Below are 104,831 nucleotides of genomic sequence, written 5' to 3'. Positions count from 1 at the left end.
AAGGGAGGCCTGAGCTGTCCGTCAAGGGTGGAGGGCCGAAGGACCAATCCTAAGAGGTGGCCTAATTTTATGTCACAGCCCACAGGACCGCCTCCGGGTTCAACACCAGGCGCCATCTTGGCCACACGTGGTCCCAAGGCTGGGAGGCGGGGCCAGCTAGAACCGCCTTTCCGGGTTGCTGTGTAACAGCCACCAGCTAATTGCCTCCGGGCATGCCCCACACCCTGTGGTGGCTGTGCAACTGTGGTTGCTAGGATTATGTAGCACAGCTATAAAAGACAAAATGGGAAAGCCCAGGGGCAACTGGGATACACAGCAAGACATAGGCTTTTTGTTTCTTTCTAAAGAGGATGATTTGTGGGTGACATTGTTTAAAAAAGAAAGAAAGTCATTACTTGACTTATGAAATGGTAGCCTCTCTGTAGAATACCTTAACAATAACAATACAATTACTTACTGTGTTTTGTTTTTTTTTAAGTATGGTTGGCACCTCTTTTGGGACTGGAGGTGTGCCTCAAGTGGTAGAGTGCAACCTGTGACTGAAAAACCAAGAAAGTACAAGGTCTTGAGGTTAAGCCCTAGAACCGGTGGGAAGGGAGATGGGGGAGGGGGAGGAGAAGGAAAGAAAGGGCTCGTGTGATGGGGAAGAACAATAAAGGCAATTATTCTAGTAAAAATATAATACATGCATGTATGTCATTATGGTACACTGTAAAAAACATAAAATAAGTGACAAGAGAGTGAAGGTGTTTCACGTTCCCACCAGACAGTGAAGGCTGAACTTCTTGAAGAACTACAGGAAAATCAGCTGCCAGGGGAAATGTTGCAGCTGCTCTGCTTCCAGTGTCTTCCATCTAGGGCATTTTATAATCTGGGCTGGGCTCTGATTGGGGGTTGGCCCTATGCAAATAAGGTGTACCACAACGGACCAATCCGAAGATTTTCTGACTCATTGTGGGTCTACACACCTGAAGGAGTTCTCCAGTAGGTTTGTCTTTTGAAGACTCCCTGTACCACCAAAAAGAAACTGGGAGTTTTTAAGCACACTTGAATTTTTTCAAGTCTTATCTCCAATAGAGCCAAGCCAGCTTTGTTTTCCACTATAAGATGTTTTCCAGAGGTCCTAACTAGTCTACCAAACTTTTCAATTTATTTTTTTTTCAAGTACAAAGATGGATTTATTGGGGAAGTAAAAAGTATACTGACTGGCCAGGGCCACAGCCTAGACTCAGGAGCTGGAACAGCGCACCATAAAAAGCAGGCTGGCTGACCTGGGCCCCAGCCCAGACTCAGGAGCTGGGACTGTGCGCCCCGGGCCATGCTTGGGTCGGGTTATAAAGGCAAACACCACATGGTTGAGCCTGCCACACGCAGGTGGACAATGAGGTTACAGCACTTACAGAGCAAACTTTTCAATTTAATCTACCCTTTAAGTACTAGTAGTATGAAACTACAACAGTGAAACTGAGATTGATTACTTGTAACTGCCTGCGTGTGTGTGTGTGTGTGTGTGTGTGTGTGTGTGTGTGTGTTGTTTGGTTTAGCCAGTACTAGGGTTTGAACTCAAGGCTTTGTACTTGCTTTGTTTGCTTGGTTCATGGCTGATGTTCTCTTTTTTTAAAAAAAAAAATTGTACATGGGGGCTACTGGGGGTTACAGTTACATACTTAAGACAGTGAGTACATATCTTGTCATACTTGTTACCCCCTTTCTCATTTTTCTCCCATGTTCCCTTCCCCCAGTCCTCCCCCATCATTTTTTTAACCTTCCCAATGATGGACGTCATCATTCTAGTCTACAATGCTTATGATCTATATAAACATTAGCAATAAAACAATTTCTTCCAGGTTGAGTCATAAGTACAGTTCTTTGATTTTGCTTAGTACAATCTGTTCTCTGTTTTTCTCTCATTTCTCCCCCCCCCCCCCCAGCCCTTGAGTTGCTTAGTTCGTTTTCATCATTTGATGCTCTAACTCTTGAGCCACATCTCAGGCTGACTTTTTGCTGGTAATTTATTATTATTTCCAGTTTGGGGGCTTGAATTCAGGGCCAGGGCACTATCCCTGAACTTCTTTTGCTCAAGGCTAGAGCTCTACCACTTGAGAGCCACAGTACCACTTCTGGCTTTTTCTGTTTATGTGGTACTGAAGTATCAAACCCAGGGCTTCATGCATGCTAAGAAAGCACTATACTAAGCCACCTTTCTAACCCTTTGCTGGTTATTTTGAAGATGGAATTTAGGGGCTGGGAATATGGTCTAGTGGCAAGAGTGTTTGCCTCATATACATGAAGCCCTGGGTTCGTATTCCTCAACACCACATATATAAAAATGGCCAGAAGTGGCGCTGTGGCTCAAGTGGCAGAGTGCTAGCCTTGAGCAAAAAGAAGCAAGGGACAGTACTTGGGCCCTGAGTCCAAGGCCCAGGACTGGCAAAAAAAAAAAAAAAAAGATGGAATCCTTAAGGTCTCAGCCTGCTGAGCAGTCAGGATTATAGGTGGGAGCTAAAAGGTTTGAAGCAGAGTATTTGATGATGCAGAGTGATGGAGGGAGGTGGTTGATGGAGTATATGTATGCATGTACAGTAATGTCACATTGAAATTACCTTTGCACAAGTCAGGTAATTTTTTTTCTTTTCTTTCTTTCTTTTTTTTGGTGTGTGTGTGTGTGTGTACAGGTATTGGAGTTAGGGCACTTTCCTTTATCTTTTTTTGCTCAAGGCTGGCATGCTCTACTTCTTGAGCTAAACCTTCACTTCTGGTTCTTTGCTAGTTAATTGGAGATAAGAATCTCAAAGGCTTTCCTTCCCCAGGTTGGCGCTGAATCACAGTCCTCAAATCTCAACCACCCAAGCGGCTAGAATTCCCTGCATGAGCACTAGTACCTGGCTCCTCATAACTCCCCCATACCCCAAGTATAAATGTGAGAGAGGAAGAGGAAAAAGAATGAGATCTGGGCTGGGCCAATTCCATCCCATGTTCACACAGATCGAGTCTAGGTCACTAATGGTGATGATCCGGCCCTGAGTGACAGGAATGGGAATGCTGGAATGCAGAGCATTCAGGCTCTTGGGCCCTGAGGTCTTCCAGACGACTCTTGTGTCCTCCATGCTTTTACATCTCCTTTAGGCCTGGGCCTCGCAGAGGAGCTCGGTAACAGGAGGACATTTCTGGCTGACTTGCTCTAGACTCCCACGTGTCTCAGCAAAGTCCTGAGCCAGGTGCCCCTTACTGAGGTATGGGTACTAAATCCAGCCAGGTGTGAGCTGCAGGAAATCAGGAAGCTGCTAGGTGGAGCAAGATGTGGTCTTAGACATATTCAATGGCAGGAAAGGTGGCATAAGCTGGGCATGGTGGCACACACCTGGGAACTCAGAACTCAGGAAGCTGAGGGAGGGAAATCATTGAGGATAAAGGAAGCCTGGGCCTTAAAAAAAAAAAAAAAGCATAGCATAGAGCTTAATATGAATTTGGTGACACAGGAGTTTGAGTTCAGGGCCTTGAGAGCGCAAGATTGGTCTGGTACAGCTGAAACATACACCCAGCCCTGTTCTTTGCTGGCTGCTTTTGAGACCCAGTCTGGCTCCTTGCCTGGGCATGTATCTGGGTTGCTGTCAGCCTCCTTCAGCCTTTGTGTCTATGTTGGGGGTCACAGGCACTGGCCAGGGCCCTCCTCACGCCTGGGAACCCAAGGGCTGCCAGGGACAGGGTGGCTAGTTCTTGAGTAGAGGGGACAGGTCGGCTGGGATCCCCATCCACTCGGGCAGGAAGGCTGCCTTTGGCTTGAAGACCTTGAGGAAGGGGGAGTCCGGGAGGGTGTAATTGGCCAGGTAAATGGTCTCTCCACCGGCCAGGTAGGCGGCCCAGATGCCAAAGGTCCCAATGGTCATGATGGTGTGGTTGCATTGCGTGAGCAGGGCGAAGTCTTTGCCCGGTGACCCTTCAATGCCATTGCCAGCAAACACCACGTCCCCAAGAGAGGCGTTGATGTTCTCCCTGCACCAGTCCATGCCATTGCTGGTGACCACGAAGACCGGAGATTTGAACCGGGCTCGGAACCAGTCCAGGGCCTGCTGCAGGTAGCCCCGGTCGGCCACCACCCCTTTCCACACTTTGGGCATGACACGGACATAGTCTCCCCGGCGCACGTGCACCCCCACAAAGGTGCTGGGCGGGCTCCCATTCACGCGCAGGCCCCGCAGGAAGGCCTGGGCCTCCTCGCGCACGTGGTCGTGCAGGCTGAACTCCTGCAGGATCTCGGGGCGCAAGTGGTGGTAGAAAGTCCAGGAGCAGGGGTACCCCGTGAAGCGCACGTAGCGGCCGGGGATGTGGCGGTGCCGCTCCTCCATCCAGTCGTTGAGGTGGTAGTTCTGCCAGTGGACCGCACGCTCCGTGTCGCTGTGCAGGACCGGGAGGCGGATCCTGAAGATGGGGGCCAGCGTGTTGTGCATGGGCGCGGGGATGAAGGCCGGGCGCCCGTTCATCTTGGCCAGGGCGTAGAGCGTGGCGTACTCGCCCATCTGGTTCCCCAGGCGGCCGATGGAGTTGATGGTCCACATGCCCAGCTGGGGTCGGCTCGTGGACTTGCTCCTCCCTGCTGGGGTCCCTGTGACCGGAGGAGACGGCCATGTCTGCTTCTCCTGCACACTGGTGGCTTGGAGCCTCACTAGGCGCTGCTGGAAGTGGAAGAGGGTGGAGGCGATGAAGATGAAGAGGACGACGTGCACCATGGGGAAGGAGAAAGGCGCCTGTGTGGTGCTGCCCATGGCTGTGGGAGGGAAGATGGCACATTAGGTCCTGTGGCAGCCATCAGGAGTGTATGACTGCCTGGGCAAAGATCCGGGGTGGTGAAAACAGAGACAAACAGGGAGCCAGGTGCCGGTGGCTCCTGCCTGTCATCCTAGCCACTCAGGAGGCTGAGATCTGAGGATCCTGGGTCAGTGCCTGCCTGGGCTGGAAAGTGTGAGACTCTGATCTCCAACAAACCACCAGAAAAACCAGGAGTGGTGCTGTGGCTCAAAGTGGTAGAGTCATTCTTGAGCCAGAGAGCTCAGGAGACCGCCCAGGCCTAACTTCAAGCCCCATGACCCATGAAAAAATAAATGCTAAAAAAAAAAAAAAAGGGCTGGGAATGTGGCTCAGTGGTAGAGGGCTTGCCTAGCATGCATGAAGCCCTGGGTTCCATTCCTCAGTACTACATACACAGAAAAAGCTGTGGTGCTGTGGCTCAAGTGCTAGCCTTGAGCAAAAAGAAGCTCGAGGACAGTGCCCAGGCCCAGAGTTCAAGCCCCAGGACTGGAAAAAAAAAAAAAAATATATATATATATATATATATATATATTTTTTTTTTTTTAAAGGAAGAAAAAGGAGTGGGGGAAGATGCAGCTGTTCGTGTTTTCGGAGTCCCTCGAGCCATGCTCCGTGGAGCCCTCAGTGGCTGTGGCTGTCCATGTCCCATCCTTTGGTCCCCAGTTCCCCCAGGCTGGTATGTGGATGGCTCTGTGGGCCTGGTCTCAGCACTCAGGGCTCCTGAGGGAAAGGCCAGTGTCCTCCCGCCATGGGGGAAGGGGCCTGGGCTGGGCTCACGGTGGATGCCCTTGATCGGGGTGCAGGGTTGCTTGGCTACCTCTGCATCTCTCTTGCTGTGTACATGGCTGTAAGTAATGGCTCCTTATCTCCTCCTTTCTTTTCCGTAGGTCCCAAACCAGGAGTCCTCCTCAGTACCTGCCGCTTTGGGTCATCGGCTAGCTCTCTACCAACTGCCCACGCTGCCAATGCTTTTCATTCCTTTTTGCTCATGACTTTTTTTTTTTTTTTTTTTTTTGCCAGACCTTGGGCTGGAACAGAGGGCCTGGGCACCGTCTCTCGCCTTTTTTACTCAAGGCTAGACTTCTACTACTTACGCCACAGCTCCACTTGTGTCTTTTTTTGTGACATTGGACATAAGTGTCTCATGGACTTTCCTCCCCAGGCTGTCTTTGAACTGTAATCCTCAGGTTCCATCCACCTGAGTAGCTAGGAATCAAGGCAGGAGCCATCAAGTCAACCCCAGGTCACAGCTTATTTGTTGAGATGAGGAGTCTGGCCAACTTTGTGCCTGAGCTGGCCCTGAATTCTCCATCTTCTTGCCCCCATCTCTCAAGTAGCTGGGATGACAAACAGGCAAATCTGGCAAATCTACTTGGAGTTTTAGCTCCAACTTTGCAGGTGGGTGACACTGATACCCATTTTATTTTTTTTAATTTTTTAAAAAATTTATTTATTACTTGAACACAATTTTTTTGACAAGGTGTTGTGCAAAAAGGGTACAGTTATATAGTAGGGCAGTGTGTACATTTCTTGTGATATCTTGAGGTGCCAGACTTTGAAGTCAGGCCCCACCACGTGAACCCCATTTTAGAATCGAACCCTGAGCCAATCAGATTTGTACCTGTGTTCTAATCTTGCTTGCACAGCTGATTGTTGTAACCTTGTTCTTTGCCTTTATAAGCCCTGTGTAATCACAGCTCGGGGCTTCCTCCTAACCTCCGCTGTGTCGGTGGGTAGGACGAGGCCCGAGTTGGCAGCTCGTTAAATAAAGCCTTGCCTTGCTTTTGCATTTCGGAGTGTCTGAATCTCCGTGGTCTTCTTGGGGGTGGTCTTGCAACTTGGCACAACATTTGGGGGCTCGTCCGGGATAGCCCCAGAGACCCCGAGATCCCAGACTCCGAAGGTAAGAAAACAGCACTGTTCATTTGTCTTGTCCTGTAATTTGTCTGTCTGTTTTGCTTTTGCTTATACTTGTAGGGCGCGAGTCAGTTTGGTTTTTGGCCAGAACTGACCAGGAGGGCCTCCTAAACGAGACTCAACCCGCCCACCTTGTACTTGGGTCTGCTCCTTCTGCTTATCTGGCAGGAGGTTGTGGGCCAACTTGGGTCCACTCCTCCTGTACACTGGCAGGAGGTTGTGGGCCAACTTGGGAGATCTCCAACTCGTAACTCGGGTCCAACTTGGGAGATCTCCAACTCGTAACTCGGGTCCACTCCTTCTGCACCCTTGCAGGAGGTTGTGGGCCAACTCGGGTCCACTCCTTCTTGCAGGAGGTTGTGGGCCAACTCGGGTCCATTCCTTCTGCACCCTTGTAGGAGGTTGTGGGCCAGCTTGGGAGATCTCCAACTCGTAGCTTTTCTTAGGCCTGTGTGTTTTCCTCCTTTTGTATTAATTGTTTGTTTTCTGTAGCCTTTTGGACTGAACATCTGATCAGAGCTATGGATAACGTTCTATCTTGAGGACCTCCATCTAGCCCCCTAGACTTGATCCAAGCTCACTGGAGGGAGGTTAAGAAGGTAGCTCATTTTTGTGTGTTTCTTTCTTGCACTGTGCCTGACAAACGGATGATGGGGAACGTTCCTTCCACTCCCCTGGACTTGACTTTAGCTCATTGGAAAGATGTACAGGCGATGGTTCACAATCACAGTGTGAGTGTCCACAAAAAGAACTCTGGGGGGACCCCCACCCAGCCTTCTTAAGCAGAAAATTGTTTGGTGCGCTAAAATGTTTTACTAAGACTAAAAATGTTTTACTAAAACTATCAAGCCCTGGAAAATGAGGCTGGAGAATGCTAAAATCATTTGTTAAAGGTTTTTGTCTTAAAATGTATGGCCGATGTTATTCAGCGCGCTTTAAGATCTTTTGAAAATGTATGTGTGTGTGCATGTGTGAGTGTGAACATGTTCAAGACTGCAGTATGATGCAAAACTAAGTTTAAATTCAAAGGTCTTCATGCCATGCAGTAACTGGGACTGAAGAAAAAAAAAAAAAAAGGCTCTTTTGAAACAAGCAGCCCGTAAGCAAAGGGCGGCACCTGGTTTCAGATTGCCTGTGAGCTTCAGTTTTTCCGATGCAGATAAAAGCTAAAGTGTTGTGTTAGTGTTAAAAAGGCTTTGGAAATCAAGAATACATTTCTAGATAAGAAATTTGGAAGTAAAATTGTCCTAAATAATTATTGCAAAGTGAGAAAAGGAGAATTATGGGTACCAAAATGTTTAATTGCCATTCCAGCTTCTTTGTAGGTTTTTTGTAACAGTTTCCAGCAGGCCCACAGAGAAGCACAGGTGATTCCTACAAGTTTGTCAAGATCTAATACTGACCCTTAATAAGTTCCAGGTAAGAGAGCATGCTTAAAAACTACTTCTGTGTGGACCACCTTGTTGCTTATAATTGGAGTAAAGTGGCCCCTTATAAGACTCATTGATCTGAATCTGTAGTTCGAAGCCAGCCCGGGCAAAGAAAGGTCCCTGTGAGAGACTTGTCTCTAATCAGCCAGCAGAGTGCTGGGAATGGAGTAGTGTGGAGCTCAAAAGTGGTACGGTGCTAGTCTTGAGCTGGAGAGCTGAGGGACAGCACTCAGGCCCTGAGTCCAAATCGAAAGTCACTCCTCCTGGGACAAAAGTGATGGAGCATCCAGAGGCAGTAAGCCACTGCTTGGATGGCAGAGATGGTGTCAGATCCTAGAGTCACTACTGTTGGCCTTTCAAAAGTTAAAGCCGGGAAGTCCTAGAAGAATAGTTCATAAGCATGCCTTTCCAATGCCCATGTCTGTCTACTGGGCAGGAATTTGCCAGTCATCTGTGATAGTGGTTAGTAAGGGTAAGTTTGTCAAATGAGAGGATAGATTAAAATCTCACCCCCCGCATTTACTCAAAGCCCTGACTGGCAGTGAGAATTGTAAGCTCATACATCTGTTTAGTAAAGAAAGCTTGTAGACCTGAGATTGTGTCCTTATTGAGATCTGTTAAAGGCCTGCAAAGGTATATTGTTAAAAATTGCAAGATCTGTCAGCTTGCCAATGCCCCCAATCAACAGATTACTAAAGGAGCTCGCCTCTGTGGGAATAGGCCAGGTGTGTATTGGGAAGTAGATTTCACAGAATATTTGCTAGTTTTTGTAGACACCTTTTCAGGATGGGTTGAAGCCTATCCAACAAAGCATGAGACTGCGAATGTAGTGGCTAAGAAGATCCTGGAAGAAATCCTACCCAGGTATGGCTTCCCATCCACCATTGGGTCAGACAACGGACAGGCTTTCGTCTCAAAACTAAGTCAGGGAATAGCTGCAGCACTGGGGACAGATTGGAAATTGCATTGTGCTTATAGACCCCAGAGTGCAGGACAGGTAGAGAAAATGAATTGGACTCTAAAAGATATGATTCTGCTTCTGTCCCTACCCCCCATTTATTCAGACCAGGGGACTGAAATCCTAAGAACCACGGTGGAAGGAACCCTAGACGGCATCGCCACTTGGGTTCATTGCTTCCACGCCAGGCCAGCTGACCCCTTTGCCCTGGATGACAACTACTGTGGTGGAACATGGGAGGTCTCCAAGCACCCAACTCAGCCGCTTCGCCTTCGCCTCAAGAAAAGAAAGTTAGACTGAATATTGTTATAATTTTCTTTTTGCCTTCTTTCCTTACTACCCTGGCTAGTGTTAATGTTATTTTGGCAGCTCACTCCAAAGTGAGGTGAATCCTGCAGTCCCTTGGTAAAGTAGACTAAGGTTATAGGTTCCTGGCTAGGTAAGGTCAACGCCCCTGAGTCAGCCTGAAGAAATTACAGAAGATGGATGATCTTCACCCATCAGCCCCCCTTTAAAACCGAGGGACCAGAGTTATTTTCGGATACTACTTTTGGCCCTACTGGCCCATGCCTTACCTCTATATCATCCCCTAGACATGCAAGCCATTGAAATGGACAGAATGGAGCCATGATTGGCTCCCAAGGTACCAAAAAGAAAAAGGGGGAAATGAGGTGCCAGACTTTGAAGTCAGGCCCCACCACGTGAACCCCATTTTAGAATCGAACCCTGAGCCAATCAGATTTGTACCTGTGTTCTAATCTTGCTTGCACAGCTGATTGTTGTAACCTTGTTCTTTGCCTTTATAAGCCCTGTGTAATCACAGCTCGGGGCTTCCTCCTAACCTCCGCTGTGTCGGTGGGTAGGACGAGGCCCGAGTTGGCAGCTCGTTAAATAAAGCCTTGCCTTGCTTTTGCATTTCGGAGTGTCTGAATCTCCGTGGTCTTCTTGGGGGTGGTCTTGCAACTTGGCACAACAATCTTACGCCCTGTTTTTCTATCCCTTCTCTAGGTCAGGTAGACATATATACAATATACAATGTATCAAGAACATACACAGTAGCTGTGTGGCCACACTCAAGAAAGTTCACCTAGGGCTTTAAATGTAATGTCGATATTAGACAATATGTTGACAGTAGTCTTATATGAACGTACATACATAGCTTTTGAGCTATTGTATTCCACTGAGAGGTCAATTTTTGACCTTTATATGTTGAGTAATTGGTTTTAGTTACATAATGTTGGGTTGCTGCCCCAATCCTGTGGGGAATACTATTTGACAAGCAGTTTTTGGTTTCACAGACTTGGTCTCTACTGTCTCTCCGTCTCCCTCTGTTAACAGTCATATATCAGGGAGATCATGCCCCTTTGCTTTCTGTGTTCTAGGCTTGTCTTGCTCAACATTATTTGTTTGAGTTCTGACCATTTCCCTGCAAATAACAATATTTCACCATTCCTAATCGCTATGTAGTATTCCATTGTGTATAGTACCATATTTTTTGGATCCATTCGTCTGTGGAGGGGCATCTGGGTTGTTTCCATATTTTGGCTATTGTGAATTGTGCCGTGATAAACATGGAAGTACAAATGTCTTTTTGATATCTTGGGGTTTGCTGTTTAGGATAGATGCCTAGGAGTGGTATGGCTGGGTCAAAGGGTAGGTCTATATTGAGCTTTTTGAGAAACCTCCATACTGTTCTCCAAAGTGGTTGCACTAATTTGCACTCCCACCAACAATGGAGAAGGGTTCCTCTTTCCCCGCACCCCCTCCAGCATTTGTTGTTGCCTGAGTTCAGGGTATAGGCCATTCTAACTGGGGTGAGGTGGATTGATACCCATTTTAGAGCAAAGGGAGGTGAGGCTTAGTAGCTAAGAGATGAGTGTGGGGAGGGGCCTAGAGCTGTAGGAGGGTGATGAGATGAGTGGAGATGAAAAAGCAACACCTGGGACATTTTAGGGACACACACAAGCAAATTCACAAGCAAATTCACAAGCAGGGCTGAGCTGCTGCTGGCGAGTGGGCGGAGCCTGGCTTTTCACTCATTCTGTGATCAGCTCCCCAGTTACCCACCCTCACTTCCTACTGCTGCAAGCAGCACCCGAAGCCCAGCCATAGGGTAGGGGAGAGAGGGGAGGTCAAACTTGTTCCTTTCCAGAGGTTCTACCATGCTACGAAGTACCTGGAACTTAGAAGGGGAAGCCAGTCTCCAGTTCTCTCAGAGAACTGGAGTTGTAATGGGGAGGCCAGATCTGCTCAGTGCCATTAATAGCTGTGGAGGGACTTCAGGTTGACTCCAGCTCAGATTAGAGCAGAAGCCAACTCCATCTCCACTAAGCCCTCCCCCACCCTATTCAGGGAAGCTCCCTTTACTATGTAGATTGACTACCTGAGGCCTGGGAGCTTCAAGGGAACCTGTGTCCTCCTCTTTATTATGATAAGTTATGTAGATTAACCACCTGAGGCCTGGGAGCTTCAAGGGAACAGGCTGTGAGTAGGCATATCCGCCTGCATCATGTGAGCCCCGCCAAATCCATGCGTCAATTCTAACTAGAATGATAGGTTAGTTCAAATGAATATTATGAGACAGACTGTAACTCTATTGGCCACCTGCGTGCGGCCTAGCATGCTCTGTAAGTGTTGTATCTTCATTGGTCACCTGCGTGTGACAAGTTTGTCTGTGATGTTTGCCTTATAACCAGGCTGGAAGGCCACACGGGGGGGGGGGGGGGGGTCCCAGCTCCCGAGTCTGGGCCGCCCAGGTGTGCACAAGCCCAGCTCCCGAGTCCGCGCTGCGACCAAGGCCAGTCGGTTCACTTTTTGTTCACTTTTTACTTCCCCAATAAAACTGTCTTTTTGTCACGTTGTAGCTGGAGACTGTGTGGTGGACTCTTGGGGGAACCAGGAATCCCCTCCTTTGGGGGGGGAACCCTGTTTCATTGTAGCGAACCCCCACTCTACTTCAGAGTCTGTCTTCTCCCTTCTTTGCATCTCAGGCACAGCCTCTTCTTCACTACTTTGGCCTCCTTGCTTCCTCTAGGCCTATGACTGTCCCCTCTGTCCAGAGCTGGCCTGCCTGCCCCAGCTGGCAGCCATCTTAGGGCCCTCAGACAGAGTCCCATCCATGCCTGGAAAGAGGAGGCAAAGGTAAAGAGAGAGCTGTCTCAAAGAAGAAACACCTGAATACAAAGGGCTGAAGCTGGGCTCACGCCTGTCATCCTAGCTACTCAGGAGGCTGAGATCTGAGGATCACAGTTCCAAGCCAGTCCAGACGGGAATGCTCATGAGACTCCTATCTCCAATTAACCACCAGAAAATCAGGAGTGGAGCTGTGGTTCAAAGTGGTAGAGTGCTAGCCTTGAGCTGAAGAACTCAGGGACAGCGCCCAGGCCTGGAGATCAAGCTCCATGACTAACAGGATACAAGAACAGAACTCAAGTGTAAAAGGGTGAAAACTTGCTGCAATGGAACTCACTGATGAAAGTACACTACCCAACTTGTGGGTGGAGACAGGAAGGAGGGACTGGGGGAGAATGCGGGAGCAGAAATGACTATTAAAAGGAAATGTTCTGGTTACCTGACTCATGTAATTATAATGCTTCTCTACATCACTTCTCTAATAATAATGAAATAATTTTTTAAAAGATCATAAACTGGGGGGGCTGGTGGCTCATGTCTGTCATCCTAGCTATTCAGGAAGCTGAGATTTGAGGATGGCCTTTTGAAGCCAGCCGAGGCAGGAAAGCTGGTGAGACTCTTATCCCTAATTAACCACCAGGAAACTGGAAGTGGCACTGTGGCTTAAGTGTTAAAGTGCTAGCCTTGAGCTGAAGAGCTGAGAGAGTTGGCAGGCCCAGAGTTCAAGCCCCATGACAGACAGACAGACAGAAAGAAAGAGGGAAAGAGAGAGAGCGAGAAAGAGGGAAAGAAAGAAAGAGGGAAGGAAAGAAAGAAGGAAAGGAAGGAAGGAAGGATGGGAAGAGAGAAAGAAAAGAAAGAAAGAGAAGGCTGGGTTGTTACTCATTGGCAGAAAGCTTGCAGGACATGGGGAAGGGAAAAAGGAATCCGGTTAATCAACAACCATTCTCATGGCCTAAGCTGGTGATGGACCTCACCCGGTGCCTAGCCCAGCTTCCTGGGCTCTTGACAGGCCTTCTCTATCCCCTCCCCAGGTAGGCACCCCTCAGGTCCCTGCACCGCTCCCCTTCCTTACCTCTCTGCACCCCACCCAGGCCTGACCCAACCTCTATAGGACACAAAAATGTCCTCTGGCAAGAATGTCAAATGTCAAGAATGAGTGGAAAGGTGGGATTAAGGACCCAGGGAGGGCCCAGGGCCTTCTCAGAGGGAGACTGGCAGGTCTGGGGGTAGAGGTGACCTCTGGGGGTGGGGTGGGGGTGTGCCATGTCTGCCAGGTGGGAATAGGAAGATCCAGTTATTCCTAGTCCAGTCCAAGCTGTGCTACATGTTCATTCCTAAATAGTTCCTGGTGACAGGAAAGGGGGGAGGAGGAGCGGATAGAGGGAGGGAGGGAAGGAAGAAGCAGGTGGTCTGCAGGAGGGAGGAGGGAGGGCCCACGGCTGGGTAGACAGGTGGGGTGAAGGGAGTTGCCCAGGGCAGCAGCTGGGCAGGGTGGTCAGGTGCTGGAGGATGAGGAGGTGGGGGCTGAGAGTGGGGGTGCAGGAGACAGCCCCCCCCCAGCAGCCAGTCAAGGATGAACTGTATTCACCCCACTCCCCACCCCGGGCCCCTGCCAGCACCAGGAATACCCTCCTTAATCCTTGAGCTCCCAGCTGGTCTGGCTCTGTCCCCCCCCACCCCCCCGCACAAGGGTGGGAAAGACACCCCCCTCCCCCACATGCACCTAGTCCCCCTCACCTGTTCTGGGACAGGAATCCAAGAATGGGTGACAAGGTGCTTCTGCTCTCTGGGCTACTCCCTTCTGGTCCACCAGAGAACCTTCCAGAGGTTTTTTTGCATGTCTGTGGTGCGGGAAACCCCGCCCAGGGTGTACCTGGCTTGTCAGGAACTGGTGCGGCTGAGCTGCAGCACTGAGCTGCGGCCGCAGCCCTCCCACCTCCTCAGTGCCCCTGGGATGCAGGCCAAGAGGGCGGCCTGGAGGAGGGGTCAGAATCCAGCAGCCTCGGGCTCACCTGACTCAGCGCCCCGAAACCGTCCCGTCCCGTTCCGCCAAGGGGCATTCAGACGGACACTCACGCCTGACACACCTCTGCCAACCTCTCCCAATCTCTACCATTCTGGGCACCCGATGTCCTAGGCACAGAGAAGTCAAAGTGCTTACCTAAGATCTCACAGACAGAGCATGGAAGCTGGGGTTTGACCCCCAGCAGGCTGGGTTTTAGCAAACACCTAGCAAAGAGCTCATCTTCTCAGTCTGCCTTCTTTTAGAAGATACTCCCAGGAGGTCACGTGGACATCCACAAATGGGATGGGTGTGTGTGTAAATGGGAGCCCTGTGTGTCTGGGTAAAATCAAGGGCAAGATCAGAAAGGAATATTACTAGAGAATCAGGTTGCTCATGAGCTCCACCTGAAGAAGTTTGCTCTGCAGATGGAGACCTTCTCTTTGGCGGGGGGGGGGGGGGGGGCAGAGGAGGGCAAGTCCACTCATGGGGCCATTTCCAGTTGGGTTCAACTGGGCCTCTGGCTGGATGGGTTCATTTCAGATCCAGGCCACAAGAGCCAAGTGTGAGTTTCTTCCAGAAGGAAGGCTCTTCTGCCATCTCCCTGAGCCCCTTGGGTTTCCCCAGGTCTTAAGCGATTTCTGAAGCAAGGCCTTGGCTGTGCCACTGGACCACACCTGAGTAAATCTGGAAGCTTCCCGTTCACACCTTCTTGATAAATCCCAATGTTCTTTTATAGTCACTTGATTTCAGAGTCTGAGCGGAACCCAGGCCTTGGCCAATGTCAACACAAAGCTTTAATCGCTAACTCTCTTGTGTTGTTTTTGTGGTCATTGGTGGTAGTGGATGTGAGATTAAACGCCAGGGTGTCTTGTTTTCTAGGTAAATGATGTATCACCCAGGCTATGTTCCCCGCCCTTTGTTTGAACTCCACATGCTAAGCACACGTTGTAACACTGGGCTGTGCCCCAGCTCCCCTCCCCGCCCCCAATCCACTCATCAGGCACACCTTCAGGTTCTCTGTTGCTTGGTGGTTGTCATTGTATGTATGTATGTATGTATGTATGTATGTATGTATGTATGTATGTCAGTCCTGGGGCCTGAGTGAGGACCTGGGCGCTGTCTCTGAGCCACTTTGTGCTCAGGGCTAGCTAGCCCTCTACCATGGAGCCACAGCACCACTTCTGTTTTTTTGGTGTTTTGGAGATAAGAGTCTCATGGACTTCCCTGCCTGGGCTGGCTTCAAACTGAGATCTGCAGATAGCAGGCTCCTGAGGAGCTAGGATTGCAGGCGTGAGCTACCGCGTCTAGCTTTAATGCTTCTCTCTCTCTCTCTCTCTCTCTCTCTCTCTCTCTCTCTCTCTCTCTCTCTCTTTTTTGCCAGTTCTAAGGCTTGAACTGTGGGCCTGGACTCTGTCCCTGAGTTCTTTTTGCTCAAATCACTCTACCACTGAGCCACAGTGCCACTTCAGGCTTTTATTATGTTTAACTGGAGATAGGAGACTCACGGACTCTCCTACTCTAGCTGGCTTCAAACTGCAGTTCTCAGATCTCAGCCTCCTGAGTAGCGAAACATTATAGGTGTGAGTCACTGACAACCAGCTATTAAACACTGTTTCCAGGCAGGTGTGGTGGTATACCCCTGTAATCCCAGCTCTTGAGAGCTATACGTTGGAAGATCACAAGCTTGAGGCTGCCATCCTCTCCCCCCTAGGCAAAAAAAAATCAAGATTCTACCTGACAAATAACCAAGATCAAAAGGGTTGGAGGGTTCAAGTGGTAGAATAATGGCTTAGCAAGTGTGAGGTCCTGAAGTGAAACACCCAGAACCACCAAAAAGCAAAACAAGGGGCTGGGGATATGGCCTAGTGGCAAGAGAGCTTGCCTCGTATACATGAGGCCCTGGGTTCGATTCCCCAGCACCACATATACAGAAAACGGCTAGAAGTGGCGCTGTGGCTCAAGTGGCAGAGTGCTAGCCTTGAGCAAAAGGAAGCCAGGGACAGTGTTCAGGCCCTGAGTCCAAGGCCCAGGACTTGCCAAAAAAAAAGCAAAACAAAAAAGCAACAAACTGGGGCTGGGGATATGGCCTAGTGGCAAGAGTGCTTGCCTAGTATACATGAAGCCCTGGGTTCGATTCCCCAGCACCACATATATAGAAAACAGCCAGAAGTGGTATTGTGGCTCAAGTGGCAGAGTGCTAGCCTTGAGCAAAAAGAAGCCAGGGACAGTGCTCAGGCCCTGAGTCCAAGGCCCAGGACTGGAAAAAAAAAAAAAAAAAAAAGCAACAAACCTTTTCTAGTCAAGAGAGCCACTGAAACAGAGTAACATATTGGCGGGGAGGGGGAGGGGGAGGGGCTGGGAATCTTGTGTTCTCAAATTTCTGCTTCTGCTATCCTCATCCCGTCCAGACTGACCTCATCTTCATTAATTACATCTCCATTTTCATCACTTACATCTACAATCCAGTTTCTAAATAAGATCACCCATTTTGAGGCCTAGGGGTCATGATTTTCTCCTAGAAATTTGGGACAAAATTCAACCCCTTACAAAGTGAGTGAGTAGTGATGGCTTACACCTGAAATCCCACATCCTCAAGAGACTGAGATCTGAGGACCGAGTTCAAAGCCAGCCCGGGCAGGGAAGTCCCTGACAATCTTATCTCCAAGAACCAGCAAAATAAACCCACAGAAGTGGAGCTGTGGCTTAAGTGATGAGTAAATTCAGCTGTGAGTGAAAAGGTTTGGGGACAGCACCAAGGTCCTGAGTTCAAGCCCCAAGACCAGCACATGCATGTGCGCGTACACTGCCCTCCCCCCCCCCCCCCCGCCAATCCCTATAAGCAGGTAGGGGGAACTCCATGCCTGACACGGGGGTGCGGTGCGGGGGCGGGGGAAGAAGTATCTCTGGCCATGCCTGGCTTGGCTTTTTCCTTCCGTCTTTGAGGACCTGGAACTCAGGGCTCAGTTGATTGCTTAGTAAATATTTGTGTAGTGAATGAGTGTCCTTTGCTCTTGGCAGCTGCTGACTTCCTGGTGGGAACAGCACAGAGGACACAGGACAGAACTGGTTGCCCTTTGAGGCTGCACCTTACAGGGCTTCCCGGGACTCCAGAGCCAGTGTGGCGTCTGCTGCCAGCTGCTTCCTGGTGGGGCTCTGAAAGTGACCTGCAGGTGGCTAGCTGTGGTGATGGGCCTTCCAGAATCTTCCCCCACGCTCTCCCCAGGGGCCTCAAGCCCAGGAACTGCCATAGCCTAGGACCAGCCCTGGCTCTGCCTCATTGTGGGGGAGGCCACAGGCCTCCCACCAGGCCAGCTGGTGTTCAAGGGTCATGTAAGCCAGGCATTGGTACCTCACCCCTGTCATTCTGGCTATTCAGGAGGCTGAGTTCTGAGGATCACAGTTCAAAGCCAGCCTAAGCTGAAAAGGCTGTGAGACTTGAATCTCCAATTAACCACAAAAAGGTAAAAGTAGAGCTGTGGCTCGAGTAGTAGATCAGCAGTCTTGAGTGAAAAAATGCTCATGGATAATGCCCAAGACTGACACATGCACATGCATGTACACACACACACACACACACACACACACACACACACACACACACACACACACACAATGGGAACCCAGGAGGGATTTTTTTTTTCTCAGTCATGGGGCTTGAACTCAGGCCTAGGCACTATCCCTAAGCTCTTTAGCTTAAGGCTAATGCTCTACTACATTGAGCCACAGCTATTATAGGTTTTCTGGTGGTTCATTGGAGATGAGTCTCCCAGCCTTTCCTGCCCGGGCTGGCTTTGAACCACAGTCCTCAGATCTCAGCCTCCTGAATAGCTAGGATGACAGGCATGGGACAGCGTGAGGAAGGGGAATAAGGGTTAGTAGGGTATTGGGATGTGGGGAGCTGGCAGCTCCTGAGGGTGAGACCAGAGCACTGTGGCCATCCCCACTGCCCTTCCTCCTCTCAGTTCTGGGACTGAGCGCCATAGATCCAAGCCAGCAGGAAGCCATGTCCTGATGGCCTGGCTCAGTTTCCTGGGTGGAAGGCATGAAGGAGGAAGTTGGAGAAGAGGGTTGGAGGGGCCAGAGCAAGAGCATGCCGGGGGTTCAAAGCCAGCCCTGGCTGTGCCAAAGAAAAAAGTCACCATCTCAAAGAATGAGCTGGATATGGTACTGCAAGCCTGTAATCCCAGCAGAGGCCTCCTGACCTCCCGTCTCCCCTTGGTGGGGCTGTCCTGGAGCAGCGACAGGCAGTGGGGAGGGGGACGCTTGTCAGCATGGCTGGGCTGGACTCTGTCCCTGCAGCCCCGGGAGACTCTGCAGGATCCGGCCTGGCTCCAGCACCTGTGCAGCGCTTGGGAGCTGCAGAACGGCAGAGCCAAGATTCACCTCCTCATGAGCACCCGGGGTGCCTGCGTTCACACAGGCCTGCATACAATCGCGGCAGGGGGGTGGGGAGTAGACAAAACTAGATTCAGGTTTCACACGAAGGGGCCAGGTTTAGTGCGGTACACTTGTAATCTGGCAACACGGGAGGCTGAGGTAGGAGGATCACGGTCCCGTCCGTCCGGGCCAGCCTGAACAAAAGCTCAAAGTCCTACTCAAAACAAACAAAAGCCCCAAGTGGCACACTGGTAGAGTGCTTGCCCGGCAGGTGCAAGGCTCTCAGTTCCAAACCCCAGTACCACCAAAAAAGAAGAAAAGAAAAGAACAGAAAGAATCCCCGTGGCATCCTGAGATCACGCCCTGTCCTCTAGGGGCCCATGGGGGGGGGACCAGCGAGGGGCTACGGGTCATTGCGGGGGGCCTGCCTGAGGTCAGCGGCGATGCCCACCCACTCAGGCAGGAAGGCCGCTTGTGGCTTGAAGATGACGTGGAAGGGGGAGCTGGGCAGGGTGAAGTTGGCCAGGTAGACCGTGTCCCCCCCTGTCAGGTAGGCGGCCCAGAAGCCGAAGGTGCCCACCGTGATGATGGTGTGGTTGCACTGCGTGAGCAGGGCGAAGTCCTTGCCCGGCGAGCCCTGCAGGCCATTGCCGGCAAACACCAGATCCCCACCGGTGGCCTCCACGTTCTCCCTGCACCAGGCCATGTCATCGCTGGTGACCACGAACACCAGGGACCCGTAGCGGGCCCGGAACCAGTCCAGGGCCTGCTGCAGGTAGCCCCGGTCGGCCACCACCCCCTTCCACACTTTGGGCATGACACGGACATAGTCTCCCCGGCGCACGTGCACCCCCACAAAGGTGCCGGGCGGGCTCCCGTTCACGCGCAGGCCCCGCAGGAAGGCCTGGGCCTCCTCGCGCACGTGGTCGTGCAGGCTGAACTCCTGCAGGATCTCGGGGCGCAGGTGGTGGTAGAAAGTCCAGGAGCTGGGGTACCCCGTGAAGCGCACGTAGCGGCCGGGGATGTGGCGGTGCCGCTCCTCCATCCAGTCGTTGAGGTGGTAGTTCTGCCAGGGGACCGCACGCTCCGTGTCGCTGTGCAGGACCGGGAGGCGGATCCTGAAGATGGGGGCCAGCGCGCTGTGCATGGGCGCGGGGATGAAGGCCGGGCGCCCGTTCATCTTGGCCAGGGCGTAGAGCGTGGCGTACTCGCCCATCTGGTTCCCCAGGCGGCCGATGGAGTTGATGGTGAACAGCCCCTCCAGGGGAAGATGTTTGGGGACCAGGACCACACGGGCTGAGTAGGCCCAGGGCCCTGGCACCAGAGCCAGGCGGCGGTGGCAGTGGAAGATGCCTGACACCACGAAGATGACGAAGAGGAGGAAGAAGGTAGAGAGGGATGGGCAGGCGGCTCGGCACTTGCGGGTGGCTGCAGGAGAGAGGATGTGGGTGTATCAGGGGCCCGGGGGCTGAGGCTCCATCCCTCACTGCCTCAAAATGCAAGTGCTCACTCCATCCACCCACCACCGGGTCAGCCTGACTCTGAGGAAACCCCCAAACACTACCAATGCTGTGTGATGTGCACCTCTCTGAATCTATCCAAAGGCACGTTTGGGCCCCACATTTGAAAATGGCATAGTTGACTGTATTTGACCTACAACCAGTCACCCTGATAGCTAAACTAAGCACAAGTGCGGACTATGTGGGGTGGCATGAAATGGGAGGATCGGTGTTTGAGGCCAACCTGGGCAAAAAGTTCTTAACAGCCTCTTCTGAACCAACAGGGGCTAAACACAGTGGTGAGTGCACGCATCTGTTATCCTGGCTACTGGAGAAGCATAAATAGGTGAATCCAGATCTAGGCAGGCCTGAACCATGCACATGAGACCCTAGCTGGAAAAAAAAACAAAAAAAAAACGAAAGCAAAAACAAACAAATATAAAAGGACTGGGAGGCATGGCTCAACCATCAGGAGAAACTCGGTGTTGGAAAAATAAGTTTCCAGTGTTCTACTACACATTAGATACTGGCTAGAGGAGGAAGTCAATGGAGAAGAAATGGTAGATTTCGTGTCCCTTTTTAAGTAGGCACACCTGGAGGAGGCCCAGAGCCCAGGCTGTGTGGTCAGAGGGCTGGGTGCTCTGGCAGCCATGCCTCAGTCTGCCCTCTGTGAAGTGGGGTTGCCTAGCCATCAGGGGGTGAGATGGGTTCAAGGTACCCCTCGGTCCCTTGATCTGCACAGGCCCATGCCTGCTTTGATTATCCAAACACAGCGAAAGTGTTGCGCCCTGGGCACGGTGCCTGGCTGAGCCAGGACCCCGGGGTTGTCACAGGACCTTGGCTGAGCTGCCACGGCTCCTGGAGTCTCATATGCGCCTCCTGGTGGCCATTTCAACAACCAGCAAGCCCAAAGGAGCGCAGGTTGCAGAGGCGGCTCAGCCAGGGGCATTGGCGCCACGTGGCAGCCCACGCAGAGAGCAGGAGGTGGACAACAACCCCAGCTGAGTGAGGGGAGCAGTACCTGGCCTGAGCCGATGCGCAGGACAGCGCACGCGTTGCTGTGGACACAGAAGCCAGCTTGAGGATCAGGTCCTGCGGTGTGTGGTCTGTATCTGAGTTTTTCAGGAATGTGTGTGGCCCCAGAACTCTGATCAGAGACTGTGGGTCTGTCCTAGCTCATTGTGTCCCTGTGACCCCCCCCCCTCCTCCCTCTCCACCTCCTGGAGGGTGGGGTGGGGTGGGAAGGTACATTTTAAACTAGTAGATGCAGAAAACAAGGTGCTGGAATCCTAGCCACTCAGGAGGCAGGGGGATTTCCTATTTGAGGCCAGCAGAGGTGAGGTTAGTGGGACCTTGTCTCAAAAACTAAATAAAGGGTGCTCGCTTCGGCAGCACATATACTAAAATTGGAATGATACAGAGAAGATTAGCATGGCCCCTGTGCAAGGATGACACGCAAATTCGTGAAGCGTTCCATATTTTTTTGACAGACCCCTCGCAAGACTTACAAAAAAAAAGAAGAGAAGAGACTCATATACGTAAAATCAAGGACTCCACCGGAAAAATTACAACAAGTACACACGATATTCAAACAATCATAAGGAGTTATTTCCAAAACCTCTACTCAGCAAAAAAACAATAATTTTACAGAAATGGATCAATTCTTAGAGAAGTACAAACTGCCCAAACTGAACCAAGAAGAAATAAATCAACTAAACAAACCAATAACTTACAGTGAGATACAGGAGGTAATCAAGAACCTCCCAACAAAGAAAAGCCCAGGCCCAGATGGATTCACCAATGAATTCTACAAAACCTGTAGTGATAAGCTAATACCAATACTCCTCAAACTCTTCCACGAAATAGAAACAGAGGGAGAAATCCCAAACTCATTCTACGAAGCTAATATCATACTCATTCCCAAACCAGGCAAAGACCCAACAAAAAAAAGAGAACTACAGACCAATATCACTAATGAACACAGATGCAAAGCTCCTTAATAAAATATTAGCTAACAGGATCCAGAAACTGATCAAGAAAATCATACATCATGACCAAGTAGGCTTCATCCCACAGTCACAAGGATGGTTCAACATCCGTAAATCAATCAACGTAATTCACCACATAAACAGATCTAAAATTAAGAATTACACTGTTATCTCAGTCGATGCCCAAAAAGCCTTTGACAAAATACAACATCCATACCTATTAAAATCTTTGGAGAGAACAGGAATAGATGGAACATTCCTCAAAACAATAAAAGCCATATACAACAGACCAACTGCTAATATCATATTAAATGGAGAGAAACTTAAATCATTCCCCCTAAACTCAGGAACAAGACAAGGATGTTCACTCTCCCCACTTCTTTTCAACATGGTGCTGGAATCCCTAGCCATAGCAATAAGGCAAGAGGAGGACATCAAAGGGATCTACATCGGCAAGGAAGAAATCAAGTTATCCCTATTCGCAGACGACATGATCTTATATCTGAAGGACCCAAAAAACTCAGTCCCCAAACTCCTACACCTAATAAACCAATTTGGCAAAGTGGCAGGATACAAAATTATTCCACAAAAGTCAGCAGCTTTTCTGTACACCAGCAATGTACAAACATAAAAGGAAATTATGGAAACAATTCCATTTATAGTAGCCAAAAAAAGAATAAAGTACCTAGGGATCAACTTAACCAAGGACGTGACGGACCTATTTAATGAAAACTATAAAAATCTAATAAGGGACATCAAAGAAGACACAAGGAGATGGAAAGACCTCCCATGCTCATGGGTAGGCAGAATCAATATAGTGAAAATGGCCATATTGCCCAAATTGCCCAAATGCAATCACTATCAAAATCCCAGCCACATTCTTCACTGAAATAGAGAAACCAATCCATAAATTCATATGGAACAGCAAAAAACCTAGCCAAAGCAATTCTAGGCAAAAAAAGCAGTACAGGAGGTATCACAATACCAGACTTCAAGCTCTACTACAGGGCTATCATAATAAAAACAGCCTGGTATTGGTATAAAAACAGATCGGAAGACCAATGGATTAGAATTGAAGATCCAGAAATAAAACCGCACTCTTACAGCCAACTGATATTCGACAAAGGAGCTAAAGACATACAATGGAATAAACATAGCCTCTTCAACTACTGGTGCTGGGTGAACTGGGCAGCCATATGCAGAAAACTCAAAGTAGACCCAAGCCTATCACCATGCACCAAGATCAACTCAAAATGGATCAAGGACCTCAATATCAGACCTGAATCCTTGAAACTACTGAAGGACAGAGTAGGAAAGACGCTAGAACTTATAGGCACAGGAAGGAACTTCCTGAATAGAGTCCCAGGGGCACAACAAATAGGGGAAAGATTCAACAAATGGGACTACTACAAATTAAAAAGTTTCTGCACAGCTAAGGACATAGCCACCAAAATAGAAAGACAGCTAACCATATGGGAAAGGATATTGACCAGCACAGCAACAGACAAAGGCCTGATATCTGTCATCTACAGAGAACTCAAAAAACTAAGCCCCTACAAGCCCAATAAACCTATTAGGAAATGGGCAAATGAGCTAAAGAACGACTTCACAAGAGAAGATATAAAAATGGCAAAGAAACACATGAGGAAATGCTCAACATCCCTGGTAATAAAGGAAATGCAAATAAAAACAACCCTGAGATACCACCTCACCCCAGTTAGAATGGCCTATACCCTGAACTCAGGCAACAACAAATGCTGGAGGGGGTGCGGGGAAAGAGGAACCCTTCTCTATTGGTGGGAGTGCAAATTAGTACAACCACTTTGGAGAACAGTATGGAGGTTTCTCAAAAAGCTCAATATAGACCTACCCTATGACCCAGCCATACCACTCCTAGGCATCTATCCTAAACAGCAAACCCCAAGATATCAAAAAGACATTTGTACTTCCATGTTTATCACGGCACAATTCACAATAGCCAAAATATGGAAACAACCCAGATGCCCCTCCACAGACGAATGGATCCAAAAATTATGGTACTTATACACAATGGAATACTACTACATAGTGATTAGGAATGGTGAAATATTGTTATTCGCAGGGAAATGGTCAGAACTCAAACAAATAGTGTTGAGCGAGACAAGCCTAGAACACAGAAAACAAAGGGGCATGATCTCCCTGATATATGACTGTTAACAAAGGGAGACGGAGAGACAGTAGAGACCAAGTCTGTGAAACCAAAAACTGCTTGTCAAATAGTATTCCCCACAGGATTGGGGCAGCGACCCAACAGTATGTAACTAAAACCAATTACTCAACATATAAAGGTCAAAAATTGACCTCTCAGGGGAATACAATAGCTCAAAAGCTATGTATGTACGTTCATATAAGACTACTGTCAACATATTGTCTAATATCGACATTACATTTAAAGCCCTAGGTGAACTTTCTTGGGCGTGGCCATGTGGCTACTGTATATGTTCTTGATACATTGTGTATTGCATATATGTCTACCTGACCTAGAGAAGGGATAGAAAAACAGGGGGTAAGATATCACAAGAAATGTACACACTGCCCTACTATATAACTGTACCCTTTTTGCACAACACCTTGTCAAAAAATTTGTGTTCAATTAATAAATAAATTAAATGAAAAAAAAACTAAATAAAGGGTTAGAGGCGTGGCTCACATGGTAGAGTGCCAGGCAATGAACGAAAGCAAGTCAGATAGTGAGTTCTGGCCTAAAAAAACTAACAAATGAAAAAAAAAAAAGCCAAAACTAAATAAAAACAAAAGGGCTAGGAATGTGGCTCAAATGGTACAGTACTTGCCTAACACATGCAAGATACTGGATGCAGTCCTCAGGGGAAGGGGAGAGGGGAGGACAGAAGGGAGGGCAAGAGGTGGGGGAGGCCAACCCAACTTGCTTTAGGTCATGAGCTACAGCTCACAAGTGTATTCCGGACTTCCAGAATATTCTAAGGGAAGAACATATCATCCCAGTCCTCCTTAAAAGCCCTCTGCCCCTATGAGGGTGAAGGTCTCAGTGCTGGGGACCCTCACCTAATAAACCCCTTGCCTAACAAGCACAAGGCCCTGAGTGCAGTCCCCAATACTGTCCAAAATTCCAGCCCCGGCCCTGGCCAGGCCCGTGGTACCCTGGGCTGGGGCTGCGTCCTGACTGATCTCCCCATGGCACCTCAAGGCTGCTAACCACCAAGGCGGCTCGGCCTGTTCAGAACAAAGCAAGGTCCCTCCAGGAGATCAGGCAAAAGGAAAGGAAAGCAGAAATCCTCCTCTTCCTCTTGGATTTTCCCTAGCAGTAGAAACCAGTTTTCAAACTGTACTGCATCTGCCTGGAGGCTGCTGCCTGCTCTCCCCCATCCTAGCCCTGCACTGTAACCCACTGCCTCTGGGGCTGAAGCTGCCCACTGGCTTTTGTCTGTGGGCGGCAGCCTGGCGGGCAGGGCGGGGGCGGGGGCGGGGTGCTGGGCCTCTGCTGGATCCATTAGTGCCATGAATCTCCCAGACGTCACCCTGTCACTAGCACACATCCCTCGGAGGTGGGGTCTCTCGGCCGCCACACCCTTTCTCCTGCAGCCAACTTCTCAGCTTCTAGAATCCACTCCAGTTCTCATGGATGCTGGCACCTGAGGATCCCCTGAATCCCCGGTCTCTAATCCCCAATACTGGGTGCCCTCAAGACCAGCCTGGGGGGGCACTCAAGGCCAAGAAGCAGCAGACTCCTGAGACATCCTGCCTGGGCTCTGCCCATCTCCACAGGGGGCACAGACACAGTATCTGCATGGGAATTCAGGCCCTGGGCTCCCGCAGCAGGGGGCCTTTGAGCTCTGCCACTCCCTCGGGCCCTGGAGCTGGGGGTGGGGGGTGAGGCTGTCTGCCGCCCCAGCCCGCTGCAGGGCCTCTGGGTCTCCAAGGTAGATTCCAGTGGGGCCAGGAGGGCTGGCAGGGGTCAGCTCAATGCTGAGGGTGGGGGGGGGAGGGGGACCTCCCAAATGGGCTCCACCCGCAGCGAGATTGCAATGGGCCCAGCTACCACACTGCGCCGGCAAGCAGAGGGGGAGTGAGATCCCCAGACCCAGGCCCCCCACCTGTGGCTGCCCCTCCTACCTGCCCGGAGCCTCCTGGGCCAGTCTGCTCCTGAGGGCCGGCGCTGGGCCACGGCGATCACGTACCACACCGTTGCGGGTGGTGGGGCTGGCAAGGGTCCCTGTGGGGAGAGTGTGGCGGCATTGGTGAGGGGCCTGGGGAGGGGGGCGGTGGTGTTGTATTCTGAGGGCTCTGTGCTCAGCTCCCGCCCAGAACCCCCACTAGCCTGGGCCTGGGAACAGCCAGGCTCCCTCCTCTGAGCCCACCGAGCGCCCACTGTGGGCGGCTGCTGGCGGCTCGGGCTCCGGGACGACCGGGGAACACTCTCTTCTCTCCTCTCCTCACAACAGGTTTGGCCAACAACCAGGGTGGCCGGGGTTGGGGGGTGCCTGCCATGAGCTTGGGGGCTCCACTTGCCCGGGATTGGCCAGAGGCTGGCCCCTTCTTGGGACCTGTGACAGGGCTGTTTTCTGGGCCCCCCAGGAGCACCAAGCAACTCACAGCCTGGTTCCCTGAGGTGCTGAGGGCCAGAAGGTGGGGTCCCCTAACTACCCCAGTAAGAGCCATGTGCTCTTCTGGGGGGCTGGAGCCTTAACAAGGCTGGTCTGATGGGGGTGGGGGGATCCGGACCACCACAGGCACAAGATGGCGCCAGGCCCGTGGTCTAGGGCAGCCAGCATGTGCTGGGGTCCCCAGCCCAGCAGCCTGGGTGTGGGTTCAGACCCAGAAAGGCCCGAGTGGGCCTGGGGGGGAAGGTTGAGGGTTGGAGCCTTCTGTGTTCTTGCTGTCCCCTTGGGCTCTGGATGTTGTCACTGGGGGTGCTCCTGCTTTGCTGTGTTTCCCCTTCATTACCCATCCCCAACATCTGCTCCCCCATCTGCTCTGAGGACGGACAGCTCTGTGGGGACTCGGCCCCCCCCAGGCTCAGGGCCTGGGTGGCAGGTGGGACCGACAGTCAGAAAGCCCCAGAAGCCTAACTGGAGGGCCACCACACCCCAGGCTCTGCCTTTGGAGCTCTGTTGCTCAGTGCCTGGGTAACTCCAGCTTGCAGCACCCAGATCCCCATGTTTTCCCTGGCACTGGCTACCGCCTCTGCCCCTGGGTGGGAAAGAGTTAAGATGGAGGTTGGGTGGGTGACAGGGAGGCCAGGGCTGTTTGGTAATAATCCTCCTCCATGCCCAGGGTGTGGAGATCACACATGGTTTAGGCCCCATGTGGGAATGCCTCCGCTGATCGCCGGGGGCCGGGGGCTCGGCCTCGGCTCTGATGTCCCACCCTACCTGTGGCTGCCTACGGCCCTTGGGGTCTGCCCATGTGCTTGCCTCTCTGGGCCCCTGGGACCCCTAGCTTTCTGTGGACTCTGGGTACCAGGCCAGGCTGCCTCGGCCTCCTGCCTCTCCCACCTCTGTCACTGTTTCCCTGCCCATCCTGTCTTTGCCATCCCTGGTACAAGTCCTCACCTCTAGTCCCCTACCCAGCCCTGTTCCCATCTTTCCCTTGTCCCCCTCTAGGTCTCCACATGTGGTTGCTGTGGTTCCTCTGTCCCCCTTCTCTCCCCTATCCCCGGGGCCCCTGCCCCTTGATGGTGATGGATAACTCAGGGGTGTTAAGCTCTGGATTAGTTCAGGCAAAATTCTCAATTTTGCTTGCGTTCTTTCCCCTTTGGGTTATGTAAACAGTAATTCTCCCCAGATGGAACTATTTTCCTCGCTTCGCTTCGAGGAGCTGGGAAGGGCTAAAACAGGGCTGGGCTGTGACAGGGGCTCCTCAGGGAGCCTGGGGCATTGGCAGAAGTCCCATTCCACCCCCCTCTACAGGTGCTGACTCCGTGGTGACCATGCCCATGGCCTTTGCCCTCCTGCTCCTCCTCAGCCTGGCCGCCTCAGACCCGGACCCTTGCTACGATCCTGGGGGCCGCCCTCGCTTCTGCCTCCCGCCAGTGACACAGCTGGCCCGGGGTGTCTCTGCCGCATGTCGGCAGGGCTGCGCCCTCCCTGTGGGGGAAGGTCCCAGTGCCACCTGCAATGGCAGCCTGACCCTGGACCTGGACGGCCCCTTCCTCCTGACGGCCGTCAGCCTGCGCTTCTGCACCCCAGGACCCCCAGCCCTCATCCTGTCCGCTGCTTGGGCCTCAGATGGCCCCTGGAGGCCTCTGTGGCGCAGGCCCACCTGGCCAGGAGCCCTGGGAGGTCCTGAGCGGGTGACCTTCCGCTCCCCGCCCAGCCCGAAGGCCCGGTTGGCAGCCAGATACCTCCGCGTAGAGTTTGGGGGCTGGGCAGGGCTCGCAGCTGCCGGGGTGAGGGGCCGCTGCCAGTGCCACGGCCACGCTGCCCGCTGTGCGGCCCGTGCCAGGCCCCCTCGCTGCCGCTGCCGCCACCACACCACAGGCCCCGGCTGTGAGAGCTGCCGCCCCTCGCACCGGGACTGGCCCTGGCGGCCAGCCACACCCCAGCACCCGCACCCCTGCCTGCGTGAGTCACCCTGCCCTGGTCTTGTCTTGAGGGGTGCAGGGTGCCCTCTTCCTCCTCCCCGCGGACCTGCCGGCTCCTTGCCACCAGCGTTCTGCCCCATCCTTGCCTGCTGTGCACCTGGCCGGGCTGGGCTGGGAGCCCTGCTTCCCCCCCGCCCAGCTCCTGCCAGTGCTGTGTCCTGGACACTCGGGGTGGCAGGGAGGAGGATGGCCAGAGTAGGGTGGGCCCTCAAAGCAGAGCCCTGCCCCTCTGTCCCTGGCATGTCCCAGAGCATCGGCCATGTTACTATTCCTAGGGAAGCAGGCAAGCTTCAAGGAGAAGGGGGAATGGCAGGAAAGGGGGGTGACATAAGATTGCAGGGGTGGATGGGGGGCATTGCTCCCAGGGACAAGGTCCTCCCGATGGGATGGGCACACAGGTATCTCAGTGCTGCTCTCCATCTAGGTATCCCAGCCTGGAGCTGCTCCTCAGAGGCACTGCAGCTCCTTCCCACCGCCTGCTCTACCCCGGCCTGGGACCTTGGGAGAGGATTGAGTGCAACACACACACAAGCACACACACACACACACACATACATACACACATGCTACCAGGTCTTCCTTGCCTTCATTCTTACATGGTGCCTTCAGTCCCCCTAGGCCACCATGCTCTGGCCCTCTGCTCCCTGTCCCCGTAACCCCATGCCTCCATTGAGGAAGGTCATCCCCACCATTGGCAAGGGGACTCACGTGTCTGGAGGTCGGGGTGGGCTCTATTGGGGACCTGGGCGCAGCCGCCATCCCTCTGAAGATTGCTGCTGCCACTCTGGCTGAGTGGGACTGTGCCCTGCAGACCTGGGTGAGAGACCTACAGTGTAGGCTGAAGGGGAGGGTGGATGGGACAGACATGAGGGATTCACTGCTTCCTCCCCCGTCAGTTTTCCAAAGCAGTGAGAGGAAGTGGTTAACCTGGGCCTGCCATCACTCACTGATCACCAGAAGAGCTGCCATTGCTAATGCACACCTGCTCCCCACTGAAGGGGTCCCATGGCCAGCCAGCCAGGGGGGTACGGAGAGGGGGAACTGTCTCAGCACCCTGTCTGTCCCACAATTCCTCTAGGCTCCCAGGGTCCTGACAATCTAGTTGTCAGTGCACTCACATGAGCAGCCCCTCACTGACCCTGTGTGTGTGTATGTGCGTGTTTCTGGGATTGACCCCAGGGCCTTGCACATGCTAGGCAAGCACTCTACCATTTGAGTCATGTCTCCAGCCCTTTCATTTCTATTTTCCTTTTAGTTCTTGTTGGTTGTAGGGCTTGAACTCAGGGCCTGGATACTGTTCCTGAGCTTTTGTGCTCAAGGTTAGCACTCTACTACTTTGAGTCACAGCTCCACTTCTGGTCTTCTGGTGGTTCACTGGAGATGAGAGTCTCATGGACTTTCCTGCCCAGGCTGGTTTTGAACTGCAATCTTAGATCTCAGCCTCCTGAGTAGCTAGGATTACAGGCATGAGCCACTAGCCCCTGGTCTCCTATTTTCTTTTGGAGACCTGGTCTCACTAAACTGCCAAGGTTAGCCTTGAACTCATGATCCTCATGCCTCTGTCTCCCAGGTAGCTGGGACTACAGGTATGTCTGGCTGCCATGCCTGGCTACTTTTTAGAAACAATTTCCCTGGGGGTTGAGAGTCACTGCCTCGGAGAACCTGATAGCAAAACTTCACCATACCACGTGTTCCCCAGAAGCGGCAAGAGGACTGGCTTTGGAGTCAGGAGGCTGGGTTCCAACTCTGTCTCAAACCCCTCCCAGTTACACCTCCCGGCACCTCGCTTTCCTGGCTGACAAGTGAAGATGGGAGGGGGTGGGGGGCGGTGCCCCGGTGAGAATGCATTGTACCCGGTGCACCGCGGGGCCTGCCATCCGCTTAATGCCAGGCTGAGGTGGGTGCCCAGGGCCCAGCAACCATGTTTCACCTTCTGTATCTCACTGTGCCATCCTTGGAAGCACAGTGCCAGGCTGAGGAAGTCAGGGAGGCAGAGGGAGGACGACCCCCCCCCCAGTGCACCCCCTTCCTCACACACCATGCCGCAGGGGGACCGTCAGGAGGTCCGCGGCCTCCCCCCTCACTCACCAGCTCCTCTCCCATGTACCCACTTTCAGAGGACAGAAGAGGGGGCTGGGGAGCAGAGGACAGAGCCCCTGGCCCTGACGTGCTCCCCTTCACTCCTAGCCTGCTCCTGCAACCAGCATGCCCGCCGCTGCCGGTTCAACGCCGAGCTGTTCAGGCTGTCAGGAGGCCGCAGCGGGGGTGTGTGTGAGCGATGCCGCCACCACACAGCAGGGAGACACTGCCACTACTGCCAGCCAGGCTTCTGGAGGGACCCGAGCCAAGCCATTACCAGCCGCAAGGCCTGTAGGGGTGAGTGCCACCTTAGGCCAGGCCAAAGACTCTAGGGTCTGAGGGAAGAGGGCTGGAGTCTGGACCCCTCGGTCTGAGGGAGGAGGGCTGGGCTATGTGACCACTGTGTCTGAGGGGGGAGGCTGGAGTCTGGACCCTGGGTCTGAGGGAGAGGGGATACACAGTTAGTAGGGCACCTCTGGGTCCCAGATAACCTACACCCTGATCCTCACCCTGCCTAGCCTGTCAGTGCCACCCGATTGGGGCAATGGGAGGCACCTGCAACCAGACCAGTGGGCAGTGCTCCTGTAAGTTAGGGGTCACAGGCCTGACATGCAACCGCTGCGGCCCTGGCTACCAGCAGAGCCGCTCCCCCAGGATGCCCTGCCAACGTGAGTGTGGCCCTGCTCTGAGTGGGGAGGGAAGGAGACATTTCTGACTCCATATTCTCGGGAAAAGTGGACCAGGGAGGAAGGGGGATCTACGAAAGGAGGGGCCAGTCTTGAGAGGATAACAAGGGACTCTGGCACATGGGAGGTGGGACCCCCAGATTCTGGGTGCAGGGTGTGGGCTGGATGACAAGATGAGACTCAAGGGGCTGAGAATATGGCTTAGTGGCAAGAGTGCTTGCCTCGTATACATGAAGCCCTGGGTTTGATTCCCCAGCACCACATATATAGAAAACAGCCAGAAGTGGCACTATGGCTCAAGTGGCAGAGTGCTAGCCTTGAGCAAAAAGAAGCCAGGGACAGTGCTCAGGCCCTGAGTCCAAGCCCCAGGACTGGCAAAAAAAAAAAAAAAAAAAGAGAGAGAGAGACTCAATTTCTCATTTGGACCCACAGGAATTCCAGAAGCAACTACCACCCTTGCCACTACCCCTACGGCTTCCAGCTCTGGTAAGAGGCTGGCACAGAGATCCCTGGGTAGCATGAGGGAATGGGGATGGACTGACTGGGTCAAAAGTTATGGGCACCCCCAGCTGCCTATGGAGGCAGAGAGAGGGATAGGTGGGGTGGAACAGATGGTTCAGACTCCAGGGGCCCACTGCAGACAGCCTGAAACCCCCCACCCAACCCCACAGACCCTCAGTGTCAAAACTACTGCAATGCCTCAGACACCAGAGTGCACATGAGCCTTCAGAGATACTGCCAGCAGGAGTATGGTGAGTGCCAGGTGGGGAGGTGAGTGCCAGGTGGGGAGGTAGGGGTAGGAAGGTGTCCCTGTGCTGCTCAGAGTTGCTCATCACTGGTTGGCCTGTCAGTTTGTCTGTCCGTCGTCCTTCCTTCCTTTCCTGGTACTAGTATTTGAACTCAAAGTCTTGTATTTTCTGGGTAAGCACTCCTACCACTTGAGCCACATCTCCAATCCTTTTTTGCTTTAGGGTCATGTGTTTTTGCTTGAGTGCCTTAGACCCACAATGTGCCTATTTACACCTCCCATGTTCCTGGATATCAGAGGCTCAGCCCAATGTCCAGCTTACTGGGGGAGACAAGGGTCTCACTAACATTTGCTCAGGCTGTGATGAAATCAAGGTACTCCTAATCTCTCTTCCTGAGTGGCTGTCATTATGCCTGTGCACCACCATGCCAGACTATTTTCTTATCTTTAAATGGGGAGGGGTGCTAAATTCTAAAGGAGTGTAGGTGGAAGACAGAAGGCAAATGGGGAAATGGCTGCTCACTACCTTCTTGGGTCTCTTCTTCCCACATGTTCTTGGACTTGCAAGTTTTGCCCTCTCCTCCAGCCTTCCATTACCACGGAATGGATGGAGAAAAGGGACCTGGTTGAGTGGAAAGGACCCTTGTCCTGTCCTGCCTTCCTTACACCCTTTGTTTCACTTCAGGGACCCAGATATCTGAGACTTTATTCCCCCTTTTCACACTCACCCTTCCTCATGCATGTGTCCACATGTGTCCTCTGGACCCTGGGGCCTAGGACCTTAGCTACATCAACTCTCAGATTCAATTCACCCAGCCCACAAATCCACACCAGTTCCAACTACTTCTCTCCTAGTGTAAGAAAGGCCTGTAACTCCTCTTCTGTTAGGATCAGCAGCTGCCCAGGGTCCTAGACTGTCTACCACTCACTCACACAGTCTTCTAGCTGAGACCTAGCTTCTAGCCAGTGTCCAGCCCCCAACACTGCCTGACCTCACCCTCAGAGAGTACACCTTTCTGAATTACAACCAGAGTGACCTCAACCATCAAGTTCCAAGGACTAATCTCATCTTTCTTGTCCCTAAATTCATCTTAGCCCTTCTGGCAATACCCCCTCACTCTCCATTCCTGGTATGCTCTGACTTTATTTAAAAACCTTCCCCCAGCCTGGGAGACAGAGAGAGAGAGAGAGAGAGAGAGAGAGAGAGGAAGAGAGAGAGAGTGGGGGGGCTTGAACTCAGGGCCTAGGTGCTGTCCCTTAGCTCTTTCACTCAAGGCTAGTATTTTACAATTGATCCACAGCTGTACTTCTGTCTTTTTGCTGGTTCATTGAAGATAAGAATCTCACTAACTTTCCAGTCCAGGCTGGCCTCTAATTGTAATCCTTAGATCTCCACCACCTTAGTAGCTAGGATTACAGTAGGCATGAGCACTGGTGCTAGGCTTTTATAGGATCCCCGTCTTTAATTCTTTTATCAGTTGCCACTAATAAGACCCTTCTAAACCCCACCCAACTTATACCAGGCTCCTCTCTCTGTGTGACCTCCATTGTCTGGTGAAGATCACACTGCTAGGCCCTTCCCAATCATGATCCTGGAACCCCAAAGCAAAAATCATACACGTTTCCTGTCTAATCCTGGCTCTCATCGTCCTTAAGCCTCAAGGCCACACTCCCAATCCCCTCACCCTCACGGGTTCAAGGTCTCCCACCAACCCGGGTAGGCCACCCACTGGTCCCCACTCCTTCCAAGGAGGCAACTCCAAGGTACTCAAAGGCCTTACCACCAGGCCTGATGCTGACGTCTCTCCCCTCCCCCCACCCCACAGTTCTGCACGCACAGGTGCTGGCGGCGGAGGCGGCGGCAGCGGCGGACTCAGTGTGGCAGCGGCTGGTCGTCCACGTGCTGGCAGTGTACAAGCAGCGGGAGTGGCCGGTGCGTCGAGGCAACCAGGAGGTCTGGGTGCCCCGCGCCGACCTGGCCTGCGGCTGCCTGCGCCTGCGACCAGGCACCGACTACCTGCTGCTGGGAGGCGTGGCCGGAGACCCAGACCCCGCGCGCCTGGTCCTCGACCGCCGAGGCCTCGCACTGCCCTGGAGACCGCGCTGGGCCCGGCCGCTGCGGCGGCTGCAGCAGGAAGAGCGCGCCGGGGGCTGCCTCGGTCTGCGGCCTCCGACCCCGAACCCCAAGTCTCAACACGAGCAGAGCCCCCTAAACTGAGGAACTTCGAAGCGCCGGTTCAGCATCGCCGTTGACTTCGACGTGCGCGCGTGCGCGTGGGGGAGCCAATCAGAAGCCGCGGAGCTCCTGACGTCACTCCACACGCGCCCGCTGTTGGGGGGGGGAGGCGGGCCGTGTAACAAAAGGCGGCAAGCCACTTCTGTACCTGTGGGCCCAGTCACCCTTGATTTTCAACTCTGAGACAAGCCATTACCTTAACAATAAAGTTAAATGGGGGAATCTATATCTTCATCCATGCTGGCAGAGTCTCTCCGAAACAAAGGAAGATGGCCTTGAATAAAACGGCCAAGTTGATGTTGTAACTACTGGCCAATTGGATGAAACAGCCCCTATGACATCACTGGGCGCCAGTCAGGTTTGCTGCTTGGTCATTGGCCAAAAGGCAGGAGGAGGGGTGTGGCTGGGAAAGGAGGGAAATTTAACAAAGGAAAGTCCAGCAGTTTTGCATTTCCAGAAAGTTCCAGATTTCAGAATTTTCTGAGCCAGGTGCTGGTGGCTCATGCCTGCAATCCTAGCTACTCAGGAAGCTGAGATCTGAGGATCGCGGGTCAAAGCCAACCTGGGCAGGAAAGTCCATGAGACATTTCCAATTAACCACCAGAAAACCAGAAGTGGCTCTGGTGGCTCAAGTGGTAGAGCGCTAGCCTTAAGTTGAAGAGCTCAGAGTCAGCGCCCAGGCCCAGCGCCCAGGCCCAGAGTTCAAGCCGACAACTGACAAAAAACAAAAACAAAAACAGAATTTTCTATCTGATGGACCTAAGCATAATCTTTGAGAAAAGAAGAGAGAGGCTTATGAATAGACCCCTTTCTGAAAAAATAGCTCACCACTGGGAGCTACAGAGTGATAGGACATCACTTGATGCTAAGGAGAATTCTGCTCCTACCTAGCAATTGGTCATGTACATGCCAGAGGAGGTTGGGCAAAAAAGGCAGGAAGCAACAAAGGAAGGTTGCCCCTGCATCTACAGCCAACCACAGTTTCAAATTTCAATAACCCCTGGGTTACATTAAAGGAATTTTAGAGAAACAATATGATTTCCATATGAAACAAATAAGGAAACTGAGGCTCCCAGAGGGCTCCATATTAAGTTGAGGTGCTTGCATTTGGCCAGGATTCTGAAGTAACTGTACATGAAAACAACTGAGCCCCAGAAACTTTGCAATGGTCACGCCCCATGGAATCAGCCTTCAAACTTTACTAGTTAGAGCTACACTACCCCCAAAAGAGTAGTCAAGAGTCCCAATATAATGAAAAGGTGTGTGTGTGTGTGAAAACTTAAAAAATTTGGCTAGGGATGTAGTTCAGGGATAGATTGCCTGCTTAGGCACTCTAAGCATGAAGCCCTGATGTCAGGCCACAGCACTGGAAAAAGAATTACAAATCATTTCTGTACAAATGGGACACATTTTAAGTGGCTGTGTGTTGTGCCCTTGGAGACTGTGATCTAGAGCCATACCACCTAGATTCCAATCCACCCTCTGCCCCTTAGTATAAAGAGGGAATTGCGCCGGCCTTATGGACGGTATGGCAGCAGTCATAAGCAATAATCAACAGGGTGCCCTTTGGAGGATAGCATGAGTTTATCTACAGGATGAGTTTAGCACAGTGTCAGGCACCCAGTAGGGGCCCAGTGAGTTTTTAAGCCACACCCTCAGGAATTAAACACCCAGAGGCCACGCCCTCCAGCAAAGAAGGCTAGAAGTTGAGGGCAGGGAGAATGGGCTGTGAGAACCCTCAAAGCTGCAGAGCCTTGGCTCTGCCACCTCCCACCCAGAAGCTGGGGGAGGCAGGAGATGAAAGCTGGAGCAGGGCAAACCCCATATGTTCCCTATGACCCAAACTTTGTTCCCAGCACCCGAGACAAATAGGCGTGAAATCTACATCTGGGCCCACCTCCGCCCCTTTCCCCTCTGGGCACAGAGCCCAGTCTTGTCTGGGTTCCATAATGGAGGTGGCCCAGGTGGCTGTCAGAATTCAGAGACCTTTTCCACCTCATGGATGGGGTGCCTCTAAGGCCTGACTTTCAGCCTGGGATTGCTTTCCCTGTGGGGACTGGGGGCCATGGAAAATTAGTGAGCTGGGAAAGAGAACAGTCAGCCCCATTGTTCAAACAGGGTGATGTTTTATTAATTATTATCCCTGAAGTGGCTCAGTTTATGAAGGAAGGACAGAGAAGTCCCTGATCTAGCATGGGGGTCAAGAAACTTCTTGACTACCACCTCCACCACCACGTCCTCCTCTTCCTGCTCCTCTCCCCCACTTTGTGCTGGAACTGGAGCTTGAACTCAGGGCCTCAGGTTCTTGCTTAGCATTTTCCCTCAAGGCTGGCACTCTACCACTTAAGCTACAGCTTCACTTCCAGAGTTTTGGTGGTTAAATGGATAGAAGTGTCTCATGGACTTTCCTGCCTGGGCTGGCTTTGAACCTTAGTCCTCAGGTCTCAACCTCCTAAGTAGCTAGGATTGCAGGAATGAACTACTGGCACCCAGCATTGTAGCTTATTTTTGTTAGGGTCTCCTGCCTTTTCCCAGGAAAGCCTTAGGCTCTGATCTTCCTATCTCTGCCTCCTATGTAGCTGGTGTATGTACCACCACACCCAACTGTACGTCTTTGTTTTCTAAGTGTCTTGGTGGCCTCTCACCCTCTCGGTCTTTGAACTCAAGGCATTGCACTTGTTAAGGGGAGGGCTGCTGCTGCAGGCTGGTAGCTCATACCTGCAACCCTAGCAACTCTGGAAGCTGAGATCTGAGATCAGGGCTCAAAGCCAGCCCCAGCAGGAAAGAACCTTACCTCCAATTAACCACCAAAAAACCAAGAAGTGGACCTATGGCTCAAAGTGGTAGAGTACTAGCCTTGAGCAAAAGGGCTTGGAGATAAGAGCCCAGGCCCTGAGTTCAAGCCAACCCCCCCCAAAGAGAGAGAGAGAGAGAGAGAGAGAGAGAGAGAGAGAGAGAGAGAGAGAGAGACTAGGATTATACCCTTGAACTCAGGCCCAGCCCCTTTTGTCTCTCTGTCTCTTTCTGTTCTCTAGCAGGTGGCTCTAAAATAAGTTCCCACATTCTCCAGACACCGGGGCAGGAGCTAATTTTTGCTCCTTTGATTGTGGCTAGGCTAAATGATTCATTTCTGATGATGAGTGGAGCCTGAGAGGGGTGTGGCTTGGAGATTCCAGGTAGACTTGCATCCCTGTTACTGAGAGACAATAAATGTTCATCCTGTAAAGCAACTAAGTGACAGGATAAATTTGTTATATATGTATGCCACAGCAGATAACTACTACATGCCTTCCTGGGGGGTTCTTTCTCTGAGTCACTCTCCATTTCTAATCCACCTCTTCATCCTTGGGTAGTTTTGAGTTTCATTGTTGCTGTTAGTAGAGTTTTTGGTCTTTGGGTGTTTTTTTTTTGGGGGGGGGGTTGGTCATGGGGCTTGAACTCTGGTCCTGGGTGCTGTCTCTGAGCTCTTCAGCTCAAGGCTAGCATTCCACTTGAGCCACAGCACCACTTCCAGTTTTCTGGTGGTTAATTGGAGATGAATTCATGGACTTCCCTGCCCAGACTGGCTTTAAGCCAAGACCCTCAGATCTCAGCCTCCTGAGTAGCTAGGATGACAGATGTGAGCCACCTGTGTCTAGCAAGAGAGACATGGTTTTCCTTCCTAAGCCTGAAATGTGATATTCCACCTTCCTCCATTTCCCAAGTGCTGAGATTACCCGCATGCCACCACGCCTGGCCCCATCACTTGTGTCCGTCACTTCATGACAGTCTCTCTCTGATTCCTTTCTGGACTCTCCCTTTAAGTCAGTCCATGTGGTTCTGAGCCTCTCTCTTCTCTCTCTGGGTCTCTATTGGTGTCCTTTCTGTCCTGTCACCTTCCTCTTGCAAGAACAGCTCTATTTATAGATGTGGCTCTTTATAGACTCCTGGCCTCTTGTCTGTTCCCCAACCTCCATTGTGAGCTCTCTCTCTCTCTCTCTGTCTTCCTGTCTCTCTGTTTTCCTGTCTGTTTCTTTCTATTTCTCTCTCTCTTCTGCTGCTGTCTCTGTCTCTTTCTGTCTCCCCTCCTAGCCCCTCTCTGCCTCTCTCCAGTGTCTATTCCTGAGCATCAGCCTCTGAGTTTTGTCTCTTCTCTCTCTACATCTTCCCTGTTCTCTGTGTGTCGTCCCCCTCCTCCTCACCTTCCTCCCCGCCCCTGCTCTCCCCCCTCCCTCTCCCCGCCTCCCCCTCCCGGTCATTCGGCCCGCTACGCACCCGAGTCTCCCCGGGGATTCCAGGCCTTTAAGGCTGCCCCTCGCCCGCAGCTGGGTCTCCCAAGGGAGGGGTCCCAAGCCTAAGGGTCCCCGCCGCCGCCGGGGATCCCTCACCCCTCCCCGGCCCTCCGCAGCCTGGGCACGGGGAGGAGACCTGGGGTTCTCCGGGCTCCACCTCCTGCGGAGGACGGGAGCGGCCAGCTCAGGCCCCAGGTGGGGGGGGGCACCCCACCCGACCCAGGGTGGGGTGGGGGGACCCCTCTTCAGGATGCTCTTGTCCCCCCCTCCACCAGCTCGGGGTGTGTCTGCAGATGTAGATCATCTCCCTCCCCCCACCCCACCCCCAGCAAGATAAAATAAAGCACTGAATCACAGGATGGAGAGCTGGGGGGGGGGGGGGGTGGCGAGGATCGGGGAGCCCGGGCAGGAGAGGGGGCGAGGCTGGAGGTGAGGACAGAGAGGCCTAGCGGGGCTGGAGAGGAGGGAGGAGGAGAGGAGGAGGAGGTGGAGGAGCCGGGATGGAGGCGCGGAGTTAGAGGCTGGGGAGGAGCCGTGGAGAGGCTGCCGAGAAGAGGGGGTGTGGGCTGGAATTCAAGAGGGAACCCCGGGGCCAGCAGAGGCGGAGAGAGCGGGATCCGGAGGTAGAGCGAGAGCGCAGGGTTGGGGGTCCGCGGAGAGGACGGAGGAGGAGGGGATCGGAGGAGGAGGGGGGCTGCCCCAGCCCCTGGCAGGGGAAAGGGGAACGTGGGGCTCCCGGGTCGGGTGGGGAACCAGGCTGGAGGTCCTGGAGGGTCAGGGTCCCCGGAAGAGGGGAGGGAGGAGCTGAGGGGGGACCCCCCGGCGCCGGGACGGGGTCGCTCAGAGGCCTCGCAGGGATGGGGACCCCGCGAGCGCTGGTGCTCTGGGCCGCACTGGGGGCGGCAGGTAAGATCCGGGAGTTGGGGGGCCCGGGGTGGGGGTGGGGTGGGGTCCCCAGGAGAGGGGATCCGAGCTCCTCTCTCCCCAGCTCACATCGGACCGGCCCCGGACCCTGAGGACTGGTGGACCTACAAAGACAATCTCCAGGGGAACTTCGTGCCAGGTGAAAGCCGGGGTGCGGACCCTGGGGTCCCCCCACACCCAGGGCTCTGCCCCCCTGGCACCTCATTCTCCAGACTCAGGACTGTGGGTCTCCAGGCCCCTCCCCCTTGCCCCCTCCCCTGACTCCCTCTCTTTTCTCACTCCATCCCTCCGGAGTGCCCCCCTCCCTGGCTGGACCCCGGCGCTCACCACAGGACATTATACATGCGCATTTCAAGTAGCGAGTGGGAGTGAGAGGAAGGACAGGCAGTGGGGGTGGAGAGCCTGCACTCCGCGTTTGCTGGGAGCGCCTGGTCCTGGTCGTGGTTTCCGCCTGGGAATCAGAGGCTTGTCGTTCCCCCCCGCCCCCCCCCCCTTCTGTCCCCAGCGATCCAACAACTCTTCCTCTCCTCTCCCCCAATTTATTCATTATCCAGCTGTGGGACAAGGGAATCCAAACGGAACTACAACTCCCATGGGGCACCTGAGCAGGCAGGCAGTGGATGAATTGGTTAAGCCCTATGGCCTGCTGGGAGTTGTAGTTCTTATCTGCAATGGCTTAATTTAAGATGGGTCAGATCAAGGAGAGATTTGGAGGGGCTGGAGGGGGAAGGGGAAGGAGATCTTAAGAAACTATTCCAAGATTATTCTAGAAAACAGGATTCTGGACGCCAGGCCCCTCATCCTTCAGATCCAGGGATCCACACCCAAGACTTCACCCTCAGGGTCTGGGATTGCAGACCTCAGCCCTTCTCCCTCAGACCAAGGGGTCGAGGACAACCCTCCTCATTCAGACCCAGGGGTCCAGACCCCAAGCTCCTCCCCCAGACCCCAGTCTCTTTTCTCACATCCAGGAGTCCAGGCCCCAGACCTTGCCCGCCCTCCCCCCATGCGACCCTGTGTCTGGATATTCAGGCCCCAGCTTTGTCAGCAGATCTGAGCCAATGGCTCCAGCCTTTAGTCCATCTCCTTTTCCTCCTTACTCCCTCCACAGGGCCTCCCTTCTGGGGTCTGGTGAATGCGGCCTGGAGTCTGTGTGCCGTCGGGAAGCGGCAGAGCCCCGTGGATGTAGACCTGAAGAGGGTCCTGTATGACCCCTTTCTACCTCCACTAAGATTGAGCACAGGGGGAGAGAAGGTAAGGGGCCTGGAGGAGGAGTGGTCCTCTGGGGAGGCTACAAGAGTGGGGGTGAGAGGTCACCCTTGGGTAAAAGGGGGGGGCTGCTGAGAGGAAGGGGATGTTCCTTAGTGTGAAGTAGACCATCTGTTTTTCCCCCTCCCAACATGGCTGCCTAATCTTCCCATGAAACAATGGAAAGCAGAAGATGGAATGGATACTATTATTATCCATATGTGATGAATGCAGAACACAGAGACTCAGAGAGGTTAAGTAACTTGCCAGCCAGCATGGCAACGCTGGAAAGGAAACCAAGCAGTGTGGTTCCAGCAATCCAAATAGGGACCCACCATGCTGTGCCATTTCTTAAGAGATCTGGCACCACCTTTTGCTTAGCCTAGGTAGCCAAAAGTCTCAGTCATCCCCCACCCCCACCCACAGGGCATCTCCTCCTCCACCTCCATTTCCAACACAGGTTCTTTCCAGAGTCACTGATAAATATGATTAGAAGCTGGTTCACTTCCTGTCCCCCTCTGCTTCCTCCCCCAATCGGGTCTATATCTTTTCCACTGGGACTCAGGCCACGGCCTTCATGCTGGCCAGAGGTACTGCTTCCTGCAATTCATGTATTACTTCACGGCTAGAGATAATTTAAACATCCAGCCTGCATCATTGCAACATTACCCTTCTGCTCAAAAAACATTCTATTAGATAAATCTTTTTTTTTTTTTTTTTTGGCCAGTCCTGGGCCTTGGACTCAGGGCCTGAGCACTGTCCCTGGCTTCTTCCCGCTCAAGGCTAGCACTCCGCCACTTGAGCCACAGCGCCGCTTCTAGCCGTTTTCTGTATATGTGGTGCTGGGGAATCAAACCTAGGGCCTCGTGTATCCGAGGCAGGCACTCTTGCCACTAGGCTATATCCCCAGCCCCTATTAGATAAATCTTAACATCACACTTACTTAGCCCTTACTAGATGTTTGACACTCTGTCAAATGTCAGGTTGCCTCTTCATTGTGCACTGTCTGTACCACTGGATTCCATCTGATCACACTGGTCACCCCCAGGGCCTTTGCACTTACTGTTCCCTTCCTCCTGGAATACCCTCTCTGTTATTTCAACAATTACTTCTGGGATTTGCTGTTCATTGCCTGTCTCTGCTGTCTACCTGTTCCTTTCTCTTTTCTTGGCAAGCAGGGCATGTGGTAGTATCTCACTAAGTGCATGTTAATTAAGCAGAGGCACTAATAGGGAGTAACTACTATGGACCAGTAAGGAACCAGGTGCTCAGATTTATGTTCAAGGCTTAAATGATTGCTAGACTCAGAATGGAGGAATGGGAAATGGGAGGGAAAAGTTCTCCCTGTGTCCCCACACCCCTTGAGGACTTACGATTCTTCCACAGCTTCGCGGCACTTTGTACAACACTGGCCGCCATGTCTCCTTCCTGCCTGCACCCCGACCTGTGGTCAACGTGTCGGGGGGTCCCCTCCTTTATAGTCACCGACTCAGTGAACTAAGATTGCTGTTTGGAGCTCGTGATGGAGCCGGCTCTGAACACCAAATCAATCATCAGGGCTTCTCTGCTGAGGTAGCCATTCCCTACTAGTGATCCTCCATCCCCGGGTCACCCCAATTTCCACCCCCCCCCACTGCCTCTTGTTTTATGGTTACTCCACTCCCAGACCTACTGTCCCACCCCACACACCAATCCAAAGGCCCCAGCCCCATTCTCTGTCCCTGCCCTCCGCCAGGTGCAGCTAATACATTTCAACCAAGAACTCTACGGAAATCTCAGTGCTGCCTCTCGGGGCCCTAATGGCCTGGCCATACTCAGTCTCTTCGTCAATGTGAGCATCTGGGATCCAGAGTTCTGTGGGAGGTGGAATGGGGGTTTTGGACTTCTGAGCTCCAGCCGCCTCACCTTTTATCCCTACTTAGGTGGCTGGTAGCCCAAACCCATTCCTAAGTCGCCTCCTTAATAGGGATACAATCACCCGCATCTCCTACAAGAGTAAGTCTGAGGTGTGTTGGGGAGCACCTATATAGGGGGTCAAGGGTTCAAGAGAGGCAACCGCTCTTCATGCTGAACTTATATTCCTACAGATGACGCCTACTTTCTTCAAGATCTGAGCCTGGAGCTCTTGTTCCCCGAATCCTTTGGCTTCATCACCTATCAGGGGTCCCTCAGCACCCCACCCTGCTCAGAAACTGTCACCTGGATCCTCATTGACCGAGCCCTCAATATCACTTCCCTCCAGGTGACCCTCTGTCTGCACCCTTCCCTCCACTATTTTATGCCTTCCTTTTTTCTCCCTTTTTAAAGTTTTTTTTTTTGGGGGGGGGTGGGGGTACCAGTCCTGGGTTTGAGCTCAGGGCCTAGGTGCTATCCCTGAGCTTTTTCATTTTATTTTTTTCTCAAGGCTAGCACTCTATGCCTTGAGCCAGAACTCTACTTTTGGTAAGAGTCTCAATCAAGGGCTAGCTTCGAACCTTCATCTTGAGATTTAAGATGACAGGCCTGAACCACCAGCACCAGGCCTTTCTCTCTCAAGGAAGAATTACAAGGAAGGGGGCGTTGGGCGGAGCCACATGAGACCACGCCCACACTCATTCACTCCCCTTCCCCCGCCTCCCCTGGCAGATGCATTCCCTGAGGCTCCTGAGCCAAAATCCTCCGTCCCAGATCTTCCAGAGCCTCAGCGGTAATGGCCGACCCCTGCAGCCTTTGGCCCACAGGGCCTTGAGGGGCAATAGGGACCCCCGGCACCCCGAGAGGCGCTGCCGAGGCCCCAACTATCGCCTGCATGGTATGATCCAGTCTGCACCCCCTTCAACGTCTCGGTCCAACCCGCGTTTGTGTCTTTCCCTCTGTGCCTCAATGATATGTCCCCCCCCACACCCCTTGTGGCTTCTGTGTAGTCCAGCCTGGGCTCTTATCCCCACCCCCACCCCTCCGTCCACGTGCTGCAGCCCGACATCGCTCCCTGACTTGTCCTTTCAATTTGATTATAACTTGAGTCCCCAGTCACTTCCCTTGTACAATTTTGGTACTGGTCAGTGCTGCTTCCTACTGCTATCGCTTTTCAAAAATGGTACGGCCCGAATCACCCCTTTTCCATGTGGTACGACCCGATGATGTGCCAGTGCCCCCCCCTTACTGAGGGTCAACATGGTACGACCCATCCACCCCCCCACACCTACTCTGGTGGTGGTTCAGCCCAGTGATGTTGTGGCCTTCGCGTTGTTGGTATAGTCCTGGTCCTTCTGTCCCCCGCGTATGCCTTCAGATAGTTCAGCCTAAAACTGATCTGGACGTCCTTCTTTCTTTCTTTCCTTTTCTTTCTTTCTTTTATTTTTTTTTTTTTTTTTTTGCCAGTCCTAGGGCTTGAACTCAGGGCCTGAGCACTGTCCCTAGCTTCTTTTTGCTCAAGGCTAGCACTCTACCACTTGAGCCACAGCGCCACCTCTGGCTTTTTCTATATATGTGGTGCTGAGGTATCGAACCCTGGACTTCATGAATGCTTGGCAAAAGCACTCTACCCCTAGGCCACATTTCCGGCCCCTGGAGGTCCTTATTTCACTTGTGTGCAGCTTCCCTGTGATTTGATCTAGGACCTAATACCACCCCCCACCCTGCTCCTTTGCTTGGTACTTTCTGGTTCCCCCTTCGCAACCTCTTTGTGGTAGGGCCCTAGCCCGCGGACCACACATCCCTGCCCTGCCCCATAGGAAACTGTCTTGTCGCCTCTAAGTTGTGTTCTCTCTTGCAGTGGATGGTGTCCCGCACGGCCGCTGAGCCTCCCTATCGAGGATTGCCCGTTCGTTCCACGCTTCCCTGTAAGGGGAGGGGAGTTACCCCCCCCCCAAAAAAAAAACAAACAACGCTATTAAAGGGACAGAATACTTCTTGATTCTCGTGGTCTGATTCTCAGGCGCGGTGGGGGGAAACCGTTGAGTATTAAAGAATAACATATTTTTTCCCCCAGACTAATCTTCCAAAGCATCTGCTACTTGTTGTTTTAGAGCTTCAGGCTTCCCAAAACAATCCTTTGGACCCTGGGCTCCTTTAAGAGGCATTTTCCCCCCCTTCCTCCCCCCCCCCCCCCCCCGCACGCGCTGAGCCATGTGCTTCCCCCTTCCGCCATCCTCATTGGTCCGAACTGGGTCAAGGTCCCGCCCCCTGCGCCGCCTCCCATTGGGCAAATGTAGGTCAGTGTCCCGCCTCCTTCCAAAAGGCAAGGCAACTTCACGCGCTCGGCCCCTCACGCGCCCTCCTGGGCTTCGGCGGATCCAGGGGCCCCATTGGCTGGACGTCTCCAGGGGTCGAGACCCGATTGGCCCGTGCTTGCAGCCGAGGGAGGCACGCGGCCAGGGTGCACGGCCAAAGAAGCAGGCGGGGCCGGCTCGGCGCGGGCCGGGGCCGAGAGGAGGGGCGCGTGCGCTGAGGCGTCGGGTGTTTTGGTTTGGTTTTTTTTTTTTTTTTCCGCGAAAGAAGTTTGCTTTGGCCACGCCTCGGGGCGGCCGCCTTCTCCGGCCCCCTTCTCCGCCCCTCGGCGCACACCTCTCCGTGCAGATTGCAAAGCGCCTTCCCTTGCGAGAGCTGCAAATGTTGCAAGATCCAAGCTCGCCCACCTTGTAACTAGAAGCTCCTGTGTCCCCGGATATCCTCGCCTGCAGAGAATCGGCCACCTGAATTGGTCACCTATTCGTCCGGACTGTATGATCTTCTAAGAACCTCTTGAGTTGCAGGTTTCTGCACGGAGCACCGCAAATCCCCATCGATCCTAAGATTTGCAGCGTTCTGGAAGCTTGCAAGCTACGCGCGCTCGACCCTGGGTACACACTCTCTCCCGAAGCACAGAGGTGTGCAGGTGACTGGCAGGCCAGCCCTTCGCCTCTCCATGAGCCCATGAACCTGGGGGCAGGTGCCCTGCGATGGCGAGGCCTCTGAGCGACAGGACCCCGGCCCCCTTGCTGCTGGGTGGCCCGACCGGTGCCCCTCCTGGAGGGGGAACACTGCTTGGGCTTCGGAGCCTTCTGCAGGGGACCAACAAGCCCAAAGAGCCGGCCAGCTGTGAGTTCTAGCCCCACTCCCTTAGGGATTCAAATGTTGGGGAGGATTGATGAGGCGTTCATAGACACCTCCTGTGTGGTAGGTGTCCATGTTTACCAATATTTACTCAATTACCCAGGTGTTTAGGACCCCAGATCCCTGAGGCCAAGTCCCTAAAGTGCCAACCTGCTATCTGTCCACAGGAAGACCCAGAAATCTTAAGTCCTTTCTGTCCTGCTGACCAAATACACTGGAATCTAGGCCCCAGCCCCCACTCCCTCTTGGCCTGAGTCTGCACCCCTGGGGTCTTGAGAAGGGAGGGGGTGTGTCAGCTGCTCACACGGTGGTGACACGGGCCTGGGCGGGGCCTCTGGGGCTCACATGGAATCTAGGAATGAGGAATGTGCCCGTGGAATAGAACCCCTTCCTGTCCCTTCCTGATTTGGGGAAGGGAGGCAAGAGGGGGTTCGGTGTATAGTGGGTGGGGAACTACAGAGGAATTACAGAGCCCTTTTTTTTCTCTCTCTCACCTGCCCAACCCTGTCCCTGATCCCCTCTCTCTGAACTTCTGGACCTCTATTCTTGGATCTGTGTGGTGCCCATCCCTTCCCGGGCCTCTGTCCCCTATCTCTCTATGTGTTGGTGTCTGTCTCCCCGGGTCCCTTTTCCTGTCTTTACCTCTGGGTATTTCTGTCCACTTCTCCGTCCTTGCTCTCCCTGTCTTGTCTCTCGCCTCTGACACTCGGTCCCCCCTTTATCTGTATCTCTGTCATCGCGTGGACCCCTACCTCCTCTCCTATTTGGGGGGTCTCTTCTATTCCCCTACCCCATCTCTCCATACCACCCCGTTTCCCCGGTCCGCAGGTCTCCTGAAGGAAAAGGAGCGCAAGGCGGTTCTGCCCGCAGCCACCGTCCCGGGGCCCGGCCTGGAAACGGCGGCGGGTCCGGCAGATGCCCCAGTTGGGGCTGTGGGGGGCGGCGGGTCCCCGCGGGGGCGCCCGGGAGCAGTGTCTGGCCCGGGGCTCTTGGCACCGCTGCTATGGGAGCGCACGCTGCCATTCGGGGACGTGGAGTACGTGGACCTGGACGCCTTCCTGCTGGAGCATGGGCTCCCTCCCAGCCCGCCGCCCCCCGGAGGCCCGTCGCCCGTGCCCTCGCCCGCGCGCACTCCCGCGCCCTCCCCGGGGCCGGGCTCCTGCGGCTCGGCTTCCCCTCGCTCCTCGCCGGGGCACGCCCCCGCCCGGGCTGCCCCGGGGGCCGCCGGCGGCCACCGCGCAGGTGCGGTGAGGGGCGGGGCTTACCGCGGGGGCGGGGCTTGGAGCTGGGACCGTGGGATCCTGGCTGCCGGCGGGGGGATTCTGGGTCTCCTCATCTTGAAAGGTCCAAGTTCTGTGTCCCCCTCGTCCCCGCTCCCCTAAGTAGGTCAGAGGCCCGTCTTTCTGGACTCGTGGGGAAGGGGAGACTCAGGGCCCTAAGTTTCCGGAAGCCTCTCCGGGAGACAGTGTGGGTTTTTGTTTTGTGAGACCAGAGGACTCCGAGGCTTCAGGACTAGAGCCGGGCTGGGAATCTGGAACACCCCTGGTTCTTACTTGGGAGTGTGAGCTGGCCCCAAATCTGGGCTCAGAGTCGGTGGCACAGGGCTAGGACGGAACTCCGACGATCTCTAAGGTCGGGAACCTCTAAGGCTGGGGCTGGGCGCAGACTCTTCCCCAGGTGAAAGGAGCCCGCACCTTTGTTCGCAAGAGTCCCGCAGAGGGGAGAAGGTCGGGGGAATCTTCATTCTGGAACTTTCCAGTGGAGCTCCCATCACTCCTAAGACAGGAGGTCCCGGGAATCTCAGATTCGTGGGTACCCCAGTGGCAAAGGGCATGGGTGCATAGGCGTGGGGCCGGCTCCGGAGCCCCCCACCCATGGTGGGGGGGGAGGGTCGGGGATCCTCGGAGTGAGAAGTTGGAGCGGAAACCGGAAGGAGCAAGGGGAAAGGTGAGGCCCTTCAGGGCACCACGGAGTTTCCGGGGGGGGGGGGGCGGCGGCAACTACAGGTCTGAGATCCCAGGGTACCCCAGCCCCGACCTCCAGGCTGGAGCGAGGGCTAGGTCTGTCTCCCAGCAGCACATTCCCGCGCCACGTGAGCCCCTCCTTCCTCCCCGCGCGGCGCATGCGCCGTCACGCGCGGGGGGCGGGGCCCGGGAACGTGAGCGCGTCCGGGCCGGGGGAGGGGGGAGGAGGGAAGCAGGCGGCGGCGGCACGTGACTCGGCTCTGAACCCGTGTCCTCAGTTGGCCCCGGCTTGTTAGCTTTTAAAGGCACAGGCGCTTCCTGTTGACCCAACCTCCAGAGCCACTTCCACTCCTCAGTAATCCTTTGCGAGCGAGTTGCTCTTCAGAGAGTTCGACTGCAGGTTCTCTTTCTTTGAACAGCCTGAGGTTTTAGCGTTGCCCAGAAGTTAATAGGTTTTACCTGGGGCTCGGAAACTGACACTGCGCACCTGAAGTCCTGAGGTTTGGGAGCTACAGCCCAGATTCTTGTTACTTAGGGCTAGTTATGAGCCGGTCTCAGTTTCCCTGTTTGTAAAAGCAGAGCTGTCTCCCTGTCCAAGCATCTTGGTGGCTTTGGGAACGTTCATATTTTAGATGACGTAGGTTTATGCCTGGCCGACAGGCAAGCTTTAGGTGACACTCGAAAGGGCCTTTCCTGTGATTTATAAAATGCCTGAGCAAGGGAGGCGGGTAGCTCTTGGGAATCCAGTCTCTTGAATCAGTGTATATTCAAGTGACATGTTCTGTTTGCCAAGGGGCGACCTCTCGGGACACACCCAGTCCTGTGGACCCTGACACAGTGGAGGTGCTGATGACTTTTGAACCTGACCCTGCTGATCTCGCCCTGTCAAGCATTCCAGGCCATGAGACCTTTGACCCTCGGAGACACCGGTTTTCTGAGGAGGAACTTAAGCCTCAGCCAATTATGAAGAAGGCGAGGAAAATCCAGGTGCCAGAGGATCAGAAGGTGAGCAACAGGTGGGGACCAGGCTTGGCCAGGGACAGAACCACAGCTAAGGGTCTGTGCTCACAGCTGGCCGAGCCTTCTCACTGGGATGATCACTCAGGTGTTCTTTGCCTACAGTGAAAGATGAGCCCTCGGCCTTGAGCATCACAGGGGCTGGGGCTTTGGTCTGGGGTTCAAGAAAAGTGTCTCAGCAGGCTGGGCTGGGTCTTGGTTGGTCAGGCTTGGAGTTCCTGAGTCTCATTCACCCAGCACCCCAAGTGGGGCAGGGCTCAAGTTCCAGGAATCCCAGCTGCCAAGGACAGCTTCATTAGCTAGTCAGCCCGATCCTCCTTTGCCCTGCTCCCTTCATCCCCAGTGTGGGAGCATCCTTTGGAGTGATTACCTCAGGCATGAGATTCAGGCTTTGCAGATCTTGTTCCTGGGTTATGTATTTGTGAGTAGCTGGAATTTTCTATTAGCCACCAGCCCCTGGGTCTGAAGGGTGTGGTTGGGATGGTGACTGAGTTCTTGTTTTTGTGCTGTGGTCTCTTTAGTCTGCCTTGGCCTTGAGTGGGACACAACCATTTGTGCATAAAAGCCCAGGCTAGACTGGCAGCTTCTCTTGATTCTGGTCTCATTGTCAGGGACCATAGATGTGTTCTAACTAGTAGCAACTAGCCTGAATGAAGTGGGAAGGAAGGAAACATCTTTCCCACTGTGGTAACCATATTCTAGGGTTGGAGAACCCAAGGGGAGATTTTAGGGGCGACCATAGCTCCCTGGCTTTCTAGACTAACCACTCACAGCTTGGAGCCAGGAGGTTGCCTTGACAACCAGGTCAAAGGAGTCCCAGGATTTTTATGACAGCAAACTCCCATCATTGGAGGGTCTACCTTAGCTTTTCTTAGCAACCAGGAAAGGTGATAGATAATAGGCAGCGGTTAAGTCCTCAGGCTCTGCAGACCTTGTTGCTAGGGAACAAGCATCCATAGCAACAGGGATCTAACTTCAGGCCGGAGCTGGGCGCTGGGGCCTGCTTTGCTGCAGCAGAGACTTGGGACTTCTGTGCATTAGCTCTTTGCTTGGCATCTGTTCTCTTTAGTCACTTAGGGCCCCCACCCCTGCAAAGACCGGGTATCCCTCAGGGTCTGCTGCAAGGCAGAGGCACAGGTATGTGCCCGGAAGATGCTCAGCACCCTCCTGCCCGTTCGTCCCCAGGATGAAAAGTACTGGAGCCGGCGGTACAAGAACAATGAGGCAGCAAAGCGGTCTCGGGACGCCCGGCGACTCAAGGAGAACCAGATCTCGGTGCGGGCAGCCTTCCTGGAGAAGGAGAATGCCTTACTGCGGCAGGAGGTGGTGGCCGTGCGGCAAGAGCTGTCCCACTATCGGGCGGTGCTGTCCCGTTACCAGGCCCAGCACGGGGCCCTGTGAGCCCATCCTCCTCCCCCGGGCTCAGACCCCCTTCCCCGTTCCCACCCCCCGTGGCTGGGGTCTGGCCAGCGGGTGCCCCAGGGACGGAATGATGCAAATACATTTATATTTTTAAGAAAAAGCAAGCCTCCCCGCTCCCTCCCTTGGGGGCCGAGGGAGGGGGTCCGGTGTGCACGTCGGGGACCCCACCTTCCCAAGTCGCCTCCGTTCAAGAGATCCTGAATAAACCTTGAGAACCAGAGCCGGCTGTCGTGGGGCCCGCGGCCGGCTGTGTGCCGTCCACAGAGCGGCCTGGAGGGGTGAAGCGCCTGCCTTTTATTGCATAGACCTTTCAATTGCTTTCAGATGGGGGGAGGACGCGTGTTGGGACTCCCCCCTCCCACCGCCAGCAGACCCAGGGGAACCCGCCCCGGGGCAGACTGGCCTGGGAGGCACCAGGAAGAACAGGCTGGGCTCCCTCACTCCGGGGGCCCCTCCTTAAGGCAAAGCTCCACCCTCAGCTGCCAGGGTGTGGAGACCCACCACGTCCGGCTCCCCGGAGGTGGAGGCGGGCGCGGACGCTCAGTACGGGCTGGGGCTCGGGTCTCCGGGAGGTCCGGAGAGCAGGGTCGCCAGGCTCGGGTGCATCTGCGCCTGCAGGGGCCCATACTCCACCTGCTCCCCGTCCACCGTGAGCAAGCCGCGGGGTGTGAGCGGTTCCAGGCGGAAGGCGCGGGCCGCGGCGTAGCCCAGGTGTGGGCAGCGCAGGCCGAACTGGGCCCCGCGCTCCATGGCCAGGAAGAGGCGCAGCAGCGCGGCCCGCGAGACGCCGGCGCGCACCCAGCACAGGTGCACCACGCCGTCGTCGAAGCGAGCGTGCGGGGCCGCCACCAGGTCCGCGCTCAGGTGGCTGGGGGACATGGCCAGCACCAGCACGAAGTCCTCTTCTAGCGTCACCCACCCTGGGGGCAGCGGGCTGCCCAGCGGGGGCAGCAGGTCATCGGGAGGGCCCTGTGCACAGCCCACGGGGGTCCCAGGGGAGGGAGGTGGGGGCTCCGCCGGCGCGGCCATCTCCGGGAGCACTTCAGTGATGGGGGAGTGAGGAACCGCCTTGGGGGAGCAGGGGGGCGAGGACAGAAGCGGGTCTGGGGACAATGGAGCATCCCCAGCTCCTCCCCAGTCCCCTGCCAGTTCTGGGCCCCTGCCGTTGGGGGTGAGCTCAGGCAGAGGCTCCGGGGAGCCAGGGGAGACTAGGGCAGGCTGGGTGAGGGGCAGAGGCAGGTCAGACACTGAGCGATGCAGAGGGGAGTGGGCCCCGGGCGGGGCGGGGGCCGGGGCCAGGGTCAGCTCTGACTTGGCCCGGGGCAGGCTGTGGGCAGGGTTGGGCAAGGTGGAGTCCCCCTCGACAGGCAGGTAGGAGAGGCGTCCTGGGTAGGTATGCAAGGCCGCCAGCCCCAGCATCGTGCCCAGGGTGAATCGAGCATTGCCCAGGGCCCGGAAGCGCTCGCTCTGGATGTCCACGTCTGACACGAAGCCCCAGGCCACAGCGAGGAAGGAGAAGCAGCGGGCACCGGAGGCCAGTGTCACAGAGAGCACGTCGAGTGGGCGGCTGACGCCCCGACATAGCAGCAGTGTACAGTTGAGCAACAGGTCTATGCCCATAGCAGGCTGGAACCTTGGTGGCCACAGCAACGGGAAAGAGCAGAGGGGCCCGGCTGAGACCGTGCAGGCAGGGGAAGATGGCACAGGGCCACCTCCAGATTTCCAAGCACCTGCTGTGGGCCTGCTGGGAGTCTGGCACTGTTTCTTGCTACTAGGGAACTGGGGGTGAGTCATCCATTGTCCCAGGGAGGCTCCAACCCCCATGTCACCCACAGCCACCCCAGAGGAGCACCAGACCTACCCCCCAAACTGGTTCAGCGCTCCAGCCAGTGCATTGCCCGAGCCGCAGGGGAGGATGCCCACGGGCATCTTCATCGCTTCCTTCCAGTCAGGACGATCCAGGAGCCCATTCAGCACCTGGAGGGTGTGGTGTGAAACCAGCTGTCCAGGTGCTGGCCCCACCTCTCCAGTACTCCAGGGCTCAGGTTAGGGAAGGGGACTCCTACACTACCTCATAGAGCAGCCCGTCTCCTGAGACAGTGACGATGCCATCCCACTCCCTGAGTTGCAGCCCCTGGACCAGCTCCCGGGCGTGATTCTGCCTTTCTAAATAAAGAGGGCAAACACAGACTCAGGCAGGCTGGCTTGTCCTAGCCAGCAGTCCCATCTCTCACCCTGGCTGTCCTTACCTGTCCGTATCAGGTTGAAGGACAGCCCAGCTTCAGAGATCATGGGCAACACATGGTTCACACACTGCTGCCAGGCCAGGCCCCGCCCCCCAAAGGGATTGACCAATAGGAGCAACCGGGGTCTCCGTGGCAGAAGGTCAGGGGTGATCTCTGTTGGGGAGGAGGAGAGAGAGGTCAACAGAGGCCAGACACCCAGAACCTGCTGGCACAGCTTTTCTTCCAGCCCTCAACAGCCAGGCCCAGGGCCTAGGTGTGCCACTCTGCCCCCATCAGGCGCTCAATCAATGGCAGGGCTTGAGTGTCAAACCCAGTGCCCTTTGGACATACTCCCGAAGATAAAGGAGCTATCTATCAGACACCTGTTACTAAGGAACAGGTGGATCTTGGTGTGCCTGAGGCTCTGGCAGCCCCAAGCAGCCTTCCCTGACCTTCTACTCCACAGCCTGGGGGCTGCTAGGGTAGTTCATTCCGTCTGGGACTCGCTCAGTACTAACTCTAAGACCCATCACATACGCACACACGCACACATGCCCAGAGAAGCCACCCTAGTTAAGCATCTCACCCCCATCCCCGGGCAGTGGCACTCCTCGTAGCAGACACTTGAGGGCTGTGGCCCAGCGCTGGGCTTCAGCCCGGTTCTCCTCAAAGGTGGCGGCTCCATCTACTTGGAACGTGCGGGCAGTTCTGCGGCGGCCCCCGCGCCGGCCCTCTGGGTAGGTGTAGATGCAGAAGTAGGCCGCTGAATCCGAGGGGCTACGGTTCTGCAGGGTGCAGCATCCAGACACTACAGTCAGGGGCACCAGGCCACCCCGGGGTCGTGCTTCTGGCTTTGGGCCCAACTGCTGGATATGCAGGGCCTTCAGTGTGAGGGTGAGGGCCACTCGCCGGCCTCGGTCTGGGTAGGAACCGAACTCGCCATGTAGCAGTGGGGTGCTAGCAGCAGATGGTGGACCCATGACCTCAAGCCCTGTCCAGAGGTGCTGCTAGGCCTGTGGCTCTAGCTCCAGGTCAGCAAGTACTCCAGCTTCTGTGGGAGGAGGGCAAGGGTTAGCATCCAAGATGCCCATGACAGGTGGAGGGAGGGGCAGGGCCTGTGGACACAAGATTGCAGTATCAGAAACAAGAGAAACATGGATGAAATGCCACCTAGAGAACCAGGCATGCAAACAAACATGCATTCCTTTATCCCTGTATCCATTACTCATTAGTCCTCTGCGCTAACCATGGTGTTGGGGCAAACACAGCAGGAAACAAAGTAGACAAGAATCTGCCTTCCTTGGATTTATATTCAAATCAAAAATAAGCCCAAAAAATAAGACACAAGAGTATGTCTGATCAGCACCCAATATGCTTTACAAAGAGAATAAGGCAGAAGACTGGGTAATGAGGACATGGGAAGTGCCCCATAAACACATACTGAGTCATCCACAGGTGAGACAGTAATAGGTCATGCAGACAGAGAGCAAACAAGTTTGAGACCATGGTGGGGAGTAAGTTTCTCACCCCAATGAGAAAAGCCACAGCACTAGAAGAGAGAAGAGGGGATGTGATGGACACTCTGGGGTCACAGAGGAGTCACATGCCAGTGCTGGAAAAGGGAAAGGGACAGGGGACTGGGAATATGGCTTAGTGGTAGAGTGCTTGCTTAGCATGCATGAAGCCCTGGTTCAATTCCTCGGTACCACATAAACAGCAAAGGCCTGAACCAGTGCTGTGGCTCTAGTGATAGAGTGCTAGGCTTGAGCACAAGGAGGCTCAGGGACAGTGCCCAGGCCCTGAGTTCAAGCCCCAGGACTGGCAAAAGAAAAGAAAAAGGGGCAAGGGACAGAGAGCTTGTCTCTGAGCACTGACCTGGATGTGTCAGCCTGCTCTTCAGGGACAGAGCAGGCGGCAGGAGAGAGGTCCCTTCCCCAGCTCTCTGCCAGGCTTCTGCCTCTCACCTCCTTCTGGCGCTCAGCTCACCTTTGTTCCCCTCCACTGCTCTGCCCCACCTACCCATTCACCCTAGAGTCCCGCCTCCCAGTCCCTACTGCTCCCTGGGACAGCTGTCAGGGACATGAAGCTATCGGGATTAGCAACTAGCGCTGTGCTCTTTGCTAAGGCAACTCTCTGGATGCCAGGGGGCGGCCTCATCCCTAAGCAGGCAATGCCCCCTACAATGGGAACCTCAAATCAGACTCAGACACAGCGCCCTAGATGTCGTCCATTCCTTGGCCTGGCTCACAGTACCCGGGGACCCCAGATTTGAGCCTGGACCTCCATCCAAAAGTTCTCAACCCACGGGCCTAACTCTATCTCCAGGACCCATAGTCTCACGGCTGAATTTGCATCCCTAGGTCTTTCCTTGTAAACCTACATTTCCAATTCCCACCCGAGCACCCTGCAGTTCTGGGAACCCACGTGTCCTCTCTTCTTGGTCCACCAGTGCCCCCGACTCTGGTCCCTGTCCCCATCCCGCACCATCCTCACTCGCCGGGTCCTCCTCCAGGTAGGTAGGCTCTCAAGTCCGCAAAGGGCCCCCAGCGGACTTAGGGGTGGGGCGAGGAGGGTGTGCATCCTTGCAGCCAATGGCCGCGTGGCCAATTGGAGCCTCACCAATGAGAACGCGCGAGGGGCGGGGGCCTCGCGGCTCGCCAGCTAGGCGCAGAAGCGGCTACCCCAGAGCTGGGGAACTGGGCGGGGCCTCGTGCTCCGCCAGGCCAGCGGCCATCATCAGTGAGGGCACGCGCGCAGCCTAAATGGCGTCACAGGCCCGCGGACAGCACCACCGGCGCCTTCTTTGTTGAGGGAAAACTCGGTCAATCCCCACCCCAACCCCAGCCATCCATCCATTGAGTATTTAAGGATAGTGTGTGGGAAGTAAAGAATCCTGGCACAGATGGGGTGAGTGGGAGCTTTGCATTTTAGGGAAGGGGGAAGAAAGACACAGGACCGCAAGGCATCGTTGGCCAGACCCAGGGAAGAAGACTGGAAGCCCAGCCCCTCCCCTTCCCACTCCGATCCTCGCCTCCCAGGACCGGGGTTTGAATTCAGTCTTAGGCATTCTACTAGCCTTCAGGGCGAAGTTGAAAATAAACATGTCAGAGCAGATCTAACATCAGACCGAATTTCAGGCATACAAATGTGGCAAGGAAGAGATTAAAAAGTGGAGGTGTGGCTCACGTGTGTAAGCTTATAGAATGTCCCCGGCTCAGACATAAGATCTGCCCTTGGCAATGCGACTCCGCCCTTGGCTAATGATACCTGAGGAGCGCGCTGAGCACCTCCCACCTTACTTGCATGAGGGAGCACCTCCCACCTTACTTGCATGAGGGTATAAAGACCCCCCTAAGAGGGCGTTCAGGCGCCATTTTCCTTTCCTCTGTGGGAATTTGGCCTTGCCGGCCCTGCTGGCAATAAACTCTTTTGCTCTTCGTGACTTCACCTATCATCTATGGTTCTTCTGGGATAATTTTCCTTTCAACGTGGTAGGGGAAGGTAGACATTCATTCAGGTCTTGCCAAAGACAGGTATCTTGCTGGAAACCTACAGGAGCCACAAATCCAGACATGTCTCAAGCACTATGCAGAGAGAAAGGAGATAAAGCAAGTAAACTCGGAGTCCCCAAAAAAGGAAGGTAGAAACCCTGACCAAAAAGACTTCGAGATTCAGATCCAAAGACCAACTTACAGTAAAAGGGGATCAGAAAGAACAGAACTGGAAGAAAAGGAGAAGGAAGCTTCCAGCCCTGTTTGGCTTATGGGAAGCCTCTACTGTGTCTGGGAAATGCTGGAGAAAGCTATTCACCTGTTTAGAGATGAGCTAGAAGAACCCCAGTTCTGAGCATTTCAGATGGACGCTTACCTGGTTCTGCTGCTCTTCTGATTTCAAGTGTCCACTCTGTCCAGCAGCAGGACCTCCTTAGCTCTGAGTCAGAGGCCACAAGGAAGGTGGTCTGGGCCAGGAGTAAGGTCTTACTGTCCTGGCCTGGTCTCCAGTTCTGTGAACGAGAGGGGAATTGAGAAGTAGTGTCCAGCAGATAGCAAAAGATTCTGCTAGACTCTGTACTAGAAACTGTGTCTTATCACAGGCACATCAGACTGTTAATAATAATGGCTAATGGGTATGTACAAAACACTAACTTCAGCATTTTCAATTCTCTTTTGTAACACGGGGCAATGCCATATGTGGGAGTTATACTAGAATTTTTTTCTGGGTCACAGATAGCTGCAATCCTAGCTACTCGGGAGGCTGAGACCTGAAGATCGCAGTTCAAAGCCAGCCTATGCAGGAACGTTTGGGGGATTATTATCTCCAATTAACCACCAGAAAACCAGAAGTGGCACTGTGGCTCAAAGTGGTAGAGCGCTAGCCTTGAGCAAAGTACAGCTCAGGGACAGTGCCCAGGCCTGGAATTCAAGTCCCAAGACCGACCTCCCCCCCAAAACAACAACAACAACACACACATACACAAAACACTTCTAAATAAGGAAAGAACATAGACTCAACCAAGGTGACACCACTAAGAAGTAGAGGGGCATGGAAATGCAAAGCTTTTTTCTTTTTGGTGGCAGCCTAGGAAGGCCCCATCTTGTCAATTTTCTGTTTCTATACTTTTCTGTGGGACTCCACTCCACTGCCACTTTGAACTCAGAAATAGGTAGGCACCTCGTCTACTTGAGCCATACCTCCAATCCTTTTTGCTTTGGTTCTGCAGATAGGGTTTTGCCTCAGTCCCCAAATCTGCTACCTCTAGTTGTGGTGTGACTGGGTTCAACACCATACCAGGATTGTTTGATGAAATAGTTTCCTGAACATTCCCGGGCTGACCACACCACCACAATTCTATCTCTGCCACCCCAAATAGGTGGAATTACAGATTGTTGTTACCCAACCTCTCTCCACCCCATTTCCCAGTGTGCTTCGTCGTCTGCACACTAGTACCTTGTATAGCCTTCACATCGGAACTTCTGGGCCAGCTGAACCTGTCTGCTGAGAAAAACCGGTCCCTCCCTAAGTGGGGAAGACTCGAGGCAGGATCAGCAAATAGGTAGTCTGGGGGCAGAAGAGAAGCAGAAACCCAAGAGGTGGAAATAGCACTACAGATTGAAAACTGCAGCAAGACGATCTCCGGTGAGATATCTAGCAGGACTTCCAACGCATCAGAAGCGCCTAGTAGTGCGAGATAAAAGGCAGCTGTGAACCTAAGGAAACGCCGGAAGTCCTGGGGTGAAAGGCTTCCCCGAGGCCTCGCCGGCCCCGCCTCCTCACCTCCACCGACACTCGGCCCGCCCGGTCCTCCCGGAGCCACCGAGAGGCGGTCGGGCCAGAGCGTCGACGCGCCAGGTCTCCTAGCACCACGCATCTCTCCAACTCCCGGACTAGATTCCCCCTTTCCCGGAAGAATACAGAGAGCCGACACTGGAGCCGGGCCAGAGAGGACCCTGACGTGCCGGCCCTTCTATCCTCGACGTCCCGCGTTTGTTTTTTTTTTCTCTTTGGTTGTTCCTCCGCCCATCTAGCGAGCTCCTCCCATTTCACCATCGAGAAGGCCGGGCTCGTGGTAGAGTGTCGCCCGACGCTCCCGTGACGTCACTAGCGCGCCGCGCGCTGGGGGCTTTCCCCGCCCACTCCGGCGCCGCTCGCTCTTTCCGGGTCTGGCTGAGCAGGAGGCGCCATCATGGTGAGCATTCTTTGCGGCGTTCACGTCGGGGCTATCCGTCTCCATCCTCTCTGGCTTGGGGCTGGAGAGATGCTGGAGGGGTATTGGGGTTCTGCGGGTGCCCGGAGGACGCGATTCCCGAGGTCGAAGGGATTAATGTGGGGCCCCGTGACTGAAGGGGTCGGAGCCACAGCCTCGGCCCTCCTGAGGCCGCTTTGGTGTCATCGAAGCGCTGAAACGCCCGAGTGATGGACGCCAAGCCGCAGGCCGGGAGGTAGCAGAGCCGAGTCCTGGTCTGGGCGGCAGCTGGCTTTTGCTTACCTCCGCCAGGGGCGTGTATCACTCCTTAATTTGGAAAGTCTGAGTCCCTGGCCTGCCCTGGCCGTGTTTCTTCACGGGACTTCCTTGGCACAGCGGAGTCGTGGCTACACATGAGGGCCCTCTCACGCGTTTGCCGGCCTGGGAGAAGCAAACCGGAAGGAATTCATCAACCCCGGTTTGCAGGCCCAAAATGCGGAGTTGATGGAAGCCGTCGGTGCTCTGTATTTGATCTGGGAGAACAGTGAGGAGAGTAGAAGCCGGGTGTGTTGGAGGTGATTTGGGGGTTTTCTTGGCCCCCAAAAGCACTTGTTTGAGGGTGATGCTGTATGTGCAGTCATCCTTGGAATGTAAGGTCGCCAGTAAAGACATGGTGCCATTGTAGAGACTGATGTTATCTCAAGCTGGCTTTTTAGGTGATGGGCTGGGGGTAAAGGAGTTTGTTAATGCTAGGGTTTTACCACTTTAGCCACATCCCCAGTTCTGACACACTCTTGCAACGAGACTGTGAATAAAGGACGTTTATGATGGTGAATGGGGCTCCTGTGTTGAGTTGATTCTAAGTGTGTTAACATTTAAATGTTTCTTTGTTCCCCTTTTAGACGGGTCAGTCCGTAGGGCCTGGGATTTGAGGTGTTATCTTCACTATTAGTGGCCCTGCTGGGTTTCCAGGATACGTAATAATTGGGAATGTGTGTGATTTGCCAAGCTCAGAATTTTGACTCCCCCCCCCCCCCAGGGAGTCGACATCCGCCACAATAAAGACCGCAAGGTTCGACGCAAAGAACCCAAGAGCCAGGACATCTACCTAAGGCTATTGGTCAAGGTGAGCTTGGATCTAAATCTTTAGGCATGGCTGCCCCAGGTTCCCTTCCTGCAGGGATATAGACTCTTGTGGCTCTGACCCAGGGCCTCAATGCTTGAACCTCTTGAAGGACCAAAGGGAGGGGCTTATGCATAAGCCCCTTGGGTGGGGGAGCCAGGTAATGCCAGCCAGCTTAGGAGGAATTGAGCATGTTCCCTTTTCCTTCCCCTACCTCCTAGCTGTACAGGTTTCTGGCCAGACGAACTAACTCTACCTTCAACCAAGTTGTGCTGAAGAGGTTGTTCATGAGTCGCACCAACCGGCCTCCCCTGTCCCTATCCCGGATGGTGAGTGGCGGGTCCAGAGCACTGGAGTCAACAATTCCTAGGGTGTACTTGGAGGTCTATGGATGTCTGCTTTGGTGTGTGGCCTTGGTTCCTCCTCTCTGAGGTAGGGTGGTGATGACCTTAAGCCTTTACAGCTGGACAGTGAGGGTTTGCCAGAGCTCAGAGGGTTTCCCAAGTTAGATCAGTTTGGGGGTGGGTGGAACTCTCCTAAGAGGATGGTGTTGAAATAAAGAGTCACTCACCCTTATTTGTTACCCTGTTCTGAAGATCCGGAAGATGAAGCTTCCTGGTCGGGAGAACAAGACAGCAGTGGTAGTGGGGACCGTCACAGACGACGTGCGTGTTCTGGAGGTGCCTAAGCTCAAGGTACAAAAGCTCGGGGTGTTCCTCAGATCTGTTTGGTGGGCATCACCAGCTGTTGGGGTAGCTTGTAGGCTTGGATGGGGTTGGTATTGAGCCTGACAACTTGGGTTCAGGTGTAGATCTTGCCATTTGGTCTTTTGGACAAAGACTTCTTCCTGGCTTCCCCAATTTGTGGGAGGAGACAGAAACTTCCGCTCAGGGTTGCTGGTTACTTGGTGGCCTAGAGTAGCCAGGTCCTACTGTCCACAGGGTGCTGACCCCTGCCCATCTTTCTCAGGTGTGTGCACTGCGTGTGACTGGCCGGGCCCGCACCCGCATCCTCAAGGCTGGGGGCAAGATCCTTACCTTTGACCAGCTGGCCTTGGATTCCCCTAAAGGCCGGGGCACTGTCCTGCTATCTGGTGAGTGGTGGGGGCCACCACACAACCTTTACCCTCCTGGGCCTGGTGGTTGGGGAAGTGAGAGAGGCTATGCACTGGGTCCAGATCCCTGCCTGACTCACTTGTCCCCGTCCAGGTCCTCGCAAGGGCCGAGAGGTGTACCGACACTTTGGCAAGGCTCCGGGAACCCCGCACAGCCACACCAAGTGAGTATCTGACCGTCCTTCCCGCATTCTTTTTGACTGACCTGCCGGAGGTGGCGGGGGGTGGGGTGGGGGAGGTATTACTGCTGGGATGGCACCCCAAGGTCTGGGCAGGCTCTTCACCACCAGGGCCCGGTTTTGTGCGGCCTCTATTTCTTGTTGATTGGGTGGGCTTCCTTTCATACATCTTTTCTCCCACAGACCCTATGTCCGCTCCAAGGGCCGGAAGTTCGAGCGTGCCAGAGGCCGACGGGCCAGCCGAGGCTACAAAAACTAACCCTGGCCCTTATCCTGTTATTAAAAATATTTTGGATGCCACACTCCTGTCCTCCGTGTGTTGATGAGGGTGGTCTGGTCAGGGCTTGGGTCCTTGGCCACAGCTCAGGTGAAAACTGGGCCTCAAGGGAGATAACAGGATTTCTCCCTGTGGGTGGGGTGTCCAAGCTTAGTGAGGCCTCACTACACCTGCTGGACCATCTGGCCGCTAGGATCAGGGCCCGCCTCCTGTATCAGGTGTGCTTTTACTTCCGTGTAGCCTGCCTATGCTGCACCCTCTCCTGAGATCTCCCTGGCACTGTAGGGGGCATGGGGCAGGATAGGCACCACCTCTTTCCCAGGAAGCCCAGCCTCTCCCCTGTGTCCTGTTTATATAAGGGGCTGGGCTCCCCTCCCTGCCCAAGAAGGCCAAGGCTCAGTTGCTGGAGGAGCCACCGAAGAGGCAGAAGGTCTCCAGCTCCTCTTCCATGAGGCAGATGAGAAGAAGCAGGTAGAGGTGGCTAAACAGGCAGGCGCAAGGCCCGGTTCTCTTCCAGTTGCTTTTGCTAGGCCTAGATCGCAGTGGAGGAAGCAAACACTGGGCTGTGGACCAGAAGGGCTTGGCAGTATCAGGAAGCAGTGGAGTTGCTGGGTGGTCTCCATCCGGGTCATCCAGGTGGGTGGCAGCCCTGGGCCCAAGCACCCCCTACTGGGCTGAAGTACATTCCAGCAAGGCTGGGAGCCAGGCAACAGGGAGGCCCTTGGGTGGCTAGCCCTTTACTTAGCCTGGGAGTTGGAGTTGGCACAGGTGGGGGCTTTGCCCAGCCAAATGCTGTGCCTACGAGGCTGCAGCCATAGGAGAGGCAGAGCTAACCCTAGATCCTGCCCTTGCTCAGGGAGCCTACCAGCAAACTGCCTGTTTCCTGGAAATGGCTGGTAGTTTCCAGACCTTTGGCCCGATAAGCTGGGGACATCCAACTACTGGGCTTCATTGTGGCAGGCAGGCCTAAATGCCTTGTGGTTGTTCCTGATGAGGGCTTCTGGAGGTGCTGGTGGGGTCAAGCCATCTCCCATCCAGGGGAAGGTAGGACAGGGCGGTTCCTGGTGACTGAGAGGTAGGGCACCTGAGCAGGCGGGCACACCAGGCAGGTGGTTGGATTGCTTGGACTGGCAGCCAGGAGTGTCTGCGGGGAGTGGCGTGGACAATTGCAGAGCTGTCCCGGAGGCCCCTGCTGGCCACATAGTGTCAGATGGTCAGTCCTCTGAGGACAGCCGGGCCCCTCCTGCCACCCAGATGGCAGCCTCACAACTAGCAGCACTGGAAGAAGAGCCAGGGGCTGAGGTAGTCGTTCTCACCCAGGCCAGCCCCGGCTTCCTGTATTCTGAGGGCCAGCGGCTGGCGCTGGAGGCTCTGCTGAGCAGGGGTGCAGAGGCCTTCCGCGCCTGCGTGCAGCAGGAGGGGCTGCGGCCCTTCCTGAGTGGGGATGAGGTCCAAGGCCTGGCCACGGCTGCTGAGGACTGGACAGTAGATGGACAGGAGCCCACTGGGGCAGCCCAGGAAACTACCACCTCTGAGGCGGGTGGGCACAGCCTGACCTACTGGCCTGGGCAATCGGAGGAGCCCACCCCCGAGCTGCGGCTCGGCTGGCCGGAAGACGCAGCCTGGAAAGGCATCACGCGGGCGCAGCTGTACACGCAGCCCCCTGGCGAGGGCCACCCGCCCATCAAGGAGCTGGTGCGAGGGCAGATCCAGGCCGCCAACAAGGTGGGTCTCCAGGGGCCTGGCGTCCCCCCCCCCGCCCCCTTGGCCCCTGGCTGCTCCCAGAATGGAGACCCAGCTGCCAAGGAGACCCTAGCCATGCCCCTGCTCCCCACAATCCATAGCCCTGCCACTGTCCAACCTGATTATGAACCCCGTCTCAAATCTGTGCCACGGTCACCAGGCTCAGGGGTGCTATGGTAACCCTTCCAGGGAGGACCTTAGTGCTTCCCACAGCTCACCAAAAAACTTGTTTTGTTTTGCTTCATTTTTGAGAGCGGCTCTCAACTTTGCCTAGACTGACCTCAAACGTGCCGGGTCCACCTCCCTTTCCCTCCCAAGTGCCAGGGATTACAGGCCTGAGTCACCACTCCCAACTAGACAGTCCCTTTATGTAGCAGTCTTAGTGGCCTCCAGGTGCAGTGCCGAGTGGTCTCTACAAGTTACTGTCATGGTGCTCCAAGGGCCCTGTGAGGCGAAATGTGTTGTTTTGCTTATGGAAGAATTGGGGAAACTGAGGCATGGAATGGCTTAAGCACTTGCCTGTAAACGGTTGTCACACAGGGCATCTGGTGAGCCAGGGTTTGTCGTCTCTACTGTCTCTGCCTGCCAGGTCAGACCCTCAGCACGCTCAGGCCCCCCTAGCACAGTGGGGTAACCTCACAGGTCAGCCCTGTGTGACCTTTCTTGGGGACCCAGAGGTGTGGGGCTACCACAGCACCATCACCGTTAAATCGTGGACAGGCTCTTTAAGATGACAGCTTTCCAGCCATTAGGGGCTGGGCACTGAGGAGGGACTGTGTGATTCTGTGTCCAGGGTCCCTCTTTCAGCCCCTTGAACATCTGGTGGCTCACACCTGTGATCCCAGCTACTCAGGAGGATCTGAGGACCAAGGTTCGAAGCCAGTGCAGGCAGGAAACTGTGAGCCTGTAATCTCCAACTAAGTAGCAATTTAAAAAAAAGCCAGAAGTGGCGGTGTGGCTCAAGGGGTACTGCACCATCCTTGAGTGAGAAAGCCAAGCAAGAGCACGAGACCCCGAGTTCAAACCCCCTAGTACTGACACCAAGAAAATAAAAATAGCAATGTAGCCTGCCAAGCAGCCCTACCCCCACCCCACTGTGCTCTGACGTCAGGTCAGGCCTCTTTCTCCCTTGGGGACCCCAGTGTCCACATTCCCACCCCTGCAGCTGGTGGCTGTGGTCATGGACGTCTTCACTGACCCAGACCTGCTGACGGACTTGGTAGACGCTGCCACGCGCCGCTGGGTCCCCGTCTACGTGCTCCTGGATCACCAGCAGCTGCCTGGCTTCCTGGTGCTGGCTCAGCAGCTGGGTGTGAACCCCTGGACCACGGAGGTAGGCACGAGACGCTGGCTGGACTGGCGGATGCCAGCTAGAGCGACCCCTGAGATGTGTTGGGAGGGGTGCCAGTGAACACTGCTAAGGGGACTTGGGGCACTGGGTCAGGGGTGTCCTTAACACAGACAAACTATGGAACCAACCTGGAGGGGCCCCAGAATGTGACCCTGATAAGGAGCATGCTCTCAAGCCAGAAAAACACACACACACACACACACACACACACACACACCATGCTCTTTCCACATCCACCAGAACCTGGACATCCGTCTGGTTCGAGGCTGCACTTTCCAGAGCCGCTGGAGGCGGCAGGTGAGCGGCGGTGTGCGGGAGAAATTTGTGCTCCTGGATGGTGACAAGGTCATCTCAGGATCCTACAGGTACAGCCCCCTCCTCTCTCCTCCTCACTCCACCTTGTCCCCCCACTCCCCTTCCCTCTTTGGTCTCTGGCCTTACTTATAAAATGGGTCAGTATGCCCTGCCCTGGAGACAAAGGACCAGGCCTGCTGCTGTCCTAGTGACCTTGAGTCTTTCTTGCTTTGACCTCTACAGAATGGGATGGGATGGGTGGCCAAAAGGAGATGGCTTAACAGAGGAATCATGCACACTTTTTTGTGGGTGATGGGAGTGGGATGGGATTGGGGTGGGTGCAGCTGCCACGAGCACTGTAGGATGCTGTGTCCAAAACAAGTCTCTTGGCCCAGCATAGGGGTTGATGCCTAATAATCCCATCTACTTGGAAGAGGAAGACCAGGGTTTGGGACCAGCACAGACAAAAAGTTATAGAGACCCCATCTCAGCAACAACAACAAAAAGCTGGGTGTGGCAGTGCATGCCTTTGATACAAGCTAGGATGGAAACATAAACTGGAGGATCACAGTCCAAGACCTACCCTACCCCTACCTGAAAAATAGAAGCAAAAAGGGCTAGGTTGTGGCTAATTCAAGTGGTAAGCACTGGGTAAGGCATGGAGTTCAAACCCCAGTGTTGCCACTAAAAAGGTCCCCAGTGGGGGCGCTGGTGGCTCTCCCCTGTCATCCCAGCTCCTTGGGAAGCTGAGATCTGAGGATAGCAGTTCAAAGCCAGTCCGGGAAGGAAAGTCTTTGAGACTCAACCACCAGAAAACTGGAAGTGGAGCTGTGGCTCAAGCCCTGTGACTGACAAGAGTTGTCCAGATTTTGTGGTGCACGGGTGGCTCACACCTGTCACCCTAGCTCCTCAGGAGGCCGCGATTGTGAATCCAGCTTGGGCAGGAAAGCCCCTGAGATTCTTATCTCTAATTAACCCCCAAAAAAACTGGAATGGGAGCTGTGTGTGGCTCACGTGGCAGACCATCAACCTTGAGCGATATGATGGATAAGACAGCACCCGGGCTCTGAGTTCAAGTCCTAGTGCAGGCACCAAAATTAAGAGAGAGAGAGAGAGAGAGAGAGAGAGAGAGAGAGAGATGCAGGCAGGGCCACAGAGGGTGTCTGGGGTCTGGGCCCATTTAATGGGGATGGAGGATGGAGGGGAGCTCAGGGCGGGTGCTGAGTGCTGGTCACAGGCACTGTAGTAGCCACGAGGCCAGCACCAGGCCCGCGAGGGCTGCGGCCACTTGGCCGCCTGTGGCTCTGGAGGCGCGGTTGCACAAATGGCCGTAGCAGCAGTTGGTGGTGAGGCTGTAGGTGAGGCCCATGTAGCTGATGGGCTCCTCGCGGCCACAGTTGGTGGAGTGGATGCAGCCCTTGTTGGTGATGGGCCCCATGCCCTGGGCCACCCCGTGGCCTGTGAAGCAGTCTTCATCATCGCCACAGTGCATGCGCGAGCCGGGGCACTTACTGGCGTCCGTCAGCTCGCAGAAGATGCAGTCCTTGGCGCCCCAGGTCCCCAGGGGCGCAGCCAGCAGCACAAGTAGCAGCCAGCCAAGGACCATGGTGGCCTGGCGGCTGGGTTGGTGCCTGAGCCAGGCCGGTGGGGCAGGGGAGGGAGGGGGAAGGTGGAGGGGCTTGGTGAATGAATGACCCTCTAGGGGAGCTCTTCCTGTCCCTCGTCCTGGGCCTTGGGGGCTGACCCGGGTGTCTCTCTGTCAGGGGCTCTGGAGATGGCCCAGGGCTGCTGTCCCACAAGGCTGTGGATTGGAATGTGGTGACCTCACAGACCCACCCCGGGGTTCCCCCTGGTGGCGCTGGGGTGAGGTCATAGGGGAGGCAGAGTGGCCCTGTCCAGAAAGGGACCGTCACCTGCTTAGGTAAGGCTATCCCATTCACACGGTCTGGAGCCAGGCCTGCGGAGGGCTGACTTCAGTCTCTCAACCTCCATGAATCCCTCATTTTCCAGATAGGCAAACCAGGGCCTTAGGAAGGAAGGCTGATATCTCTGAGTTGCCCCGAGCCTGAGTTCAACTCTTGCTTCAGCCCACTCCAGACAGGCTGGAAGAGGAGAAGGTGATTAGTTTTACTTATTTGCTCTGGAGCGTTTCATGATTTTTTTTTTTTTTTTTGTCGGTCATGGGGCTTGAACTTGGCGCCTGGGCGCTGTTCCTCAGCTCTTTTGCTCAAGTCTAGTGCTCTCCCACTTCGAGCCACAGCTCTACCTCTGGTTTTCTGCTGGTTCATTAATGGAAGATAAGAGCCTCACGGACTTTCCTGCCTAGGCTGGCTTTGAACCGTGATCCTCAGATCTCAGTGTCCTGAGTAGCTAGGATGACAGGCCTGAACCACATTGGCCCAGCAAGTGAAGGTCTTGATTCATGCCCTGACCAGACATTCGTTGACATGGAGTCTTGTGAACGCTGTGCCAGGCTGATCTTGAGCCGTGGTCCTCCTGTCTCTACCTCCTAAGCCACTGGGATGACAGGCGTGCATCACCACACTAGGCCTAAAGTGTCTCACCCCTGGGCCTCGGCTGGGGACCGGACACGGAAGACACAGAGGCAGCATGGATCCTGATCCCGTCCCCCTCCTTCTCCTAGCTTCACGTGGAGTGATGCGCGCCTGCACCGAGGTCTGGTGACCCTGCTGACCGGGGAAATCGCCGAGGACTTCAGCCGTGAGTTCCGGACGCTGTATGCCACCTCCTGCCCGCTCCCACCGGCACCTCCACGGGTGTCCCTAAACACCATCAGTGTCCCGGGAGACCCGCAGCTGCTGGCCCGGAGCCCGCACCGTGTGGCCCAGCGCTGCCCGGTCGCCCCAGTGTCCCCGCTGCCGCCCGAGGGATCCCTGAGCCGCCGCCTGGCTGCCTGCCGGGCCCTGCCGGGGGCGGGGCGGGAGACGCCCGCGCCGGGGCCCGCGCTCAGCGACATCCTGCGGAGTGTGCAACGCGCCCGGCCCGCCAGCGGCCCCCCGGCCCGGCCCAGCCGCTCCCTGTGGGACCTGAGCCGCCTGTCTCAGCTGTCAGGCTCCAGTGATGGGGACAACGAGGTGAGAGACTGGGGTGGGTGAGGGGGTCGGCGTGACCCAGGCCGGGAAAAGGATCTGGGGGGGGGGGGGGTCACTGCTCTGAATCCCCAAAAGCAGGAAACATGATCTGAGGCCCTACTGTGGGTCCAGGAAGGGCTGGAAGGCAAAGCCTTTCACCTGAATCCTCGATCACGGTTGGCCCATGGTTCTAGAATTCCCTGTGTCCTAGGGGGTGAGTTCGAATTCTGCCATGACCCATGCGCGCTTTCCCTGAAACTCTGTACTGCCACCTGTGACTTATCCTGGCAGTCAGGTTCAGAATGGAAGGGCTCCAGGCCTGTCATCGTAGCTACTCGGGAAGCTAAGATCTAAGAATCATGGTTCAAAGCCAGCCCAGGCAGAAAAGTCTGTGAGATTCTTATCTCCAATGAGACACTAAAAAAAAAAAAACAGAAGTGGAGCTGTAGCTCAAGTGATAGAGCACCAGCCTTGAGTGAAAAGAGTTCAAGGCACAAAAGGAAGAAAGAAAAAGAAAGTTGGGTGCTGGTGGCTCACGCCTGTAATAATAGCTATTCAGGAGAATGGAATCTGAGGATTGATTGCCATTGGATTCCAGCCGAAAAGTCTGTGAAAACCTTATCTCCAATAAACTACTCAGAAAAGGCCAGAAGTGGTGCTGCAGCTCAAGTGGTAGAGAGCACAGAGAGGCTCAGGAATAGCACCCAGGCCCTGAGTTCAAGCCCCAGGATGAGGGGGGCGGGGAGAGAGAGAGAGTCACTTCATCCTAGTGAATTCCTAATGGAATTTCAAATTATTTGTTTCATAGTATCTTTGTCTCAGGCCAGTGAGGCTAGACACCGTTCATCCTGCCTTTGTTGTAGTTATTGTTTTCCCAGTCCCAGGGCTTGGACTCAGGGCCTGAGCACTGTCCCTGGCTTCTTTTTGCTCAAGGCTAGCACTCGGCCACTTGAGCCACAGTGCCCCTTCTGGCTTTTTCTGTTTATGTGGTGCTGAGGAATGGAACCCCGGGCTTCATGCATGCTAAATGAGCACTCTAAGCCACCTTCCCAGCCCCATGTTGTTTTTTGAGATAAAAGTTTCACTGTGTAGCTCAAGCTGTCCTCAAACTCATGATCCTTCTAGCTCAGGCCTTGGGTTGCTGGGATTACAGGCATGTTCCAGCCATGCCCGGCTCATCATGTCCATGTTCAGAAAATGGAAAGCTGGGGCTTATCCTATAATCTGGAATAAACTTCTTCCCCTGGGATCTTGCTGTAGGCCAGGCCACCCACCAGCCATTTCACAGATGGAGAAACCGAGGCACCCTGGCTGCCTGCCTCTCCCAGACAAGGCTTTTTCAATGCTTTGCCTGCTGGCTTCCCCAGATTTTGAGAGGCACCTATGTCATGGGGTATTGGGAAAGAGACAGGATCCAGGGAGTTAAAAGGGGTCGCTCCAACTGAAATGCCCAGGCCATGTCACATTTTTCTTTGCAAGTTCCAGTTTCTTTTTTCATTTTCTCAGGGCCTGGGCACTGTCCCTGAGCTCTATTACTTAGAGCCACAGCACCACTTCCGGTTTCCTAGTGGTTCATTGGAGATAAGAGTCTCACGGACTTTCCTGCCCCGGCTGGCTTTGAACCTCAGTCCTCAGATCTCAGCCTCCTGTGTAGCTAGGATTTACAGGTGGGAGCCACCAGTGCCAGGCTCCACATTTCCATTTCTTGTGTGGCAAATAGCTCTGTTGGACCAGAGGCAGCCATCCAGTGACTCAGGTGGACTCTTTTGTTTTTTCTTCCTAGCATGTATACAGCTGTGGGGAGCAGGGCCTCCTCTGCCTCAGTCTCCCCTTCCGCCAAGTGGGATTACAGTCTAAGATGGGGAGACATGGGGGGGAAGGGGGGCAGGGCCAAGGTCCTCGCCTGCCTCCCCTGGGGCTGGGGTTGGGCCTGAGCTGCCGTCACCCAGCATCGCCTCCCTTGGCAAATATTTGCTCCCTAGGGAGCCACCTGTTGCTTCCGGTTCCTGCCCAGAATGGGGGCATCTCTCTGGTGCCCCTGCCACCCTATGTTGTGGGGTCCTGGGCCTCCCCTCTTGCTTCTTCATTTGGATCAGAAGGTTCTGGGCCACCTCTGTCACCTCCCTCCCTCAGGTTCCCCTCCTCCTCCTGCTTGTCCCCCTCCCCTTTCCCTCTTGGCCCTCCAGTCACCCCATCTTCCCTCCCCACACCTCTCCCCCCATGCGCAGCCCCTCTGTCACCTCCTCAGGGGCCCCAGGAGTCTCCTCAGTCCTCCATTCTTTTTCTCCACAGCTCAAGAAATCCTGGGGCTCCAAGGACACCCCGGCCAGGGCCCTAATGAGGCAGCGAGGTACAGGAGGGGGTGTCTGGGGTGAGGTGGACGCCCGCCCGCTGGCCTGCTCGCAGCCCTGGGGCAGCCCCCTGGCCCCGGCCCGCCGCCGCCTGCGCTACCTGTCCCCTGCCCAAAGGAGGCTGGGTGAAGAGGCTACAGCCAAAGTCGGGGAGCACCGAGTAGCCCTGCAGCCCGACTGGAGCCCTCGCTTTGGACTTGGGGGACAGCACTGATGAGGGCCACTGTGGGGACAGCTGGCTGGCTGCAGGGCCTGCTCCCACTTTGTTCTAGAATCTAGTCTAGAGCGGCTCAGCCTCAGTGCTACCCTCACGGAACCTGGCAGAAACTTTCCAGGGTCTCGAACCCTAAAACAGTGCACATGGGGTTCACCCAGGCCTCTGAGGAGGCTGGGAGCATTCCCCACCCCCCCACCCCCATGCAGAAACCATGGATGGAGACTCCAGGACTAAAGGGGAAGGTGCAGAGACCCACGCAGGGAATATGGGTAAACTGAGCCCAGGGGAGGGGGAGTGTGGGAAAAGGGGCCCAGCAGAATAATGAGGGGATGTAAAGTGGGGGTGGGGCTGGTTTGGGAAGGACAACAGAGGGGCTGTGTGTGTGTGTGTGTGCCACACTGGAGGATGAATCTGGGGGCCTCTGGTCAGCCATTAAACTTCCCAGCCAGTCTCCTCGAGTTCAATGGCCTGAAACAGCCTCCTCCCTCAGACCCAGGAGTCCAAACCCCAGCCTCCTTCTCCCTTAGACCCAGGGGTCCAGGCCCAGCCTCTGCCCTCAGACCCAGGGGTCCAGACCCCAGCCTCCTTCCTCAGACCCAGGGGTCCAGGCCCAGCCGCCTCCCTCAGATCTAGCCTCTGCGTTCAGGCCGTGTCTCTGCCTGGCATCCACAGTCAGAGCTGGGAGTCCAGACTCTAACCTCTACTTCCCTCAGACCCAGGGGTCCAGGCTTCAGCCTCCTCACTGAGTCATCCTACCTAGTCATAGTGGGCACTGGGCTCTCTGTCACAATTTTATTTTTATTTTTTGCCAGTCCTGGGGCTTGAACCCAGGGCCTGAGCACTGACCCTGAGCATCTTTTGCTCAAGGCTAGCACTCTGCCACTTGAGCCACAGCGCCACTTCCGTTTAATGTGGCGCTGAGGAGTCGAACCCAGGGCTTCATGCATGCTAGGCAAGCACTCTACCACCGAGCCACTTCCCAGCCCCCCTTCCCCCTCTCTTCCGGGCCCTCAGCACACACACACATTTTTAAAATCTAACATTATTGGAGTCGGATTCTCAGTCTGGAGCCCATGCTGCTCCTGCCTCCTCCCAGCGCGGGGATTGCGGAAGGGCGTTATCCAGCCCGGCCTCTGGTAGTCCCTGGGCCTGAGGACCCCAGGGCGGCGCCCTCACGGGTACCCCACAGGCCGGGGTGCAGCCAGGGTCCCCCCCACCCCCATCCTCCCGGGGCCCTCGCGCGCGCCCCCTGCCGGCGGCGCGGGTCACTGCAGTGGGCGGAGGGCGGAGCCCGGCGTTTATTGCGGGGTCAGGGGCCGGGGTGGGGGGCGTCGGCGTCCGCGCTGGGCTCCGCGGGTTCGGGGTCCGCGTCCTCACGGGTCTCGGGGCTCTCAGGGGCCTCGTCCCAGGGGAAGGCCGGCAGCCCGCGCATGCGCGCGCGGTACACGCGGTCGAAGGCCTCACTCTGCGTCACCGTGAAGTGGTTTTTCCAGTCTCCGGAGACCCCTGGGGAAAGGCGGTGGGGTGGAGGTCAGGGGTGCCGGCCCTGCGCAAGCCGGGGACCCCCTCCCCTGCCAGGCATGGGGGGTACCTCCAAAACAGCCACCCGGCCCAGTGTGCGCCCCAGAAAGCTGCAGGTGGCTTTGGGCACACAGCCAGTGCACACACACCCTGTGTGTGTGTGGGGGGGTCAGGGGTCAGGGGGTGTCTTCATGGGGTGTCTGCATGGGGTGTCTCCAGCGGGACTGCTAGGGACTCCATTTTAGCGTGCATTTGGGTGGGTGCCATCCCAGGGCTTGAACTCGGGACCTGGGCGCTGCCTGTCCCTGAGCTTTTTAGTATTTGTACTCAAGGCTGCTGTGCTCTCCCCCTTGGGCCACTGCTCTACTTGCAGCTTCTCGCGGAGACCACGGGAGATGGAGACTCTCAGGGACTTTCCTGCCCGGGCTGGCCTCGAACTGCAATCCTCAGACCTCAGCCTCCTGAGCGGCTGGGATGGCAGGTGTGCGCCGGCGGGCCAGGCTTGTAGGATTTTGACACGGAGTCTGCTCAGCTTCGGGGCAGAGGCAGATGGGGCAGCCGCTCAGGGCAGCTCTGTCCTGGTCCAGGCCCTGTGCCCCATGAAGTTGGAGGAGGGGGGACAACCCTGGCCTCCCTGCCCAGCCCCTTTCACAGCTGGGAAAAGCGAGGCCTAGAAATGTTGGGGAGCTGGCCAGAACCAGGCCACCCTGCAGCGGTGGCCTGGTGGGGTGCCCGCACCTTTCCGGAGGAAGGCGCCCTGGCGGTGGTCCAGCAGGCTGGGGGGCAGGAGTGTGTAGTTGGACATGGCGTTGGCCTTCATGGCGCTGAAGGCCGAGTGGGCCACTACGGAGCCCAGAGCTTCCTCGTCCAGCGTCCGGCCCAGAAACTCAGAGATGCGCTGCACGGAGCCTTGGAGATCCTGAAATGGAGGATAGGGAGCGGGTAAGTGGGGGTCTGGGGGATCTGAGAGGGGAAGGGGGGCATACAGCCTGTGGCCCCTAAAGGCTTCCCTCCCCACTCCACCACGCCAGCCTGTCCAGATCATTCCTGGTTTCATCACTCACCTAGAAACTTGGGGCCACACACCCAAGAGTGGCCCCAAGACCCATTGGGCTGTGTGGCTCCATTTCTGGTTTGCAGCATGGAGCTAGATGGACTAGGGGGAGGGGTCATGCCCAACCCTTTCCAAGATCTTTCCATCAAAAGAAATTGAACAGGATGGGGGAAAAAAAATCCTGAGGGGAGGGGGACGTGGGATCTTTGTAAATGACTTAACCTCTCTGAAGTTATAAACCAGGTTTGTTTTAATTTTTTGTTCGCAGTAAAGAGCTATGAAAACCATGGGAGGGTTTTTACTCATTACCAATGAATTAGGGTTAGAAAATCCCCCCTTTTGGAGGTCGTAGTGGGATTTGCACTCAGGGCTTTGTACTTGCTAGATAAGTACTTAACTATTTCAGCTGTGCTCCCTTCCTCTGGCCTTTTTGGCCTTTTCTTTTTTTGTGACTTGTGGGGCTTGAACTCAGAGCCCTGAACCCTTTTGCTTGTGGCTAGTGCTCTGGCACTTTGAACCATAGCTCCACTTCCGGTTTTCTGGTGGTTAATAAGAGATAAAAGTCTCAGGGGCTGGGGATATGGCCTAGTGGCAAGAGTGCCTGCCTCATATACATGAGGCCCTGGGTTCGATTCCCCAGCACCACATATACAGAAAATGGCCAGAAGTGGTGCTGTGGCTCAAGTGGCAGAGTGCTAGCCTTGAGCAAAAAGAAGCCAGGGACAGTGCTCAGGCCCAGAGTACAGTCCCCAGGACTGGCAAAAAAAAAAAAAAAAAAAAAAAAAAGTCTCACAAACTTTCCTGACCTGGCTGGCCTTGAACCTCGATTCTCAGATCTCAGCCTCCAGAGGAGCTGGGATGATAGATGTGAGCCTCTGTTCTTTTTTGAGCTAGTGGTTCACTTGTTTTTGCCCAGGTTAGCCTGGATGGTGACCCTCCTATTTATACTTTCTGGTTGAGATGGAGGTAGTCAGAACTCTTATCTCCCTCTCCTGAGTAGCTGGGATTACAGGTGGGAACTACCAGCACCCAGCTTAAACAGGATCTTCTCCCCCCCTGTCCCAGATGAAAATTGTTCATCTGTTGGCATTCAAGGGTTCTGCTCGCCTCATTCCCGGGCCAGGCAGAGGGGCCTCACCTGCTGCAGCTCTTCATAGGTGATGAACAGGAAGTTCTCCTTGCCCTGCATCCGGATCCAGCCCTTAATGTGGTCGAACCAGGAACCAAACTGCACTGAGAGCAAAGGGCAGGGTGAGGGCTGGATGAGGGCCGAGCAGCTACGGCCCCTGGCCAGATGGCTGGGTGACCTCCCAAACCCTCACATCTCGCCAAGTTCAAGGTTTCTTCCAACCTGCTCCTCCCCTTGTCCATCTGGCCTCAAACCATGATCCTCCTGATCGCTGCCTCACAAATGTCTGGGATTCCAGGTGTGAGCCACTATACTTGGCTGTGAGTGTGTGTGTGTGTGTATGTGTGTGTGTGTGTGTGTGTGTTTCTTTTTTGAGACAGGGTATCACAATGTACTCCAGGCTGTCTTTGAACTTGTGGGTCCTCCTGCCTCAGCCTTATGAGTGCTGGAATTACAGGTGGCTTCCCTTCCTCTGTCTGTTTTTCTCCTAACTCTGGGGCTCCCAGTCTGTGTCTTTTTGCCTCTCATCGTGTCTGAGCTCCTCTCTCAGTGTCACTCTGCAATGCTCCAGATCTCTGCCACCTCCTCTCTTATCCACCTTGCATTCCTGATCCTCTTCGCCAGGGCTGGGGGCTGCCCTCCCCCCCCACCCCGCCTCCTTGTGCCCCGGTCCTCACCTTCGCCTTTGAGGAAGTTCTGAAGAAACTGGTCCGGTGTGCCGGGGTCCTTCAATTGCCCAGCAATCTTGGAGTAGTGATAGAGGGAAACCAGTACATCCCGGGGGTTCCGCCCCAGGTAGATCACCTGTGTGCAGATGGGGGGTTGGGAGGGAGGGCGTCAGATACAGGTGGGACCCTCCTGTCTAAAGTGGCCTGTCTTTGAGCCCCTCTCCTGAGTGTAGCAGAAAAAAGCCAGGGAAGACTTTTCAAGGGACTTGCAGTTACCAATAGCTCAGCTCATGGCAGAGAATGAGGAACTTCTCCTCCACCCACATTCTAGGAAGGAGGAAGGAAGGAAGGAGGGGGAGAGGAAGGAAGAAGGAAGGAAAGAAACAGAAAAAGAAAAAGAGGGCTGGAGGGCTGGGAATATGGCCTAGTGGTAAGAGTGCGTGCCTCGTATACATGAAGCCCTGGGTTCTATTCCCCAGCACCACATATATAGAAAATGGCCAGAAGTGGCGCTATGGCTCAAGTGGCAGAGTGCTAGCCTTGAGCAAAAAAAAAAAAAAAAAGCGCCAGGAACAGTGTTTAGGCCCTGAGTCCAAGGACCAGGACTGGCCAAAAAAAAAAGAAAAAGAAAAAGAAAGGGCTGGGAATGTGGCCTAGTGGTAGAGTACTTGCCTCACATACATGGAAGCCCTAGGTTTGATTCCCTAGCACCACATATATAGAAAAAGCTGGACGTGGTGCTGTGGCTCAAGTAGAGTGCTAGCCTTGAGCAAAAAGAAGCCAGGGACAGTGCTCAGGCCCTGAGTTCAAGCCCCAGGACTGGAAAAAAAAAAAAGCTAGTTGCCAATAGCTCACACTTCTAATTCTAGCTACTCAGGAAGCTGAGATCTGAAGATTGAGGTTCAAAGTCAGCCTGGGCAAGAAAGTCCATAAGACTTATCTCCAATGAGCCACCAAAGAGCCAGAAGTGGAGCTGTGGCTCAGGTAGTAGAGTTCAAGCCTCAGGACCGGCACATAAAAGAAAGAGAAAGAAAGGAAGAAAGAAAAGAAAAAGTGGGACAGTCTAAAGCTGCACATGGAAGTGCATGCCTGTGATCCCAGCATTTGGGAGGCTGCGATAGAACGTTTGCAAGTTCCCGGGCCAGTGTGTGTCAAACACAAAGTAAAAAGAGCAACACAAGCTGGTGGCTGTGATTCCGTGGTAGATGTAGCTCTGGGTTTAATCCTCAGCAACAGAAAACTTAAAACTCTGGGGGATACAGGCCATGGCCTCTGTGCCCCCTGCCCACACCTTGGCCTTGGATGTGAAGAAGGCCTTTGTGAAGAGCTGGATGGGGAGGTGGGAGCTCATGATGCGCGGGCTGGGCTGGTCCTGCAGGCTGAAGGCGCTCATGATGGTCTCACACCAGGGCGCCCGCTCCCAGATGGGCACTGAGCGGATCCAGGAGGGATCCCCGTCCTTCAGGATCAAGCAGACAATCTCTATCATCCAGTTGGTGCCTGCAGAAGAGACAAGAGGCCGGGAAAATGTGAATGTGTTCCCCATCCCAGTGCCTGTCATCCCAGCTAGACCGGAAGCATAAGGAGGAGGAGGAGGAGGAGGTATCCGGACCTATTTGAAAAAATAAAAAAGGATGAGGAGAGTGGGTCAAACCTTAGAGTAGCTGCCTTGAGTTCAAATCTCCCCCAAACCAAAAAGCCCACCAAGTCCCGTAATCCCAGCTACTCAGGAAGCAAAGGCCAGAGGATTCCAAGTTCGAGATGGGCCCAGAGGAAGTTCAGTGAGACATTCTCTCAAAAAAAGCAAAATGCAGGGCTGGGAATGTGGCCTACTGATAGAGTGCTTGCCTAGCGTGCAGGAAGCCCTGGGTTCGATTCCTCAGCACCACATATATAGAAAAAGCCGGAAGTGGTGCTGTGGCTCAAGTAGCAGAGTGCTAGCCTTGAGCACAAAGAAGCCAGGGACAGTGCTCAGGTCCTGAGTCCAAGGCCCAGGACTGGCAAAAAACAAAAAAAACAAAAACCCCACAAAACAACAACAAAAAAAGAGCTGGGATGTGTCCCCCAAGTGGGCGTGGCCACGACCCGCATGGTTTTATACTGGGCGTGGCCACACTGGCTCAAGTGGGCGTGGTCACAAGGGGCTTGGTCCTGGCAGCGTTTGCCTAGCCGGCATGCCTCCAGTAGCCCTGGCTGGAAGTAGGCACCCCAGTCTATTCTGGCTATGTTTTGTGCGGTTGGAGCTGGGCCAGCAGGGGGCACTGCAGGACGCCAAATCAGGACCCGGCCCTTTCAGTTAGTCTGGTCTTCTTTCGGGAACCAGTTCTGCCGGTGGACAGGCAGACACACTTACCCTGACCCCCTGGAACATTTTAGAGCCACATTCTACTACCTGTGAGAAGGTCACGGTGGCTTCCAGCTCACCAGCCCTTGCACCTGGCTCTCCTGGTGGCCAACCCTGTCCACCCCTGCCTCCTCTCCTGCCCCAGCAGGTACCTGATTTTGGGTAGGTGATGATAAAGATGTCGTCATCCCGCACATCCAGGGCATTCTCTGCCTGGCTGATGCTGTCTGGAGAGTACAGGCCAAGGGGAAAGGGGATGTCTTTGTACCAGAAGTAGTCTCCTGGCAGCTTCTGGCTGCAGGAAAAAAAAGGGGAGACGATCAGTGAGGGAGGGAGCTTCTTCTCTCTGAGCCTCAATTTGCCCGCCAACAAAGTGGGGGCGCTTCACTAGTCCCCCTAAAAACAAACGACCCTGTGACATCACAATTATTATTTAGCATCTCCATTTGATGGATAAAGAGAGCCAGGTTCAGAGAGGTAGAGTGACTTTCCCAAAGCCACACAGCTGGTGGGACACACAGTGCTTCACATACGAAAATGGGGCCAGGTGGTTCTCCATACATTTATTCTTCACCCCAACCCTGGAGGGAGAGGCAGGTCACTTAACCAAAGAGCAAACTGACACCAGAGACATCAGGTGCTCACCTCATGTCAACCCACCACAGAATCCACATGCAAAATCCACAGTGAGTCACCAGGTGATTTAAGGTTCCTAAGTGAGATGTTTTAGGAACAGTTGAGCTGGGCATGGTGATACATGCCTATAATCCGAGCTATGCAAGAGCCACAGATGAGATCGATAGCCACCTTGGACAGAAAGTTAACAGGACCTCATCTCAATGGGCCAGACTGTGACTCAAGACTGTGGTTCCAGCAATGTAGGAGGTGTAACATAGGAGGAATATAACCCAGGATGGCCTGGACAAAAATACAAGAGTGTATCTGCAAAAGATAATAAAGGGAGCTAGGTGGGTCACGGCTGCCCTTCTACCTACCCAGGAGGCTAGGATCTGATGGTCACAGTTTGAAGCCAGCCTGGGCAGAAATGTCTGTGAGACTCTTATCTTCAACTAACCAGGAGAAAAGCCGGAAGTGGAGCTGTGGCTCAAGAGGTAGAGCACTCTTGCCTTGAGCACAAAAGCACCCAGTCCCTGAGTTCAGACCTCCTGACCAGCAAACACACCCCCACACAAAATTTTGTCCATTTAAAAAAAAAAAGACTGCGGAAAAGTAGCCATTCTTCAAGTAGATCCTGGCTCCTAAATGGAAGCCCACAAACCTAAGCTAATATTTCATCACAAAGAACTAGAAGCAACACTACTGAGTAGACCTAGCACTGGGCAGCATGCAGTAAGCCTTTGGTAAATGATGTATGCTGTGACTTAATTATACATGCAGCTACGTCACGCCTGCCCTCATTGGTTGGGCGGGCAGAAGTAGTGATGAAATCAGTTGCCAGGAAGACTTTAGTCCTGTGGCCACACTCCCTGAGGCTATCAGTTAGTTACTAGACAGATTAGCCTCTAAATACCTGTTTATCCCTGTCATTTCTGCCTATCTCCTCAGTTTCCTTTTCTGTCACCTGAGGGTAAGAGACAACCACCTAGCTACTCAGGAGGCTAAGATCTGAGGATCCAAGTTTGAAGCCAGCCCAGGAGGAAAAAACTCCAGGAGACTCCAATGAACCTAGTAAGAAACTGGAAGTGGAGGAGTGGCTCAAGTGATAGAGCACCAGCCTTCAGTGTGGGGGGGGCAGGAAGCCTGATCAAGAATGCAAGGACCTGAGTTCAAATCCCAGTACTTGTGAGACTGGGTAACACAGCCAGGGAGAGACTGGAATCCAGGTAGTCCTGGTTTCTAGGCTTGCAGATTTCTTTCCTAGTGCCTCCCCACCCTGTCACCCTAACACCAGCCAAGGCTCCCATCCCCACCCCGGGTCTGAGCCTGGAATTCAGTCCCCTGAGCTGGGCAGGCCAGGAGGCCCCAAGGGTTCCATCAGCGCTTGGCTGGATTTGGGCCACCCATCCCCAAATGAGTCTGTATGCCTGCTCTCCCTGTCCCAGAAGTCAAGCCTGGCCCCCGGGGGCAACCTCTCCCTTCCCCAGGTCACAGGCCCCTTTAGTTCCCACAAACCATGTCAGGGGCCAGGCCTGTGAAGATGGCGCCATTTAAATAGAGGAATGTAAGCGTGGAGGGTGGGGGGTGAGGCTGGCAGCAAGCACCAGGCAGGACCCCTGCCGCCATGAAGGACAGGGTGCCAGGATCTGCCCACCAACCCCGGGAGACCATTGGGCAGCCCTGCCTGGGCACCCCACAGCCCAGGGGAGCCTAAGAAATGCCCCATCCCTTTGGGATTCTTCCATTTTGTTCTGTGCTGGGGTTTGAAGTCGGGGGCTTGGTACCTGCTCCTCAGGTGTTGTATCACCTGAGCCGTGTCATCCCCCAGCCCTGTTTTGCTTCCAGGTACGCTCTTACCAGGCTGGCCTCAAGTCTTGGTTCTCCTGCCTTTTATGTAGCTGGGATCACAGGCATGTACCGCCATACCCAGTTCCTTAGTAGAGATGAGGTCTGGTGAACGTTTTTTGCCTGGGCTGGTCTCAAACCATGATCCTCCCATCTCAGTTTACAAGTAGCTAGGATTACAGGGGGTGAAGCACTGAGCCTGGTAGAAAGACTTGACTTCTTGACTCTTGAGGCCCCGATCGCTCCTCTCTGTACCCCATTTCCTGGCCAGCTCTGGAGTCTTCCTCTCCCCATAGATATGTGACCCATCCTCTGTCCATCTTTGTGACCTAGCGCTCACTGTCCCTATGCTCCTCCATCCGGTGGCTCCTTAATGCCTTTCGGACCAAGTCCCAGCCCCTCAACCGGAACTCAAGGCGCGCCAGAGCCTGGGCCCACCTGTCCCTCTCCTCTAGACACCAGCGGTAGTTACAAGCAATTCCCCCCATTCACTGAGTATTTTTCATACCTCTGGGCCTTTGCATGTGCTGTTCCCCCATCAAGAATATCTTCTACCTCTTCTCTCTGCATCTCTAGTTAAGAACTGGGTCAGATGCCACCTCCTAAGGCTCTCTTCCTTGACTAAGAGCCCCCTTTTTTCCACATGAGCTGTCATTTCCTTTATTCTGCCCCGCCCCCCCCCAAGGGCCTGGCCACAGCAGGGGAAAGAGGCATAGATTGTATCATAGAGCTCTTCCAGAACCTCACACTGTGGGTACTAAGGGCACCATTTCATGTCAGAAGAAATGGAGGCACAGAGAGGTTAATATACTCTGCCAAGTCACACAGCATTCTTCCCAAGAGATCTCCTACCTGACTCTGAAGAGATGTCTCTCCTTCCCTTCCACTCCCATCCTTCTCATCCTTTGTTCCATCCTCAGTCCCTGACACACAACAGGTGGGCAATCCACAAACCTGTCCCCTGTTCAGAGCTCGACTTCCAAGGGCAGAGGCAGTCCAGCCCTCCCAGAGGGGCTGAGCTCAGTGACGTTCACTTTTGGAGCTGGCTCTGCCCAATCAGCTGGCTGTGTGATGTTGGCGACTTGGCTAAACATTTCTGTGCATCCGGCTCACCATGTGGAAGAACGGGACAGGAAGACATCTCTGTGCTGTGGCTCGATTGGTAGAGCACTAGCTTTGAGCACAAAGAGGCTCAGGGACAAGGCCCTGAGTTCAAGCCCCACGAGTGACAAAAAAAAAGAAAAAGAAAAGAAACCCGAATTGGCTCCTGCCCAACTATTCTCCCACCTCCCACCTCTATGGCTGGTTCCAGGTCTGTTGTTCTCTGCATACCCATTTAGAGGCGCCGGCCATGCTGGTCTCATTCTTCCATCTACATGGTGAGCTTGGTCCTGATACAGGACCTTTGCACTAGCTGCTTCCTTGTTTTCCATTCAGTCCCATGACTCTTGCCCTTGTTTGTCTCACACCATTGTCCTGACATCACTTCTAGTCATTGAGGCCTCTAGCTAATGTCCCTGCTCTCAAACAGGCCTCTGGGCTTCCTTGCCCTGGCCCTGCTGTCCATCCCCAACACACACACACACACACACACACCCTACACTGGTCCCTTCAGAGCTATTTTGAATCAATTATATAGGGCTGGGAATATAGCTTAGTGGTAGAGTGCTTGCCTAGTATGCATAAAGCCCTGGGTTCGATTCCTCAGCACCACATAAACAGAAAAAGCCAGAAGTGGTGCTGTGGCTCAAGTGGTAGAGTGCTAGCCTTGAGCAAAAAGAAGTCAGGGACAGTGCTCAGGCCCTGAGTCCAAGCCCCAGAACTGGCAAAAAAAAAAAAAAAAAAAAAGATTTAAATCAATTATATAATACAAGCCAAAGGTCTGCCTTTGTATTTGAAAGGCCAGGGCCCAGAACTGTTTGGGATTCAGATCCTTTTTGGACTTTGAAGTCGGTCCCAATCCATAGCAAACTATCTGGGGGACGGAAGCCAGGTCTGAACAATTTCACGGTGTCACATACACCTTATACTCACAACCCCAAGGCAATTTTTGCAATGCTTGTAGCGCCACTACATGTAGGACTCTCACCAGCCCAAGGAGGTCAGAGGTGGAATTTTCCATTTGTGCCATCCATGCGGAGCCAGGACTGGTGGCTCACACCTGTAATCCTAGCTACCTGGAAGGCCAGAGATTGGAAGGATCCAGGTGTGACGCCAGTCTGGGCAGAAAAGTTTTGAGACACCATTCCTGTCTCAACCCAGCTGCGTGTGGCGGTGCATGCCTGTGGGCACGGCTATGATGGGAAGCCTCACCTGGGGGACTGCGTCCAGACAGGAGCCTGGGCAGGAAGCAAGACCCTATCTTGAAACTAACTCGTGCAATAAACGTGGAAAACTGGACGTGCGAGGTCCTGGGTTTTCAAACCCCAGTACCGCAAGAATAATCAAACACACAAATATAGGGCTGGGGATATGGCCTAGTGGCAAGAGTGCTTGCCTCGTATACATGAGGCCCTGGGTTCAATTCCCCAGCACCACATATACAGAAAACGGCCAGAAGTGGCGCTGTGGCTCAAGTGGCAGAGTGCTAGCCTTGAGCAAAAAGAAGCCAGGGACAGTGCTCAGGCCCTGAGTCCAAGCCCCAGGACTGGCCAAAAAACAAACAAACAAAACAAACAAACAAACAAATATAAGTAAATAACAAATAAGGAAACAAATAAAAGAAACAAACAAAAATCCTGGGAATGGCCCGAAATGTGATTTGTGAGGTAAATGGATGAACAGAGGCAGGTCCACGCCGAGCGATGCCAAGACTCAAGACTTTGTGGGAGTGAAAAATACCACCAGACTGAGAGGACCAGAGCCAGGGTCGCTGCCTTTTGGTGAGCTTGGCAGAATGGTGGCCTCAAACACAGTGAGGTCTATGCAGATACTCTAGCAGGCAAGCCACGCCCACCGCAGCCACGCCCACACTAGCCACGCCCACGACAACACATCCAGGACACAGTGACACGGCACACCCACTCAAAATCCCCACTGGCTGATTCCCTTGATGGCCACGCCCACTCTATGACCACGCCCGCTCTAACCACGCCTCTCCCACGCCATTGCTGGGAGCTTTGCGGGAAGGATTCAGAAATATTTCTCTTCTCCATTTCTCCGTACTTTGACCATATTCCACTAAGATAAATCCTCACTAAAGCTAAAAAAAGGAAAAGACAAAAAAGGCTGGGAGTCGAGACAGGAGATGATCCCAGACTGGGGGAAAGGGATCTTACTTCAAGGTCCGCCCAGGTGGAGGAGAAAGTGAGACCCTATCTCAGAAAAAACAACAACAAAAAAAACCCCAAAAAACAACCAACCCCACCAAAAAAAAAAAAAAAGCCCAAACCAAAAACAAGCCAGGTGTGGTGTTGTGCAGTTGTTAATCCCAGCTACTCAGGAGGCTCAGGGAGGATCGGGGGGCTGAGGCTGGCCTGGACCAGATGGTATCTGAAAGGTACACTAAGAGTAGAAGGGCTGGGTAGTGTGGCTCAAGTAGTAGAGTGTCAGCCTTGATACAAAGAGATAAGTGAGAACATAAGACCTCAAGTTCAAGCCTCGGCACTGGCACAAAAGGAAAGAAAAGGAGAGGAGGGGACAGGAGAGGAACTCCAACTTCCTGAAGATGGTTGATTTTTAACTATATTGTTATTTTTCTTATTCCTTTTTGTGCCTGTCATGGGGCTTGAACTCAGGGCCTGGGCACTGTCCCTGAGCTGCTATTGCTCAAGGCTAGCGCTCTACCACTTGAGCCACAGCACCACTTCCGGCCTTTTCTGTTTATGTGATACTGAAGAAGCAAACCCAGGGCTACATGCTTGCTAGGCAAGCACTCTACTACTAAGTCACATTCCCAGCCCAAGCTCTACGGCTTTAAGCCACAGCTCCACTTCCAGTTTTCTGGTGGTTAATTGGAGATAAGAGTCTCATGGACTTTCCTCTCCAGGCTGGCTTTGAACGGCCATCCTCAGATCTCAGCCTCCTGAGTAGCTACGATTACAGATGTGAGCCACCAATGCCTGGCTTTGTATAGTAATATGTTTAAGAGCTTCATTCATATAAACACTTAACACCTATAACAAAATGTCTGGATGCTCTGTCTCTTTTAGCCACCCAAGTATATGTGAGAAGCCACCCAAGGGGTGACGGCTCCACTGGGGACATGTCATTTAAAGAATGGGCTTTCACTCAGGGGACACAGAGCCCTCTCTACATCCTGAGAGACCTCTGATCGTTGTCTCAAAGGAGACCATTTGTCTCTGCCTCTGACAGGGGCAAGGCCATTCCTTCCTCCCATGGATATTTATTGAGGACCTACTATGTGCCAACGACTCAAGAACATATAAGAATAAAGCCCCCAAATTCAAATGACTCATGTACAGGGAGGTGGCCAGACCTGGGAGGCTGAGGAAGGAAGATCTCAAAGTTGAGGCCTTTGGAGACAGAGAATTTTCCCAGTGGTGGAGGCTGCAGCTGAGTGTGTGTGTTTGTGTGTGTGTGTGTGTGTGTGTGTGTGTGTATGTTGGTCCTGAGGCTTGAACTTGGGACCCAGGTACTGTCCCTGAACTTTTGTGCTCAAGATTAGTGCTCTACCACTTGAGTCATAGCTCCACTCCCAGATTTTTGGTGATTCATTGCAGATAAGGGTCTCAAAGACATTTTGGTCTGGGCTGGCTTTGAACCGCAGTCCTCAGATCTCAGCCTCCTGAGTAGCTGGGAAAGGTGTGAGCCACCGGCGCCCAGTGGACGAGGCTGCAGTTTTAGATAAAGGCAGTCAGATAGGCCCTCTGACAAAGTGGCCTTTGGCAAAGATCTCTGCAGGAAGGGAGGGAAGAGCCAGAGGGCGAGGACCCGGGTGGAGACTGGCATGGAAAGATGATGGCAGTGACAGGAGGGTCCTGAGCAGGGCTGGCACGGCGCCCTGGCTTCCTCCAGAACCCCTTAGGATTGTCTCAGTGGCCAAGGTGGCCTGCTGATTCACGCCCATGGCCAGCCTGATTTCCCCTGGAAGGTTGCCAAGATCCCCGGTCTGAGCCAGCTTCCGGGCACCCTGCAGCCATGACGCAGAGTCTAGCACCCTAATTGCCCCACGCTGTCCATCTGCCACTCCCCTGCCCCCCCCCCCCCCCACTTCTCCACTGAGCTTCCCCCGGTGCATCTGGGCAGATGTCCCCAAGTCCATCCAAGAGATGACTCAGGGTTTAGCCAGAGCCAAAGAAAGCCTCTCCTGGCTGGAGCATGAGCCCAGGGAGCACTCTTCAACATTACAGGAGGCCTGCGCTGGCTCCTCCTCCCTCTCCAGGACATCAGCACCCCATAAAGTGCTGGTTTAGTACTTAGTAATTAGTTGCCTTTGCCTAGCATCTTCTTTAACTCCACCTTCCTCCACAAGTAGCGGAAATAGAAGGGAACAGAAAATTTCTTCTGGGCTGGGAATATGGCCTAGTGGCAAGAGTGCTTGCCTCGTATACATGAAGCCCTGGGTTCGATTCCCCAGCACTACATATATAGAAAATGGCCAGAAGTGGCGCTGTAGCTCAAGTGGCAGAGTACTAGCCTTGAGCACAAAGAAGCCAGGGACAGTGCTCAGGCCCTGAGTCCAAGTCCCAGGACTGGCAAAAAGAAAGAAAGAAAGAAAGAAAATTTCTTCCTTCCATGTTCTAACTCAAAGAGACAGCATGAGGTGGCCAGATATTCCCCTGCTATGACCACTGGATAAAGAAGGAAATGGGAAATGGGGACAGTCTCCCCCCACCCCCATAGCATAGGATCCATGGATGTCCCGTGAGGGAGTGGCTGGTGAAATGCATAACAGGATGTTGACCGCAACATTGTTTGAAGAGGGGCCAAAACCAATAAAGCTGAAGATACAGAAATCAAGACGACCAAGGATGTTGGAGCCCAGCCAATCAGAAGGAGGCCCTTCATCTGGCAAGAACGCTCAAAGTCCGCAGACTTCAGATTTCTGCAGCTCCTCCTTTTATAAAGCTGCTATTTTTTTCTTTCAATTTTTTATTGTCAAAATGATACAGAGGGGGTTACAGATTCATATGAAAGGCAGTGAGTACATTTCTTGTTCTACTTGTTACTGCCTCCCTCATTTCCCCCCTCCCCCTCCCCCTAGCTCCTTCTATTTTTGAAAGCCCACACACAATCTGGGAGCCAGTGCTCATGCCTATCATCCCAGCTCTTCAGGAGGCTGAGATCTGAGGATCACAGTTCAAAGCCAGCCCAGGCAGGAATGTCTGTGACGCTCCTGTATTCAATGAACCACCAAAAATCTGGAAGTGGAGCTGTGGCTCAAGTGGTAGAGCGCTAATCTTGAGCACAAAAGCTCGGGGACAGCGCCCAAGTCCTGGTTCAAGCCCCAGGAGTGGCACACACACACACACACACACACACACACACACACACACTAAATAAATAAATAAATAAATAAATAAAATAAGATGAGATAAAACAAAAGCTGACAAACACTCTAATGTCTGAGGTGCAGGCGGGAATGCTGAGGGTAACTCTTCTGATGTCTGCAACTCTTGCTGAAATACATCAAAGGAGCCAAAAGTACTGGCTCACCCCTGTCATCCCAGCTACTCACGTGGTAGAAACCAAGAGTGTCATGGTTTGAAGCTAGTCTGGGCAAAAGTTAGCAAGACCCCATCTTAAACAATAGCTGTATGTGGCTGTGAATACCAGTCATCCCAGATATGTGGGAAAAGAAAACAGGAAGACTGAGGTTCAGGCCCGGGTGTAAACATGAGACCTTACCTCAAAATAACCAAAATAAAAAGGGCTGTGGGCATGGCTCAAGTGGTAGACAGCCTACCTCACAACTGGGAGGTTCTGAACTCAGACCTCAGTACCACCAAAAAAAAAAAAAGGGCTATTCTTGCACCATATCTCTATATCAAGTGACCAAGCACCGTAGTTAATACATGTGTTTGTTTTTGATCTTTGATATCTCTTTCTTGTGTTTGTCTAGCAGAGTGCCTAAGTTGTATGCAGTTAGATAAACAGGAGAGGCAGCCACCTGCCCAGAGGAGGGCCAGCCTCCGGCCAGGCCGTCAGGGGAAAGAGGCTGGCTGTAAGGTAGGTACAGATGTTTGTTTGGGGGCTGGGAATATGGCCTAGTGGTAGAGCGCTTGCCTTGTATACATGGAGCCCTGGGTTCCATTCCTCAGCACCACATATATAGAAAAAAGGTGGAAGTGGAGCTGTGGCTCAAGAGGTAGAGTGCTAGCCTTGAGCCAAAAGAAGCCAGGGACGGTGCTCAGGCCCTGAGTCCACGACCCAGGACTGGCAATAAAAACAAAACAAAACATGTTTGTTTGGCTTTCCTTTGAGATAGTCTTGCCATGCAGCTCAAGCTAGCTTGGAAACTGCATCTTCCTACCTGCACCTTCTGGGTGCCGATTACAGGCTTGCATCAGATGTATTTGTTATCACCTGGGTGAAGAGCCACCCTAATTATTGCTGTGGTAAACTTGGGGGGCCCACAGACCCCACAAGGCGATTCTGGGCTGCTTCCTCCGCCCCAGCCTGGCTCTGCAATGATTGACATTAGAACCCATACCTTACTCCAACTTGCTTATGTTTCTGTGAGCAAATCCTGACAGTCTTTTTGTTTTGTTTTTCTGTTTATGTGGTACCGAGGAACCGAGCCCCGGGCTTCATACATGCCAGGCAAGCACTCTACCGCTAAGCCACACCCCCAGCCCGCCATCATGACACTTTGAGGCTGAGCTGGCTCTCCTCCTTGCCTTTCTTTCTGGCCCAGCTGGCAATGAGACGCAGGGTCTGTTCATGTGCTAGAGAAGGGTTCTACAAGGGACCCACGCCCACTTAGGCTACGCCCACCCCACCTCACCCCACCCCACCCCATCCCACCCTACCCCACCCCACTCCATGGAGCGCAGAAGGCCCCTTTGTCCTTCCAATAGCCTGTAAACCAAGACTAGGTGACTTACAATACCCATCAACCCTATATGAATACTTGTGAGGCTGGATTTAGTCAGAGAATAATAATCATAAAACCTGGGGCCAGGGATTACCTCTGAAATCCCAACACCCAGGGAGGAGGGGCCCGAGGACCCCAAGTTTGAAGTCAGTTTGGGCTATGTAATGACACCCAAGAAGCGTCAGGCGAGCTAACTTTTCAGCCATGTGGGCGTGGCTCCTGTGGGCGTGGCTCTGAGGAGCGTGGCTTTTCCCGTGTAATTTGATACAGCACGATCATGTGGGTGTGGCCTGGCTGTGATGGGTGTGGCCTGGCTGTGGTGGGCGTGGCTCTGGGCTCTGGTCTTGGGCGTGGCTCAAGGGATAGAAAGCTAGCCTAACAAACAGGTAGGTCCTGAGTTCAATCCTCAGGGCTGCTAAACAGACTTTAAACAAGAGAGAAAATTCCAGCTAAAGGGGTGAACCTCTGTCTTTACATCTTTAGGGTTTGTTATGCTAGGTGTTTCTGACTTTGCTAATGTCAACTCACAAGCAGAAAAAGGGCATAAAAGAAAAACCAAATAGAAAAATGCCATCTCCCACCTCCCTCACCACACAAGTGGTGGCTGAATTCACAACGGTGGGTTGCCATGCCCAGGCAATGAATGGATTTACAGGAGAGGGAGAAGAGGTGGAGACCCATGCTCACCCAATGGGTGACATGATTGATTTTGGTGGGAGGTCCCTGACTATCCCTTGAAGGCCAGTCCTCTCTCTCCCTCTCCTTCTCCCCCCTCTCCCTCTCTGGGTCCCCGATCAGGCCACCTGCCCTACCTGTTTTCTAGGCCCCCAGCCTGGCCAGCGACACTGTCAGTGCCGTCCAGTTCCCCGGTGAGGTTCACTCTGTTCCTTCAATGTCCCACGCTCGGACACACAGGGCCTCCTGCCTGGGGCTCTTCCCATTGCTCCCCTGCCTGGCTCTCCCTCCCTCCTTCTCTCTTTCCCTCCCTCTGTCCCCTCCCCTCTCTCTGTCTCCCCTATATTTCCCATGTGTCTCTCTCTCCTGCCCTTGGGCTTCAGCCTGGAGCAGAGCTTCTGTTCCAGGTCCCCACTGTGTGGTCACACGTGGCCACCCATCACTTCAGATGTGACTGCGGAGCCCAGAGGTGCTTGGGTTTTGGTGAAGCCGGGGACTGTGCTGAAACTCAAGTCTTCCCATTTTTCCACAGCTGCTGCTCCAGTTGGGCAGCACGGGCTTCCTAGCAGGGTGGGGACAGCTTGGACCATGAAATGGATGAGATTGGAATGCCAAGGGCATCTTTTCTGTGGAAAGTCAACTCTGCGGGGAAAAGAGGCAGCACCCCGTTTTCAAAGCCCCCGAGGGAGTGGTGGGGAGCAGCACATCTTATTGATCATCTAAAGAAAAAGCAATACCATGCTGACTGGCTGGTACTCTGCCATCGAGCCACACCACCAGCCCCTTTGGCTTTCTTTTTTTTTTTTTTTTGGCCAGTCCTGGGCCTTGGACTCAGGGCCTGAGCACTGTCCCTGGCTTCTTTTTGCTCAAGGCTAGCACTCTGCCACTTGAGCCACAGTGCCACTTCTGGCCGTTTTTCTGTATATGTGGTGCTGGGGAATCGAACCCAGGGCCTCATGTATACGAGGCAAGCTCTCTTGCCACTAGGCCATATCCCCAGCCCCTGGCTTTATTTTTCACAGAGTCTCTCCTGGACTGTGATCCTCCCATCATTCCTTCCTCTCACGGAAGCCGCTACAGGTGCATGTTGTCATACCAGCTTGCTCTATGAGATGGAGGCCTTGATAACTTTTTGCCCAGTTGACCTCAAATCATGATCCTCTCCATCTCTACTCCTGCAGTAGCTGGGATTACCAGTGTGCACAATCACACTCAGCCCCACCTCTTTCTTTTGACTCTTTTGAATGTGGCAACTAGAAAATCTTTTACCTGGGTCTCATGTTGTTCATCTCAGAAGGATGGACACTGTCACCTGCTAGGGCAACACATCCCCAGGTGGAGCAGGGCCCTCCTGGAGTCTCTTCTTGTGGTTCAAAGTCCACGTCTAAAACCTTAAGAATGGGGTCTCTAGCTGGGCATGGTGGCTCACACCTGCAGTCCTAGCGACTCAGGAGACTGAGATTTGAGAATTACAGTTCAAAACCAGCCCAGGCAGAAAAGTCCTTGAGACTCTTCTCTTCAATTTACCTCCAAAAGCTGTGGCTCAAATTGTAGAGTTCCTGCCTCAAACAAGGGACAACAAGGGCCTAGGCCAGAGTTCAAGTCCCAATATCTGGTACACACAGACACACGAAATGGGGTCTTGGGCTGGGAATATGGCCTAGTGCATGACTGCTTGCCTTGTATACAAAATGGGGTCTTCCAGCTCAGAGGTGGAGCTCAGTGGTAGAGAACTTGCCTAGCACATGCCAAGGGTCCTGGGTTCTATCTGCAGCACCAGAACACACACAGACACACACATACACACACACACACACAAACACAACAACAACAAAGAAAGGAGTCTCAGGAACTTAACAGGTGATTCAGCTCTGGGCCTCAGTTTCCCACATCTGGGACATGGAAATCAGTGCTGACCCAGGGTCTGTAGAACCTTGCCAGGTGCAAGGCCCTTGGCACAGGGCCTGGCCCAGGTGCACCCTGGGGAAGGTCACGGTTACTGTCATCCTGGAATGACTGGGGTGGGGTGGGGGGGCCTCTGGGAGTTGGAGAAAGAAGAGAAGAAAAAACCCAAACCAGGGCTGGGAATATGGCCTAGTGGCAAGAGTGCTTGCCTCCTACACATGAAGCTCTCGGTTCGATTCCCCAGCACCACATATACAGAAAACGGCCAGAAGTGGCGCTGTGGCTCAAGTGGCAGAGTGCTAGCCTTGAGCAAAAGGAAGCCAGGGACAGTGCTCAGGCCCTGAGTCCAAGCCCCAGGACTGGCAAAAAAAACAAAAAACAAAAAAAAACCCAAACCAATTCCTCAACTAACCAACGAAAAGGATGGCAGCGCCCCGTTCCCTGCCTCAGGTGCCCAGGCCATGCGGGGCCCACTGACCAGAACCAGGCATGCAGGAGCCCCGGGAAATCCCACATCTCACCTCCGCCCATCCCGATGGCCAAGGCGACCACCACACATGGCCAGCTGCACACGCGTGTGGGCGGGGGGGGGGGAGGGGATGGGCAGCTGGAAGCTCTCTCAGCCTGACATAGAAGACACAGGCTGTAAAAGCTGCATTAGCAAGCTGGCCATAAAATCCAGAGCAGAGATCAGAAAACACCCAACAGGGGGTGGGGTGGGGTGAGGGGGACTCAGAGTTAGAGGGAGGGAGGGGCAGCTGAGATAGCCACACTTGGTCATACTTGGTCCAGAAGCCAGCTTAGCTTCTCTAGCCTTGACAAGAAGTACCCCGAGAAGTACCCACAGTCCTGGCTGGGCTTCCTTCCCACTTCCTGTCCCTCCGGGTCCCTCCCAAAATCCAGGGTGATATCCAGGCACAGTTCCCAGGGTTCAAATCCTGGCCACGCCCCACTTGACAGCGGAGTGACTGTGGGCCAATCCCTCACCCTCTCTGAGCCTGAAATCTTCATCTAGTAAATACTTAGTCATTCACCCTGGTTAATCTCATCTGGGAGGATTAACTGAGTTAATAGATGGCACTGGGATGAGCTGTTGGGGGGCGGGGGTTACAGGGCTTATTAAAAAGCTGGGTGTGGGTGGCTCACACCGGTAATCCTAGCTACTCAAGAGGCTGAGAGCTGAGGATCTCAGTTCAAAGCCAGCCCGAGCAGGAAAGTCTGTGAGACTCTTAGTTCCAATGAACCACCAGAAAACTGGAAGTGGCGCTGGGGCTCAAGTGGTATAGCACTAGTCTTGATCTGAAGAGCTCAGGGACAGCACCCAGGCCCAGAGGTCAAGCCCCACGATGACCACCACCACCACCACCAACAACAACAACCAAAACCTACAAAAGAATCCCTGGCCTTGTCCATGCTGCCTCCATGCTCGGTCTCACCTGCCTACCTGGGCTCTGGTTTTCTTCAAGTTTTTTTTTTTTTTTTTTTTCCCATGGTACTGGGATGGAACACGGGGACTCCCACATGCCAGAGCATTCTACCATGAAGCCACACCCGGAGCCTTATTAGGCTTTTGGAGTTTGATCTTAGAATCTTGGGCTTTCTAAGCAGGTGCTCTACTGTGTAAGCCACACCCTCAACCCCTGCCTTTTGAATCCCCCCCCACCCAGTGCAGGAAGAAGACAGCATCAAACTGCACATCCACCAGAAAGCAAATGTTGGTATCTGGAACATTCCAAACAATGCTGCTCACTGACAGTCCTGTAGCAGGAATTCAGTGTTAAAAGGATGTGTGGCTCGTGTACGCCTGATGGGCCCCCCTGAGTTCGTTTGTTCTTTCTTTCTTTCTTTCCTTCCTTCTTTTTGTCTGTCTTTCTTTCTTTTTTTTGCCAGTCCTGGGGCTTGGACTCAGGGCCTGAGCACTGTCCCTGGCTTCTTTTTGCTCAAGGCTAGCACTCTGCCAACTTGAGCCACAGCGCCACTTCTGGCATTTTCTATATATGTGGTGCTGGGGAATCGAACCCAGGGCTTCATGTATACGAGGCGAGCACTCTACTACTAGGTCATATTCCCAGCCCCTGGGTTGTTTTGTTCACCCAGCTATTTGCCTTGGTAGGTCCTAGCCACAGGCCTCCTCTGACTCCTTGGTTGGGTCAGCCTCGGCCCCTCCCCACCTATAACCTTGACTCACCTATGCTCAAAGGTTGCCCAACCTCTTACTCGTTCTTTCATTAGTTCATTCATTTACTCATTCATCCCATGCTATCATTTTCACATAGGCTTTCTGTTTCTTGCCCATGAGCAGGCACACATTCTGGTATCCCAGGTGAGATCTGAAGTAGACCCCGGTGAGGGGGGGCCAGGGAATCCATTGTGGACGCACCATTCCCTCTCCCTGTCTAACCACAAATGCCTCATGCTGCATCTCCAAGACATTTGGTAGAGGCGATAGGAAGGACACCTGGGGAAAATTTAGTACGTGTGCAAAGGCCCTGGGGTGGATAATGCGGGCCAAATGGGCAAAAGAAGAGGCAGGTAGAAGCTAATGGCAGGAGGTGGGTGGGGACCATAAGGCAGAGAGCCTGAGTGAGTTGAGAACGAGGACACATCGCATGTCTTAGCACAGCGGTACACGCCTGTAATCCCAGCACTAGGGAGACTGAGGTCCACTTCAAGGCTAGTGTGGGCTGCATAGGAAAAGCTTGTCTCAGAAACAAAACAGAAGGGGCTGGGAATGTGGCTTAGCAGTAGAGTGCTTGCCTTGCATACATGAAGCCCTGGGTTTGATTCCTGGCACCACATATATAGAAAAGGCCAGAAGTGGCACTGTGGCTCAAGTGGCAGAGTGCCAGCCTTGAGCAAAAAGAAGCCAGGGACAGTGCTCAGCCCAAGACTGGCAAGAAAGGAGGAGGAGGAGGAGGAGGAGGAGGAGGAGGAGGAGGAGGAGGAGGAGGAGGAGGAGGAGGAGGAGGAAGTCACCGCCTTGGTGTCTTTGGACAGGCAGAAGGGATTGGAGCTAGAGCAGCTGGGGACAGACTCAGGCTTTAGACTGGAATCCTTGTGAAGAAGTTGGATGTGCAAAAGCTCAGAGGCAGAGAAGGCCGGGTGGGGCCGGCGGCTCTGAAGTCTTAGTGTGGATGGGTGAAATGCAGGTGAGAAGATGGCTGGAGGGGCTGGGGTGCTGGGGAGCCTCACAGTGGTTGGGAGAGGCAGTTTGGGGCCTGGCTGGAGGCTGGGGGGGGGGGGAAGCCTGACCCAAGGCCCTGGGAAGGGCGAGGCTGGGGGATTGTCAGGCTATGGTGGGGAGCCCAGAGGAAAGTGGAGTCCTGAGATGAGGGGAAGGGATGGTTCTGACGCAGCTGGATCTGCAGGGGTGTGTTGTGTCTGAGGGTCCTGGGAAGGGAGGGGGTCCCATCAGGCAGTGGGAGGGGGGATGAGGGAGGTCCTGAAACCCAAACTTCCATGTGAGGATCAGAGAAGATGAATGACTGAGCACTGAGAGTAGCCCCCGGGGGATGGGAGGTGAGGGGCGCATAGAAGGGTTATCTGGGGGTAAAGCGGTACCACCCAGAGCCCTGGAAGAGAAAATGCTGAGTAGAAAATGTTGGAACCTTTCATAAACCTGAGAAAGGAAGACTTCCCAGCCCAAGAGGCCCAGAAACGTTAGAGTGCCCGTCAACACCACACAGCCATCCGTCCATCTGGGCGGCGGGCCCCTGCGGTCCTTTCTCCACGCCCTGGCTCCTGCCCCAGAGAGGAGCGGGGTGAAGAGACCAGAGTGGGGGCGCCCCGCACAGGGGGCTCCCCTCCTCACAGCCCAGCATGGCTGCAGGGGCCAAGGAAGCCCAAACAGTCTCCCTTCTGGGAGGAACGTAAACTATCAGAGCAGCACATCACCCCACCAGCTCGCTGTGCGCTCCCAGGCTAGGTGCCTGCCTTCTCTGAGCCTCTGCAGAGTGGAGGCAAGAGAGTCTCCCTGAGAAGGGGGCAACCAGACTCTGGGTCTGGGGTTCAAATCTATTTCTAGCCCCGGGGGTTGTCATCACTCACATCGTGTCCGTCTCTGCCTCAGTTTCCCCATCGGGGTATCCGCTACGTCAGTTATCACCAGGAATCTTGGAGCCACCCTGTGCTCCAACCTCTCCCCCTAGGAAGGAGGGGGTCCGGTGCCCTGGTCTCCGAAATCCTCCCCCCTTGGGGGACCTTGGGGGACCTGTGTCCCCACGGGCTCCGCGGTCTGAAGACTTTGGAGGAGAAATGGAGGGACAAGGGGCAACTTTGGAGCCCAAGTTCCCTGCGCTCCGGGTCCTGGCCGAGGCTGGGGGTGCCCAGGAACCCCCTTCCCAACCCCGGGCCTCACCTGAGCTCCGAGATGTCCTCCAGCGCGTTCCGGGGAACCCGGGGCTGCGGCCCGTCCATGGCGGGGCCGAGGCCGGGTGCGCCGAGCGTCTGCGCCGCGCGCCCAGCCGCCGCGAGCCTACCTGGCCCGGCCCACGGGGAGGGGCGGCCGCAGCCGGTTCTCCCGGTGCTGCCCCCGCCCCCTGCGCCCGCCCGGCCCGTGGGACACGCCGGGGCCTCCCCGCTCCGCTCCCGGGCCTGAGACTCGTCCTGGGCCTGGGCGGGACCCGACGGCCGCGCGCAAGGGCGCGAGGGGCGCAGGAGTCAGAGTCCGGGCTCCGCGGTTGGCCCACGTGGGCGCTTCCGGCTGCGCCTCTGCCCAGGTGCGGCCCACCTGGAGCCACGCCTGGCAAATGGAGCCGGCTCCCCTCCATTGCCTGCTCGGTCTGCCCGCCCCTCTGACAGTGGCTCCATTCAATGCATCCATCCATCACTGCCTTGGGTTCATTCCTTCTACTCAACCGTTCATTCATTCTTGTATTCCTCCAGCCCTTCAATTAGACCATCCACCCACCCACCCACCCATCCGACTGTCCATCCACCCACCCATCCACCATCCCCCTACTCACCCATCCACCCATCTAGCCACCATCCACCCACCTATCCATCCATCCACCCACCCATCCACCCATCCAGCCATTCATCATCCATTACTGCCTTAGGCTCATCCCTTCAGCTCAATAATCGTTCGTTTGTTCATTCATTCATTCATGTATTCCTCCAGTCCTTCACTTGGACCATCTATCCATCAATCCATGTATGCATCCATCCATCAATGCCTTAGGTTCATTCCTTCAGTTCAACCTTTCTATACATTCATTCATCCATTCCTTCAACTTAATTGGGCCATCAATCCATTCAGCTATGTTTTCCTTGAGTTAGACTATTCCTTCCTTGCTTGCTTCCTTCCTTCCTTTCTTCCTGTCTTCACTAATTCCTTCACTTCCACCATCAGTCCCTTCACCCATCCATCCATTCATTCAATGTGTTTGCTCCTTCTTGGGTTCTCCCACCCATCTGTGTGTCCTCCTCATGAGCATGGGTGGGGCTCATTCATGTGTGTTCAGGAACTACTTGTTGAGCACCTCCTGGCCATGTGCCAAGCCAAGCACTGCTTCCCTCCCCCCGTCTTTGTCTCTCTGTCTCTGTCTCTTATCTCTGTCTCTCTGTCTCTCTCTCTCTCTCTTTCTCTCTCTTTCTTTTTTTTTTTTTTTTTTTTTGGCCAGTCCTGGGCCTTGGACTCCGGGCATGAGCACTGTCCCTGGCTTCTTCCCGCTCAAGGCTAGTACTCTGCCACTTGAGCCACAGCGCCGCTTCTGGCCGTTTTCTGTATATGTGGTGCTGGGGAATCGAACCTAGGGCCTCGTGTATCCGAGGCAGGCACTCTTGCCACTAGGCTATAGCCCCAGCCCTCTCTCTCTCTCTCTTTCTATGTCTCTCTCTCCCTTTCCTCTTCCTGCTTTCCTGCCTTCCCTTGCTTTTCTCCCAGGAGGGACTGAGGAACTGCTTATCCCGATTTTTTGGGGGGTGGGTATTAATCACGAGAGGGCAGGGTCTGTAATGGAGACTACGAGTCCTACACGAAGTGTGGAGTCCTGGGCATCTGGGAGGCAGGAGGGACCCTGGGAGGGCAGAGAGAGTAGGGGACAGCAAGGGGACCGTGACGCCAGCCAGGAGCTGATGGGAGGAGCACCATCTGCCCACCCTGCCCTCCTCCCAGCTGTCCCTCAGCTGCGGTTGGAACATAGCTCAGGCAGGAATTTGATCCCCAAAGTTTTCAAATTAAGAGTCTGGAAACTTAATCCAAAGGGGGTAAGGGTGGCACTCCGGGAGGGGGTGGTGAGAACTAGATTAAATCATCGAGGTGGGGCCCCGTCATTGCCTCCTTCCGGATTTATAAGCAAAGAGAGAAAAATTGCACAGAGACAAAGAACTAACCACAAAACTCTCCTGAGGGGACACAGCTGCAGGGAGGAGCCACGAGAGCCTGCGTGCTGCGATTTGGAACTGGTACTTCCAGATGTGCGACCCCAAATCAACCTCTTTCCTTCATAAGCAGCCTGCCTCTGGTACTGTGTAATAGTAATAAAAATCTGATGCATACTCCATCCTTCTATATTCACTCATGTTTTCACTCCCTCTGTTCATTCATCATCCATCTGTCATTCATCCATCATCCACCATTCTCCATCCTCCATCCTCCATCCCCCAGCCCCCATCCACCCATTCATTATCCATCCTCCATCCAAAATCCACCCATTCATTATCCTTCACTATCCATCCATCAATCATCCATCATCCATCCATCCTCTATCCATCCTCCATCCATTATCCATTATCCACCCATTCATTCTCTATATCCACTATCCATCTTCCATACACCACCCATCCATCATCCATCCATCCATCCATCCATTCATATTCCATCTATCCCCCACCTATGGGTCTATATCTTCCTTCCTTCCCTTCCTTCCTTCCTTCCTTCCTTCCTTCCTTCCTTCCTTCCTTCCTTCCTCCCTCCCTTCCTCCCTCCCTCCCTCCCTCCCTCCCTCCCTCCCTCCCTCCCTCCTTCCCTTCCTCCTTCCCTCCCTCCCTTCCTTCCTAGGTCTCTCTAGACCTTCTCTGAGTCAGTCACAAACAAGACAAGTAAGTAAATGTGACATGGAGTGGTGGTAGATTTAGCGTGGGAGAGGTGTCCTGCCATGAGCCCCTCCAGGCTCTGACATTGGACACTGGGGAGACAGGAAGAAGAAGTGACTCCCAACAAGCTTGGGTGTGGGGGGGAGGGCTTGGCTTCCCGGGGGTGGCCAAGTGCCACCCCCCCCAGTGCTGGGATGCTCCATTTTGCTGCTGGAGCTCAGACTTGGGCACAGGGAGGTCACTGGGTCATGAGGTCATGTTTTCAAATAATCAGGCCATTGTCACCTTCAGAGTGCAACCTTTCCATTAAAAGCTGGTAATTGCCACAAATATCACCGAGCTGAGAACCAACTGCTCTGGCTGCTGCTCGAGGCTGGGTTCCCCAGAGGTCTGGGTGGGGGTGGGGGCTGAGTCACAAGGAGCTGGAACCAGGAACTCGAATGGGGTAGAGATGGAAAAGACACAGATGAAAGTCTGGATTCCTGGGTCTGAGGGAGGAGGCTGGGGCCTGGACTCTGAGTCTGAGGGTGGAGGCTGGGTCTGGACTCTGTCTCTGAAGGTGCAGGCTGGTATTGGGACCTCCAGCCTGAGGGAGGTGGGCTGTGACCGGCACTTGAAGATGGATGCCGAGCCACTGTCCCCAAGGCCTCGGAGGACCCCTGTGAGGAGAAAATGAAGACCTGGGGCTGGGTGGGGCGGAGGGGACAGGACGAGGCTGACTTGGCTCCCACCCCTACCCTAGCCTCTCCTCTAATCAGTGGGCCCATCTTGGGTTGTACAGCGTTCTAGAAACCTCCTTCTTGGCTCTCCACCCTGATTACTCCATAGGGATGAGCTGCCTGGGGGCCGATACTGCAGCCCCACCCCACCCCATACCAGCTGCCCAGGCTCGGCTGGCCCAGGCCCGGCCGCTGAGGCCTTCTGTGGGAGGAGATGGACGCCGGCCTAGCACTGGTTCCCCAGGCTGGCACGAGAGGAGCAAGGTGCTCAGGTGGATGGGCTGGGACCCAGGCTCTTCATCAGATGCCTGGCCCAGAGGAGAGCTGGAGCCCTACTCTGGCTCTGAGGGAGGAGGCTGGGCCTGGACCCCTGGGTCTCACTAAGAGAGGAGGACTGGGATCTGGACTCCTGGGTCTGAGGGAGGAGGCTGGGGTCTGCATCCCTGGCCTGAGGGAGGAGGGAGGAGGGTCCTCCCTGTGGGCTGGGCCAGGCGGAGCTGGGGATCCTCAGAAGGGAAGGGTGAGTGCCATTGGCAGGTCCCGCCCCTCCTCCTGGCTCAGAGCCTCAGCCACCAGCACCATCCTCACCTATCCCTGGCTTCTCTCTGCCAGATGCTGGGAGCTGCCAAACCCGCTGTGCCAGTTGGGCATCCCCAGGCCTCCCCCACCCCCTGCTGGCCCTGCGGTGGCTGCAGGAGGCCCAGCCCCAGGGCGATGAGCAGGGAGGGGGGCGGGCTTCTAGCGGGAGAACAGGACGCCCTAGTCAGTGCCTCCATCTCAGCCTCCTGGTGGCTCATCAGGCCCCTGTCCCTCTCCGACAGCCTTCAGGGACCTGTACTTCCTCTCTTGCCACCTGTCCCCCACACCTGCCTCACCAAACTTCCACCGCCCTGCTGCTCCCCTCCATTCAGCCTCTGGGAGTTCATTCATTCGGTGACTCCCCAGAACATGAGGCACCACTGGCCTGGGACCTAGGGCACAGAAGAAATTGAAAAAAAAAAAAAAACAGTGGTGGCCTGAATGGTGCCCCAAAGATGTCCAGGAAGTGATTGTTCTCACGAAGGTTTTTACTGAGATCCGAGGATCGTCGTTTGAAGTCAGACTGGGCAGGAAAGTCTGTGAGACTCTTTGCCTCCTGTGAACCACCAAGAAGTCAGAAGTGGAGCTGTGACTCCAGTGGTAGAGTGCCAGTACTGAGCAAGAGAGCTCAGAGACAGTGCCCAAGCCCTGAATGCAAGCCTGAGGACTGGTTGGTTGTGGGGCTTGAATTTAGGGCCTAGGTGCTGTTCCTGAACTCGTTTGCTCTAGGCTAGCCCTCTACCACTTTGAGACACAGCACCACTTCCAGTTTCCTGGTGGTTCATTGGAGATAAGACTCACAGACTTTCCTGCCCAGGCTGGCTTTGAACCACAATCCTCAGATCTCAGCCTCCTGAGTAGTTAGGATTACATGCACTGCCAGCGCCCAGCTCCCTGGAACATATTTAAAAGACAGTTAATATAATATGACACACATTTCTCCATCAATGTTCAGCAACATGATCTAGCAATCTAGCAACTCTAAGAGCAAGTCTTGTATCAACACTGTTTCAAAATAACAAGGAGACTAAACATTTCTATCAGCTGTGATTTGGAAATACCTGTAATTCCAGAATAAACGAAACCAGGAAAACGTTGTTGCTTCTGGGTCCCATGGCTTGGCAAGAGCCTGCGTTCTTTCCTGCTTCTGCATAGCAAAACTCTGCATAGCAACTCTCCCTGCCCCATGCAGCCCTGGCTTTGGTTCCAACATTCTCACTTGGGGCTCAGCTCAGCGGGGACAACTCATCTCTCACCTGTGGGGTGGTGGAGGACCGAGGCAGACAACTCCTCTGGGAACCGGGGAACCTGTCAACTACTCTTGGGGTTGGTGGTTGGCTGATAGCTCAGGGTGCTGGAGTCCTACCTAGGTGGGCCTCCTCATAGACTGTTGGGCTTCCTCACAGAATGGAGGCCAAGTCATGAGCATGTTTGTCCTGAGAGAACAAAGCATGGCATTTTCACCACATACAATCCTAAAGGACCAAGTGTCATTGCTACTATTGCACTGGATGGGACAAAGTAGCCCCAGGACTGGACCCTGGTGGCTCACGCCTGTCATCCTAGCTACTGGGGAGGCTGAGATCTGAGGAACACAGTTCAAAGCCAGCCCGGGCAGGAAAGTCTGTGAGACTCTTATCTCCAATTAACTACCAGAAAACTGGAAGTGGCTCTGTGGCTCAAGTGGTAGAGCGCTAGCCTTGAGCTGAGAAGCCCAGGGACAGCACCCAGGCCCAGAATTTGAGCCCCACAACTGACAAAAAAAAAAAAAAAAAAAAAGAGCCCCAGGCTCAAGGTGAGGAGACAAATGATTTCATATACACACCCAATGCTCCTAAAGCCATCTTTGGAAGAAACAGTCTCTCACAAATGGACAGAAATGTTACAATCACCTGGACATTAGGAAAAAGAATGGCATAGATCGATTGATTGATTGATTGATTGATTGTGGTGGGACTGGTGTTTGAACTCAGGGCATGGATGCTGTTCCTGAGCTTTGTCATTCATGACCAGCCCGTTCTAGCACTTGAGCCACAGCTCCACTTAGGATGGATTGGAGATCAGAGTCTCATCAACCTGCCTGCCTGGGTTGTCTTTGAACCTCAATCCTCAGATCTCAGCTGCAGCTGGAGAATCAGGAGTTCAAGGCTTGCCTGGGGTGGGGGTTGGGGGGGAAGGTTACATTATGAACCTCATGGGCTAGGGCAGAGCTCAGCACTAGCAGGCGTGGCTTAGTATTTGGGGACATGGCCCTGTTGGGGGCGTGGCCTGGCTCAGTCTTAGTGCACTTGCTAAGCCTGTGCAAGGCTGGGGTTCCTGCCCCAGCTCTGCAATAGACAAATCCAGCCCCACCCTGGAAAGTGACTAGGTCAACTCTCAGGCTGGGGGATGACCTCAGCGACCACCAGCTCCTGACAGGACAAAGAGAAGGTGCCGCGCGTACACAATGGAATACGATTCAGCCACAAACAAAACAAACCAACAAGAAATGCTGTCGTTTCCCATACCACAAGGCTGAGCGTAAGGGGACCTTGTGTTCCTTGAGGGACCGAGAGACAAGTTGGGTATGGTCTCACTCCTACGAGGATGCAAAACGGCTGAGCTCAACAGCTGATGTGATGAAAGATGGGGAAAGATAAGGGGAGGAGGTAGGAGGAGAGGTTGGCTAATAGGAATGAAATTATAGTGGGGTGGGAGGAATGAGTTCTGGGGCACTGTTGCACAGGATGGTGACTGTGTAAATGAGTAGGATTGAGGACTGGGTATTTCACTATTTTTCTGTGTGTGAGTGTGTGTGTGAGTGCTAGTACGGAGTCTTGAACTCAGGGCCTCATGCTCTTACTTGTTTTTTATTTCTTCTTCTTTTTCTTCTTCAGTCCTGGGGCTTGAACTTGGGGCCTGGATGCATCGTGAGCTCTTCAACTCAAGGCTAGCACTCTACCACTTTGAGCCACAGCACCACTTTCAGTTTTTTGGTGGTTCATTAGAGATAAGTCTTGTGGCCTTTCCTGCCTAGGCTGGCTTTGAACCATGATTTTCAGATCTCTGCCTCCTGAGTAGTAGCCAGGATGACAGGCCTGAGCTACCAGCCTCTGGCACTTTTTTTTTTTCCCTAAAAGTGGCATTGTAGTTTAGAAGCCATTGCGAGTTATTTTGGAGATGGAATCTCGTGAACTTTTCTGCCCAGGTTGGCTTTGAAGTGTGATGCTTAGCTACCTGAGTGGGTAGTAGGCTTATAAGGATGAGCCACTGATACTCTGCTATATGTACAATTAGTATTTGCCAATTAAAGCATTTTATTTAAAAAAAAAGGCTGGACAAATGGTGATTCATGCTTGTAATCCCAGCGTCTTGGGAGGAGGAGGTTGGAGGATGGAGAGAGATCTCATGTTTCATAAAACAAATGGACAAAAATAGTACTAGCTCTGCCCTTCCTGTCATTTCCCCCACCTTTTTTTGGGGGTGGGTGCTAGTCCTGGGCTTGAACTCAGGGCCTGGGTGCTGCCCCTGAGCTTCTTGAGCCACAACACCATTTCCTGTCTTTTTCTGAGTAGTTCATTGGACATAACAGTCTAACAGACTTTCCTGCCCAGGCTGGCTTTAAACAGCGATCCTCAGATCTCAGCCTCCTGAGTAGCTGGGATGACAGGCTGAGCCACTGGTGCCCGGATTGTGCTTTCTTCATTGAGCCCACTTCCTTGAGGCCTCATTGAATGAATGAATGAACTAGGGTAATGGAAAGAGTGGCTGGAAGGAAGGTGGGGAGATGGGAGAGCACCAGACACTGGGCAGAGAAATCTGTGAGCACAGACCCCCCCCCCCCCCCCGCCGACTACACTGGCAGAGAGAGACACTGGGGTTGGTCGGCAAAGCCTGGAGCCAGGAGAGAAGGGAGGCCCGCCATGGAACAAGCATGGACTGGACGAAGACGATTGGGTGCTGGCCGTATTTCTAAAGGTGCTGTTGAGTGGGTCCTAGGGGCGTGAGAAAACGTCCTGAGTGCAAATGACAGCAGAGGTTTGGGGCCTCAGGTGACCGTGGGTGGGGCAGTGATGGAAGTTTGTGGATAGGCCTGAGCTGTTTCAGACCTCCAGAGCCTTTGGGTGCCTGGATGTTCCCCAGTCTCAGTCCCATCCCCCATTCTCACAGCTGTGACCCGATGTCACCAGGGCCTGACTACAGGGGAGTCTCCTCACCCCAGCCTGTTCTTGTTTTCCACTCACAGTCATGTCAGTTTTCATTGGGCAGCAGATTTGTCCCCAGGAAATGACTGCCAGTTATTTTCTTCAACCAGCAAACTGCTGAGCACCTGCTTGTGTACAGAGGCAGAGGTCTCAGGGAGCATGGGGTCTCACCAACATGGAGTTGGGGGGTAGGATGCCATGGTGTGGGGGGTAAAAATATCAGCAAGATGGGAGAGCATGTCCAAGACAGCCTGAAGCCGATGGCTCACGCCTGTCATCCCAGCTACTCAGGAGGCTGAGACCTGAGGATCACAGTTCAAAGCCAGCCGAGACAGGAAAGTACAAGAGAGTCTTATCTGCGGTGAACCCTCCACAAGCCACTATGCCGGGCCTCCTTGCCCATCCTGGCTCACGTGTCTGACTCAACTCTGATTCTCTGACTCACTCTCCCACTCCCTTGAGAGGACCCGGGGGCCACCCCACCTCTGGGCTGCCTTCTACTGGGTTCTACCTCTGTCCCTCCTGTCTGTGATGCACATCTGAGTCACCTCCCCACCCCCCCCCCAACCGAAACCACACCTTTCCCATCCTGCGCAATTGCAAGGGACACTTACTTGTGCCTGTGTGACACTTTGCCCAGGCTTAGCTCATCCCTGGGTGGATCTTGGTGAGAGTGGGTGGGTGTCCCAGCCGGCCCCTGGTGACCTTAAACTCTGATCCTTTCATACCCACAGCCATGAACACCTTCCCCTTTGCATGCACTGTTCTCTCCGCCCACCATGCTGTTCCTTGCTCTCCTCTGTTGCCTATTTTTGGTCATTTCCTTCCCAGGACATCATGGTTTTGCCTGGTAAGTTGATGTGTTTGCTTTTTTCTCACTATGGAGCCCAAGCTGGCCTTGAACAACTCTCTAGTCTCCTGTTTCAACTGCCAAGGTGCTGGGATTACAGGTGTGTGCCACCATCTGACTAGGCAGTACTTTAGTTTTCAATACAATATATATTTTTTTGCCAGTCTTAAGGCTTGAACTCAGAGCCTGAGCACTGTCCCTGGATTCTTTTTGCTCAAGGCTAGCACTCTACCACTTGAGCCACAGCGCCACTCCTGACTTTTTCTGTTTATGTGATGCTGAGGAATCGAACCCAGGGCTTCATGTATACAAGGTGAGCACTCTACCACTAGGCCATATTCCCAGCCCCTCAATATAATTTTTGTTTGTTTGTTTGTTACGGGGCTTGAGCTCAGGGACAGTGCCCTGAGTTCAAGCCTCACCACAGTGGACTGAAAGGCACTAGTTGTATACTTTGCAAATACCCAGCTGGGTAGCCACCTCTGCCTTGGGTTGATCTATCTCATCCAGAATCTTCTAGAAAATTCTGTCAAACTCCTGAGTCAATCTGCACACACACAAAAAAGTCAGGTATCACCTTTTTGTTAGTAGAAAAATCAGTCTGACCTTATGCCTTACTTTGAAACCCACTGATAGAAAGGCCCACAGCTGCCAAGGACCAGCAGCTCACACCTGTAATCCTAGCCATTCAGGAGGCTGAGATCTGAGGATCTCGGTTCAAAGCCAGCCCGAGAAGAAAAGACTCTGTAAGACTCAGCAAAAGCTGGAAGCGGCGCTGTGTGTGGCTCAAGTGGTAGAGAGCTAGTCTTGAGTACAAAGAGGCTCAGGGACAGTGCTCAGCCCCTGAGTTCAAGCCCGAGGACTGGCAAAAAAGAAAGGCCCACAGCTTTGAAATCAGTGTACTGCAAGGCAAAGGCCGCTCACACCTGTAATGCCAGCATTCTGGAGGCAGGGGCTAGAGACCGGATAATCAAGGCTCTATGGTTACATATTGAGGACCTGTCTCAAAGAAAGAAAGAAAAGAAAAGAAAGCAACCTAGGAAAGTTTGCATGTCTGAAATACCACAGTGGAATCACCTGGTGCAATTACTACACACTAGAAATAAAAAGATAAGAAAGTGAAACGAGGGCCGTGCCCGTGGGGTCAAGAAAGGAGGGGTGATGACCGGCAAGGCAGCTTATTTGCATAAATGAAAATAGAGCCGTGAGACCTGCTGAGCGTGTTGTTGAGACCAGGGAGAGTGACAGAGGGGCTGCAGTTAGTTGGGGCATGTGTGGCAACGACACAATGAAACTTGTGCAACTAATTTGAAAGACTAATTAATTTAATTTAAGCTAGTTTAAAAAATAGCTACCACCTTGGGGCTAGGAATATGGCCTAGTGGTAGAGTGCTTGCCTCCAATACATGAAGCTCTGGGTTTGATTCCTCAGCACCACATGTATAGAAAAGGCTGGAAGTGGTGCTGTGACTCAAGTGGTAGAGTGCTAGCCTTGAGCAAAAAGAAGCCAGGGACAGTGCCCAGGCCCTGAGTTCAAGGCCCAGGACTGGCAAAAAACAAAACAAAAAAATAGCCAAAAGAACACTGGATGGCCCAGGCAGTTTTTGGCCTCCCGCCGGTCCCTAAGATCCCTAGACCCCTAGAAGGGGAGGACAGCGTCCCCCTCCTCCCAA

The 104,831-nt window shown here is 54.0% G+C and overlaps 10 protein-coding genes and 1 non-coding gene across 15 annotated transcripts; 6 read left to right on the top strand and 5 right to left on the bottom strand.

Moving 5' to 3' along the window:
• Positions 1 to 2,743: 2,743 nt before the first annotated feature.
• Positions 2,744 to 14,371, bottom strand: LOC125338862 (galactoside alpha-(1,2)-fucosyltransferase 2-like). 2 transcript variants are annotated; one of them, XM_048329917.1, is made up of 2 exons: positions 13,984 to 14,371; positions 2,744 to 4,765 (listed from the first exon to the last, which is right to left on the bottom strand). In XM_048329917.1, the coding sequence occupies exon 2, from the start codon at positions 4,761 to 4,763 to the stop codon at positions 3,711 to 3,713; it is 1,053 nt and encodes a 350-aa protein (XP_048185874.1). In that variant the 5' UTR covers positions 4,764 to 4,765; positions 13,984 to 14,371; the 3' UTR covers positions 2,744 to 3,710. The 2 variants fall into 2 exon arrangements, with proteins under 2 accessions (XP_048185874.1, XP_048185875.1); XM_048329918.1 differs by lacking the exon at positions 13,984 to 14,371 and adding an exon at positions 11,288 to 11,338.
• Positions 14,372 to 19,031: 4,660 nt separating this feature from the next.
• LOC125368094 (galactoside alpha-(1,2)-fucosyltransferase 2-like) lies at positions 19,032 to 27,291 on the bottom strand. The gene is made up of 3 exons (XM_048368951.1): positions 27,220 to 27,291; positions 26,247 to 26,346; positions 19,032 to 20,056 (listed from the first exon to the last, which is right to left on the bottom strand). Exons 1-3 carry the CDS (start codon positions 27,289 to 27,291, stop codon positions 19,032 to 19,034), a joined length of 1,197 nt encoding a protein of 398 aa, XP_048224908.1.
• On the top strand, positions 21,504 to 21,610 carry LOC125339185. The gene has a single exon (XR_007208472.1). It is a non-coding gene; the product is annotated as a U6 spliceosomal RNA (small nuclear RNA).
• Positions 27,292 to 28,047: 756 nt separating the features above from the next.
• Positions 28,048 to 34,521, top strand: Ntn5 (netrin 5). 2 transcript variants are annotated; one of them, XM_048329921.1, is made up of 6 exons: positions 28,048 to 28,696; positions 30,904 to 31,092; positions 31,314 to 31,463; positions 31,914 to 31,967; positions 32,153 to 32,233; positions 34,056 to 34,521. In XM_048329921.1, the coding sequence occupies exons 1-6, from the start codon at positions 28,063 to 28,065 to the stop codon at positions 34,445 to 34,447; spliced, it is 1,500 nt and encodes a 499-aa protein (XP_048185878.1). In that variant the 5' UTR covers positions 28,048 to 28,062; the 3' UTR covers positions 34,448 to 34,521. The 2 variants fall into 2 exon arrangements, with proteins under 2 accessions (XP_048185878.1, XP_048185879.1); XM_048329922.1 differs by lacking the exon at positions 30,904 to 31,092.
• A 4,945-nt stretch (positions 34,522 to 39,466) lies between these two features.
• Positions 39,467 to 44,753, top strand: Ca11 (carbonic anhydrase 11). The gene is made up of 9 exons (XM_048329920.1): positions 39,467 to 39,642; positions 39,725 to 39,799; positions 40,772 to 40,914; positions 42,295 to 42,480; positions 42,644 to 42,739; positions 42,831 to 42,903; positions 42,996 to 43,150; positions 43,534 to 43,699; positions 44,663 to 44,753. Exons 1-9 carry the CDS (start codon positions 39,594 to 39,596, stop codon positions 44,686 to 44,688), a joined length of 969 nt encoding a protein of 322 aa, XP_048185877.1. The 5' UTR covers positions 39,467 to 39,593; the 3' UTR covers positions 44,689 to 44,753.
• A 345-nt stretch (positions 44,754 to 45,098) lies between these two features.
• Positions 45,099 to 50,604, top strand: LOC125338856 (D-box binding PAR bZIP transcription factor). Of its 2 annotated transcripts, XM_048329907.1 has the most exons (4): positions 45,099 to 45,966; positions 46,810 to 47,223; positions 48,739 to 48,950; positions 50,148 to 50,604. In XM_048329907.1, the coding sequence occupies exons 1-4, from the start codon at positions 45,828 to 45,830 to the stop codon at positions 50,361 to 50,363; spliced, it is 981 nt and encodes a 326-aa protein (XP_048185864.1). In that variant the 5' UTR covers positions 45,099 to 45,827; the 3' UTR covers positions 50,364 to 50,604. The 2 variants fall into 2 exon arrangements, with proteins under 2 accessions (XP_048185864.1, XP_048185863.1); XM_048329906.1 differs by lacking the exon at positions 45,099 to 45,966 and having other exon boundaries at positions 46,052 to 47,223.
• A 150-nt stretch (positions 50,605 to 50,754) lies between these two features.
• Positions 50,755 to 57,822, bottom strand: Sphk2 (sphingosine kinase 2). 2 transcript variants are annotated; one of them, XM_048329898.1, is made up of 7 exons: positions 57,557 to 57,822; positions 56,477 to 56,612; positions 53,196 to 53,660; positions 52,634 to 52,783; positions 52,456 to 52,550; positions 52,246 to 52,361; positions 50,756 to 52,017 (listed from the first exon to the last, which is right to left on the bottom strand). In XM_048329898.1, exons 3-7 carry the CDS (start codon positions 53,587 to 53,589, stop codon positions 50,925 to 50,927), a joined length of 1,848 nt encoding a protein of 615 aa, XP_048185855.1. In that variant the 5' UTR covers positions 53,590 to 53,660; positions 56,477 to 56,612; positions 57,557 to 57,822; the 3' UTR covers positions 50,756 to 50,924. The 2 variants fall into 2 exon arrangements, with proteins under 2 accessions (XP_048185856.1, XP_048185855.1); XM_048329899.1 differs by lacking the exons at positions 56,477 to 56,612; positions 57,557 to 57,822 and adding an exon at positions 55,034 to 55,050 and having other exon boundaries at positions 50,755 to 52,017.
• A 348-nt stretch (positions 57,823 to 58,170) lies between these two features.
• Rpl18 (ribosomal protein L18) lies at positions 58,171 to 61,008 on the top strand. Its single transcript, XM_048329933.1, has 7 exons — positions 58,171 to 58,295; positions 59,332 to 59,418; positions 59,637 to 59,744; positions 60,012 to 60,110; positions 60,385 to 60,508; positions 60,624 to 60,693; positions 60,892 to 61,008. The coding sequence occupies exons 1-7, from the start codon at positions 58,293 to 58,295 to the stop codon at positions 60,965 to 60,967; spliced, it is 567 nt and encodes a 188-aa protein (XP_048185890.1). The 5' UTR covers positions 58,171 to 58,292; the 3' UTR covers positions 60,968 to 61,008.
• Positions 61,009 to 62,239: 1,231 nt separating this feature from the next.
• Fam83e (family with sequence similarity 83 member E) lies at positions 62,240 to 70,212 on the top strand. The gene is made up of 5 exons (XM_048329901.1): positions 62,240 to 62,710; positions 63,894 to 64,061; positions 64,320 to 64,444; positions 67,018 to 67,468; positions 69,758 to 70,212. Exons 1-5 carry the CDS (start codon positions 62,240 to 62,242, stop codon positions 70,028 to 70,030), a joined length of 1,488 nt encoding a protein of 495 aa, XP_048185858.1. The 3' UTR covers positions 70,031 to 70,212.
• Positions 65,605 to 65,979, bottom strand: Spaca4 (sperm acrosome associated 4). Its single transcript, XM_048329939.1, has one exon. It carries the CDS (start codon positions 65,977 to 65,979, stop codon positions 65,605 to 65,607), a length of 375 nt encoding a protein of 124 aa, XP_048185896.1.
• An 879-nt stretch (positions 70,213 to 71,091) lies between the features above and the next one.
• Sult2b1 (sulfotransferase family 2B member 1) lies at positions 71,092 to 94,320 on the bottom strand. Its single transcript, XM_048329919.1, has 7 exons — positions 94,149 to 94,320; positions 76,902 to 77,044; positions 75,697 to 75,905; positions 74,415 to 74,541; positions 73,747 to 73,841; positions 72,293 to 72,473; positions 71,092 to 71,539 (listed from the first exon to the last, which is right to left on the bottom strand). Exons 1-7 carry the CDS (start codon positions 94,205 to 94,207, stop codon positions 71,343 to 71,345), a joined length of 1,011 nt encoding a protein of 336 aa, XP_048185876.1. The 5' UTR covers positions 94,208 to 94,320; the 3' UTR covers positions 71,092 to 71,342.
• Positions 94,321 to 104,831: the final 10,511 nt, after the last annotated feature.

This window comes from Perognathus longimembris, chromosome 20 (assembly GCF_023159225.1).
Source record: "Perognathus longimembris pacificus isolate PPM17 chromosome 20, ASM2315922v1, whole genome shotgun sequence".
NCBI lineage: Eukaryota > Metazoa > Chordata > Mammalia > Rodentia > Heteromyidae > Perognathus > Perognathus longimembris.
The sequence above is the reverse complement of the archived record's forward strand: the minus strand, read 5'-3'. Positions and strand labels throughout refer to the sequence as shown.

Excerpts from the sequence above, each read along its gene's own strand:
- LOC125338862 (XM_048329917.1), bottom strand. The coding sequence starts at position 4,763 with ATGGGCAGCACCACACAGGCGCCTTTCTCCTTCCCCATGGTGCACGTC.
- Ntn5 (XM_048329921.1), top strand. The coding sequence starts at position 28,063 with ATGCCCATGGCCTTTGCCCTCCTGCTCCTCCTCAGCCTGGCCGCCTCA. Across the intron at positions 31,968-32,152 it reads CCCTACGGCTTCCAGCTCTG|ACCCTCAGTGTCAAAACTAC; the intron begins GTAAGAGGCTGG and ends CCAACCCCACAG. Across the intron at positions 32,234-34,055 it reads ATACTGCCAGCAGGAGTATG|TTCTGCACGCACAGGTGCTG; the intron begins GTGAGTGCCAGG and ends CCCACCCCACAG.
- Ca11 (XM_048329920.1), top strand. The coding sequence starts at position 39,594 with ATGGGGACCCCGCGAGCGCTGGTGCTCTGGGCCGCACTGGGGGCGGCA. Across the intron at positions 39,643-39,724 it reads GGCCGCACTGGGGGCGGCAG|CTCACATCGGACCGGCCCCG; the intron begins GTAAGATCCGGG and ends CTCTCTCCCCAG. Across the intron at positions 43,700-44,662 it reads CCCCAACTATCGCCTGCATG|TGGATGGTGTCCCGCACGGC; the intron begins GTATGATCCAGT and ends TCTCTCTTGCAG.
- Sphk2 (XM_048329898.1), bottom strand. The coding sequence starts at position 53,589 with ATGGGTCCACCATCTGCTGCTAGCACCCCACTGCTACATGGCGAGTTC. Across the intron at positions 52,362-52,455 it reads GAGACGGGCTGCTCTATGAG|GTGCTGAATGGGCTCCTGGA; the intron begins GTAGTGTAGGAG and ends CACACCCTCCAG. Across the intron at positions 52,018-52,245 it reads GCGCTGAACCAGTTTGGGGG|GTTCCAGCCTGCTATGGGCA; the intron begins GTAGGTCTGGTG and ends GTGGCCACCAAG.
- LOC125338856 (XM_048329906.1), top strand. The coding sequence starts at position 46,347 with ATGTGCCCGTGGAATAGAACCCCTTCCTGTCCCTTCCTGATTTGGGGA. Across the intron at positions 47,224-48,738 it reads CGCCGGCGGCCACCGCGCAG|GGGCGACCTCTCGGGACACA; the intron begins GTGCGGTGAGGG and ends CTGTTTGCCAAG. Across the intron at positions 48,951-50,147 it reads AGGTGCCAGAGGATCAGAAG|GATGAAAAGTACTGGAGCCG; the intron begins GTGAGCAACAGG and ends GTTCGTCCCCAG.
- Sult2b1 (XM_048329919.1), bottom strand. The coding sequence starts at position 94,207 with ATGGACGGGCCGCAGCCCCGGGTTCCCCGGAACGCGCTGGAGGACATC. Across the intron at positions 75,906-76,901 it reads CATCACCTACCCAAAATCAG|GCACCAACTGGATGATAGAG; the intron begins GTACCTGCTGGG and ends TCTCTTCTGCAG. Across the intron at positions 73,842-74,414 it reads GAACTTCCTCAAAGGCGAAG|TGCAGTTTGGTTCCTGGTTC; the intron begins GTGAGGACCGGG and ends CTTTGCTCTCAG.
- LOC125368094 (XM_048368951.1), bottom strand. The coding sequence starts at position 27,291 with ATGGGGATCTGGGTGCTGCAAGCTGGAGTTACCCAGGCACTGAGCAAC. Across the intron at positions 26,347-27,219 it reads CTCCAAAGGCAGAGCCTGGG|GGACCCTTGCCAGCCCCACC; the intron begins GTGTGGTGGCCC and ends CTCTCCCCACAG. Across the intron at positions 20,057-26,246 it reads GCCCAGGAGGCTCCGGGCAG|CCACCCGCAAGTGCCGAGCC; the intron begins GTAGGAGGGGCA and ends TCTCTCCTGCAG.
- Spaca4 (XM_048329939.1), bottom strand. The coding sequence starts at position 65,979 with ATGGTCCTTGGCTGGCTGCTACTTGTGCTGCTGGCTGCGCCCCTGGGG.
- Fam83e (XM_048329901.1), top strand. The coding sequence starts at position 62,240 with ATGGCAGCCTCACAACTAGCAGCACTGGAAGAAGAGCCAGGGGCTGAG. Across the intron at positions 62,711-63,893 it reads AGATCCAGGCCGCCAACAAG|CTGGTGGCTGTGGTCATGGA; the intron begins GTGGGTCTCCAG and ends CCACCCCTGCAG. Across the intron at positions 67,469-69,757 it reads CCAGTGATGGGGACAACGAG|CTCAAGAAATCCTGGGGCTC; the intron begins GTGAGAGACTGG and ends TTTTCTCCACAG.
- Rpl18 (XM_048329933.1), top strand. Across the intron at positions 59,419-59,636 it reads ACCTAAGGCTATTGGTCAAG|CTGTACAGGTTTCTGGCCAG; the intron begins GTGAGCTTGGAT and ends CCTACCTCCTAG. Across the intron at positions 60,111-60,384 it reads TGGAGGTGCCTAAGCTCAAG|GTGTGTGCACTGCGTGTGAC; the intron begins GTACAAAAGCTC and ends CATCTTTCTCAG.